The sequence below is a fragment of the Brienomyrus brachyistius genome, chromosome 25 (genome assembly GCF_023856365.1).
Source record: "Brienomyrus brachyistius isolate T26 chromosome 25, BBRACH_0.4, whole genome shotgun sequence".
Lineage (NCBI taxonomy): Eukaryota > Metazoa > Chordata > Actinopteri > Osteoglossiformes > Mormyridae > Brienomyrus > Brienomyrus brachyistius.
Window position 1 is genome coordinate 285,775 of NC_064557.1, and position 115,666 is coordinate 401,440.

At 43.7% G+C, this 115,666-nt stretch overlaps 4 protein-coding genes and 1 long non-coding RNA gene across 6 annotated transcripts; 3 read left to right on the top strand and 2 right to left on the bottom strand.

Annotated features, from left to right (window-relative positions):
- Positions 1-31,294: 31,294 nt before the first annotated feature.
- On the bottom strand, positions 31,295-42,006 carry tmem192 (transmembrane protein 192). 2 transcript variants are annotated; one of them, XM_048996450.1, is made up of 6 exons: positions 41,832-42,004; positions 40,952-41,104; positions 40,450-40,711; positions 39,288-39,422; positions 34,406-34,517; positions 31,295-32,494 (listed from the first exon to the last, which is right to left on the bottom strand). In XM_048996450.1, the coding sequence occupies exons 1-6, from the start codon at positions 41,871-41,873 to the stop codon at positions 32,371-32,373; spliced, it is 828 nt and encodes a 275-aa protein (XP_048852407.1). In that variant the 5' UTR covers positions 41,874-42,004; the 3' UTR covers positions 31,295-32,370. The 2 variants fall into 2 exon arrangements, with proteins under 2 accessions (XP_048852407.1, XP_048852408.1); XM_048996451.1 differs by lacking the exons at positions 31,295-32,494; positions 34,406-34,517 and adding an exon at positions 37,158-38,052 and having other exon boundaries at positions 41,832-42,006.
- Positions 42,007-42,726: 720 nt separating this feature from the next.
- Positions 42,727-60,445, top strand: klhl2 (kelch-like family member 2). Its single transcript, XM_048995615.1, has 15 exons — positions 42,727-43,192; positions 44,624-44,749; positions 45,287-45,393; positions 45,667-45,788; positions 49,384-49,546; positions 51,667-51,776; positions 52,684-52,800; positions 53,266-53,415; positions 53,955-54,072; positions 54,625-54,822; positions 56,443-56,544; positions 56,629-56,757; positions 57,160-57,300; positions 58,825-58,968; positions 59,338-60,445. Exons 1-15 carry the CDS (start codon positions 43,125-43,127, stop codon positions 59,364-59,366), a joined length of 1,824 nt encoding a protein of 607 aa, XP_048851572.1. The 5' UTR covers positions 42,727-43,124; the 3' UTR covers positions 59,367-60,445.
- A 227-nt stretch (positions 60,446-60,672) lies between these two features.
- Positions 60,673-65,371, top strand: msmo1 (methylsterol monooxygenase 1). Its single transcript, XM_048995617.1, has 6 exons — positions 60,673-60,883; positions 61,421-61,695; positions 62,213-62,361; positions 62,980-63,106; positions 63,883-64,037; positions 64,764-65,371. The coding sequence occupies exons 1-6, from the start codon at positions 60,688-60,690 to the stop codon at positions 64,951-64,953; spliced, it is 1,092 nt and encodes a 363-aa protein (XP_048851574.1). The 5' UTR covers positions 60,673-60,687; the 3' UTR covers positions 64,954-65,371.
- A 4,327-nt stretch (positions 65,372-69,698) lies between these two features.
- Positions 69,699-91,355, top strand: cpe (carboxypeptidase E). Its single transcript, XM_048995616.1, has 9 exons — positions 69,699-70,133; positions 83,511-83,707; positions 84,392-84,556; positions 85,298-85,415; positions 86,199-86,381; positions 86,975-87,114; positions 87,297-87,396; positions 88,126-88,244; positions 90,021-91,355. The coding sequence occupies exons 1-9, from the start codon at positions 69,866-69,868 to the stop codon at positions 90,117-90,119; spliced, it is 1,389 nt and encodes a 462-aa protein (XP_048851573.1). The 5' UTR covers positions 69,699-69,865; the 3' UTR covers positions 90,120-91,355.
- A 13,528-nt stretch (positions 91,356-104,883) lies between these two features.
- LOC125720398 (uncharacterized) lies at positions 104,884-106,115 on the bottom strand. Its single transcript, XR_007385438.1, has 3 exons — positions 106,074-106,115; positions 105,748-105,888; positions 104,884-105,152 (listed from the first exon to the last, which is right to left on the bottom strand). It is a non-coding gene; the product is annotated as an uncharacterized LOC125720398 (long non-coding RNA).
- Between the last annotated feature and the right edge of the window lie 9,551 nt (positions 106,116-115,666).

Below are 115,666 nucleotides of genomic sequence, written 5' to 3' on the forward strand. Positions count from 1 at the left end.
CCAAAAAAAAAGATAACGACAGGCCAGGCACATGGGGTCAGGGTATATTCATGTGGAAAACACACTTAAACTCTGCCACCGCTGCTCCCTCGGGAGGACGACTGGTTCCTCCGGCCTCTAATGACTGTCATGGCAACCGGACAAACCTCGGGGATTGGCAGGTCTTCGCTATTAGCCGCTATCGTTAGCGCTCCGACGGCTGAATTTCGAGTCCTGAAACGCCGGCGCTGCGAGTGAGCAGTAAGGTCTGAAGGATCAGGACCTATTTTAGACCCAAATCCCATCCTTCTCGGAGAAGACAGGCAGACCGCTGGGCTGCACAGGCCTCTAATCTGCTTAGATCAAAAGGATGTTCTCGCACTGCGGGCACCTCCAGGGCCACAGCCAACCAGCGCAGGGCATCCTTGACCAATGGACATCTCACGCTCATGAATATGCATACACACTCATGTATATTAAATACCACTGAGGGGACTGGGCTGGTGGACCTGTTGTTTATTAATGCTACAGATTTGACTATAAATTACACTGCGCCTACAAGGCATACCATGATTTAATAGAATGCAGCGTTTCCACAAGACCATACGTATGACAAGCATGCCAGAAATTCACTGTAATAGTCCATAGCCATAATTATTGCTAAAAAAAACAGACTGCAGTGCTTATAAATTAATCAATTGAAAAAAAAACATCTTGAAACAAAAGGAATTAGCCAGTCATTATTGGTTATATTGTTAAGCTGAAGTGGTTACCTAAGAGAGCCTTTTAATCATTTGTTAATCTGGCTGGATATTTTGGCAGGTAGCTGGAATCTTCTAGCAGTGTTTATGCAGGATCCTTCGGAGAGACCAGAAACATGTGACTAGGGAGGCAGAATTTCTAAACTGTCCGTGGTGTGTGTGTGTACCCCGAGATGGACTCACCTCCTCCAGAGCATCTCCCTTCCTTACGCCCTGCACTTCCCGAAAAAGACTTCAGGCTTACCACAACACCGTTACTGCACAAGTACGGATGTTGCATGCATGGATGGACGGAATTCTGCCTGGTGAATCTGGATACCTTCAGTGGAGAAGCATCAAGCTGCTGCACAGCAGTTTATCGACGACCTCTTGGGTCGGCACTTCAGCACCACAGAAACATGATGCATTGTCATATCCAGAGAAGATGTGCAAATGCACGACACCCACGAAGAGCTCATTTGCAACATCTATAACATCTGTGAATGACTGTCCACAGTCACTAAATTAGGGCGAGCAGATAAAATGTCCTCCCTGATATGCATTGAGCTAGGACAGGGTTTGTAAACTACTGTTTCCATTAAAGGGACCTGGATTCCACTTACGCACTGAATTCATGCCGCGTGCCGATTGGTCGGTCTCCTATAATCATGTGTGTGTTACTAATGTTAATGTGAAACAGCCGGATGAGTCTTTCAATCAAGGAAACAAACCAGTCAAAGGACAAGAAGAACTGAACTATTTATCCAAACACATGAGCCTTTCAGGTATAAAGTCGTTTGTAAAACCTGAAGCAGATCGAAAAGTGTCCTGCTTGGAATGGATGATCTGGCCGCCTTACACAAAACGTTTAAACTTTGAGGGTTTCTGTGAGCATCTGGACATGTTATGAGAAGACCCGGTGCGCTGAAGACCATAACAGCAGTAAAGGAGGAAGATGATGATTGGCAGGCGACAAGTTGGATGAACTCAATCATCGCAGCGACGAGCATGCCATTGAGAAACCTGGAGAGCCAGACAGAAGGAACATTCCAGAAGCGTGCTGTCTGTACGGATACTAGATGTGAAAGGCATGCAATATATTGTGTAGCATAATTCAGTTATAAAACTCTCCAATGAATGTACAGAACAAACAGCTTATTCAACAGCAGTCAAGGGAGGACACACTCTTTCACTATATTTCCAATGATATAAGACCTTGACGTGCGCATGTATACTGCTATCTTCAACCAACTGTCCTTTATGTTTTCTTGAGCTCAAATGGCTCTCTTCTTTTCCTTCCATCCCCCACTCGTCTCCACTTCCATCCTCAGATATAGTCTCCATTCCTTCTGACAGTTCCGTTTGTCATGTGATATTAATCTCCGTCCAACCAGATCCAGTCTTGCATTATTCCAGAGAGCATCGCTAAACCATGTCTTCTCTTCTACGTGTGATCATTCTTGACCGGATGTTATAGAGTTAAAAAAAAAAAACACTCTAAAATGCCATTTTAAATACATAGCAGGTAACATACTGGTTAGTAAAATGGACTCGAGGTTCTTGTAGGGGGTTCTTGAGCAATTTCTCTATGACTTAATCAAAAGACGTCACTTTACTTAAAAAGCTACTTGGAGTATAAGGATCGGGCGTGTCGCTATTTCCGTCTAGTTACACGGACAGGAAATTTTTAAAAAGCAATTTCCCAATGCAGAAAAGCTCTTCTGAAGAGACAGAGAATTTAAAAATGAGATCTGTACTGACATGCAAGGTTACCGCCAAAACTGGGAAAGACAGTAGAGCATTTATACTTTTGAAACTTCCATCAGTGCAAACAGGCAGCTGTCCACCATGGACGGAGACCAAATTTATGAAGTGCTGGACTGAGATGATTCCAGATCTGCAGTCTGGCCTAAAAAGACCATCTCTGTTTGCCTGCCCTCCCCCTTCCCCATCCCCACAACCCCCACAGGACTGGGTGAATAATCTTAAATAATCACAGACTGGTAAAATGCCTGTAGGAACCTATGAATTAACCAAGTCAACTTACGATTGCTTTCAAAGCATGGTACAACCGACCTCAGATTGTTTTTATTAATCCACACGCAGATTCATGCTTTCAAACCGACGTGCAGCCCTCTATCCGCAGCCTACAATTAACTACAAAGGTACAGGTTACATCAGTACTAATACACTCGTTAGCCGGAAATTATCGGAACGGTATTTAATTATGACCAACGCGATTAAACAGTACTTAAAAACACTGGTCTCTGTACATAATTCAGCCTCCTTATTTACGCAGTAACGGAATATATTACATATCGCCGGCGCCTCCTGCCGCTCACATTGTTTCCCGTTCAAACACATTGTTATAAAAAGACGTCGGTGTTTGTCTCCATTCATCAGGCAACGTGCTGCAATTATTTCCTCGCGGTTAAACACGTATAAAGACGCAGACACACGAACACATGCAAAAATGCAGTGTGTGTGTCTAGAGTCACCTGGCCATAGAGTATGATTCTGTAAGTGTGTGTAATACTCATGCATGCATATACATACATACATACATACATACATACATACAAATTATATATGTGTGTGTGTATGTATTATATAGCCGGCATAGTCTTTGTTATAAAAAAAACACGCTCTCAGACAACCCATTAAAGAAAAACCCTTCTTCACAAATCCATTTATCTCTCCATAAATGTTTTGAGGATCAGTGGTGCAGTTTTACAGGTGTGATTTATTATGACATCGCGGTTCAGTGTCTAAATACACCGGCGGCCGATTCCCCAAACGATCCTGCGGCTATTTATTTATTTTTTTAACCGCATGTATTTTTCATCACATTGCACATCGTGTCAGTCTTATAACGCATGTACAACAATGCAACAAGAGCAAACAAAATGAATACTCTTAAAAGCACGGGCGGGCTTCAGTCAGTGAAACTTTCACAGCGATAAGGATAATTAAGAATCTACAACGAGGAGGACAACACCGAAGGAACCCTTTGCAGTTAAATTAGGCACATTAATAAAACATAAGATTAAATTTATTTAGACTAATCCGTTGGCGCGGCAATTTGCTCTTTTAATATTTAAAGGTATACCATTCATACAAACATGATTTAAGGCTCTTACTGCAGCATTAAATCAGGAAAAACTAGATGCATACATGCACGTTACACACACCGCTATACGCAGGTACGTTATACTTATATTTACGATGCTAATACCAAATAAAGATTTCACTGAACAGCAGAAAAACAAATGGCCAGAAAAAGCAACATTTTCATGAAGAAGCAGCATTCTAGCGTTGTTGCTTCTTTTTAAATTATACTGTTGGTCCTATTTATTGACTTCCAGTTGGCTCAGGTAGTAAAAGCATTCATCTTGAGCAGGATCCTGTCACTAAGCCAATTCATCTGCTGGCTGAGACAGGAAACTCCTCAGCCAGGCAACATTCTTAGCATTGCTCCTTCTAGAGAAGGGAGCGTTTAAAAATCGGCCTGGGTTTTACAGCTGTGCCCTCTCCCCCCTCAGATTAGTGCCTGGAAGGGATGGAGCACATGTCCAGCTGTTGGCCTGTCTCTGGCTGTCTTTCCCGCACGGCATTATGGGACTTGTGGTTTAAAAACAGCACCAGTACTCGCTCCTTGATATGCTTATGGTCTCAGACGGTTGTGTGAAGACAGGAGATTAAACCCCCCTCCCAGCCCCCAAAAGCAACTGCTTCATCTTGCCACTAAACTTACAATGTATGCCATGATTTGCTAGGCTGTTAGCCGTTGAATAATCAGTATTGCAGCCGAAGATTATAAACCCAAACAAGCACTGCTGCCAGGCAACGGATCGTATTTACTCAACTACGCAAACTACTGCGGTTCGGGAAATGTTTACGGTCCAGCAATCTCCTCACTTTGATATTCAAAATATAAAATATGCACATTTACTGTGAAATTTATTCTAGGAACTAATATCATGTTGAGGGGTAGAAAAAAAAACGAAAGCTAAACTTTTCTGTGGTTATGTTTGCGGCAGTCATCTGATAGTACCGGTATAAATTTAGCGGCTTCCCAAATATTTACATTCAGCTTTATGAAACTAAAAGGTGGATGAAATGACAAAACATTGAGGATGCGCCATCTAATGTTACTAAAAGTTATACAGACTATTACATTTTATTCAAGGTATATTCTTCATCGATGCAGATCATTATTTTCGTATTCGTTTTCTCCTGCAGGCACTCTCATAAATACTCATTATCTCAGTAGAAAGGAATGCAAACAGAATTACTGAACCACATGACGAAATGCGTCCTGGTGCAAAATAATCTCATTTTCAGAAACTAAAGAACCCCAGTTTTTGTAGCTTGGTTAATTAAACACAAATTTGATCAACTATTTCCTGGGTGTATGTAAGGAGCAGACTTTAAATGCATACTAACCACTGACCACTACTGCTGGGGCAAATGTCTATTTTCTTATATCTAGCATTGAATTACCACAGGTCTGTTTTACAATTTGGTTTCCTTCGTAGCTATTTCTGTTGCCATGGACATAAATTTATAGTAAACGTCTGTTACTTGTCTGCACGGAGACAACACACAAACACACACACACCCTTTGACCCCATTTTATTCTGTGGCAGAAATTTCCCAAATTCTTTTTTACAGCTCAGCACCAGATTCAGAAACAGATTTATGTTTCAGATGGTAGTTTAATCTGATTTGTAGGAAAAACATCGAAACAAATCCCCTTGTTGAATGCTAAGGTGACGGATGCCAGGATTGAGCTTGAATGAAGCAGTCAGTTGGCCAGGTTTTCACATATTAACATGACTGAAACTGCTCACTTTAAACTCTAATCCACAAAAAAAAGGAAAAAGAAATGTAATACAAGTCAGCAGTATCCTTGGACACAGCAAGCAGCCGGGAATTCACTCATGGGATACGAAGAAAAGCAGCAGACATATGAAGATGACTGACAGACAGACAGACAGACAGATAGACGGATAGAGGGATGGATAGATGGATGAATAGATGGATGAATAGATGGATCCCATCTGCCTCCCCCACCCGCCGAACTCTGATCCCTGGACAATGCGTAAAGATGCGACTATTTCACTGGATAAACAGCACGTGCACCACCAAAACCCTGTTACCATGGGGAAATTATACCTGCTTTATGCATAAATCTGCAGTATTATCTCAGGGTTAACTGCATTAAAATGCTTATTTGCACTGTATAATAAAATGTATACAAACTGAGCTGCAATGCATAGCAACCTTTGCTTAGAATATATGAACAGTACTGAATGCATAATATATTGACTCTAATTACCATGATCTTGCTGAGGGATTTATAAAACAAGGGTCTTACAAACGCATACTCACACACAATATTATTGATAACACGTGTGCACACGGACGCATACTCACAAAAAATAATAATAAAAAAACTTGTGGTGAGAAAAACTGTTCTTTACAACCTAAACATGCAAAAGCTACGATGGCAGTCTGCTGTAACTGTACACGCGAAAAGCCACTGCACACAGATGGCAGATTATACGTCAGTCACCGATTAAACAGAATCGTATTCAGTCAGTCGCGATTCCCGCCAGTGTTAAACAGGCCTGTATGAAAATGTAATGCAGCCCCCATGGAAAAAATAACTGGGAGTCTAATGGGACCTCGTGAGAGAAATGAGAAACACCCGGCCCCGTTTCCGGAGCAACATTTATTTTTGAAAAATCTCAATTATTATTATAACACTTACAAACCGCGTTGCAACCCCCTCCCCACTCTGAACCAGAGCTGGAAGACCATCCAAGGATTAGCTGCATTTTGGGGACGGCGACATCTTACACTCCGTAAATCAGTTTTGGGGCTGAAATTTTTCAGCTACAGATAACGTGACGCAGACCGCAGGCGAGTCGCGCTCACCATTCCGCGCGAGGAATGCAATACAGTGTCCATTTAGAGGCTCGTACAGCCAAAACACTGTAACCTAGGAAATGCTGATATTTATCTACCCAAATACCCTGAATCGAGCGCAAGTCATTAAACACAGACACGCACGTTACCAGTGTTCTCCACGTTACTGAACATTAGGTCTAGAAATCAGCTACAGTTACTAGTTACTTCATTCAAAAATAATTCGCTTACTTTACCAATTAGGCCTACTGCATATAATAGGAATTAGCTACCAGGGAATTCTGCGATACTTCAGTTCTCTTATTAATGCATACATATACCAGACAGCTCACCGGGACACTGGATTAAGATCTAAATGTCATTAACTAATTGCATCCCATTTAGACCTATTAACGATACTTAAATTATTACATACGCTAATGTGTTTCGGTGAGGAAATTTTTCCCGATAATTTTGCTTTAATCGGTTGCTGTTTGGCCTCTTGTTACTGGTTCTGTCATGTTGTCAATATTTAAAATAATACACGTATAACTTTTAAGTTAAAATGTTTGATAGGCCAATATGGTTTTAAGCAGTAAGCCTACATGCGGGGTAAACTAAACAAATCCACCCAATAGTATATAAAAATATATAGTATAAACCTATTGTGGGTCATATAGTCTAGCCGGGAAAAATACCAGTAGGGTAAACTTTGCACAGCGATCCCATTAACGGTGTGTTGCTGAAATACATCATGCAGACATCGGGGGAATGTCGAATCAATATTCGGTAGCGATGCCTCTGCCAGGTTGTGCCAAGGAGCGAATGACCTCATAGATGCTTTGCCGAAGGATTTAAAGGCATCATGGAGACTTGTCAAATTCTATCTATCACAGGGCCTGCAACATCACCCATTTATTGCACCATCATAAGGTTGGAAGACATTAGATATTAAACAGGAAATTCGGGGAACAGGCAGCATTTGTCCATTCATATTTTAACGCAAGATAAAAGTAACAAGTAAGGAGCTCATTTAAATTCCAGTACTTTTTAATTATGTTATTTAATTCGAAATGGCAATTAGTTACATCACTCGTTACCGATGATAGTAACACATTACTCTAAAGCGTTACTAACAACACTGCACGTTACGAAACACTTTCATACTGCATGGGCAAATTAGAGACGACGATCAGCCCGATTGCATGTCCTTGGGCTGTGTGAAGAAAGCAAAGGACCCAGACGTTACTCACGCAACAAAAGGGGGAGCAGGCAAACCATACAGACAGTGGAGACGGAACTGGACCCCCTGGGGGTCCAGTTCTCCACTGGGAGGTGTGAGGCCACACTGCTACACCAGCTCTTACCTCCAAACACATAATCCTGTTTCAAGTTATTCCACAATAAGCTGAACTCCCTGACCAATCACAGCGCTCCGACCACAATAACATAAAATGTCAGAGAATTCAGATAATACCACGTATTAGAGGTTGTTTTCTTTTCAGTGCAGTGGACATCCAGCTTGTATTTACGTCAGTAAAACAGACCCGTGTCTGAGAAGGAAGGAGTAGGAGGTTTCAATCGTGCACGATCCACTAGTCGGTGACCCGTGTGCGTTTACGGGCCGTTACAAATGTGCCGACTGATTGCAGCGAGAACGCCCCCCCCCCCCCACCCCCCACCCACGGAATCATGGAAAAGCGACGATACTCCGGAAGGTAAGTGCAAACTGCAGGGGCTGCTACAGACATCAATGTGTCTTAGCAGGCAGGGGACAAGGAAATGCTGCTTTTAGGCACCGCGGTGCCCTGGCTATAAACCATCCCGCTGTTTTATTATTCGTTGCTTAAAATCTTCGGTAACACTCACTTTTCCTACCGACTTAATGTATCCATACATTTTCCATATCCACTTACCCAGCACTGGGGCACATTTGGCCTGCAGGTGATCCCAGGATGCACTGGGCTCAGGGCAGGGGGACACGCTGGATGTCAGGTCAGGCCATTGCGGGGGTAGCACACTTACACATTATTTATGACCTGTACACAACATGTCACCTACAAAGATCTTTTAAAGTACCTTGACTCAACCCAGGTCAATATGGGGACTAATTGCAATCTCCACATACTGGACCGGAGTTCTGATTTGAACGGGTAACAAGGCGTAATGCTGCAGTGCCCACTGAGCCACCAACTGTTAACTGCAAACCCACGTACGCCCCTCGAAAAAACTATTATACTGACATCATATTTATTTAGGAGACGCTTATATCCAAACCAACGTGCAGATGCTCCTCACTTAACGATGGTTCAACTTACGATATTTTGACTTTACAACGGTGCGATAGCGGCGCACATTCAGGGCTCAGAATTTTGATGTTCCTGGGCAAGCGATATGCTGCATGATACTATCTACAGATACTGGGTAATGGCTTTGTAATCTTTGTAGCGATCATAAAAGTAAACATTCCATACAGTGTTTAACAATGTATCGTACAGCGTTTTTGTTTTCTGTTTAACCATATAAACCTACTTGTCAATTACTGGCATTAAGTTAGCAACATTAGTTATTTATGTACTTATTCAATGACAACTGACACTTATTTACTTATATCATAATCATATTCACGATATTTTCCACTTAGAGTAGTTTCAACGGAATGTGACCCCATCATAATTCGCTTAGTACCTGTACAATTGAGACAGCAAGGTCAGCCAGTTCCTGGAAAAAAATGGGGTTAGGGGCCTCAAGGGCCCAAATGAAAACATTCAGCCAACCATGGGATTTGAACCAACAACCTTCTGATGAAACAGAGTCCTTACCCACAGAGCGACGCCCCTCCCATGTTACTAACATTTTAGGCTTCCCTCAGTGACAGGTTGGCTTCGTTTCAGACTTTACTAAAATTTACAGTCTTTTTCAGACCTGTCTTGCTTATCAAGGGACTCAAGCCCCCTGGTTCTGTCATATCTCCTCACCTGACACCTTCCACCTCTTGCTTACTGTGTTCAGGAAACCAAAGGATGAAGGCAGTTTGTTCATGACAACTGGCTGATGACCAGTCAAACCAACCAAGGAAAATTTTTAGTAGCTTTCAAAATACTTTGGACATATATAAACCTGTCAGCACACAAGGTATCTTTTATTCTGGTTTAGAAATACTATCCACAGTACTATACTAGGATCTCAGGAGTACTAGCAAGCAATGCAAACCAAAGTGTGTGCGCTTTGGTCCAAACAGTAATTTAACACAGTTAACCAGCAGGCAGGAGTGTACCCCCACCTCCCATATTTAATTTCGCTTCATTTAGGCTATCTCCCCTATAAATAGACCTTTGCCAATACATGATTTTGTCCCACCTCCAATATCAAACTGTCTACTACGTCATTGCCATCGGGTCTTATCAGCTGATTTAGGCTGGCGTAAACTCGACTGTATTACTTACAAAAATATTACCAGTAAATTTACCAGTACCGCACAGCTGCCATTTGCGACTTAAACCATTACATCAGACGACCACAGATATGCTGCTAAGCGCTAACGGCTGCATTCTGGGCGTGATGCTACTTAGTTTTAACACAGGTAATGTTTATTTTTTTAATTATTATTATTTTAATTATTGGCTGTTATTCCACTAGTTTGAAGATAGCATCTCATAAATGCTAAATAAAAAAAAACCCAGCAATGCGTTTCACGAGTAAAATTGAAAAATAAAACCGTGACATAGTTACTTAACGTATGATAAAATCTTTAACAGTGCAGCCGTTTCTGTAACAAAAGAACACGCCTTTAAAATATCTTCTAATAAAAGGCAACGTTTAACGTAACCGAGGTTAGCAGTATGGGGAAGACGATGTGAAACAATGCAAAACACGACATTCCGACATCAAAAAGCACAACAGAGTGATCTAATGAATTTAAGGTTAGAGGGGATGCAACCTAAACGATGCCTTGAAAACGAAAATCCATAAATAAATTGACTGCAACTGCAATGCATGCATTTCTGATTTTCGCAAGCAAAGGGAGCACAGAGCAACTTTGCGGGGCAGCGAGCTCGGATCAAGGCTGCCCGGCGAAACGCGTCCCTCCGGTCCGCCGAAACCGCGCTATTCCCGGCGCCCAGACGGGATTCTCCCAGTGCAGCACCAGTGGCAGAGAAGAAAAAAAACACAACAACTTGTTAAACTGGAAAATGGGCGATCGACTAAACTGAGCTTCGCCCGTACGCTATTACATATCAAGACAGCTAGTCATGATGTGATCCGATATAATAGACGCAGCTGGCACGAAATCGAAACTGAAAGTAGTTAAGCAGATACCTTGTTAACGTTCCCAGGTCACCGTCTGGTCTGGGGAGACTAGTTGTGGCCGGCCATGCCAATTTGAGTCAGTGTTCAACTGAATCAGACATTTCATTCAATGGTACGGGAGGGGGATTGCATAGCAACAGCAGAGCTTGTAATACATTGCGCAAGAAGACCTGAGTACTCACCATTATTCACATTAAAGCGTAGCAGAGGGGTGCATCAGATGGCCCCCGAACCCGAGCATGTCGACTTGTGTTTGATTGCCCGACCCGAAATAAATCAAGGCAGTAAAAAACACGCCTTTCTTCCAGCGCCGCTCCGAAAGGCGGCATCCTATCCTCCACCAGCAGCGCCAAACCACCGTTCAATCTGTTGTACTCAAATGATGTCATTCGGTATAGTTGTGTGTCGGGCTCTTAGACGGGAATAATCAATTGCAGAGGTCGTGATAAAACATTCATGTGCACAAAGATGATATAAATAATAGTGACAATGAATTCTGGCCGTCATTATAAATTTATTCCGGATGTATGTAAGGATTTGTTGTATTACTAAAAATCCATGCGCAATATGAAAGGAAGCATTTGCCCTATATTCAGATTTTACTGCACATTTGCGAAGGAATTTATCCAATATGCCACAGTACATTTAACAGGACCTCAAAGCTGAGCTCGCGCGGATGGACCTGCATCCACCCCAGTGGGACTTGTCGTTATCCTTGACAGAATCTTAGGACACGAATCAATATTCTGCCTACATACCCAAGACAGTGATAAAAAAATACTCGGTGCTTGAAACTTTCAGTTTCAAGATTATTAAAATGTACTCTGTGGTAGTGGAGGTGGAATTCATTAGCAGGGTGAAGTTCAGAAATTAACTGGAGAGTTTTACAGCGTTAGCATCCCGTGTGGATCTGATCCAGACAATTGCTCTTGTACCTGTGCCGGGATTCTACCAAGGTGCGCCCCGCGACAGTAATTTTAAAGAAAATTACCATGTGAAAGCCAAAATTAAAAGTCCTCTTAAGGACATATTCTTGCAGAATGAATGAGTTATTATACCCTCCGTCGTCTATTCACTTATAGGAATTATAGAAAACTGGGAACGTCAGAACATGTTAAGCTCCTTTACTGGATTTGAGCACAAAGGTGCATTTTTGGGCATTTTCTGTTCTCAGATTCAATTTATTTCGCTGTTACCAAATCAGAGCCAGCCGGTTTGCTGAATACCATTTTTTCTGACATAGTCTGTATATATCCAGAAGTTATGACCTATCGAAAGCTCCCTTGTCAAGAAGACTAAATCTTTTACCTGCTAATTCATAGATTAATCGTCCAAATGAAGGTTTATGGATGCATTTTTCAAAACAAGACTTTTTACATGTTATCCTTTTAAACATAACTCACACGTAGTGCACGGAATTATAAATAAATCGAAATTGATTTCTTTATAAATCAAGCCTGCAGTATAACGCTTTCTATTATGAAAGACGAACTCATTATGTATGAGCTGTTAAGCGAAAATGTTTTACGGAATGTAATACAAAGCACTAAAAGCTTAAACAATCGAGTGCTAATGTGTCTGCGGCTAATCTATGTGCTGATTTGTTTGAAAGGCTAATTATATAGACCGAAAAAGACACGCAGGTAAGTGGCAGACACTTAGGTCGACATTAAGTGGAATGCAAACAAATGTGCCAGGCCATTATGACTGAAACATGACACTATAAATAGCTTCCTAAATTTTTATTTGCCGATTCATTAGAGGGCAGATGGCAACACTGAAAAGCTATAGAAATGGAAATAATTCCATTTTAATTTGGTATTTGCACTGACACACAAAACGGGCTACAGCATACCGGACAGCGAATTTTTGACTGACGTGACAGGCAAATATTAAAACACGGATGTGTTTTGGCTTTGTCATGAGCAAACAGGCTAACGCATCGGACCCAAAATGACAGCTCAGGCAATATAATTACTTGGAGTCGTATCACAGCGGAAGCAAACCTTCGTCTTCCCTAGAATTCTTGCATTTTATCCAGCGCTAACATAATTTTGCACACAATTCCACTATAAAGTATATTCCACAAAACCCACGGATGTGAAACTTGAATGTTGTACGAGCGGTACTTCGCGTAAGTTGTGTACCTGTTTGACTTTGTGCTGGATCAAATATGACTAAGAATTTAGAACTACGGTATATTTTACTAAAGTAGAGGGAGGGGTTACAATATGTGCATACTCAATGGAACTAGAACCCACAACCTTTGTGTTGTCATGATCTTCCACCTCCTGTAGATGATTGTGTCTCCATTTACCGAGATGGAAGTCTTGACTATAATTTTCTCTCTTGCGGTGTTTGGTTTGGTCACAGCGAGTGAAGTATTCAAAGACAATTGCATGCATATCAGAGATAAGGATAATGGTATTTTTCCACACACATTTCTGTTTCAGAAATAAATTTGGATAGCAGTAGTCAATTCAGCGGTTCGGTGACTTTATAAGATTTGTCATTTCTGATTTCGCCTTATACTATGCATTAAAACTTTACAGTTCACGGTGTTTTTCTTCTGTGTTGTTGCACATGTAGTATAAAAGTCTATGATATTGAGAAGCAATACAAAAAATCCATCATAATGCTTAATGATGTTACGTGTTTTATTACCAGACAAAGAACACAGAAGCTGCGGCCTCAGTCAGGATCTGCGGCCGATTTGACGTGCTGAAGAAATCTAATCGAGACTATTTTATCTTTCCCGGTTTCTTCCATTTCATAAATCCCGCTGTATTCTCAGGGGAATTGACCTGTCTCAAATCAAACAGGAGCACTTACACAACTGAAGGACGAGCAGCTAAAACACACCTTTGTGCATATAGTGGTCTCCCTGGAGGAAATCCCGGTTAGATTATAAAAGGCTGCTTATTGCCTGATGTTATTGTAATTTTAAACTTTATTAACGTCTTTACCTGACCAGAATACGCGGTTGGAAGATGAATAGGCGGGTGAATTGATAGATGAACATCTTTATTTGGGAGTCATGTTTAAATCTCAATGCTTAAGATTCTGTCTGCCTGATCTTTAGCTGGCTGAACTTCGCTTGCTTCACTTTAAGTCACCATCTTAGCCAAACATCCGTAACAAGTTGCGCTCTTTCTAGTTATCACCGCTTAACACTCCCAACTGGCCGTTTAACAGCTGCTGAACTTTACACTTTGCGCTACGTGTCATGAAAAACCTCGACGTGGTTTATTTATCTACGTGTCTCCGTAATCAGGAATGTACTTTTCCTCCAAATCATTAAGTAGCCTACAGAGATGATCTTATGGGATAGCTTGCTCAGTGTCATATACATGCACAGCAAGTGAATGGATTGAATATTTTGTTTTCTTCTGGGTGAGTTTAAACAGTAAATATATATATATATATATATATTTTTAAACTAAACAATAAGCAATACATCTTTTTACAATGCTATTTTAGGCAAAATGGAATTATGAATTACCATAACAAACCTGACGTTTTCTGCATTGCGTTAATCCTCTTTGGAACTAATTTATCTGGGTATTCTCACAATATTGTATTTTTATTATTTACTCATTTTCTTTTTTTCTCTAATTTTACATGCTGTCTGTGAATATCAACCTGCCACATCGCTCTTGTTTTACTTCGGTTTACTGTAACTCTTCATATAGCATGCAGCGTTACTTTTTATGTTTAAAATGAGAATGTGACACCTGCACTTTGAAAGTTTCCACTATGATTTATTTACATGTACTTTGATCCCAATCTTGTTACGGAAACACGTAAGTAACGCTGAGTACCGTCAGCCACGAAGACAGCGATAGAAGTATCTCCTTGCACGTGAAGTTTACGAAATTGGCTCTAAACGTCTTCGGCCTAAAAGTAGCTTTGGGGCTACTATCATGGGAATGGTGATGTATAAAAATAAACTAAATATACTTGAATTGAAGCAGTACCGGTTGAAGCCCATCTGTTGGCCTAGGCACCAGATGGTGAAATTGGCTTGCTACGTCTGCACCCCCCCCCCAGAAGATGGCGCCCTAGGTGGCCGCCTATGCAGCCTAATGGTTTGACTGGCACTGAATTGAAGTTGATCTGCACAGTGTGTAGCACTATTGATTTCAGGGGCAGGTGCTCGACTTGGGGGGGTTCCTTCAGCAAATTTAGTGTGATCATCAGTGATCGAAAAGAGCCACTCAAAACCTCAAAAGGGGGCCACTCTCAATCATTTTGGCAAAAAGCCTAGGTGCTCAGCCCCCACCCCTTTTTTATCTCCAGTTTTTCCTGCAACCTGCAGCTATCGTGCTGGGTGGCAGTGAGTCGGAAGGTTGCTGGTTCAAATCCCGTTCCCTCCAGCATGATGTCACTATTGTGCCCTTGAGCAAGACCCTAATGGCCAAACTGGATGCTGGCTAACCCCAAAACTCACACCAGTATATGTGTCTACTAGCAAGTAAGATGGGATTTGTGAAATGATAAAGTATCACTACTCTATATGCAGTTGAAAGCTGGATAGATGAAGGATGAGATGAATGCAGTCTAAATATGGAGCGTGTCATGTACTTGTGGCTCTGTTGAGAATGAAAATGGCTGATTTGCAGTTACACAAACTTTGGTGCATGTAAACACCAGATACTCTTGGCCACCTCCAGAAAGCTGCCATTTTAAGGTTAAAGAGCAATGAATAATAATAAGCTCCAAGGAACAATTTAGCAATTCTCGTATTTAATTCACAAATGTTTCGCTGATGATAAGATCGAGGTCACCCTTTGTTGTACTTGATTTACACATCAAGGATGCGTGCCTTCTTGAAAAGATTACGGCGAGCACTTATGAAACTGGCGCCCCGCTGTCAGTAGAGGGCGCTATGTAGGGCGCATATGTTCAAAAATACGAGCATTGAGCCAATACCATAGAAATGCGTGTGGTCTTAGGATAACAAACAAAAGAAACCAGAAAAATGTCAGTAGGCATATTATCATAGCAAAAAAAAAGAAATAAAGAAATGCACACTTTATGGTCGTTTGGACTCTTTGCATATCCGGAATGAAAGAAAACCTTCTCTGTCATCACTTCTTATGCAGAGCACAGAATGACTCGGATAGATTCTCTTGGTAACAGCATTTAGGAGTCAGAACTTGAAAAAAATGTATTAAGATGAAACATTTTTGTCCAGGCAGACAGCAGAGAGAAAGACAGACAGACAGACAGACAGATAGATAGATAGATAGATAGATAGATAGATAGATAGATTTCCCACAAAGAGATTCGGAGGCCAGTGTGCCGCCATTGAGCACTGAGTGTCCGTCTCCCACATCCTGTGTGTCTGATAGGTGGTGGGGTAGGTAATCCCCCTTGAGGTAGTCACATGGCAGCAGTGGGGGCTGTAACAATGGGGAGTGACTTTCTGGGTCTGGATCCTCCCCTCTGTCCCGCAGGTAGTCGGAAAGGTAGGCAACGTAAAATTGCCCTCAAGAAGAAGACTGTTAATGATGAATTGTCTTATTTATGATCACGCCTACCAGAAAATAAACTGCCCAATATGAGCCAAATCCATCCATGTCTTGTGTGAGTCAGTGAAAATTTTACTGTAGACTTCAAACCATCTGACTGTATTTAATGGAAGGATTTTAACCCAAAATATCATGTGAACAACTTCTGAATTTCTTGTGTGTACTGGTTTTCATTAAGTGCAATTTAATATTAGATACTAACACAAAGAAAGCGATGTGACATTATGCACACCACACTCAGATTCTACACATTCTTCAGTTTGACTGCCGAGTAGTTTGTGTTTTCATTTATCTTGGATGTTCATTGTGGTGTTCAATCCGGTGTTTTGACCTGTAACATCGTTATTTTATCAGCCATAGATTATATGCTATGGAAACGGCGTAGTTTTAGGCTCTGTTGCCTTTTGTGTCCCATTGGCAGACTTTTCCGGGCAGGTGGGAAGGGCACCTCATTCCTCACAGAGACTGGGGCACATTTCTTAGCTTACTTCAATCGTAGCGTAACCTCTCAGGCGATTTGGCATAAAGGGAGCTCAGCCGAAGGAATTTTAGACAGATGAAAGCAAAGGACACGTTTGAGCGAGTGTGGGTCGCCCTTTGGGGGGAGAGAGAGAAAGGGAAAGGAGCTTATATATTTACGCATGACTTTGTTAGTCGCAAAACGTCTTACTCGTTGTCATTGTTTGCAGGGTGATGGAAAAATGCGCTGGCATGTACCTTCCCTTGTCTCACCCCCTCCAGCACACGCGCGTCGCTATTTAAAGTTTGTGCATGCGTGCTTCTGGCTGTCGCTCTAGAGCAATCGGGTACTTCCAAGATATCCCCAGTGTGCCCTAATTTTCATTCTTTTTAATAGAATTCATAAAATGCAATTGATTTAAAAGCGGAGGCAATGGGAGGGGGCAGTAGCTCTCTGAAGTCGGCGATAAATCCTCTCTCAGGGCGCCTCCCCCGCAATCGATATGCGTCCATGCCTGGCAGTGGGATGAACTGTCAGCTGTGGATTTGCTCGTCTTGCATGTGTTTTATTTATGTCGTCTGCCATTTTTTTTATTAACCTTACCTGTTGCTTTGGGCACCCCCGGAAGAGTCGGTGTGAGCTCCCTCATCTCATACGAGTAACACCGGGGGCAAATGCGACTATAGAGGTGGCATTGATCTGTTCAAGCTGGCGGATCGACTCGTACATTCAGCCAGGTTTAGACTCGGCTGTGGATCCAGAGCGGCAAAGCGGTTGTCATTCATAATAACACGTATATTTCTTTCATTTTTTTTCAAAAGGGCACGACATAATGTAACATAACCAAAAATAGGCCACAGAATAATAAAATATTGCTATATTACATGCATGCGGCGGGAATAACTGACTGGAATCCTAAAACGCAGATGCTATTTGGACCGCATGGAGGCGCTGTTCTCGAACCTGGAAATCGCGTTCATCTTGATCGCCTTCATAGTGTTTTCAATCTTCACCCTGGCCTCCGTCCTGAGCAACCGTCACAATGCGCCCGAAGGTAAACTTTTAACCTGCATATTTCTTTAAAACAGAGCCGCAAAGACACCTGATTTTGAACTTCAGATATCTTAAATATACAACTTTATTTTACGTGACCCCTTACTTTAAGTATTAGCTATAGAGCAAAGCAATAAATTTAGTCGGCGTACAGCAAATGTTAAAACACAAAAAAGACACCTGTGTCTTATTATAGACAATTGTACAGGGCCATACAGTCAGGTTTATGATGAATGTCGTATCTGCTCGGAATTAATGTGCGCTGCACCAGCTATGATGAAAGGACTGGCTCTCTGTCAAAATGAATATGTATTTTTCCTTTACAGACCGGAGTCCCTGGGAAGAATCAAAGAATGATAAAAATGCCGCGAAAAGGCATCGGGCAGCACACCACAAAACCGCTAATGTGAAAGAAGCTGTTTGACTTCATTATTAATTTTATAATTATTATTTCGGTTTGAGTGCTTAAAATTCTTCTTTCAGTTTGTCGAGCTGCTTTAAAGTGTGGCCGTTTATTTCCCAGTGACACCAGAAATTGCTAGCTGAATGGTTTACAGTCATCTTTTAACAGTGGGGAAGATAATTGCATTTAACTCTTGGTTAACATCTTGCATCACTGATATTAAAACGGTCTTACAGTGGGATATGCTGAGGCATTACTGCAATGTGTGTAGGACAGAAATCCAAACTACACATTTTGGAAGGAAAGATGTACTGCAAACTTCCTAGATAAGGTCATACGTGCTATTTTTCTGGTATATTAGCAAAGACACTCTGTTCATCCCTTGTAGGGAAATTCTCTTCTCACTACCCCACTGATCTTTCCATGGCACACAGACGAAAGTGAGCTTGTCAGTGAAGGGCAGCCGCCTGCAGCAGGACCCATGGAGCTGGGGGTTAAGGGCCTTGCTTATTCTGCCAAAGTGGGACTCAAACCAGCGACCTTCCGATCACAGGCGCAAAGGCTTTGCCCACTGAGCCACATGCTGCTTCCATGTGTTTAGACTGATGTCATAAGTTGCACAATAAAATTATCCATCCATCCATTTTCCAAACCACTTATCCTACTGGGTTGCAGGGGGTCCGGAGCCTATCCCGGAAGCAATGGGCACGAGGCAGGGAACAACCCAGGGTGGGGGGCCAGTCCATCGCAGGGCACACTCACACACCATTCACTCACACATACACACCTACGGGCAATTTAGCAACTCCAATTAGCCTCAGCATGTCTTTGGACTGTGGGGGGAAACCGGAGTACCCGGAGGAAACCCCACGACGACATGGGGAGAACATGCAAATTCCACACATATGTGACCCAGGCGGAGACTCAAACCCGGGTCCCAGCGGTGCGAGGCAACAGTGCACCACCATGACAATAATATTATTTAATATGAAACTTGGCTTCTGTTGGAAGGTTGCACCTCGCCTGTGTTTTGCAGATCGGAGGCTGGAATGACTTTGTGCAAATATTTCAAAGCAGCTTTTCCCACAGAGGACAGAGAAAGGCTCGCACAGAGATCTGATTTGACAAGACCAGAACCAGATGCACATTTATCAAACTCTTACGATATTGCTTCTAGGCGCAGATATGATTGTTTACCTTTTATATATATTTGTTAGGTTTACGTTTTTTAAATGGTTTACTGCCTAGCCTGGACAGAGCACTGTTCACGTCCGATATCGGGCAGCGCAGGACACATGGCTGGGGTCTCCAGAGATGGAACAATAAAAGGGAATTGAAGTTGAAAACTCTCCTCAGAATAATATTAAAGAATACTGGACACTATTATAGTATCAAGGATCAAATATTACTAATGGCGATTAAAATGCATGACGTGAGCTGGTATTAAGGATCAGTCATTTATAGTTTTATCAACTGTTATCAGTTGGAGTACCGCGAAATGCCAACCACTAGAGGGCAGCGTGTCCCACTCATCAATCTTTTCCTTTTCCCACGTAAAGCAAATTATTAAAAGAAGACATATTATCGTGTTTTTTGACGTTTCTTTTCTGTGGCATTTCTAGAATAAGAATAACAATAGATCTATAAAGAACGACTGCTTTTCTTTATTAATAAATCAAAAATTGTATATTCCATTTATCTAATTTACAACAGATATAACTTACTGTTCACATGTATTCCCCTGTAATAGACCTACAATGTTAAGCCTTATGGTATTTTCTAACTTGCTTCAACCTTATTATGTGTCTTTTCTAACCATCGATGTAGTGATATTCCTGATCAAAATGTGCATTATCACTCTCATTTGTTTGTGACGGAAACATTACGGCAATTTTTTCCCCCTGTACCTCAGTACACGCCAGTGGGGCGCCCAATGGTGTCAAGGGCCAGTACTTAAAAAAACGAAACTTCTCAATAAAAGATAACGATCTACCATCACCTCTGTCTTCTCCTGTCTGTTGCTGTTCTGGCTCCCAGGGGACAGCCTGTCTGCCCTCAGAAAGATTTCTTCTGCTTCAGTCTCCCGCAGTCACTCCTATTTACACAAATTAATGCCTCGCATGCACATTTTAATCACGTTCAACGAGTATTTTAATGATCGTTTAGTTAGACATTCGATTACTTGCACCGGTTTCTGGGTCGATTTAAAGTTTCGTGATTTGTATTCAAGTTTCACACTATTGTGTGATAGTCCGACAGCACAAATTAGCTGTGATGGGTGTGGCCGTGCGGACTGCTGTGTGCCTTCTTACAAAAAAAAAAAAAAAAGGATTTACCCAAATCCAAAAAGAAAAGGGAAAAAAACATCTCACGTGATTTGAATAAAACCTGGTGGAGCTACACCGCGCGCGCCAACGTGATGGAAACTCACCTCGATACCCTGAACAATCCTGATTGTATCTCAGGTTGGGATGCAGCTGAATACATCTAAATGAATAAATAATACACCCCCACTAGAAGCAATAACCATTGATATTATTATTATCATTATTATCATTATTACTTAATATCTTTTTTCCCCACATCTTTAACTATCAAGAACTGGGTTTCCAATGTTGGGAAATGATATCAATCACATGAAGCCAGTCTTCAGAATGTAGAGAAAGAATAATTTAAAACAGCAGTGTGAAAACAGGGATGTAAAACTGGGCATGCAAATGATCGCAGCCAAACCAAGCATGCTATTAAAAACAAGCGCATTTAGGAGTCAGCGTCAGATTAGGGATGTGCGAAGGCTATGGCATGAATGCGGCATATGGTGACGCAAATTGGCCTGCTGTACTGCGCCGCTTAAATCACGACAACAGTTGCACATATAACATCACTGTATAAGAATTAAATCACTGGGGACTTTTCTTCTCATGCAGTGCGATGATATGTATTCAAAGAAGGTTTGCGTACACTGTGGCATTCACCCAACATAGTTTAAGGGGAATAAATGAATTGGTGAAATAGTTGTGCATAAACTGGTACCTGTATGTCTATGCAATTCGACAATTGTCCCCTTTTCGCCTCACCACCCATAGGACCTTGTTGGCTAATGAGAGATTAAGGCTCGCATGGGACGGCTAATCAGAGGGAGAATGAGTGAGCTGAATTCCTCTCTCTGCTTTTGTTCCTCCTCGCATTGGGGCCATAGGGTTTCTGGAAGACCAACAATGGGTCTCCAATACGGAGCCTAAGCAAGGGCAGTGATACCAAGCACACGGTCGCTCGGGATCGCCGCAGGTCAAACAGGGCGGAAACAGGGGTATTTACACAGCAGAGGATGCTCGGGGTCCTACTTATTCCTCTGGCGCCCTTTCGAGGCACATTAAAGGTAAGGGGTCAGCCGATTTTAGTGCCTCACAAAACCTAACCTCTCCTTTGTTGTTGTTTTTCTTTTTCTCCCAGGCGTAATGGTACACGTGCTTTGCAGTAAAGGGGATGTGAGAAATGAGCCGACTCTGCACTACGTGAAATGATTTCCCATTACAACTTGGGAAGTGGCCTAGAACAGGCACCTGGTGAACCCCTAACCGCACGCTCCCGGGAGAGGAACTGAAAATACTTTATCTTTTTGGGGTATTTTTCTTGTCATTTGAAATTTTTTTATTTTTTTTTTTAAAGCCAAGAAGTACAGAGTTCGAAGGAGCCGCTGTTATCGGCGCAAAGTTAAACTGGGCAACAGCTGGGTCCTGGGTAGCTCACTGCGGCCTGGTGGGGTTCCAGCCGGCCTGCGTGCAGCTAGCCACGGGGGTATAAAGGAAGCCGGGGGGTGGGGGGGGGGGGGCTGCTCGTTCAGGGGAGGCACGGAGGTGGCTGCTGTGGACAGCGGGGGAAGTGCTTTTGGTCATGGATACTCATCCTTTGTGGTCTTCTCAGCATTCCAACAGGAAGCAAATACCAGCAGTTTGAAAGAGTTCCAAAAGTACCCTTAACAAAACTGTTACATTGAGGCATGAACTGAAATGTGCATAATCGACATTCTTCTACATCACACTCTTCTCTTGTAGATGAGAAAAAAATATATTGTTTTTTTTTTGTATCTGTATTCTTTTTGATTCCTGTAAGAAAACTGAATACTGCCCCTCACTAGTGATATTTTTTTTAGAATAAGGGTGTCAAGTCTTGGTTTCAAGCCTTGGTCATTGGAAAAGAAACCTGTTAAACCCTCATGAAATGACGTCAGACTGTGGGACACAGAGCCTGGCCCAGCTGTGAGAGATTAGGCTTGGCATTAGGAGACCGACTGGGGTCCACTGTCACACCTGTCACAGCTATCACACCCGGACCGTTAAGATGGTCAGTGGCGTGATGCCCGGCCTCTGTTGTCATTGCCAGGGCCGACGGACCGCATTCGTCTCTGAACCACGAAGTTCGACCGGAGGAAACAACTTCCGAAACCAAAAAGGGTGGGAAAACACGGGAGGTTTGCGCCTTCCCTAGTCGAGTGACCGAGATCCGATATACAAGTCATGTATCCATCCATCCATCCATTTTCCAAACCGCTTATCCTATTGGGTCGCAGGGGGGTCCCGGAACAAGTCATGTATGTCGACCAAAAAGAGGAAAGTCTTTTCTGAGTAGAGGCAAATCAAAGGCACTTCTCATACACCGAGTCTGGGTATCTGGATTTGGGGGGACACGAAACAGCCATTGTTATGAAGATAAGCGGAGTGCTCTTGTTTGCCCGCTGTTAGCATTCCAATTGGTTTATAGACGGAATGTTTGAGAAAGCCCCCCCTCCTTGTTTATATGTGCCAGGTGATAAAAGATCTGTGTCCTGACCCCCCCCCCCCCCCCCACCCACCCCGTCCCACATGACGAAGCTGGCTCTGTGTTGGTGACAAAGGCACCACAGATTAAAACCAAGGGTCACATGACTCTGCTGCCGCGTCGCACGTTAGCTACGCTGAGGATTAAACCCAATTAGGACCCAACTCATCCAACCACACCTAGTTACCACCCTTTAAAACCCACCGGCACACTTTTCACTATGCAATGTCAGAGCGGCCTTCAGAATGGTAGGTGAATGTCAACCATAATGGTGCAACGTGCTTAAGGACGGACTCTCTGATGCAGTAGAGAGCCGAGCCTCTTGGATGGGTTTAGTTAAGCTCTTCATATACTTGCGTAAAATGCTCCAAGGGCAGTGGAAAGATGTCCCGACCCTGGGCTTGGAGCCCGAGCTTCACTCTCACCTGTATATTTGTCGTTCGTCTTTGCATGTCTCAAAGGAGAGCATTATGGGATTTGTGAAAAGAAGCACCCCAATGTGCCTGTACTTGTGGAAGTGGTAAATAAAGAATAATAATTATTATTATTATTGTCATTATTATTGTTGCTGTTGCATGTCACTTAATAGTCACCTCATATAATGCCCTAATTCTGGAGGAGATTTGCCTATTTAAATACCGTTTCCCGTCATTTTCATTGTGCCTTCCACAAAGTTATCTGCCTGACCGTAAAATAATAAAGCTACTGGTTGTTTACATTTTCACTGACCCCACAATGCATCCCATCCTGGTAAACGCACTGGGGGTGAATACAGTGTGTCTGACTGGTGTAAAGAGCTGATCCGCCCCCGGGCTGTGAAAATAACCCCAGTATATAAATCTCGCACCCAAAAATTCCCAGGCCAGATGAATGTTATCATGGACATGGAAGATCACTCCCCCTTATCACCAAGTATAATTCCCAACACAAAAAAAGCAAGAAGCAAGATAAGTCTTTTCAGGCCAGAAAATAAATAGGTTTATTTGGTTGGCCGCACTTGACAATAACACAACTTGCTTTGAACTTTTCTGAAACGTGGTGCTGAATGACAACCGATGTTTGTGGTGTGAGGACGTTATTGATGTCGCTGTTGCAGCCTCGGCGGTCTGGGTGGATGGATCCCACTGCGGTCGGCCGACGCCACTGCGAGCAGGCAGGGCTGGTCAGGTGATGTCCAGCAGAAGTTTCCGATGCATGGCTAACTCGAGAGAAACATGTAGAAGCTCTGCAAGAGAAGTCCGAAAAAGCAGTGTGGTGTTTGGCTCTGTGGGTTACAACACAGTACTATTAATCGTAAGGTTGTTGTTTCAAGTCCCACTACTGTCAGAGTAATTCCCTTATACAAGGCCCTTAAAAATTCCCCTCCCCCAAAAATGAAACCCATTTGTCCCCCACCCTGGCAAACTTTAAAAAAAGTCACAAGCTTGAAAGCTGGTCTGAGATTTTCTCTTCTGCTACACTTTACATGAACTTTCTGCGTGTGATCATTCATCCATCCATCCATCCATCCATCTTCCGTATCGTTTATTCAGTGGGGGTTGCTGTGAGCCTGGGGCCTATCCCAGGAAGCAGAGAGCAGGGAGGGGGGGAGACACCCTAGATGGGATGATTTACTGAACGATGACAAATTAAAAGCTAATCCTTCCTTGGTCCTGCTTTTGTAATTTAGTGAGATTCTAACACCGACGCTGGTCTGTTTGAATCATGGCTTCACTAAATTTATCATTCTACACTCGCGGCACAATATGATAGGAAGAGAAAAGACATGATTGAATCCTGGCCGATACTTACTGCACTGCTAATTATTCAACTTAACCAATTTAATGTAATACTTTGTGAGGTTTGACAAATTCTTGTTCCACTGACAGTTCAATGCTAGATAATGGCAAATAAAAAGAAAAGCTAGTTAATATAATATGTAAAAGAGGTCACAATAATTGAATAATTCGTTATTGCCAATATTCATTATGTTTCAATGGCTCTACTTTCCCAGCGAGTACATGCATTTTCAAACAAACAAACTACACGAGGGCCCTAAATGATGTTCCAACAACCGAATGCACAGCATTTGCACCAAGAAGCCAGCGAATGCTGAAGCACTATTTATTTCGAGGCAAAATTAGCCTTATAGGGGCACCAGCTTTCTGCTGTGTTTGCTGGTTTAATTCTCACAGGCCACAGTGCAACCTGCATGCGGCGGTTTCCATGGAAACCAGGTGGTTCGGAATAAGGAAGAATTGATAACCATGTTGAATACGGGAAAAAAAAAAAAACTACATGCAATATGTATGCCTGTATCATAAGAAGGCCTGTGATCGTCCAGAGAGGGTCCTCATTTCAGACGCGCGCGGTGTGATAAACAGCCGGAAAGGGCTGAAATACATGTGGGAAATGCAGCCGGTGAGCACCTCGCATGTGTGGTCGCAGTCAGGGAGCGCAGCAGCTGCTGGCGACGCATGTGACACCGTCGGCGTCTAAGGAGCTCCGCGAGGAATGTGCAGCATTTTTGCAAACGTCATAAAGCAATAAATAACGTCTTCAAGGACGTTTGAAAACAGTAAAACAAAACAATAACAGCCTCATCTCTCCTGGGTCTGTTCGTTGGGGGTGGGGGTGTGTGTGTGTGTGTGTGTGGGGGGGGGGGGGTTAAAGATGCTGAGCGGTTTTTCTGCTCACTTTCTCAGCTGCTCCATTAGCATCATGCTGTGTTTTAATCCTAATTGACTTGTAAGAGCCCAGACATTTCATCTTAACGTGGTAATTCATTAGGTCCACCTTAAAACGACTCCAGTTCAGGGTTCAGAAGGCAGGTCTCCTCCGAAAGACGCAGCACGGGACTGGACCGTCGCCTTCCACTTAGGGCCACGGAAGACGTATATATGCGTATATAAGCGCACACAAAAACTTTACTTGTGAATATATTTATATTTGGAAAAATTGCGATGATATAACGCGGAATGAAGTTGGTTGTCTTTAGCATTCGGCGGGAAAAGCAGGATAAATTGAGGAAGGGCAGAATGTATCTGAATGGGGGGGGTCATAAAGTCATGCTCAATTACCTGTTTGGTTTTAAAAACTCAGACATAACCCTTTATTTTATAAGGATATAATTCAGGCCTGTAGTAAAGTTTTATCGGTTTGCATAGTCATTTTTGGGCAATTTTTTGTGATTGTTCACCACTGCATTCTTAATGATTACTCAGACCCCATACCCCCCCCCCCCCCCGCCCCCTCCATGTACGGAAGCAAAATCTGAAAACTGGGCGTTTTCCGATTCCATTTTCCATGTCATCACTACCTTCAGTGACAACTTTCAATTTTGCAAGCATCCCAGCCGCGTAAAAGATCCCTGCACTGCATTTTTCTTTTTTTTTGGGGGGGGGGGGGTTACGCAGACTCACACTAAGGGGATTTTCCGCTGCCTGTTAAGGTTAATGACCGAGAGGACAAATCTGGAACATCGGAGGCACTTTCCATATGAAATGAAGTTGCAACTAACAAACTGGGATTGAAACTAGGCATGGGAGAGTAAATGCACATTAATTCTATGCAGCTACTGAATATGACCATTACAGTGAACAATGGAGCTGCACAGCTAGGTGTCCTGGCGTTCGGGTTCCAGATGTGCTGGGGGGGGGGAAGCAGGACTCCACACACAGGAGGCTCCCAACACCCAGGGGCAGGGGGTGGGAGGCAACACACAAAGGCCTCTCATTAAGGCAAAGTGTTCACAGATTCAAGTCCCAATGGCTGCCACTTCGCAGCCTGTTTACGTCCCATTCAGAGGGACTGGGGGCCCACAGCGGTCTGTGGGGCAGTGGGGTTAGAGCTGTGTGTGTGCGTGTCTGTCGGAGGGGGAGGGGGCTTCCTGTCACTTGTATTACCTTATACATGTGGGGTCAATATGTGCAATGCAAGGTCTCACATTTGCAAATGGGGCTGGGATCCCCCCTCCCAGCCGGCCGATTTACATATTCCCCCCTCCCTCATGCTATAAAAAGAGGGGGAGGCCACTTCATTGTTCACAAGGGCTTCCTAGCTCATCTTCAGCTGGACAATTACCGTTGACATGGTAAAGAGCCAATAAGGTTATTCTTTCTCTGTCTGCAGGAGTAAGCGAGGGACACAGGGGGAGTTTTAGTCGTCCGCAGACTGAGGACGAGCGACGAGGGAAGGCACAGCGGTGGCTGAACCTGGCAGCCTCACCGAATGTGGTCATTATCCTAGCCAGACCGCGCTTCATACCTCGGCCAGGAAGCTTCTCTGCAGCCAGCCTCCTACCCGGATACCCCTGCAGACCACCGGCTGCTTCCGGCACCAAAATGAGGATACTGAACTTCTTCTACGTCCTTCTCCTCCTTGCGACCTTCTTCTTGTTAGTTAAGGGGCAGAGACCAGGTATGTGAGCCGGAGAACAACATCCGTGATTTGAAGTTCCTCATGTTTGCTGATAGTTTCTCAGTAATGATCTTCAGTGGTGAGTTAGAAGGTGCAAATATTTTCCCAGCAAAATTATTACATTCTTTGCGGGATTATCATTTACTGGGTTTGAATATGTTATAATTTAACTGTTTTTAATAATCCTTCTCCAGTGTAAAATGGCAAATTTTCATTAAATTAGGTACTAAATTACAACTATTACCTTTTAGATATTTTTCTTCAAAAAGATTGTCCAATGTTATGAAGTGATAAGCAATGAAAGCTTTAATTTTACTGCAGTTCATAACATCAAAGAAAATCCTAATTCAAAATCCAAGCCTAAAATGTATGTTTCTACAGACCATGCGTTTTTCCTCATAAATCAGAATTGCATTAATGTTGTGGAGTCAATTACTTTTGCTCCAGGCAAGCTTATAATTCATGCTTGCCAGGCAGTCTGAAATCTACCTGTCTATTTGCTTAGAAAATCGAGTTTGATGGTGGAACTGACTATCACAGTGAATTGATACTTTACGTCCTGGTCCTTAAATTTCAGGTTTTTTTAAAATCCACCATGCAGAATTTTATCTGCTTTCCATTATGCTCCATTTTCTTAGAAATAAGCCCTCGTCCCAAGTGAAATTGTCCAGGTATGAGGGGCACTGACCTCCAGCAGACCAGGCTGCTCCTCTTAACGGTGGAAACACTTGTCTTGTATGTTTTACTTGTTTCTGAGAAGAATGCCCCTGATATTCTTACATTTGGTGACTTTAAAGGACGTCTGCAGAAGTTTCTTAAGTTACCATGCCAGCATTCGAGTGAAATAACACAGGGAATCACCCTATGATGCAAATATGACTGCCAACGCGTGGTTTGTCCTTCCTCGACAGATTTCCTGAATCTGAAGCGGAAGTACCACCGGCATCACTGCCCACACAGAAGATGTATGCCTCTTCACTCAAGAGTACCGTTCCCCTGAAGCACCGAATGGTACGTTCCTGACTCCTTTCAGTGACATAAAAGTACATTTACCCTCCTTGGCAAAAGGGGCTTTGGAATCAGGGGGACGGGGGGGGTGGGAGCAATTAATAAACGATTCTGTCAGAACATTTTTACAGATGCACCTTTTCCCAAATATTTAAGGTTACTTGACATTGTTTTGCTATACTTTGGGAGGCACGCATGTCCACATGGACTCACCCTCGGATTTTACAGTCCAGCAGTAATAAAAAAGAAATACTGGAAGTATCCAGAAAAAAAAAATCATAGTATGAACAGCCCCTAAGCCCTCATAGCTGGGGTAACAGACAGGAGGGGCTTTAATCTGATTTGGGGTACATTCCTTTACACCAGCAATTGCATTGTAAAGAAGCTCTTTAAGCTCTTTATTGACGTCCAAACTGACTCAGGGAGAAGTGGTGAGGTTCATCGTTTTGATCACAGATCCAATCTGAAGTAGTCAGGCCGCGCCGATTGAGCCAACGGAAGCTAATGCATCAGGGTAGCATGTGACTGATAAGATAACAAGCCTCTGAGGTCTTGCTGAACCTTTAAAAACATTTACGATCCGGGCGCTAATTTCAATATGAAGCCAAGACTACAACAACAGGTCAAATTTTCCATTTCGCCACCCTCAGGGGGGGCGCCTGTAGCGGTGTTACTTGCGTTTTAAGTTCCCTTTGCGCTGGTGTCCTTAAAAAACTCAAAGACTGTCACCATTTCCAAGGGAACTCATGGAAAAATTCCACGAGGAGCTTAGTGTTGGATCCCAAAACTAATTAGCGGGAAGTCCCTTAGCACGGCGGCTTTCTTAGCATGCCAGGCCGAGCTCAACATCCCAACCTGTACGGCATTATTATCCCCCTACGTGGCTAAATAGAATTAATCAACTTGAGCTTCATCTACCCACCGCCTGCTACATTGGAACGTTCCCTACTTATGTACGCTTGGCTTAAACGCCCGTCAAATATTACAGTGTATAGTGGGCTGGATTATCGCAGGCTTCTAATGAACTTATCCGTAAGAAGGCTAGCAGCTTAGCGCTTACGAAGGATTGATAAAATTCAATATGAGTTCTCACCGAGAAGGTTTTATGGTTCTTTGGGTGTTTACTGCACGTGATTTGATGTGCATGAGCAGAGGAAGGAGTAATTGTGCTTTCTTACTTGATTGTATATTTAGGCTGATGAGAAAATGGATGGTGATTTCTTTAAGCCTCACATAGGCAAATAGAAGAAGTATATCCGCTACACTTATGTAGCGTGAGCTTTGGAGTAGCTAAGGTTTACATGCTATATTTGCCCACAATGTATCCATCGTAGTGTCTTACAAAGATGTCCTGTTGTGCCTATAAGAAAAGAGAGTAATTAGTCATTTAATGAGGCTGAAGATATTTTTCAGTTAGTCTTTAAGTAATGGTAAACATTGTGTTCAAGGACAAATGTAACCGAATGTAAACAAACTTCATTTTAAATCCCACTAACGATGTCCTGTTATTATATGCCGTCGGTTTTTTGAGGGAATGTTTTAAACACTTACTAGGTCTTTGTGATATATAAAGAAAGGGTCATCACCTTCACCACTGCCCAGGCTGACCCCCATTCAGCCCAAACCAGCTGCTAGCTGTTGCTCTAAATTCTGGAGACACGTGACCTCATAATCTCTCAAGCTGGTTGAGTGAATTCAACGTGGCAACAAAAAAGGAAATCCAGTGTGATTGACCAAGTCAAAAAGCGACAGAAAAAAACGCTCTACTGAACACTGAACTGCACCAGGGTCGTCCTTTTGCAGTCTGAGTTGGCAAAACACACTTTTACTGGGCACCCTGGTGGAGAACTTGTCTGCTGTCTAGTTTATGGAGTCTAACACCTTTCTTGGTTACATTTCAGATGCATGGTGATTGTGGAACATGCCATCCCGAAGCCGTGTGGCAGCAGTGACCTCTGGGAAAGCCGGCGGGGGGGGGGGGGGGGGGGGCTCACACAGACTCAGCAAAAACCAACAAGCCAGAGATTTCTCCTGAGAAGGCAACTGCTACCACACCAAAAAAACTAAACGGGTTTCCATTTGAAAAATTGTAAATAATGCAAAAACGTTTTTTTTTAGATGCCAGCTTTTGTGTATTTTGACTATTTAAACCGTGTTATACAAGTATTCAGTGTAAATACACGTGCAATGAATAGTGAGGTCTTACACTGCAGCACACTCACAAACGTGAAGGCCAACCAAAGATTTACGCTTTATATGATCAGTGCAGACACTACAGCACAACTGGTGTCACACTACATAGATCACGCTACATAAATACATGTAAAAAACCACACGTTAAATATTGCTGTTGAGTTTACTCTACTAAAATGTAGGTAACGGTTTTATTTATAAACCACCCACGTAAAGGATGGCAGAGAGGAGTTCAAAATTCAACGGTTGACAGAAAAACTGCACGCATTCTGGGAAAGCGTAGTTTACCATTTTATAACGTACTCAAATGTGTTTATATGCAAGTAACGCACTTGTTTAACTGATGTAATTTTAATAAATTGTGTATACTCTTCTCGACTGTTTTACTTCACACTGCTGAGAGTGGATACTCAAAATAAAAAAAAAATAAGAAAAATAAGGGAAACGACAAGGGTATTTGCAAATATATAGTTTCACACAAAAATAGAGAAATTACTTATTTATTAAGACATTACTGTACAAAGAGCTTATTTTAAGTGCATTACAAAATCAGCCCAATGGAACAAAAAAAAAATATTCAAAATCCACAGAGCCTGAGTTGCTTATAACTGCATAACTACAAATAACTGGCAAATTACACTGACTGAAGGTTAAATTGTCCCAAAATATTAACAGTGCAGTACGTTATGAGCCAACAGTGCAAAGTGACTCCAACTACCAAATAATAAAAAAAAGGCACAAAACAAACGTTTTTAGAATAGCGATAACGCTAAATTATGGGCAGCCTATGGCAACACACTGTCCCATCTCGAGAAATGCTACACGTTGCTCGTGAGACACACACACACTAAAAACGCTAAGTTAACCTCACTACCCGTCCTCCCTCAGATGCCACGGGGCTTGATTAAGCACCGCTTTATAAATCCTATATGCTGATACTTGAGTGTTACAAATTTAGCCCATGTCTTGCTCCAGCTTCTAAATCCTCCATTTTTGCGATGCAAAAAACAACAACTATTGTTTAAATCCCTGCTGTTCCGCTTCATTTTTGTGGGGTATGATATCCTCAAGTGAAATTGTCACTCGTTCACCAAAAAGCGATTCTCGTACGTCTGCATCCTGCCAAATCGCCTGCATTCCATTTCAAGTGAGTGTGCAGACGTTTGTCCTTTCAATTAAACAAACAAAAAAAAAAGTTTTTCTGCACATCATTAGCTAAAGGTTACACAGGGTCATCACACAAAAATAAAAAACACTACACTGTTCTCTGATCTTTGAACCATGGCTGGAAAGCACTTTAATTTTTTTCTGAAACACTTAAGAATAAAAGTTTTGCCTGTCTAAACTGTGAACTTCCAACAACAATAAATCCACATAAATATACACTTTATTAAGAAGTTTTCAAGCTTTAAAACATGTAGAATATGGAACACAAACATAATGTAGTAAAGCGTTATGTCTTTTATAAAACATCCAGTGACCATTCAAGTACAAAAGACTCCAGCATTTGGCCAAAAAAACAACAAAAGGTCCTTCTCCACATCGGATGCCCGATCCTCTTCAGTCTCTGATCTGTTGGGAAGTTAAAGACAAGATCCGTTTGCTGAGCAGGCTGTTGTGCTGCTTCAAGTACTCAATCAGGTCTGCTTGCTTTTCCACCACCTCATCCAAATTTGACCCCTCCCTGAAAAAAAAAAGTAAAAAAATAAAATAAAATAAAAATAATAAATCATCACAACTGACCATTTCTGGCATGTGTTACCCAGAGCACCAATACCCAAAGACATATGAATTATGAACATTATTAAAAACTGCTAAGCTGACAAGCCGGGGGGGGGGGGGGGGGGGGGGAATTATGTGCTGGAAGGAGGGGAGAAAAAAAAACTTCAAAAGTTAACATGCAACAGATGGCAATTTTTGACGTGAACTAAACGCGACATATCCGCGACTTTACCCGAAAAGTCAGATAGAATATCTGTACGATTTCGCCCTGGCACAGGAAAGGGGGCCCTTGGAGGAGTGTTTACTCTGGCAAATGAGCATCTGTGGGATGCCAGCGATGCGTTATCCCCCAGACTGACCCATCGTCTTTGGAGATGTTAATCATGCCGTAGCAGGTCACTGTGAAGTGGTACGGACCGCAGATTCTCTCTCGCCGGGCCGACACGTTAAAAGAAAACGCGAAGGAAATAAGAAAGAACTATGAGCCCAAACATGTTTGAGGAGGAGGATGGGGGGGGGGGGGGGGGGGGGGAGAGAGAGAGAAAAAAACAAACAAAAAGAAGTGCTGAAGTGCTGCACTCAGAACCCAGCAGATACATTTTCTGATGAGGATTTTAATACTATGGAAATGGTTCCTGGTCTCTGAAGTCATTTAAAATTCTTTTCACACATCTTGTGCAAAAGAGAGAAAAAAAAAATAGCCACCTAAAGACATTTTTGCGATAAATATTTAATTAGGAATTTTTTATTTTTGGAATCTGCAGGCAACGGCATAGAAGAGAGTTTGGTTTGGGGGGGGCAAACAATCATTTAAAGACAAATGTCTATTTACAGGGGGGGGATGAATGAAGCCAGATTAAATATGGGGGGATGGGGGCTCCTTTTCCCCCCAGCTACTATGCCCCTGCAGACAGCATAAAGACGGAAGAGCAACGTCTGGAAAAGACGTCCAGGTGAAGTACGGGCAGCAGCTGGCGGTGCACTTACAGCTCAGCAGAAATACGCCGCGACGACACAGCGGCCCCCAGGAATGCAGCGCAGGCTAATCCCGCCTTTTCACCAGCATCTCACGCTATTTATTTAGCCCACATTACCATCATCAATGAAAAGATAAAATGAGCGCCCTCTCCCCCCCCCACCCCAATCGGCAGCCACCCGGTAGGTGTGCCTGCCCAAGAGGAGCCCGAGGCTATTCCCGCTGCCCCCACCACTCTGGCCTCAGTGACGTTTGGCCCCAATGTCCCAGAGCTACATTTCATGGGCCAGGTTTCCCCTAAACGCCAAATCGGAGTGGGACTGCAACAGGGCCCCCGTTTACAATTACAGCTGATTTACTGAGCCGTGAAGCACCTACTGACATCATATGGTGCCTGCAAGCAGAGGCCTGGAATGATGTGTTCTGTAAGAAAGCGATGGTTTTTAAGTTTAACTTTTAAGTTAAAGTTAGGCTGGCTCAGGACCCATTTAAATTATGAAAAACACCTTCGTTTAAAACGGACCCCATAATTTCATAGTTATTTCTCAAACTAGCCTGTGAGATCGCAGCCTGGGTCCATCCATGAGATGTGATCTTGCCAGGCTTATTCATCTACTAAACTTCATGCTCATACCTTCATTTGCGCATCCTCAAAATTCCATGTATTCTACATCTGGTCGTCTCACCTTAATTTACATGCCTGCATGTTTGTTTATTAATAGCACAACTTCTCTCTCTCTCACTGTATTTTTATTCTAAGTATTTTGCGTATCCATTTATTTTTCGTCTCTGTGTTTGTGTGCATCAATGCAGATGAAAGGATTTTGATTCTTATCCTGATCCAGAAACTGCCCTAGATCCCGAGGTGACGGAGCGAACCCCAGCCGAAATGCGTACCGGAATCCAGTTTCTGAGCCGATGATGCTTCCTGGACCGGAGTAGGCGTGCATCCTCTCCTCCTGACTGACATCCGGACTCGGCTTCGCCTTGTTGAAGTTCACGACTTTCACTGGTGAGGACAGAAGTTTGACACGAAGAGTTAGCGTCGTGCCAACGCGCTCACCTCCGGTCGGCGGAACAGGCAAACACGCGTTCGCGCCAAAACGAGACAGCTAGCCGACCGGCACGCTCTGGCAGCGAACATCTACTTCAGAGACGCACCTACAGCGCATTCCCACAGCTCCATGGTTCATCGTGCAGCGGCGTGGAGAACAAGCAGTCCTCGTCGTTGAGGCACCCTGCTGTTGCAACGATCATTTACATCAACAGCTGATTAATTAGAGGTGCAGCACCAGGCTAAGGTTTCGTGACGGATGAGGGGGTGGTACTGTTGTCGCTGCGGGCTGGAGCGGCAGGGGTCACTTTCTCCAGGTGACCCAGGGTCCCGATCCCCCCTCCCCCCACCTTGGGACCACCTGCCCCCCCCTCCAGCCCCCAGTGTGGTGATTTCACGCTGCTGATTAAAGGGAAGCAATTAAGAGACATCAGATCCTGGATTGCTCCTATCAAACAGTGGGCTGTAAAATCATTAGAGGACCACCTCTGGATCAGCGCCTGGTGGCTGGCCCTGCCCCCTGCCCTCAGAACAGGGCCGGCGGGGGTCACAAGGTGGGGGCAGGGGTGAGAGGCCATTATTGCCCAGTGGGTCTTTGCCCTCTGAACTTCAGTGTTCAGAACTACCCAGCTCCCCGTGTGGAATTCCTGGATATGAATTTGCCTTCTCCTGATACGATCCCACATACGTCATAAAAGGTAAATGATATCAGCTTCATTAGACGATGGTGCGGGATTTAGCTCATTAATGCTGAAGGCCAAAGCGTACACACTGCTCGTCGTTCTTCCATACACAAAAGTAAAGATTTTTCCTTGCCATGCATAGAAATTGCATGAAATGGCACTGCGGTGCAGGGAGAGAGCGAGAAAATGGACTCCGCTGTACGAACCTTCGGTGCTTAAGAATTCATGAGTTTCACTGAGGTGCCGGGGGTGAGGATGGGAGTTGGAGTCCTGCGAAGTGAAAGGAAGGCATCCAAAGGCTGGGTCCGTAAGCTGTGCCGGACGGCAACATCCGGGAATCAATCACCAGATTCCCCCCCAGGGAATTATAAAGTCATTCTTACTCATAATTACTAATACATCTTTTAAAATGGGTAAAAAAAAAAAAAAAAAAAATCTTCTGGGGGGGGGGGGGGGGCGCGAGAGTGCACAGAATATGCCAAGTGTACAGAAATCACAGGAAATCGTCAAAGAAGCTATGAACTGGCAACCCTCACCCTCCAATAAGGCCATTTAAATCCCACCTTATGAAATTCTTTGATCTCGCACTTATAAGCGGGGCACTGCGGCGATGAGCAGTTTTTTACAATCCCACCCCCATGGGCTCGGGCCCAGTGGGCCGGCTCGATCGATAACGGCGGGGCTCACGAGGAAACCCAAGAGCTGCGATATCCTGCACTTACAGCCTCCGCCTTCAACACTTTTAATGTCTTCACACCGCGCCTCATTCACGTTTAGGCCCAAAGCTCCCCACCCCCCAGCAACCTGAGGGACAGTAACCCCCCAGGACAAAGGAAAACCCTCTGCTTTAGAAGGGAGGCACATATAATTACAAGCACAATGTGCATGCACGCATTAACAGACATACACACATATAGGTGTCTGCAGGTACACATCCCTGTACTGTATAAACAGCTGGAAGACAACTGGAAAAATGAAGAGAGAGACATATCTTTAAGTAGGTCTGTACAAACACACACAAATAACTGAGGTTTCACTTTAACGTGCCCTTGAGAACTAAACTAACTAAATAAATGGCCTAACCATCGCTTGAAAACAAGAGCAAGAACTGACAATGAGAAGCTAAAAACGGCTGCAGAGTAAACCGTGACTTCACAGTTATTCCCCATCTGTCCTCCTAATTCGGCTGCGACGTTTGGGCCGCATGAAGCACAAGGCCGCAGTAGGGTTACGCCAATGCAGCCATACGTGGTTAAAAAAAAAAAACAAAAGTCAACAAAAAATGAGAATGGGCAGGTTGTGCAGAGCGGAAGATGCACAATGCACTCGACTGCACCTATAAAACACTGCGCAAAATAGAGTTTCCGAAGAGTTGGGGCGTCCGAAAGGTCATAAACATGCGAAACACCGGAGGGACAAAGGCGGTTTGACAGAGATGTGACATTTCTCACTTGTTCGCCAAAATGGACGACCATTCCTTTGCTCGGTGAACGGTAGCGAGCGACACAGACATGAGCAGCCGCCAAGCGCAGCTGAAGCAAGTAACATTTCCGTTATCGTGACTAGCGGACATGTCGCCACGTATTTTTAGTACCTTAATTAAAAGGTTACTAGGAAGGCAAGAAGCGGAACAGAAATTGTGAACGGACGCGGTTTTTTTTTTTTTTTTTTGCCAGCACGATCTGCAAAAATTCACACATCTGCACAAACACCTTTATGAAACAAGCAAAAAGTTGCTTAAGCTTAATGCTACAGAACCGTTTTCATAATGAATGGGGCACGTCCAAGCACCGGCATACACCTTAGCCAAATAACTTTCCTGTGAGATTCGGATGACAAGGATGACCGTGTTTTCAGAGGAGGGGAGACGCCGAGCGGGAGGTGGGGGGGGGGCGCGACTGCCTCCGAATGTACTTCAATCAATCATTCAGCTAAGTGCAAATATCCTGCTTCAGGCCGTCCTGTTAACCGTGTGGAATTCCTGCAGCCGAAATGTTTGTGTTTGTGTATCCGTGTCATTTTGGTCACTTCGGGGGAGTCTCTGGACCCAAATAAACCTCAGGTCTCTGGGCCGGGCCGGGCTGGACTGTCCCCCTAGCACATTCATTTGTTTTCTTTTGGATGCCAACAAAAACAGCAGAGGTTGCTGTCAACCTAAACAGGATTCCCTTTACAGCTCTGAACTCCTGAGACGCTCCTTATGTCTGAAAGTGACCTTGTATAAAAAGTATGTTTTGGTTTTAAGCAGTTGATGCAGGGCAGGATGTTCAAAAACACTCATCTTCACAACTGAATTCCCGGCCTAAGAAACTCTTTAACCCTAACCTTCTTTCACAGATGGTTCTGTTCCAAATTGCTCGCACTTAGCACAAACAATACGTAAAAGGATTTCATTTTAATTTTAACCCTTTGAAGACCAAAAAAAAAGCAGCAGTAAACTACTTTGATGTGAGAAATCTAAATGTTGCCCAATACAATGGTGTGTATTCATGTTTAAATGAAGAGGGGGAAAAGCAGATAAATACAAGAGTCCCTCCATCTCTTAGCATTAAATGCACCTTCAAAAGAACTTCAAAGCGAGATACGTCTCTAGCCAAACGCAACCTTCCTTCTAGGAAAACTGAGAAGAAAATGGAGGCATTAGTAGCCAAAAGCTTTATACTTCACTCTTAAAATGTTTGCCAACAGAAACAAAAGAATTTAGAAGGCAACCGATACCTTACCGTAGACACGTCTCTACGGGGTCAGGCCTGGTGCGTTTAGCTGCGCCGGCCTGCCGGATTCTCTTATACAAATCAGAGGAATGTCTGAAATGGGATACAGGAGCAGCAGAAGCTGAAATCACGCTGGCGATATGCAACGTTTTTTTCCCCATGACAAGCTAGCATTTATGTTTTTTCCCCCTGCAGGCCATGAACCTGGGTTACTCTGCGTCAAGAAATGGTTTCCGCTATATACATCTACACGATGTCATCGCATCGTGACGTACAAGGCAGGCCGGTAATGAAACTAACGTTGGAACTATGCCAAAAAATGTGGGGGTGCGATGGGAGTCTGATAGATTTGTGCCTTCCAGCAAAGGTAAGAAATTTAACCCAAGACACAGTCCCGTAACCATGGCTGCATTTCAAATACGCGCACAAACGTTGAGTCACTGTATATTACCCAGAATCTACCACCTTCACACAGATATGAGGATGCTTCATGTGGGAAAACTTTAATGCTCACTGATAAGAGCCAAGCACTGAGGTGATGATTACAGTAAACATTAGGACAATATGGAGGTGTTTCTGGGTGGAGTGTATTCAGCGGTTTGCCTGTGGCAAGACTGGGAATTAATGCCATCTGATAAACCGGAGGCCCTACTGATCATGGCCGGCCCTCATTAAGCAACTCAAGAGAAGCCTGGAGAAATGCCTTCAGTAATGTGACCCCCTAACTCCTAACTAAGGTTGCAGAGGCATGGTAAATTTCCACAAACTTTCCACAAACTTTCCATTCCATGGGATGTTAAGACAGATAATTTTGGAAATATGCCAAGTTGGAAATTTTCCAGGCGAATTACTGTGCAGATATGGGAATTAATGGAAAATTCTCAGAATTCTGCAGCCCCTACTCCTAAACTATCATATTGCTTTAGCAAATAATAATTAAAAAAAAATTTATAAAAACTGGCTCATAATAACTAAACATCTGCGCTACACCAATGGAGGATCACTAATCATCCATTTAGGAAGGTAGTGTGGCATTTTAAAAACAATGATAATAATTGATCCTTCTTTCTAGACTAGCACTGCACCCAGCGTACCAGGCACCCCCCAGCTTTTCCCTGTGGAATTTTTTGGGTTCATTCCGTGATCTTAAGATTAAGGGATGCGGGAGAAACGCCCGTCGGCGCTGAGTCTGCCTGAAAGGCCGGCCCCGACTCCCAAGCCCCATTTGTTGTGCGCTGAATGGAAGCAGGCGGGCCGAGGCCATTGTGATGCGAGCAGGGTGGGGGGCGGGGGGACGATTTGTGAAGTCGCGGTGGAGCTGAGCTCACCTGTGTAGGCCAGCAGGCAGAGGACGGAGACGAGTAGCTCCAGGCCTAGGATCCCCAGCAGGAGGTACGTGTACGTGTGCCTGGCGCTGGGCAGCGATAGCTGGGTCGACAGCACCAGCATGACCGCGGCATTGCCTGCGAGGAAGCCGAAATTGAGCCCAGAACAGAGCAACATCTGGCTGATAAAAACCAGCCGATAACTTCTCCACCTTCTGCATGACAATCGAGGAGATGTGCAATCGCACCACAATTACCATTAAAGGCACCCCCCCAAAAAATGTGCATTGTCAATTAATTAGCAAGCAAATATAAATAAGTAAAAAGAGGCCACATTATTATTATTATTATTATATTATAATAAAGACCCATACTATCAGAGTTCCCTAAGGAACACCAATCTCTAATCTTTAATACAGATTAGGAACTGATCTGTAAAGATGCTGCCCTCATGTGGAAGCTTCTGGTATTTTTAAATTTGCATTCAAACATGCAGAAAGATTGTTACATACGTAAAATACATTTTAAACCACAGAATGGCTGATAGCAAAACTAAGATTTCAAAACAATTATTTAGTGAATCATCGTTTTTGCTGCAATTATTATTGTTAGAAATTTACATTTTACCTTTGACGATTTACGGTACCAGTCAAAAGTTAAGCAATTTATCACTCCTTAATCCACTGCAACATCTACCAAACTGCAAAAGACATGGTATTCTAAAAGAATTCTGGCTGACTGGACGGTCTCTTTTTTCCAACATGAATACAAGTCAAAGCAAAGCTCAAAACGGTGGAAGAATTCTACGTTGAAAAGGCTCATAAGCATCCCATATCTTAGGGAAGGACTGGGACTTAAAGGTGGAAAGTTCAAGTACAGAAAGTACAAATCCAGGCCAAGGTTTTGTTTCAACCAACCAGCTGAGTACAATGAGTCACAGTCACAGGTTACTCAACTGGTTGGTTGAAATAAAACCTTGGCCTGGATTTGTACTTTCTGAACCTGAAATTTCCCGCTCTGCTTAGAAGACAAGCTGTGTGATACACAGGAGGAGGCATCTGTACTTTAATGCAAAATGTGTATTTTTTTTTTATCCAGCATAACATGACCGATAGTGTTGCAGGAACACTTTCAAGCACCGAGTGTTATTCCGCGTCTGGCTCACCGGCTGAGTGGACGAGCAATGGCAGACGCTTCATGCTCCGAGTCGACCTGTAGAAGTGCAGGTACCCCCTGCCCCGCACGCACCTGTGCTGGTACTGCACAAAACGCTCAAAGGCCACAAACAAGAGCCAGAGCGAGACCTTGGCAAAAATGATCACGGTCTGGCTGTCGAAGTCCTGCAGGTACCTATGGCACTGGTGAATGACATCTCCCAGTATGGAACAGTATACAGCCAAGACAACTGAGAGACACACAAAAACAACCTGAAAAACACAAAAAAAGTGTAGAGAAAACTACAGTTAGTGCATTTATATCTAGGAATGAATGCAGTATCATTAATTTTTAATCATTCACTTTGTTATTCACATAGGTACAATTTAATAGCATAATTAATAAATTACACATCAGTGATGCACAGAGCCTCCCTCTAATAATAAAATCAACAAACAGCCTTCTCAAATTTCAAGACTCAAATGATGTATAAAAAAAGACAGTCTACATACATGAATGAATAAAAGTATAAGTGCCACCCAAGACGTGGGTAACTTGTGGAATTCGGATTTAATCTCAGCGTCGAGAGCATCCGGTGAGATAAGTGGTCCGTCAACCAGAGGGTCGTCTTCTATACTCTGAGTTATTTCTGCAGCTGAGTTATTCTGAGGAAAACACAGGGAACACGAGTCAGTCACAAGGAAAACTCCCGCAACATACCGAGAGATACATATGACAAAAAGTACCGATAAAAGTTATTTCTTTTTCTAATGTAGGTGCAAACTCAGAATTTGGAAAAACGGATGCACACATTTTAGAAGATCAAGACACGGTACGCTTTAATTTACTCATTCATTTAACCTGAAGTGGTAACCTGTAATTGTAAAACTAAAAACTTTAGTTTTTATTTTACAACGTTTTCATTTGTTAAGGAAAACGGGAAGTTCTCTTTGCAACAACGAGAAGGGTTACTCATAAACCACCATAACCTATTAATAAAAAAGCGTGCAATACGACAAGAAAGTAGATAGTTTGTCCCAAAACATTACGCAATCAGAAACCAGAGTTTTAACAAATTCACATTTCCCTCCCGAACAGTCAGAATTCACAAAGGGGAAACATTAACCATAATTATATATGGTAAGCAAGTGTAGCGCAATTTTGGTTAACTAGTTTAACTAACGCATAATATATAACATACAATGTTACATAACCAGACAACTATTTGATTTTTATAACTAAACTCCTTTGTGAGGAACTATTTGGTAATATGCAAACAACTATCCCGCTATCATCACGTGCGCATCACCTGACAAGTGACATCCAGCACACTGATAACACTGAAACAAACAGCCCCTCTTCCTCTAAAAACAAATATATCCAGCCACGTACGATAACTGGCCGTCGTCCTGCAGAATCCATTCTACAGACCATACGCGTACATGTGTGTGTATTTATGGAAATATTAATAACAATAAATAAATGCTAGGGTGACGAAGAGGAATCCATGCTCCGTACTAGCGAACGCCGCTCCTCCGCCAAGCACCGAAGCAAAAAGCGAAACGCTTCCGGGCTGCGCTCTTATTGGTCAGAACGCCTGCTTCGCGGCGCGAAGTTTCCGACGTAGGAAGCCGAGAACCCGCAGACCACGTGATCGCCGCCGCAGACCTCGAGCTTCACGTGTCCCAAGTTGTAGTGCGTCCGCAGGAAAACACTGTCGTCTTGGGCACCTGCGCGTTTACTCTGACGCGCGTGTTTGCGAATGGGTATCTCTGTTAGAAATAAAATCATGACACTCTGTTGTCCTCGTGTCCAGTAAATATTACTTTTGCATTCTTTCTTGAACTATACTGATGCAAGGTCTAGACTGAATCTAAACTTCAGTCCACTGCATAAAGACTACTTCAATAAGCTATAGCAAAATGAATGTAGTTATACCTCTGTAGTGATGATGATGGTGGTGATTCTGATTATTATGATGAATACGGTTTCTTGAGGAAAAAAAAGAACATTGACGTTTATTTCTGCTGGTCAGTGATGTATGTGAAACCAAGTACATCCATCTGAGCAATACGACTGGTTGTACAGTATTGTTCCACTTCTTTGCGACATGTTTTGAAAAGACGCATACAATAATTTCCGGGTTTGTGACGTTACACAAACACGTGCTCTCCTGTGTTATTGTCCCGTTTAGCGTTCCCAGTGGAGTGCGAAGTGTCAGTCTCCCGCCAGCAGAGGGCGCCACAGTTTTCTACCGGCGTGTCCGCACTGCTGACGAGCGTCTTTGCGGTTATATCCTTGTTTATGTGCTTCAATCACTGAAGGATAAATAACAGGTAGCTAGTTCAGTGCTCCATCTCTCGTCGGGACCAGAAAATATGGTTTAGTGTATTCCCGAGCACGCTGTGATTAATTTTTTTCTATTGCTTTATTTTGTCGTAGATGCCCAGATGTTATAGTCACTGCAGTGTTCTCGGGAGCGAAATAAAAAGGAAAAAACGCCCCTTTTTAGAAGTACATATAGAATTAAGAGACTGGTGAGCACGTTTCTCATCGCCGTCCTCGATAGAATGACAGACTGCTAAGGGGCTGCCGCCGAGATGGACCGGAGCCCTTTTCATCGACACAAAAACCGGGGCGCACATGTAAACGCTTAAAAAAGAGAGAAGACACTTCTGAGATGGAATGGTGCAAGCAGCTGCTGTCGGTTTCGACGTACTGAAAACAGACAGCACAATGGAGATACATCCAATGTAAGCGGAGGGTGTGATGGTGGAGGTTTCGGTCCGGTCCGGTCCGGGTGTGACGGCGTTATAAGGCAGGGTGTCCTTATTCTTGCAGCTAAAGGATAAACCCCTGAGCCCGAAAACCGAAATGGGGCACGAGGCATGAGACACTATTCCTCGCGACGAGAGCAAATTGTCGCGACATGTCGCGATCTGCATACAAATGCGCTAACAGGTCACTGCGATATTTGTAAAAATAAAAAAATTGTTGCATGGAAAGTGGTGACAGTGGCGAGCGGTTGCAGGAGTTGCATTGAAGTTGCAATGTGTCGCAGATCGGGACGGGATCGGGCTGTCGGAGCTAATATACAACTGTCGCGATATGGACAAATCGGGATATGATGTATGTCTGCGTACCCGACCCAAACGGGCGCTCTGTAGTATGGCCTGTGTGTGACATCTGTGAGACCCACAAGGGAGATTTTAGAAAAATGTCCTTATGGCCAACTAATGTAAGTTCATGAATAAATTGGAGTACCGCAGGGTTTCACTTAAACCGGCAAATCGCACATCTGAGTTTTAAAATCCATTGGAATCGTGACTTGTAGATGAGGTCCTACATGCATTATGTTGCCAGCTGGCCAGTAAACTGCTACAGCTGTATACTGAGAAGAGATCACTCATGAAAGCATTATTCCTGTGACACTGAATCATGGCAAGACCAACCTTGCAGAAATACGACAGTGTGTAAAGGGATGTAGTGTGCATTTATCGTGATAGGGCTTAAAGCTGTTTTAGCACAGTGTGTTTAGGAGATTCACTGAGGGTTATTGCGTATAGTTAGTTTGAAGCCTGTTGTTATTCCTCTTAAGAGAAGGCAGTATTGATTAACTGTCAGCTATACTGGTATTTATTTAATGAAAAAACAGTAGTTGAATTTATTGGATTTTTGCTTTCGTGGTTATTGCCTTTCTTGAGGATGTCTTCCTTGTACCCAAGCCTTATGCTTTTCTTAAACTAGTTAATACAGTAGGATAATCCTTTGGTTTTCCATGCATAACAGATTTTTTCTTAGCTTAGGCCTTCTGCTGTTTTTCCTCTGCAGTTTATTCATGCATTTCTTGTAGGATTGGCAGATTAATTTTAACCTAATTTAGCATCTGCAGAATGGCACCAAAACTTCCCTTGTTTTCGCTTTCGGTGACTCTTATTAAATATAAAAATCTCTTATTAAATTTGCAGAGCTGCGTTTTCATCTTTGTGAAGAGAATTGATTTTAAAATGGATCCCTGAAATGTTAATTGCTTTAATTTGGCATCTGTGTTCTGAGCAATCAGATAAATGAAAGACGTAAAGACGTCCGGTCATCGGACGTCGATAAAGATAGTTTGCCTGTGATTACTGGCGAGCCTTTTTTTGTTGATCATCCTGTGTTCTGATATGCCTGCGTAATGACAGATGCACCAAGCTCTGCCAGCACAAACCTCACGACTTGAAAGACGACGTGTCAGAGAAGCAGTGTCCCGTCACCGTCAATCCACGTCACATGAAGAAAGCCTTCAAAGTAATGAATGAATTGCGCAGGTGAGGCCTCGTCCGGCAGCAGTTGGTCTCAGTCTCCGAAGGTGGACAGACTGATGCACAAGCAGATCGATGTATCGAGTTTGTTCATCCCAGAGGGACAACTAACATGCAAACAGTGGCATTAGTTTTCCAGTGATATTTTTCCAAGCAGGGTAGTGGAGTTATGTAACCCAATAGAAGCAGACAGTTACAGGGCGGAAAGTAAATTTAATATTGATGGTACGTTGCTGAAGCATGGTAAAAGGTACCAAAGGGACTTGCAAGCACTGCCTGTACCAGCACAGGTGTTAATTTCCTCTAGCAGAAAGGTTATTAAACATATATTGTTTCATATATGATTGGCCAGCTAGTATGACATGAACGAGCGATGGTTTTATCCTAAGAGTGCATTGAAATTTCATGGGAGGTGTTCTGCATGAAAGATGATAGTCATTCATTTAGTATGTCATGTGACTCTTCCCATCGGAGTCATTTTGAAATTCCGGCGATCGTTCATTGAATTTCTCCTCCTATGGTCTTGCCTTTCTCTCTTTTCAGCCAGAACCTGTTGTGCGATGTAACGATAGTCGCTGAGGACGTGGAGTTTGCTGCTCACAGGGTGGTGCTGGCCGCTGGAAGCCCGTATTTCCATGCTATGTTCACAGGTGTGCGCTTCACAGTGGTCACATGACCAGTACAAAATGGCTGTCTCAGTCATGAGCAAAACATGGTTGTCCTCATTCGGATGACTTTCCATGTTTCTGCTGCAATATTTTGTGCTTGTAGCTTTTATTTCTGCTAGTTGTAAAGTTTAAGGGAAGAACGTGGGAGAGCTGTGCATTTATCTGGGGGGGGTTGATCTGCATAGATGGGCCGTTTGGCAGTAAAGGGCAATGTTGAGTGACTAGTCATCGGCCACGTGTTGGTCTTCTGCGCAGGTGAGATGAGCGAGAGCCGGGCGAAGCGTGTCAGGATAAAGGAGATGGACGGCTGGACCCTGGGGACCCTCATCGACTACGTGTACACAGCCGAGATACAGGTCACTGAGGAGAATGTGCAGGTAGGCGGCCGCACCTGAGGCAGGCCGTGTGCAGTTCTCCATTCACACCAGCAGCCAGTCATTTTTATCGTTACAGGGTAGTCCTTAGTGTTGTGGAATAACATTGGCACTCATTGGTTGGCATCTTATTGGTGCAAACATCATCTTGCTAATTTGTGATGTGTGGTATAACTTGATTATCTAAAGGTATCCAGTTATAATGATGTTTTTGTTCTTGAGTTTGAGGCGATTATTTTTTTCGTTACTGGAAATGCTCTTAATTTATCTTGTTCTTTGCTGGTTTTTACTTAATTAGATTCAAGTTTCTGTTTTGAATATCGAGATCTCCAATTTAAAATAAACAAATGTATAATTAAAGTCCCATATTAAAAATGTTGCGTGTTCATCAGCTTGACAAACCACATATTAGGATAGCGACTACGCTAAATTGTTAGCCTCAATGAATTTAGAGTGAATTTTCCCCTTTTGAGGAAAGTGATTTAAGTCTGCAGAGAAGCTGGAGGTGTCATTTATCATAGCGGTGTGGCTTTTGCGTGTGTTTTCTCTAAGTAAGTGTCACGGGTGGGGCTAATGTGGACTAGCTGGTTGGATATCTCCCCCCCCCCCCCCCCCCCCCCCCCCATGAGGATGCATCACTCCCATGGGGGCCGTTCTGTGTCTGCTTCTGCTGACAAGAAGTGAGATCCCAGCTTGTACAAAGGTCTCAGAGCAGTAGAGGCTGTTTAAAGGGCGGTTTACACTGGATTTGCCCTGTTGTCATTTTAAACGTTATATGATGTTTGAATAAATATAATACCGTCTTGTCGTATCTATAGTGAATTCGCTAATAAAGCCGTATTGTTTTACAATGTATAACAGCAATAAAGTAGACGGGGAAAATGAAGAACCTGTTTACGTATGTGCTCTGTAGGGCAGAGTGACGGTAGCTTGCGCACCTCAATTTGTAAGCTGTAAATAAAATTAACGTTTAACGGCCTGCTTCTCTAAACGGTGAAACGTGCGCTTGTGATTTCACTCACGGCGTATGCCAACGGGACTGTGCGTTTCGCTAACTATCCGGCAAAGCTGTAGAATGGGCAATTTGCGTGACGTGCGATCGTTTGCGCCAGACGGTACTGCTTCCGGCATTTCAGAAACGGACACTACTGCGTTTTACAGAGGACGGTCTAAGAAGATTCAGTACATGCTGGTTCTGAGGGCAAAACCCTTTTTAATGAGAGGGGTCAGTGAGGTTTGTGCCCTCGTTTTTTTTTTTCTCATGAATTGAGATGTCGAGGTACTGGCTGCCACCCCTTTCCGTCACACTGGCTGCAGCCCGGGAGACGTCACGCGTGTGGGGGACAGATGGAAGAGATTTGGACGCCTTGCAGTAGGCGACACCGAAAGGCTAAACGCCTGAGCTGTGTCCCGGCGCGTCTACAGCTGAGGCAGTGCAGACAAACCATGTCGCCGCATGCAGTTTGATACTGTGATTGATGTCGCTCCATGTTTTCCAGCCTCTTCCCCCCCCCCGCCAAAATGTTCTTGTTTTGTGCTGCGCTTAATTGCAGTGGTATTTTCAGATGTTGGAAAAACAATCTCCTTTTGTCTGGCCACTAAAGTTAGACCTTTGCCTGCTCTGTCTTCCTTGCTTCCATACATTTCTTGGTTGTGTTATTTCAATGACTTTTTCCAATGGAAATTTACCTGGATGCGGTACATGGAGACACTGACAAAGTGTTTTGAGTCGTGGTGGTCTGTGAAGTCCAAAAAGGAACAGAAATTCTACAGTATTACAGCGATGGAGAGAAGCGTCCAGCCCGTGCCCCTTACGAAGCCAGAGAATCTGCTTTCTAGGTGGATCTCTAGAGAGTCGCCTCCGAGGATGATTAAAGAGGGCTGAGAACAATGGTAACGTGATCCCGAATTTATGCAAACAGAACTGGTTTGACTAAACGTACGGCATCTCCTTTTGTGTAGTGCGATTAAGTTGCGCCTCGCGTGATTAGCATGATGCTCTGCCGCCCGTAGAATGGAAACTGGGGCCGCATCAGGTACGGATGTCAAGGTGACACAAGCATGTGATTGAGAGCGGTTCATGGCACAATTAGGACACTGCCTGCGATTTGGAAGGTTGCCATTTCGAATCCCAGGGTCAGCAGATTGATGTCACCGTTGTGGTCTTCAGCATGGCCCTTAATCCCCAGTTGCTCCTGGCAGCAGTTGGCCCCATCTTCTCAAAAGTGTATGTTGCTTTGGGTAAAAGTGTCTACAGAATAAATCCTTAAAGCGTCAGACGTGCTTAGAAGCATCGCTCAGGCTCCCACTTAAATGAACCGCGTCGGCCGTCTGCGTTGAGGTGGCTTCTGGTGCCGTCAGCTCTTCCTTGACCAGAAACTTTGGACTGGGAAGCCACTCTCTAGTGCCCCCCCGGTGGCCCTGTGCAGCACATCCGTGTCTGTGGGCGGCGAGATCGGTCATGTGGCGCAACGTGAGCGGGAATATATTAAACCCGTTTCAGTTGATGTGTCGCGATTGGCGCATCTGTCTGTTCATCCATCTCTCGGCCCGTCAGTCCCTCCCTTTGCCGGTCCGTCTGCCCATGCATCTGTCCGACCAGGTTCTCCCCCGTTACGTTAAGTGGCGTCTGGTCTCCCGCCAGCTGTGTTCAGGTTGCTTTATCTTTTTTTTTTCTTGCATTTTTTTGCTAATTGAGGCGTTAATGACATTAAGGTTGTCGGCATCCCGGCGTGAACTGGAGTCCAGTGAAGCCCAGTTTCTATAAAAAGCTGGGGACACATTTATGTGTTATGTAACTATACCTCTTTAAAAGTGTACGTAGCTGCAACGCACCGGCCTGCAGGCTGGTTAGCGGTTAACACCGCGGCTTTGAACCTCCATTTATTGCCACTTCCTCCAGGTTCCTTCCTCACCCCAAGGATGTGCGATTGTGCGAGTGAACGTGAGGGTAGACGGATGGCTGTGCGGTTCCTTTCTGCGAAGGTTTCAGGTTCTGGACTGTTGTGGTGCTTTAACAGAGTAGGTAGGATTTGGACTAGAGTTAAGGATACTGATGCTTCAGTGGGTGGATATTGAAGCTGAGTGCACTGGTTAGGGTGCCCGCTAGCTATGGTTAGATAACCGTTGTTCGTGATGGGTAAATTTGGTTTCCCCAAAATGCATGCGGCATGCAATGAAAGAGTGAGAATGTATGAATGAATGCATAGGGCATTGAATGAATGAATGAGTGAATGGGGGAATAGATAAATGAATGAATGGGCTGATTGGATGGATGGATGGATGGATGAATAGATCAGTGAATAAATGAATGATGGATGGATGAATCAATTAATGAATGGAACATAAATAAATAAATGTGGCATGAAATGCTTTGTTTACAGTTTTATTGTCTTGTCACATGTTCCAGGAGTACAATGAAAGTTCTGTGCCATGCTTGGGGGTGGGGGCAGGACACTGAAATATAGGAAATGTCAGGTGTGACTCTGTCTGGGATGTGGGGGCGCGAGGTGTGACACTGTCTGGGCTGTGCAGATGGACAGTCACAGGGTGTATGAACTGCAGGCGTGCTCCTCCTCGCCTGTCTCTGCTGAGCCAGGTGCTGCTGCCGGCTGCCGGGCTGCTCCAGCTGCAGGACGTCAAGAAGGCCTGCTGCGAGTTCCTCGGCTCCCAGCTGCACCCCACCAACTGCCTGGGCATCAGGGCCTTCGCCGACCTGCACGCCTGCACCGAGCTGCTCAACCAGGCCAACACGTTCGCAGGCAGGTCACGGGGCACCCCCGTGCCGTCCGGGGGGCCTGTCGGGGGGCAACATCATAATTACTCAGTATTAGCCCTTACACCCTTACCTGTTCTACTCTGCAGAGGTAAGACTGTAAGGGCAAAAGCTGGGCAATTCTGAAATTTCCCAGAATGCTAGTGGAAGCGTTTCCAGGGCTGCTGTTTCATAATAGAGCTCAGATGAGGGTGGAAATACGTTTCTAGTTCTTGTTTATTATGATTGTCATGAATGCATTTTGAAAAATGTATCTCTGCTGCACTTGGGATGCACGCTCCGAAGTGCTTTCACATTCCGCATCCTGGATTTCTTTACTGATTTCCGATTCTTTGCGGCTGCCGGTTGGAACCTACTGAAAGAACAGTAGATATTTCGGAATGCCATTCCTGCTGTCATCTTCCTGCCTGAATTCGTCGATCCACTTCCGGCGGCCATTTGCCACAGAGTTACGGTGATGAGTTTTGTATAAATCGGCACGATTTATAACTTAATGTGTTAGGGGCAGCTGGTGAAATTGCTGCCTTGCTGGAGGATGAGACATTTTCAATAGAACTGTTCCAAAAAAGGTCATGGTTTCTCCTTAGATAAATGTATGAGGCATGTTTGCTTTTCTTGGTAGTACTCTCTGGCGGACATGAATATTCATAGGGGGGCGTGGTTAGAGTCCTCAGGGTGTCCGTGATTGGTTCAGCACACACAGAGGGGAAGGAAAATAACTGGCAGCAGAGTCCAGAACTTGTCTCACATTGAAAGTGTTACATTGCCCGAGTAGCCTGCGGGGCTATTCTGCCAACGTCAATTTGCAGGTTTCATGAAGGCGGATCCCAGGTACAGTTCAGTGACAAACTAGCGGAGGGTCCGCAAGCACATCTGTGTTTAGTGCTTTTTAGTGCTTTTAATTAGGTTTAATATGTGCCATGTGAGGGTGCAGTAAGGGCACGGCCAAACGTCAGACACTCACGCACTGCCTGAGGCACCGGCTGTTGTACCCTTTGGAGCTGAAATCATCTGTTACCGTAAAATGCATATGGCAGAGATGTGTATCAAATTGATTTTGAATTTTTATTGTCACGAAAAGTCACGATATAAATAAGCAGCCTAATTCACTTACCGTTTTAACTACTGATCACAAATGCTAAGCTTCTGATGAAAATGTAGCAACTTTTTAAAAAATTTCTCTTTTGCCATAATCGTTTTCTATTTTTATAGATTTCATTTTTCTGGAGTTTCTCCTGTTTTTGCTTTGAAATATTCCTTTTAATCACGGCGCACGTTTACCAAGCACTCTTCCTCCTAAGGTTACCCTGGTAACGCTTAACCATGCAGACAGTGTCTTTCGAAAACTGATGTCTCTCTCGTCTCTGCCGTGCTGCTTGATGACTGTCAGTTTCTCTGTTCCCGTGAAATTTTCCCCGAAAAACTGCTGATCATCTTACTGGACGACGTTTCCCTTCTCCTTTTGAAGTTACACATTCATACTTTTTTCTTCAGATTTTTATTTTTTTGTTTATTGGGTTTGAAAATGTAATGGACCTATTTAAACTTTGTGTACATCTGGATGGATGATTATCATTTTATTCATATTTTAGATGAAATATTACCTTAGAGTTTGCATTAGTTTAATTTTTTTCTTTTTTTAAGGCAGATCTTCAGCTACCCAAGACACCGTGTAACTCAGCTGGTTAGAGATCTGTGCCCGTATCTGGAAGGTCATGTGTTTGAATCTCACGGCTACAATTGGGCCCTTGAGCAACCCCAATTGACCCCAGTTGCTCCAGGAACTTACTGATCTTGCTCTTTGAGCCTTACATTCATGTCAGTTTGGACAAAATCGACAGCTAAATAAATGCAAATGTGAATTTACTGTACAATTCAATATTTCAAACCAAAGTATTGTATAATTAACATGGTGTAACTTCCATCTGCCAACAGTGTCTGTTTTGATGCACCTGCAGTGTCTTACTGTATTATGTTTGGGTTTTACCCCTAATGACCAGTCAGATCAGGCAGATCAGTCTCCTTTCTAAGCTCCATGTCCAGCGTTAATTATTAAAAGGGCTGCATTACCCATCCGGCCTAACGGGGGCGCTCTCTCCCCTACAGAGCAGCACTTCTCGGAGGTGGTGCAGAGCGAGGAGTTCCTGAACTTGGGCATAGAGCAGGTGTGCAGCCTCATCGCCAGTGACAAGCTCACCATCCCGTCAGAGGAGAAGGTAACGTGCGCTGTCAGACTTCACCCCCCCCACGGTCTAGCAGTCAGAGACTTCACCTTTCCTAAATGATCTGGACCTTCTACCAGCTTCTTCCCTCAGGCTGTCAGAAGCACCCCCCCCCCCCCCCTTGGTGACGTTAATTTACATATTAATCGTTAGTTTTTCGCTATATCTATTCCACCCTGTTATACTGCTAGCATATTATTAACATACAGACTGCACTATGTAAAGTACTGTGTAAAAGTCTTTAGGCAGTCAAGGAAGATGTTTTCATGATCTTCACGTTGGTGTAAAACTATATCTGTCAAAGTGTGTCAGCTTAGCCATTTCAGGCGCTTGCTTAAGTCACTCAGCAACCATCCAATGCATCAGTGCATCTTTTTAACTCGACTGCTAGCATGCTGCGTTCAGCTAATCAACGCCTCATTGGCCTTTTAACTAATTAAATTGAGTAATTGAGTGAGCTGGTGGTGAAAGTAATTGAATCCATGGAATGGCTGAGGCGCCCCCTGAGGTCTGGGAAGCGCAGCGCTGTTCATCTAGCCGTCCCCCAAGAAAAAAAAACTAACTTTTTTTTCTTTTTGGACAACCGAAGAAATTCTTGTTCGTTTTTATTGTGTTGCTCTTAGATATGGTCTAATGTGAAACAGCGTTTTTGTACTGAGCACACTTGTTACCCAGATAAATAGCTGACTGCCTAGCACTTGCACAGTACTGTATTTACACTCTTTTGTGTTTCACTCTGTCCTGTGTTTCTACTGTCGGTCCTGTGGAAACCTGCCACCAGTGTCATCCCATTATTGGGTTCCACTGTATACTTGTATATGGTTCGTTAGACAGTGAGACTTGGCTTGACTTCCCTCGACTGGGATTTGAAGCGACTCTCCGTCTGTCTGCTCGTGTGCAGGTGTTCGAGGCCGTGATAGCCTGGGTCACGCATGACAAAGACGTGCGTCAGGAGCACATGGCCCACCTCATGGAGCATGTGCGTCTGCCCTTGCTGTCCAGGGAGTACCTGGTCCAGGTCTGTAGGCCCTCTTTACCCTCACATCTGGGAGCTGCATGTCCTACTAACGGAGCTACTTATAGTCTTCGGTATTCTCTAGCCTCACTAGGTGAGCTGACTTACCGTCCAAATAAATATTCAGTGAAGAAATTTGGAGATGTCCTACAGTGGGCTGGCGGCCGGTCTGGGGCGATCCTCTGGGCCTGAGCACGGTTAGGCGTAAAGCAGGAGTCTCGCCAACAGAGGGCGCATATTTCCAACCATGGTGCTTCCAAACCCGGAATGCGGAATGGGGTTGGTTAATTTCCAAGAATAGACTATATATTTTGATTAACTCTCTCTAGTGGTTTTGAGGAACATCATTAAACCTAAGGGTCAATGATTAATGTAGATCAATCATTATGTAGCTGGCAAGTGATGCAGAGATGTGCAGACCAGTGCATGCCACTGTTGCGACAAACCCCGTTCCCTGCTCTGCTTCAGAGGGTGGAAGAGGAGACCTTGGTGAAGAACAGCAGCGCATGTAAAGACTACCTGATAGAGGCCATGAAGTACCACCTTCTCCCGGCGGACCAGCGCTCGATGATGAAGACCATCAGGACCAGGATGAGGACGCCCATCACCCTTCCTAAGGTGCTGATGGTCGGCACCTGTCGTTTCCTGTAATAAAAATAGTACTTAACTTCCCCATGAGGGATTAGTATTCTTCTCGCCTACCCCATCTTGCTCTCCGTGACACACAGACTCATACGTATGTGTGATGAGCTTGGCAGCGAAGGGCAGCCACCCGTAGTGGCACCCACAGAGCTGGGGGTTACGGACCTCGCTCAAGTGCCCACTGACATGTGACTATATGCTTGGGTTGGGCCTTAATCACAGGTACAGAGACAGTCACACGCTGCCCCTACATATCTAGTGACATATTCAGGCTTCTACATTTGTTTAATTAGATGCCATGCATCTTGAGAAACATGTTAAAATCTATTGTAAAACAATGAAAGCTACTTCTCTGGATAGGAAATGTAACTCAGAAAAGCACAGTAGTCGCTAAATGCTCGCGTCAGATGATGTATTCCGTTGGGGAGTATTACCTGTGAGCAGTGGTCCCCGTTTCGCCGTGGAAACGCCCATGTTGCCAAGGCCGGCTGTCCCTGACAACGCTTCTCCCCCAGGTCATGGTGGTGGTGGGAGGGCAGGCCCCCAAGGCCATCCGCAGCGTGGAGTGCTATGACTTCGAGGAGGAGCGTTGGTACCAAGTGGCGGAGCTGCCGTCCAGGAGGTGCAGAGCAGGTATGCCGCCGGGCCTCTCCCTCCCTGCCGTGGTATCCGTGACAACGGGCTCAATTCCACCTTGATCCTGCCCTGGCTGATTGTCAGCAAGCCATGTGCAGGCAGGGCCTGTGGTTGCGGTCTGTTATCGTACCTTAAATAAACTGCTTGCGGCCCTGAGTAACCAATCATAATTGAGGGGGGAGGAGAGTTCAGGTTCAGAAAGTAAAAATCCAGACCACGATTTTGTGTCAACCAGCCAGTTGAGTGCTCTGTGAAGGGGCCTTCTTATACTTAACTGGTTGGGTGAAACAAAGTGAGGTGAGTTTGGTGAGTGAGTGAGGGAGGTTTCCTGGTTTTGGCCTGTAAGGTACATCAACATGAAATTCGGGGATCATAAATTGTTCTGGCTGCTACGCTTGGCACCTGACTGCCATGAGTTTGGGTGTCCAGCTCGGTGTATTCAGCTGTGATTTCCACAGCTTATTTCCATTTACCGGCGATACTTACTGTATAGCAGTGGCTTTTAGTCACAATCTGATTGCCCTCCTCTGAACCTGTGCCGCTCCCCAGGTGTCGTCTACATGGGTGGCATCGTGTACGCGGTGGGTGGCTTCAACGGTTCCCTGAGGGTGCGCACAGTGGACTCGTACGACCCGGCCAAGGACCAGTGGACATGCGTGGCCAGCATGCAGGACCGACGCAGCACGTTGGGCTCAGCGGTGCTTAGCGGGCTCCTCTACGCCGTCGGTGGCTTCGACGGAAGCACAGGTTCGGCACACCGGCCTGCGATCATCCCCGTCCGCTCATTAGGGGCGGGTGAAGTGAGGCTTTGACGATGATGATTGGTGGGATTGGCAAGTAGAGGCAGCTGCTGCCTTATGTTGGCCAATGGGAGTAAAGGATGGGTGATAATTGAGAACAGAAATTCTGCCTTCTGTAGGTTTTACAGCCTGATTTCCCTATTATCCCTCCTCATTGTATATAATTAGAAAAAAAAATTCATGAATAAAGAAGTCAATGACAGGATCCTGTCACTAATATGTTTATAGTATTTAAAATTGTGTTGTCATAGTTAACTAAGATTTAAAATAATGTATTTTAACATGTTATTTTGCTTAATTTGTATACCTCAAAGGCAGAATAGTTTGAGCAAAGATTTTTGGTAGAGTTTAATTTCTGTACTGAATATTTAGGCTGTAAATTCTTGTTTTGGATGGTATTACAACACGCTTGTATATACGATTAATCATACGATCGATTGTGTGATTTTAATCGTGATTTAACCCACTGGGGTCTAGGGGTAGGGAACACACTTTCACTGACTGGGGCATGGTCACACATTTCATTCAATATCATCATTTACTTGCCATGAATTAAGTTTATTTCTTATATATTTGCTTTGGAATTATATTCATCTTTATCTTAATGTACTTTGTACATATGTCAGATTTATGTCAAGGTTGTAATTTCACATCAAACGATAGATGTTGCAAAATGCAGTTTGGAACACTTACAGAAACATTAAAAAAGTACATAGTAAGCAATGGTGGCAGTTTGTTTTGATCCCAGATATTTGATCAGTCTTGGCTACATGAAGATGACTAAATGGTGTAGTTGCAACATTCAGTTGGATAAATAAATAAGAAAAACCGAACTCGTGTCACTATTTATAGCTCCTTTCATTGGATATGTAGCAACTTTTATGTGTATGCATAACCCATAAGACACCTGGTCACATCCCTCCCTCCCTTTTATGGCACTGATGGGGAGGTATCTGGATCGCATTTCTCCGTTGCCTTGTTCATCAAATTACCATGCGAATGCGATTTGAATACGCAGAAATACGCCTATTTATAATGCGATTAGCGATCTTCAGGTGAGGGCGGTACTACACACCCCTGATGCAGTTAAAACAAAGTAAGGTGACATGGTTTATTTTTTTTTAGCCGATTTAACCTAATTTTAAAAACTTTAATACTTCCGACAATGGACGTTTTGAAAGGAAGACGGATTACGGATTTAGTCAGCGTTTTTTTTTTTTTTTTCATGCTTGTATAATAAGATTTCAGCGAGTCATGAACTGAAATACATGGAAAAAGATACGCGGCATCGCCAACGATGCTGTCATTTCCAGAGGGTTAGAAGAATTTGTTTGGCAGCAATCGGTCTCTGTGCCTATTGTGCTCCGATTGGGCTCTGACAATTTACGCAATTAAAAGTTAACGCAGTCAAAGAAAAAATGTGTTATAACTTAGCTCTGATTCAAAGGCAAAATAAGTTTAGAGCATTGCTTTGTGAAACTTGCACTGCAGTATTCTGATGAATTTTTGCAGTTCTGAGGAGGCTGGAGAGTAACCCCCTGCCCTCCCCCCACATCATTCACGGCAGGTCTGTCCAGCGTGGAGGCCTACAACGCAAAGACCAACGAATGGTTTCACATCGTGCCCATGAACACCAGACGCAGCAGCGTGGGCGTCGGCGTGGTGGGTGGTGAGTGACGTGCAGAGAGGGTGGAGCTGAGATGGGTGGGGGTTCGGCCTCTCGGGGACCTCTGACATGCCTGTGTGTTTTCAGGAATGTTGTATGCAGTCGGCGGGTATGACGGGGCCACCAGACAGTGCCTCAGCACCGTAGAGGCGTACAACCCCAAGACCAACGAGTGGACCTACATTTCGGAGATGAGCACACGGCGCAGTGGGGCGGGTCAGTGTGCGTTTTGTTACCATTAATCCCTGCTGGGCGTGATCTGCAGGCCAGATTTACCCCCCTTTGGCCAAAATCATGCTCCCTCAGCACTACAATGTCATATACAAACAGCACTGACAGAGAGAGTTTCACAGAAGGACAGGCAGGCTGGACTCAAGGGTTTGTATATATGGTGCATTGTATTTATACGTGGATAAGAAGCAAGATAGCAGCAGCTTAACAGGAATAGAATAAATACAGGTGAAGGAAAATAAATGTGCCAGCCAGCTCTAAGAGCGTCTCTCCACCACAGAACTCGCATTGTAGTTACGGTGAATGATCATCTGTGACGGAGGTGAGGCTGCCCTGTAGGTCACACTGAAAACCGTCTACTTCCCCTCCTGTTGAACCGCGAGGCAGGCGTTGGCGTGCTGAAGGGCTTGCTCTACGCCGTCGGAGGACACGACGGGCCGCTGGTGAGGAAAAGCTGCGAGGTGTATGACCCCGCCACCAACGCCTGGAAGCAGGTGGCTGACATGAACATGTGTCGCCGGAACGCTGGTGAGGAACGTGCAGTCCCGTGACTCCCCTTTCGATATCATAGTGCATATGCATAAATACCCACACAGAAATGTACACAAAATATAATGGGTACATATACAGCCGTGAAAGAATTTTACGTATCTTCTCACAAGTTAAGTGTCAATGGTTGATCCCATGGAAAATTTTGCACAGGTGCTCGCAATTTGTCTGCCAGTCCCGCAAACCAATTAAATTACACGGCAGAAATGTGTTTCAATTCTGTAATCAATTTTAGGGCTTGTTCACTTCACTGCTCTCAGGAAAGAATGGTTCTTTACGCTCCCATGAATGAACAATTACTTATGAATTATAGAATTCTGTATAATTAATTTTTTTTAAATTAGATTTAGGGTTTCCCTGTGCGCCAATACCGGATAGGTGGTTGTAAGATGAATGGGTGGATTGTTAGGTTTTTTTTTTTTAAAGCAGTAGCTTTGATACTTAGTCTTCCCTCTCCCTAGAATGTATTGAGCAGTGACTCTGATAATATATTTTGGAGGTTTCATTGGGAGACTCTGCAGACTCTCCTCATTCAATAGGACACCTTAGCCTTGACATTAACCCCTGTGATTCTTACATCTGTCGCCACCTAGTGGCTGACTTTTTCTTTTTTTTCTTTTTTTTTTTTACTCTCTACCTCAGTGCTTATGGCCTGGGAATTCTCGGCTTTTGATTCTCAGCAGATGTAGTTTCCCTTTATTACTCGCAACAGATCCATCGGCAGGCAACTTTTTTTTCTTATTGTTTTGTTAAGTCCGTTAACCAGAGGACAATGTTTCTTGTGTTCTCTGTTAACGATGATCTTCTTGGGTTCCTGTTTAGCCCAAAGCCTAAGGCACAGTGGTGTAAGGTTATTCACTGATACTGGCCTGCTGGATTTCTAATAGTGACAGACAGTTTTACATTAGGTGTTGTGATATTTGCTGGTTTTAATATTGATAAATAAGAGCAACACAGTCACTTCTCTGATGGATCTGTGGTCTTACAAATAACTCCTCACATGTTCACCTCATGCGGTAGAGCAGTGGTCTGTTTTAGGGATCCCTCCCCATTTATATTTCCATATTTACAGACACTTTTATCTAAAGTGACATACAAGCGAGGCAGATGGCACACTACAGACATGTGGTTCAGCCATCAGCCAGGCATAAGTGCAGCTAGACTGAGCTTCCAGTGAAGGCTCAGGTACAGGTGTGACCAGTATTGGAGCAGGAACTACAGAATAACTACTAACAAAGTAAGAACCTAATAAGACTATTCAAGTGTAGCACAAGAACATTCAGGGAACATAAAAAGGCATCGGGGCTAGTAGAGGAGGATTTTTAGAAGTCTTTTTGCGCTTTCCTGTTGTAGGATATACAGGTCGACTGTTGATTTGTCCGCTGTGTTGGGTTAGCTTCCCATTTGGGTAGACCCCCCACACCACCACACTCCAGAAAATGCCTTTGATCAATGTGGCACTTGCAGTGCGATGGCTATTTTGAGCTTCAGCTTGTTTTTCAGGTGTCTGTGCAGTCGGCAACCTACTGTACGTGATCGGGGGAGACGACGGGTCCTGTAACCTGGCGTCCGTGGAGTATTACAACCCAGGCACGGACAAATGGACCCTTTTATCCTCCTGCATGAGTACTGGCAGGAGTTACGCAGGTAATGCATGGAACAACTGTATAATGTTGTTGAGTAATTTTTTTTTTTTTTTTTAATTTTTCTTAGTGTTCATGGGTTTTATTGGTACCGGACTCCACTACATTAGCCTGTGCTTCTGTTGTGAATAAGTATTCTGTTGCAGTACCATTGCAGATGTTTGGTTCGGTTATTTTCTATGGTTTTTCAACAGTGCCATCTAGTGGGCAACATCATTTTCACAAAATTGATGAGATGGATATGAAATTACGTTCTCTGGGATTTGAACAAAAATGTTGTCTTTAGGTGAACTGTGATGAGCATTGTGCAAGGAAAAGGGCCCGTGAATAAAGAACTCTTCTCTTTTTTTTTTTTTTCCTCCCTTCCTGTCAGGTGTCACAGTGATCGACAAGCCTTTATGATGAGGCGCGGATTTGCTGCTGTTTTGAAGCTGAAAGCTGATGCTTTGACGCAGTTTGAGAGGCTGAGGCTTCTTGGGGCTGCTACATCCTGAGACGGTGTGAAGCAGGCTCCTCTCTAAAGAAGCGGACGGCCACGCAGATGCTGCACTTAACGGGAGCACTACATGGGATCAACCATTAACACTTAACTTGTGAGAAGATACTTAGCATAAACACGTTTTAAACACAAGTGAAATGTAACTGGTGCAACGCTAAGTTTCCCGTGGGACCAGGCGGCGGATCTCAAGGTGGTCAGTTTGAGTTTGAAGCAAAATATGGGTTAATTATCCATGAAAAGATATTTTGTTGAATTCTAAGATGAAAACTGTCAGTGAATATTTGCTGTTGTGAGGGATGATTTAATCTGATTTAATGAAGAACAGCTTACAACTGAGTGGTTGATTTTGATTTAGTTTTTTTTTTTTTTTTAGCCTTGATACACTGAAGTCCAAGGACAATTTACAACTAAGGCACTGCGCTACATTGGCATGGTACAAGGAACAATAAAGATGGCACGTTTAACGTATTAGACATGAACTTGAATATGCCTAATTAATACCGTTCTCGAAGGAATTCCGAATAAACGATCGCGAGACTTCAGATGCCATAATCGTGCGCTAGAAAAGTCGACAACATAACTTTTAATTTTTATTGCGTCTTTATTTCGAAGTATTGGCCACGGTTGGTGCATTTCATTATGTTATCTCATTGGAATGCTTCGGCATGCATGTAACTGCAGATTTCCGTCGGTTGCCTGAATTTGAAATCAGATCTGCATGGTCATAATCGGCTCATTAATCGTAGCTGCTGTTTTTACTACTGCTGTATGTGAGTGAACAATGAATGTGACGTGCTATTTTGAACCTTATTGAGATTACCAGTCGTTTATTGCTTTCTCTTTCCTTCCGATTTTGTTTCCGTCCTTGACCAGTTAATTAATGTCTAATGTCAGTGTAAAGAGGAATGTTGTGCAATGATATTTGATCTAATGTTTCATAACATGTTTTTTATTATTAATAAATATGCTTCTTGTATTTGGATTCGAAGTTTCCTGGTTTTGCTTTATATTATAGATTTAATAAGCCTGGTGCTATTTGCCCAAAGCCTTGACGTAGCAGAATTGATGTATTTCTGCAGTGTTTCGGGAACGTTGTCTGCATATATGGGACGATAACATAAAGAGGTGTGGATCATACACCTTCGACCGCCAATAGTAGGCTTGCGGTCATACGCTACCTTCTGCCATTGCATCAAGTTTTGTTAGTTATGCAAATAATCGCTAATGACGCCGCGCGACCATTGGTCGGTGACGCGGAAACCCACCGTCTCACTATTATCACTCCATGCTCCGTGCCAATCATGGTGCTCGTTGTACGCGCTGACGTCAGTCTCCTCTTCCCTCAGCCAATGGGCGTTCGCGGCTCTCCTGTACATTAAATACATTGACGTTCCCTCGCTCAGGTGGACGACGCTGAAAGGTAAGCGGGGACCTGATCGCTGTCATGTTTTAATAATAATTATTATTTAAGAGCTATACACCTAACTTTACCGGCATATTTCACTTCATACCATTAAAATGTATTTCCTGCTGATTTGAATTGGAGCAAGTTGGCCAGCTGCGCAGTGTTAGACACTGTATCAGATTGAGGTCTTCTTTTTAATATGGTTTATTATGTACTTGCATTTGCTTGGTTACTTTCCCATGCCTTGTATATGCTGAGATGCAATAAAAATCATGTTCCCTTTCTAAGCATTTAACGTTGGCCTGCATCGCAAGTTCTTTAATGTGTCTATTTAGGTGTCTAACAAGAAGAACATTGACAGCGATGCTTTTATCGACAAAATTGAAGTCGTGATAGTATTTTAAACTGACTGTTTTTGCCACGTGTTTTGCTCAGTATTCAGTTACTCAGCTGCACATATGAGGTATAACATCAGACAGGAACCATGACAGAATAAAGTTAGAGCGGGACTCCTTCACTCCTTGCTGATCATGGTAACCATTATGCCTGCAGGAACAGAGGGGATTGACACGATGGAAATAAATAATACGGCCCACATCCTGGGTCCGGCTTACTTGGCGGTGGAGTATGTGGACTCCATGCTTCCTAGGAATCCCTTTCAGGAGCCCCTGAGAGGTGCCTGGGACTACATGCTGAACAACTACACCAAGTTTCAGATTGCAACGTGGGGCTCCCTCTTGGTCCATGAAGTCATCTACTTCCTTTTCTGTCTGCCTGGGTTCATCTTCCAGTTCATCCCGTTCATGCAGAAGTACAAAATTCAGCAGGCATGTCTGTGTAGTTACGACGTGGTTCATTTTTTCCTATCCTTGATGGTTAAATTTAAAGTTGAATTTTGTTAGTATTATAATACTTACTTGTGGACTTGTGGATTTTTAAAAATTAGTGTCTTATCATTAATTTGAAAATGTAAAGTGTGTAGTTTGTAGTTAGTATTTAAATATAATATTTAACTAAATGGTAATTTTAGAGCATTTACCTTATTGATCTACACCTTGCCTAAAACCACTCAATTTTCCAGTTTCCTCCTACTGTCCAGAAACATGTTAAAGTGAATTGGAGTTGCTAAATTGTCTGTGTGTGTGTGTGTGTGTGTGTGTGTGTGCTCTGTGATGGGTTGGTGACCCATCCTGGGTTATTCACAGCCTTGCGCCCATAGCGTCTGTGATAGGCTCTGGACCCCTGCAACCTTGCATAAGACACATAGGTGTAAAAAATGGATGGATGGATTTCCTAAAACCTTTACCCGATCTGTGTCCATTAATATTAGTCATTATTTTTTAGGATAAACCTGAGACGTGGGAAAGACAGTGGAAATGTTTCAAGATGCTCATGTTCAGCCACTTCTGTATTCAGCTGCCTATGATATGTGGGACCTACTACTTCACAGAGTTCTTCAGTATCCCCTATGACTGGGACTCGATGCCCAGATGGTAACCGTTCATTTCTGTTCTCTGACTTCCTCTGATCAGGGTCAGCTGCATCACACAATGCAGGTGCCCTGTCTTTGCTAGTGTTGGCCAAATGAAGCGTCATGAATTATTTGCTGTAAAGTATGCATCAAAGCAAACCAAGACCCATCAGACAATGTTCAGACATGGCTTTCAAGTCTCTTCTCAAAACCCATATCTTCAAGTCTGCTTATCACCTCTAACCACTGCTCTCTGACCCACATGCATGTGTTCATCTGGCTCATTCATTTGTTCTTATTTGTGCTGCCTTCCTACGAAAGCTTTCTATATGTTTTGTTTAAAACTTTTTGATTTTATGTAAGTTTTTCTAATGCATATTTTAACTTTATTGTAAGTTATTCACTGAGTTATCTATGGAAAGCGTATTTGAGTACCTTGAAAAGCGCTCTATAAATAAAATGCATTAATATTAAGAGCGCCATCTAGTGGGGTCAAAAAATACAGCAAATGGTTCATGAAACGTCATATAGTCATCATTGGTCTTTGCCTTGTTTTGATATTTTATCAGTACTGGAGGCTATGGCAGGGGGCGCTGTACCTTTCCCAAGTGTTGCTGAGGGTATTTGTCTTTATTCTTAGGCCCTACCTGCTGGGACAGTGCTTCGGCTGTGCTGTCATAGAAGATACCTGGCATTATTTTCTCCACAGGATCTTCCATCACAAAAGGCTCTACAAGTATATACACAAAGTTCACCATGAGTTCACAGTGAGTGATGAATGGTCCTCTTCACTCTCCTTCACTAGAGTCATGCATTAACTTTCACATTGAGACACACATCAGATTTAATATTTTTGTCTTAATTTTCTTTCGCCCCTTACACGTATCGCTCGACACCTTGTCGAAAATGCGCCGATTCACCACCACTAATTATAATCATCTTGTTATTACTGACAACCTGCTTGAGTATCAGGTGGTTGATCTAGGGATGTTGTATTGATACCTATGGTGGGTGGAACTACCAAGAGCTGTCAGTCACTGCCTAGTTTAATCCAGTAGGAAACAGTGTGGCAGTAACCAGTGGAAACAGGATCAGATCGTTTCATGATAGACGGCAGGCTCACCACACAGTGGCTAAGAAGCTGAAGGGGCTGGAGAGAATCCACCAGTTAGATATTGGGGTTTATTAGGAGGCCAGATTTGATATGGCCATAGTGGGCAATTTTAGCCGGGACATCTGGGTACCATCCCTACTCTTTCAATAGATGCTCAGGGATCGTTTATGGACCTCAGTTTCATGTCCCATCCTAAGGACGCCACCATTTTTACAGCACGGTGTCCCCATCACTGCACTGGGGCATTGGGATCCACATAGACCATAAGTTGGGCTGATCTGTTGGCCGCCCCAACACCTCCTCCAGCAGCAGTCTAGCTTTCCTAGCTGGGATACTGTTTCTTCATTTGGTAGGATGTTTTTGAAGCTATTTCCAGAATACTTGTAACGGATGCATTTGCTGGCCTCCTGTTGTGTTCTTCCGGCATAGTCTCCGTTTGGAATGCAGGCGGAATACGCTCATCCCCTGGAGACCGTCATCCTGGGAACCGGCTTCTTCATCGGCATCATGATCTTCTGCAACCACGTGATGCTTCTCTGGGCCTGGGTCGCATTCCGGCTGCTCGAGACCATCGACGTCCACAGGTACTGTCAGGGTACGCACAGAGAATGAGCTTGATTTAGGGATTTTCGAAGAGTGGTGTGTGTATGTGTCCATGGGTTTTGCAGTCAGAGGTATGAGGAAATATGGAGCACATGTACTCATTTATGCTAATTAGATACTGTGTATGATGCGACGTTTCTTGGCTATAGAATAAGTGTCAAATTGCAACAGGGCAGTGAAGAGGTTGTGCTCTAGCTGTATTTAACTAGGTTATTATGGGTTTGGAGATTGTTCTGCATCCACCTATTTTATCATTATTTTAACAGTGCAGTCATTGATAGATTTTAAATTAAACTAATTCAAATGCCCAAAGGTGCAGTCCCACCAGTTTAGCCATACAATTTCAAATTATGTATTTAATTCAGGGTCTGCGTGACCCCGGAGTTTATTCCAGGTGGCTAAGGAAGGGAGACAGTCCATTGCAAGAGTCTCTCCCTCACTATAGTTAATTTAGAGATGCTGAACTGCATGTCATTGGACTGCGGGACACAAGGAGAACATGCAAACTCTCACACACATAAAGAAGGTCTAAGGCTAATCACTAAGCCTCTGCCAGTTTTACCTGTCCTGCAGTAAATTTATAAATATGAATGTGTTATTTACGTAGTACACCACCAGGTGGCGCCGTGTAGCAGGTGGATGCTGAGGTCGACTGCATTCAGAATGCATGTGAAACGGCTGAAACGCGCCCCTCTTTTGCCTTGCAGCGGGTATGACATCCCCTTGAACCCCCTGCACCTCATCCCGTTCTACGCGGGGACCCGGTTCCACGACTTCCATCATATGAACTTCGTGGGGAACTACGCGTCCACCTTCACGTGGTGGGACAAGCTGTTCGGCACGGATTGGCAGTACAACAGATACCAGAGCAAACAGGAGGAGAAGAAAACCCAGTGAAGAGTCACATGGGGAGGGGGCGGGACTTATTCTGGCCCCTCCCTCTCGTCGTTGCTCAGTTGACTTTACACCAACAGACATGGCTCTGCATGCTCACGGCAGGTTTAATTATGGTGAGGTTCCCATTTGAGGTTTCCAGACCCCTGTGTTGCCACACTGAGATTTTAAACTCAATTAGCATTTTTGCTAATCTAATTAAAATAGTTTTGGTTATTTTCTAATTGCTATAAAAAGCAATTTTTTATGACGTGCAAAATTAGCACTTTGCATTGCCTCAATTAATACAGGGATATTTATTAGGACCGTACATGTCATGTAATCATTATGGTACAAATTTCCACAGCTGGTGGGCTAATCTTTTTTGAAGAGAATCTCTTTAACATTAAAATCACAGGGCTTGGTTTCTGTGCATGGATCCATCGCCGTATTTTTGGTTGTCATAACCCTCAGAAATTATATTTAAACAAGGTGCCTTTAGTACTGGGAATGTATGAGATGGCTGAAGGTCAGGAGTGTCATGTTGTTATCGTAGTGGGGATCGTGGCAATGAGCCAGACGGGAGCTGTGTGACAGTAAGTGCACGAAATTTGGAGGCTTTGCTCGATTGTATGTATGTATGGGAGAATGTAAAAGGTATGTTAGCATTTCACAGAGCACTTTATCCATCGTCTTTTTGTACTATGCAGTCTGTTTCGCGTTTTTTTGTGCTGGCAAGTTGGCGGATTGACCGCAAGGGAAGCCGCTGGGTTTTTTTTAAATTTCTAATCCGTTAAGGTAACGATAACCCTAAAAGTATTTTACACTGATGCAAAAACACCGATCTGCTGTAACATGATTCTTGTGTGTATTTTTGGTCTGTTTATGAATAAGATTCTGCAGGGCTGCTGACAAATGCCGGTGGAAAAATGATCATTTTCATATTCAGAGACCATGGCGTGAGAAGATTTTTTTTTTTGTTTTTGACTGAACTGCTGCGCAGAATCATGGTCAAATGAAGCCGCAACTTAATTTTAGGATGTAATTAGTCACAGCTCTGTATATTTAAGTTTTTAGGGAAATAGTAACAGTGTGGTCAGGTGGGTGTATGTCAGCGTAACAGTGTGGAAAACTGTATAAGTGATGGTTTATAATTTAGTGGTTATTTTTAAGTAACCCTGTTGCTTGCGGTCGTCTTCTCCTCCAGCCTAAAGTAGTTTAAAACCATGCAAATTAAAACGCTGGAACATTTGAAACTTTTACGGGGCTGTGTTTGCCGACTGTTTTTCAGCCATTCCAGCTATGCGTGTTATCTGCCTTCTGCCTGACTGGAAAGCACTTTAATACGGGAAATGATCTTTTAACGCAGTCTTGATGTCGTTCGGATGTAATACACATGCTGAATCTGAAAATGAGCGCCAGCGGTAAGACATGCACGTGAGCCAATTATTGCTTTACTTTGTCTCGAGATGAGGAGGTCACTTCAGGTGACTGTAAAGATGCGAGACTGGCACATTAAGAAACCACGCCCATTGTTTGGCTCGTCGTCCTCCTGTAAGATATACTGAACATTTATCAGAAATGGGTGTCTTTGCACTTCTGTTGTTTTCCCAAGACAATACGTGTCTTTAGGGAAAAAAAAAAACTCCTACGTTTAGCAATAAAAAAAACCCAGCAGCCCCATCTTTGCTGGCATGAAACGGTGAATAAATAAAGAATCTGCAGATTTATTTGGATGCTAAACCTGATTTCTGTGCGTTTGTCACACCCACTAAAACGAAACGTAATGCTCCGAAGAGCTAGGCCGTAAATAGGATGCGGAATGCGGCTGGCTTTTTCCCAAAATGGCCGTTGTCGCCTTTTCACAAATATCCCACAATCTCTCCATATCATTTGTGTAAGCGGAAAAAGCAGTTCATGTACAATAGAGTATGCTAAATTATTTTTTGGGCGGGGGGGGGGGGGGGGGGGTGCTGGGTGCTCAGCAGGTTAGGAGGCAGCGTGTGCCTGTGATCGTACTTGTGAGTTCTACTTAGACAAAAATGTTCTGTGGGCAGACCAAAAAATTATTGGTTCAGAGAGAAAACGAATCAGATTGCAGAGGAAGTGAGTCCAAGCTAGCAAACTAGAGGAGGCGGGACTACGATATCTGATTGGTTGGGCCCGCCTTCCCTACAGTCTGATTGCTTTTCTTGCTGAACCAATCATTTTTCATTCTGCCCTTAGAACATTTTTGTGTAAAACTCCCATGAATTTTTTGGGAGGGGGGCGTGTGCCTGTGATCAGAATGTGACTGGGTTAAATCCCGTGGTCACAACAGAGTGATGTCACCACTGGTCCCTTAGCCCTTAATCATTATTGCTCCAGTGACTGGCTCACCCTGCTCTCTTAATTGTACGTCACTTTGGATAAAGGCGTCTACTAAAAAATTAGATGCAATTTAAATAACAGTATCGATCCAGCAAGGTCTTGTTCTTGGATATTGGGAAGAAGTTCTGCTTTTCAAGCCTTAGATGTCAAGAGGACTTTGCATAAAAGCTTTCCATCCCAGTGACATTTTGTGAACTTCTGAATCACAGAAGCAAACTGGCGTGCCTGAATGTTAGGCATAAGCAGGGTCATGTTATGGAATCCTGAAGGGATTATTGAAATGGTTTCTTCCCCCTCACTGGCAGGGATCGGAGAAGCATTATCTAGGCCTTGGAGCTGGTTGGATGGATAGCACTTTGCAGCAGGGATTAGGTCATCGGTCATTAGAACATCAATCAGAAATGATGCTGAAGATGTATGGACACCGTGGGGCCAAACCTGAATTACGCGTGCGTTTGCTCATTTAAGATATAAATTATATCATTATAAAATGTTAAATATGATTTAAAAAATCTCTTATTAACCTGATGTCTAATAGCTTTTAAGGCTCATCATTTACAAAGTGTAAAACATCACTTCCTAAAATCCTTTTATTTTATTCCTTTACGAATTAAAATACCCGAGGTCTGTAATTCCGCAAGAAAATGGAGGAAGGAGTTTCCAGTTGTTCATTCTCTACCTGATTCTCATCTTATGACTCACATAGTGTCAGCTGTTAGATAACTGATTCTTTTCTATAAGAATACATGCAGATGCATATGTGAGCATTATGGGTGTGAGTCTGTGTATAATATACTGTTGTTTGTAAACTGCAGCCTGGATCTTCCCTGCTTCTCATTAATGAAGGGCTTCTTCCTTGCTTTGTGGATCTTCAGTCCTGCTTCTATGAGCCTGATACACATCTGCATGCGTCTGCCAACGGTGTTTGCATATAGCGATAAAAGCAAAGGCAGAGATACTTACATATCCTGTATCAGGCACATACACTCTCAGAAAAAAAAAAAAAATGTGTACTTTTGCTTGTCAGTGGATTTGTACCATCAAAGGTCTGCCGATTGTACCCTTAGCTGTGGGTAATTGTACCTTTAAAGGTGCAGAAATGGACTCTGAGGAACATTTTGTTTGACTCTGAGGGCACATTAATGTTGCTTGTACCTTGCGGGGTCCATTTATGTACCTAAAAATGTACAGAATTGTAAGGTACAAACTGGTACCCATCTATTCTCATCCTGTACATTTTTGTCCTGGCTAATCGTGTAGATTTGGGTATGAACCTCTCTCTACCAATGTGTAAGCTTTTTTTTTGGGGGGGGGGGGGGGGGGTTCAGCCTTATTTTGTCCACACCAATGTTGAATCCAAACCTACACTCTTGCTGACGGCCTCCTCAGGTTTGCGTCGGTGTCAGGGAAAGATTTCCATGTGTCCTTCCTGGTGGAATTTGGTTATGAAGCCTGCAGTGTGTCTAAATACGTATATATCTGTGCGAACATTGCGCTTGAATACTTTATGCCCTACACGTCCCAGATCACAGTGATCCTGACCGGGAAAGACGTTATTTAAATCGAATGGTTGAATACGTTATTTTATTTATAAGGACAAAGGGCCAGTGCAGTTGATTTGTTAAGTGCTTTGGCAGCAGAATCCCGCTGTCGACAGCTACCCCAGATAAATGGGAGCGTTGGGATGTGATTCGGTTCAAATAAAAGATCGTTACTAATAGAATATTTTTGTCACATGAAGGTGGTGCTTTAAAAATACGAAAGATGGTAAGAAACCAGATGCAAGGCTCAGAGATCCAAATTACAGAATGAAAATGAGAATGTTGACAGCGTACTGGTTAATTTAAATCACTGATAATTGCTTATATTTCAACCCGGCAGTAATTAAAAACGTGAAAAACTTACTAGGGCAGCTATTGGGCTAAGGTAGCCTATCTCAGACAGACGTCATCCGTAGAAATCAATATAATCACAAACCCAGCGGAACTGTTATACCACGACAAAAACAATAACGTTACAAAAATAATATATTAATTCGGTCACTGATTATATCAGATTTTTTTCTTACCGAAAACATCAAAACACATGCAAAATATAAACGTAATGGTCAAAGGGTATATTTTAAATGGTCAGGTATATAAATGAGGTCAGGTATTATATATATATTATACATATATTATACATACAAAAGGTATACATTTAAATAGTAATTTCGCCTAATCTATAATGTATTTTCAGTGTAGCCTATATGTATATGTAATATAGCCTGAGGATGGTTGATATTCTTTATGCAATAATAGTCGTATTCCACTAGATGCATTACAAAGCACTTTCCAGCGGATCATTTTTAGAGGCTATTTTTGAACCATTTACATTAGACGCCGCCCCCGAAGCCGCGCCCCTCCCGTTTCTAGCGCCCGGGCACCTCAGCGCTCCGTGCATCCAATGCGCAATGTTGCCCTAGTTGTGTGCAGACAGGTAGTAACGCGCATCCTTAAGCGGGCAAAGGACAGAGGAGACCGGGGAGTCATCCGTCACACTAGGCAGGGAGATCGGCATCGCAGACATGAAGCGGCTCTTTTTAATGGCTTTGTGCGGGACTCTGGCGCTGTTGTCATGCGGAGAGGAGAAGCGTGCGAGTGAGGATGAGAGGTTCGCCGAAGATGGGGGCATTTCGTTCGAGTACCACCGCTACGAGGAGCTGAGGAAGTCCCTAGTGTCGGTATGGCTGCAGTGTCCCACCATCAGCCGGATCTACACCATCGGCGAGAGCTTCGAAGGGAGGGAGCTCCTGGTGCTGGAGATGTCCGACAACCCGGGGGTGCACGAACCTGGTTCGTAGGAAACGAGCGACCCTTTAAGACCCATAACGCTTAGAACTATTCCTATCTCTTCCCCATCAAAAATGTCATTTAAAATACCTTTATTCATAAAGATGTTGACGCATAGGTTCGTTTTTCTATAGCGATGCATTCTGTGCAGGAATTAAGTCGCAATGTGTGTTTTGAAACGAAACAACAAACGCGTTAATATTCAGTTACTTCCAGACCACTACTGGCAACTATGGAATAATTCTCCTGTTCCGTAAAAAAAGATGTTTTTATGTGTACATAAAGAGCTAGATTTTACGAATTTAAGTCGACCTGAAATGTCTAAATCAGTAGTTTTTGGGTAAAAAGATGATTAACATATTCAGGAATAAAACGTATTGTATTAGGAAAATAATTAATCGCGAATAATACATTGTAGGCATCATTATTTATTAGATCTGTGGGTTATTAATAATATGATATGAATACGAACAGATTGGATGACTAATCATGTCACCCAGTCGTGTTTTTTTCCCAGTAGGTTTTTGTCACACATCACGAAGGGACCTCTAAATCAAACAGCGGAAATGCGATTATTGCGGCGCTCTAGCCTTTATTAGACGCCAACGTGTCGGCGTTAACGCGGTTCTCCGTTGCTCACATTAAGTACGGTGCCGTCGTCAGTTACAGTGTTTCCACACCAGTGCTGCAGCAGCGATTGGACCAATCGTGACTTATCTGAATCCCCCCCGGGAAGCTTGGCATGGCGCTGAATTCCCCCCGGCCCCCCGTGCCTTCTCAGAATACACCCGTCTTTGCAGTGCATCAATGATTCATGCGTATAATCTGGATATGCTACATCTAAATTCTCATCTTTCATGTGACCGGAATAGGCTTTGCTTCTGTTCCGAATATTTCGACAGTAAGCTAGAGAAGCAGCTAGTTTCTACTAATACGTAATTGCATGTGTAATTACTCTCCATATACACAAGTGCTCCTCTACTTTCACGTCTGTTCAGCGACGGTAAACTTTAAAGGGGAACATGTTAACATCATGGTATGATATGACAGTTTTGGTCATGCTATTGTATTCTCAGTTGCATTTCTTATATAATATGCCACTGTGAGACACTGCATTTCACTGCTAACCAAGCTTTCCTCATTGCTGTGTCCATCAGAACTCAGGCCCGGGTCTCCTTGGGAACAGACATGGCTGCCGTCGGTTGTATGTGTGGGTGTGAGATAGTCACGTAGTGCTGTTCCAGATATATAAAAATAATATACTGTATGGTACAGTGGGAAGCGTATCCTTGCAGGCATGCAGATACATAGATGGTCAAGTTCTGTTCCCACTGGAGCTTTGTTTATGCATAAAATTAAAGAAGGATGTACAGCAATTATACATCCATCCATCCCATGCATTCATCAATGATCTGTTCATCCATTTTTCAAACTCACTTATCTGGTGCAGGGTCACCAAGTTTTGCACCTCCCCAGGAGACACGGGGCACGAGGCGGGGGTGGGGTGGGTGACCTTGTGTTTATTTTCGGTTTCATGAATCAGCTTGATCCATAGCTGAAGAATCCCACCTGCATCTTTCTTTATCGCAGAGAACCAGTGAACGCCAAAAAATGCAGACTGGAACATTCATTATTCATCGCGAGCCGTTTATTGTGGTATCGCCCCATTTTGCCATTATCACAGAGCACTAATGCTAGCTTGGAAATCAGTGGTATATTTTCACAGTACAATGTATTTATTGTTATGAATGCAACATAAGTTCCACAGAGACAGAACTGGCGCGTTGCATAGCAAACACACATTTTAGCATAACTTAACACAACATACCACATATGTGGTTCTCCTAAAATGCTCCGTATGGCTGAACAGGTCTACTTGTGCTACGTTCCTCAGAATCAGCAATTACAAATCAGCAGTTACTATAGTAAAAGTGTGTGTGTGTGTGTGGGGGGGGGGGGGTCATATCTTTTTTTGCAGCTGCCCTCACGATATAGCAAAGGGAGCAAAAATGTGCACTGTCTGGCAGGGAACTGCGAGGGAGCAAAAACATGAACTGTTTGGAGGTTCCTGAGGACCGGGTTAGGAAGCGCTGCGATATAGGAAGGTGCTGGGTAAACAGGAAGTTACTGCTGGCCCTAGTATTGTTCTGTTCCAGATACTTAATCAACAAAACGTGCATTGCTATCTGAATGGAAAATAGGATAAATAATATGCTTAAACAGCTGAAGAGAAAAATCTAACAATTATTTCTGAATTATAATGGTGATCTTTATTTCAGTTATATGTAATATTTAATCAAACACTGCATATGTATTTGATTAGTACTAGTTGAAATGTTTGGCGATTTCAGTTCTAAATAAAGAGGACACGAAGAGTGTTGGAAAACAATTTTTTTTTCTTGAATACATGAATACATTCTGAGCAATCTAGCACATGCACTCATATCTGAGTGCTTTATGGGTTAGGAAATTGATTTCCATATTTTTTATATGTAGTCTGGTTCCTTGGCAACTACTATCTCTGGCTTCTGCCGGCGGATGTACGGAAAGTGACTGGGAAATTTGTTTGCTGTTTAGCTTCATTGCAATTTAAGATTAATCAAAAATAGCTGTTGCCATGGTGACAGATAGGATTATTCCCTTGAGCTGCTTTCGTTTGCGGCCCTGTCAAGCTCTGTTGTCAGACCGACGTTAAAGTATTACCATCAGAGTGTTATTTACTCAGGCTGCAGTCCAAGTGCGGATTCTGTGTTCGTTGATTTTTTTTTTCTTTCGCTAAAATTTTTGAGAATATCTTTGCGATAGAGTGGTGTGTTGGTGCAGTGGTTAACATTGTTGCCCCACATCTTGGGAACTAGAGTCTCTGCTCGGGTTCTATGCATGTGGAGTCTGCATCTTCTCCCTGTGTTATTGTGTGAGTGTGCCCTGCAATGGGCTGGTGCCTCAATTGTTCCCTGCCTTGTGCCTTTAGGCTCTCGACCTCCCATGACCCTGAATAGGACAGGTGGGTATTCAAAAAGTATGGATCTTTCTGTGTACATTTGCCCAAGTACGTCAGTCAGCTAACAAGATTAGCATAACGCAGATTATGGGTAGGAATTAACCACAATGATGCATTTTGTATTGCAAGTGTGATATTTAATTGGTTGTGTATCTTTATTGAGATTTATTGATATTAAATTCTATCAAATTAAATCAAATTATATGTGAGAACTGGTGTCAGTGTCTCTACTTTATTTTTATTTGGAGTTCAGTAAACTTTTTTATATTTATGTATTGAATATATAGCTTGACCTAGGTAATGTGTAATACAATTTTTAGCTATCAGTAAAAAAGACACAGGTTGTATATAAAGTATTATAAACAGTTGAAGGTCTTGTATTTAATAGTCAAATATATCAAAAAGGAAAAAGGAGAAAACATTATCTTTTTGAAAATATACTAATTGAGAGCACACCAGTGACGCACATTATTGCTTAAAATAAAAATACAGGAGGCCAGGCTAGGTTAGAAATAGTCCACAATAGCTTGTAAATTAAACCCTTAAAATGTATGCAGAGTGTCTCAGAAACAATATTATTTACAACAAATACAGTCCATTGTCATCTTTAAATAGCAACCAGCAAATAACAGACTGCCTGCGAATATTATTTTATGTAACTGTAAATACATGGTTTCATAATTTAATCCGTGCATATTCATGATTCCGCATCATTGGCCGAAAGACAGCACATGACAAAGTCGTGCATTTTTATTGGAGGATCGGACCCTTTGGGGGAGAGGGATGGTGACTCACATATGGAGCACCTGGTTTCTCTGATTCCCTGGCTTCTCCTGAAGATCCCCTGCTGGCCTTACGTGCATTACGTGTAACGTGTTATTCACACGCGTGTGAGTACGCGTCGTCAGAGCAGGGCAGAGAAGGGAGTGTGACCAGGTCTCTATTATACTGGCATTATTAAAACGAAAGAATTTGTAGACAGTACCCTGTAGAAACATAGCTAGTTGCGCAGATCTATTTTTTTTGTTACAGATCACTAAGGATTATTTATCAGCACGACTGCTGAATGTCTGTTCAAACTTTCTTTGAAAAATCTTCCTGTTATTTAAATTCTGAAAAAGGAATCCTAACCAATAATTAATAGGCTTCAAGCTGAATCGGCCAGATGGGATATTCTTAAGGTCACAACAGTATTCCAATTAAAATTGTGCATTCTGTCAATTCATTGCCACCTAGAGTCTGTAAAATTTGCCACGTTCATGAAAGACATTCATATTCTGTCCTTACTGATGTTGACCTAGAAGACAGCGAACTAATGTGACCCTGTGTGCGTGGATGGGAGATTATCCGTGTAGCGATGACTGTCTTTAAAAGTAGCTTTTTTTCGACGTAATAGTTTATCCTGGCGCATGCTTCCTGGTGATTTTCCGCTTGTGTATCGGGAAGGGAGAATTTCGTCTGCAAAATGCAGAATACAGACGGGAGATGTTTGAACTGTATTGACGGACATGCCAGGCGATATGCATAGTATACAGATATGCAGTTAAGTAGTAGATGCTTCAAATATTTTCACATATAATAGCTGACAGATATGTAAAATATAATACTATACTTGGTTTGTACAGCACAGACCTCTTGGCGTTGTTGCTTTTCGCAATAGTGATTTCCTAGATGCTGTACAGTCACATCTTAGTGAGTATTGTACTCGGACCATCTAGCGGTGCCCACATTCCACTCCGTCTCCATGCTGTCGTTGCCTCAAAATCCTCCCTTTGCCAAAAAATACAGACGGACACCCACCTCTCTGTTCCGAAAAAGCTGTACAGCGTTTGACACAAAAACTTCATCCATCAAACAACGATTCCATAAACAAACATATTAGGTGTAAATACTTATCACGTTAGGGAATTCTTGAAACTTGTTTTGGTTTGTTAATGAAAGGCAAAAAAGACAGTTTATGTAAATACACTGTACTGAATGTGTGTATGAGAGATTGCGAGAGATCGCTCTTCGTACTGCAAGCGTATTAACATTTTATATAGAAAATGATTATAATCTGGTGTGCATCCATCCATCCATCTTCCAACTGCTTCTCCTAGTCAGGGCCATCTTATCTGTATTACCGATGTAAGACAAACTATGACTACTGCCTCACCACAATGAGATATTTCAGTTATATTCCCTATATGACAATCTTCGCTTTGGATTCTCATTGTTTCCTGGGCACAGGTAAAAGTCAGACTGTAAAGGAGACAAAACAGCCATCGGCTCTCGCTTTTACATGGCAGTCTCCACAACTGCTCGGATGTGTTAGTCAGCACCTGAGTGGGCCGAGTGGAAAAACACCTAGCAAAGTGAATAGCGTCCATATTTGGTGTGCGTCTCGGCAAAGGGCACCAGCCTTGCGGTTTATGTACCCAAGGCAGGAGGTGCTGAGGTATATGAGCACAGGAGGGGTCGGCGGTGACCGTCTCTGTTGCCAAGAGAACAGCCGGCAGGTACTGACAAGTTTTGCTGTCCTAGTTGACAAGCTGAACTTAAATGCGCTGGGGAGCACCTGCACTGAACTTCAAAAACTCGTGAATTATTAACAGCAAATTTTGGTTTTCACTGTAAACGCAGTCGAGCTGCATCCTTCCAAGGACTCTGGCTTGTGGGTGTATATCACGTTATCCAGTTGTTCCACTTATAGATTTACGCAGCAATTCGTCATGTGATCTGGGATGCCTTTAGCTGGATCCCAACGGAGGCTAGATTGTGCCATGATCAGTGAATCCATACAGCTCTCACACTGACCACCAGAGCTCAAGGATCTAGAATCAATTGAAATGATATACTTCTCAGTCTGATAGTCAGGTGGAGATGTTTTGGGTAATATCGACATTCTGTCATATCTTAGCATTTTGAGGGGTGCGCTACAGGGTTGTTAAACCGTACAATATAAAGTACTACGCATAAATTGTTCTGTGATATATTATGGTATAAGTCTCACTGAATTGTACATGTATGTTACTGTGGACCTCATGTCATTTTTAGCAACTAAAACACATCAAACTATGGACCGTGAGGGACAGCTTCATCCGTTATATAAGCTAAGCTGGATCAGACTTGAAGTGATGATTATTGTAAGAGTTGCTTGTCAGGATTTGCTGATAGGGGAGTGATTGAAATGTATCAATGTATCACAATAGACCAAAAAGCTATTCACTTTTAATTTTATAATGCAAGTGCCGAACGATGTGGTACTTTCAGAATGGTTTTGGAATCATACTGATTGGTAGATGACTTCATCGATTTGGAGTTTTGGCAGTCGTCCGATTCAGGCACCATACTTTGTTGAGTCTGATTTGTGAAACATCCCCACAATTCATAATGCTGAAACGTTTGGTAACACTTGAGCAGAGGTGGAAAGATCAGGTTCAGAAAGTACCCAACTGGTTGGTCGAAACAAAAATTTGGTCTGGATTTGTACTTTCTGGACCTGAACTTTCCACCTCTGCACTTAAGGAGGCATAAGTAACCTAGTAACTTAGTTATTACTCAAGTACAAATCATGAACAAATATAGTAACTGCATGAAACATGAACCATTATAATTTTTTTATCTCTCTAAATGGCAGTGTAGTGTCTCCTGTGCTTTAGCCACATTCCTGGTTTGTATTGTTCCATTATTGTTGCATACTGGCTAATTCTTTCTGGATGGTACTGTTCTTTGTAAAGTCAAATAACATAATAAGTTTGAGAAACAAAAGACAGGAATCGTTCGCACATAATGTTCCCAGAGCACAAAATGGCTTCTATTTTTTCCCCTCAAGACAGTATATCAGAGCTCTTGCATTTACTGGCATGCAGTTTTGTGGCCCCCTTTAATGTATTTTTATAAGTGAAAAAGGCCAGATTACTTTCATTAGCTGCTAGTGTAAAACAACATATGCAGGACAACACATAAGTTGAAAAGGCCTCATTTAAGTATAGAGAACTCATCATTAAGGTCCTTCGCATGTTACACTGGAAAGCAGAAAATACCTCTGAGCTGTTATTATGTAGGGTTACCCCTTGGCAGCGCCCCTGAGTAGAGTGCGTGCGTGTGAGGGGCAGATGGAGTGGGAAGGGGGCTCCCTGCTGCAGTTGGGGGAGGGGGCATGACTGAGATTCATCACGCAGGAACACGCATGCTTAAAAAGGGCCAGCTTCTGTCGGCTGGTCATGTCTCCCCCTGGGTGCCCCCCTTCCACGGGCCGCTAATGCAATAAGCCAGCTGGGATTGCTGGCTTTATGACTCAGACCTCAGCTCACCACTCGACATTTTCATGGTCTGGCTGCAGCCCCTTCCTCAGTACTGATGCGGATCTCTCCGGAATACTCTCCGAAACGCGAATCTTATTTGCTTCTCCGTTCGACTGTCATAGAATAACGCGTGGCAAGGATGAATTTCTTCCTGAAAATAAAAGCAAGTGAAACCAAAACAAAGTTGAAAGAAATATTAGCATTGTGGAAACAGCTCATTTACGACTGTATATATGAACCTTATTTTATAGTCACTGAAATTGGCCAGTGTTTCAGAAATAGCTTTCATTTGTTTCATTTCATCGTTTTAAAGCCTTTTTCCACTCCTAATTAAAATACCTCATTAAAAAAAAGTAAAATCGCATATAATAATATTATATACATATAATATACATATAATAGTTATCCATGTTGTGCGTTGAATGCGAATACAACAAACCCAAAAGCTAATTCAAAAGAAATGGTTTAAATGTTCAACAATACAATAATTATAATACAGAAGTAATGTATTGGGTTGTACCGTATATCGTTATTGCTAAAATCTGGGACATAAGGGAAAGGCAGTGGGATTTTTCAGATCTTACTCCTCTTTCATATTTCATGGGAATGTTTAATTCTAGTACTGGTATAACGAGTCATATTTGCTCACTTCGAGAGCTGCGCGGGTGATTTTGACCAGACATGAACGTACATTTTCAGCAACGTTACTCAAACCTGGCTGCAGTATGATGTCGTTTGATCAGAGCTGTAATGACGTTAGTACTGTCCTACAGCCATATTCTGATTTTTTAATTAAGTCGGTCCTTCAGTTAGACTGACCTCCTGAACACTGCCCTTAGTTAATGAGTATCTCTTCCGGCCAGAGTTTGATTAGCGTCGAGGAGGCAATGTGTTTTTTGGTCTTTATATAATGAAATCTCATTCGAAATATGTGTATATGTGTATTTATAAAAACATGTTCGTGATGCTGTTCTCGATAAAGTCAATTCACAGTATCTTTATTGTCATCTTTAGCCATATGATACATGGGTCATACGCTGAGATGAAATTTCGATCTTGTTGATCGTACTGGAAGATACAGTAATAAATACGGAACATAAATATGTAAGACGTTTAAAGATAAGATTGAGACGAGGACAAAAAAAAACAGAGAAGTACAGCTAAAAGCTAAGTAAAAAAAAGTGATTGTAAGATGGGTGAGTAGGATTTCTTATATGTTACTTGTCATTGGTGGGTTGGCAGGACCATGTTACTAGGTTGGTGGGGACTATTAGGGATTTTAAGAGGGTGAGGTTTTAAATTTAGCATAAACAGTGGGTGAGACCGAAGATAAGCCATATCTGCTTTCGTGTGAACATGGGGAAACGGCAGAGAAAACAGAGCTGATGCTGGTTTGTGGAAAGCGTCACAGTCTTGGTCATGATTGGTAATAAGTGACCGGTGAAGCGAATGGCCACGCCCTTCTCTAACCTAGCCCCGCCCCAGGATTAACCCCACCCACTTAAGGTATTTAACAATGCTCTTTCAGGTGGGATCAGTTCAGTCCTGACCACTTATTCAAAGCTCATAACTGAAAATTCACAAGTCTAAAGTCTAATAAGCCAGTGCGATATCTATAGCTTGTCAAACAGTCCTTCTCAATATCAAAGGCCGCAGGATCTGGCTCATTATCCCCTGGGTTGGCTTCAGGCGTTCATTACAGATGATTAATCAGTTTGATTCAATCTCTATTGCTACGTTCCAGTCTAGGGCACCCTCCCATCGATAATTATGAGTCATTATATATGCTGCATGACCATGATGGTGCTCCTGAACTTGCAGATCAGTGAATCTGATGGAATATCAGACCCACTGTACTTATAATTTCACTATCTTAATGTACATTTATGGGCCTGTCTTATAACGAGCGGCCATCTTTCAGTGCTCGTCGCCGTCTCCCTGTCTAACGGCGTCGCAGAGCTGGTGATTTCAGGCGAGTCCTTCCATGGCGTGTCCATTAAAACCAAGTGGACGTGCTGAGGTTAGCTTGTAACACGTCTTCATATCTCTGGCCAGGATCATTCTTACTTGCATTTTGTGGTGTAAACTCACCATCCCTGGGGACTGTCACTTGTCCTCCTTCTTCTTAGGGCACCATTAAATACGCAGTCGGGTTGTTTCGACATGAGGCTGGATGTTTTTCTGACGTTCCTTTGATGTCAGAAGCCTCTATAAAACCTCACCATCCTCATGCAACATTAATGCGACCACCCCCCACTCCCCCGCCCTGGTTCTGCACAGCACGGGCAGCACGTCCCCCGCCCCCGCAGCTCCGCCGAGGTGCGTCACGCCTATAATGCAAGTGCCGAACGATGCCCCTGTCAGAACGGGCGGTTCGCTGGCCGTAACTGACGGAAACACGGCCCATTAAGAAGAATCCGCATGACTGCTTTGCTCTGTTCGTTCCCCTCCGAAGCAGCGGCTTCGCTTCCTGGCCTAAAACCTCCAGAAATGACCGTTTTAGCCGTCGCGTCTTACAGCATCAACTAGAAATACTTTGTGGGCTCAATGGCTGCAACCAATGAAAATCAATTCTTATTCTTCATGTCGTCATGTTATATTTGCATCGGTAGCTGAAAGCAGTACGTTCTTATCCATCTTTTGAGTCCATCTTCTTTATTCATGCTTGTTCAAACTGAACATATGTGTTAACACGATTGCATGCTGTTCGATGGCCTACAGCTAGGAATTTCCATTCTCCTAGATAACGGCGGTGAATTGTAAGCTACAACAGTATCACATGCAGCTAATGACATACTGAGGCAGTGCCCCCCCCCCCTCGGCGTAACCATCCTTTATCTGATAAACAGGTGAGTCATCATGTAATAAAGCCTAAAGCCCAATCTGCATTGATCCCGGGTGGTGGGTCCCTGGCACATCAGTGATGCTGTGTCTCGTTTGATAGCTCAGACGGAAACATGGATGCTTCATGCCTCCTGGATTATGGGTTTTAGAATCTCATATCCGCCCGGAGTGTAGAGTATGCATTTTCTCCCCGCGTCTCGTGGGATTTCAAAGGCTAATCGATGCCTCTAAATCGGCTGTAGCGTTCGACGGTAGTCGGCCGGCGACAGCTTGGTATCCCATCTGGGTCGTGCCCCTGCTTTGTCTCCTGTACCTCCTGGGATGGACTTCAGGTCACCCTGACTAAGATAAGTGGTTGGAAGATGGATGGAGGGATGGGGTAATGCCAGCCGGGTTGCGATAGGGTGCCTTCTGCTCTGCCTGCTACCTCACACACACCCAAAGGCACTGCAGTAAATAATTAAAAGGCTTTTCCTTTTTTTGTGTTTAGGCCCGGCAGTGGGATTTTTGGCATTGTTTACCTCCGCTCCCCCACGAGCTGGGGCGGGGGACTGTGTACTGAGTCCGTCCTGGAGACCTTGAAGCCACCATCACCTGTCTAAGGAAGTTGCATTCAGGCAGCACGACGGGCAGCCTCAGAGGACCCGGTGGTGTCTCTGGCTGCGACATAAGCATCCGTTCAAAGTCGTTCGACGGCGTATGGATTTTCCTGACGCAACCTGGTTTTAAGATCTCTGGCTTCTCTCTGCTCCTTGACCCTGCTCTGGATTAGTGTGGCTTATGGGGCTCTTATGGAAATGGGATGGATGGAATATCTGGGAGGGGTGGGGGGGCAAAAGAGCTTTTATCGGTGGTTGAGTTTACTTTATTAGATTGTTTGATGGGTTTTTATGGGGCAGGTGTGCTGCTCTGCGTAAGCGTGAGTTACCTGCCTCACATTACAGAACTCTGTAGGCTCCGGCCTTTACAGTCCGTTCTCAGATCGACATCTTTCCTATCAACGGGGCCAAGAACGCTTTTCTTCTCATTTTACTGCTTCACATCTGTGGAAAGAGAACACCGCTGCCAAAATCACGCTGCGGTGAAATTACGGCCCAGGCTCGTGAAATGCGCGGCCCCATGCAAAACGGCGAGGCGTTTTAATGCGCGGTTCGGATAATCGAGGCCCCAGAGTTATATTGTAACCAGAAAGGAAATGAAAGGGAATTTAAGGGAAAATGAGTCCGCTTGTAATGAGAAACATGAACCTCGGATAGTCGCGGTATTTTTGTCTAGAGGGTTTTTATTTCGTGAATGTAAATAATAGTGATTGAAGCATTTAATATCTGACACACAAACGATAAATCTTCTACATGATGCCGACACTTAAAATAAACAGACGCTGCCATCGGCTGGAGCAGTTTTGTCCTTAATGTGCATGAAACATCTTTGAGGAATATCTCTGAGCTTCCACCTTAGAGCTGACTGTGAGAAACGGAGGTCTGCCCAAGCCAGCCGCGTTGGCCAAACGCTAACATTTTTTCCAAGGACCCCTCCCCATCCGTGGGCGAATTCGGCAAAGGGATACGATTCTCAGGAAGATGAATTACGTGGCTGGCTAGTCTTTTCTTCCCTTCCTGAGAGTCAGTAAACATTCCCCTGAAATACTTAATTTTTTTTTGGATGCGGACACAGAGGATGCAGACTGATTTAGCAGTTGGTATTTCTCGCAGACGCAGCGATTCGCTTTAAAAAAAAAGGGGGGGGGGTGCATCGTCCTCAGTTTTATAATTTTTAAGGATGCCAGCCTGGCTGGAGCCCAGAAATCATCAGAAGTAGAGCTATAGGAACTAGCATCAAAACATCTCAGATGGTTAGATCACGTTTTCGATATTGAGGTTACTGCCGTGTTGGGGGTGGGGGTGGGGGGGGGGGTGGGTTGGTGGACACAGCAGCCATTCCCCCCACCATCTGTTGTGGATCTTTTTAAATCAAAGCTGGCCAGGTCAGCCCCGCCGAGGCCATGGAGGCTGCCTTTCTGCCTGTTTTCTTTTCATTTTAGCTCGCAGCTGCTAATGTGGCCAAAGAAAGACCGGGGTGGTTCTTTTAGGTACATATTTATGGGGATGTGTGGCTCAGTAGGTTAGAACAGCATGGCTGTAACTGGAAGGTCGTTGGTTCAAATCGGCTGGCCGGTAGGGAGCGGGTTTACAATTGGCCCCCAGCGTACGGCCCTAAATCGCTCCTGTTTTCTCAGTATATAGCCACTGCTTTGGATAGAGGAGTCTTCTAAATGAATAAAATGTAGCAGGTGTCTAAACACCTTGAAGAAAGGGTCACTGCACATGAAGTCGAGCGCGATCGCCGACCGAATCGCGATGGAGCCGCACATCTGAGCTACCGAGGAAATCGAAGGAGCGGCGAATTGTGCTTTGTTATAAAAACACACGCTGTCAGGTAATTGGCAAGTCAGCTGCTTTTATGTTACTGTTCCTGAACCGTGTGCTTGATGAGCACCACTGAGTTCCGTAGCGGTGGCCAAAAGACGGTACTACAACGTAAAATACCATGCTCATTGCACCAGGTGTAGTCATCCAGCTCTGCCTGGTGGGAGGGGGTGTCCGTGACTACTGCCTGACTCGAAAAATCACTCCGTGACAAAGTTTCGTGTCTTAACAGTGAGGTGAAGATGCAGCTGTGGACACAGGGGAGATGTTTCTTCACCGGTAATTAGGTTTCAGCTGAGAAGTATGTAAAAGGAGTTAATTATAGTAACGTACGGGAGTGTTAAGCCATCAAAGGAATTTAAAGCTATTTATCTGGGTAGTAAGTGTATATTTGCTCAGAAAGCACAGCTTAACAGTAGAGTATATGCAAATGAACCATGACGCAATAAAAAAAATTAAAGAATTTCTGCTGTTCTCCGGACAGTTACTGGCATAGATGGCTGGATGAACACCGCCTCAGTTCCCAGACCTCTCATCAGGGGCACCTCAGCCTTTTCGAGTTTTTGTTAAACTTCATCACCAGTTATTAACGTAATTGGCTAAATAATTTGATGAGATATTGATTAGACACCGATTAAGTCAAATACTGGGGTGACTTTTTCTCGTCCCGCTCTCGGTGTCATCTTTACTGCAAAGCAAAATATGCCACCCCCCCCCCCCCCCCCCCCCAAGGGGGATTGTGGATTAACCTAGCCTGACTGCTGTCCCGTGGACGGCTTGGCAACTGGTTGTCGTGGTAACACCAATCACCCTCTGTCGCCAGGCGAGCCGGAGTTCAAGTACATCGGCAACATGCACGGCAACGAGGCGGTGGGCCGCGAGCTGCTCATCTACCTGGCGCAAAACCTCTGCAACGAGTACCAGCGGGGCAACGACACCATCATCGAACTGATCCACAGCACGCGGATCCACATCATGCCCTCCATGAATCCCGATGGCTTTGAGAAGGCCGCCTCCCAGGTATTGCTGGCACAGGGCTGCATGGATGTGGGGAGTCGTCAAAGAAGATCCCTCAGTACTTTAGTAGTGGTATTTTTAATCATCCAGGCAAGATCCCCTTATCTGTACATGTTAGCATGTAGCTAGTTAGCACATAGCTTGTTAGCATGTAGCTCGTTGGCACGTAGCTACTTAGCCGATACTGAACTGTAAGGATCTATCCCAGTAAACATGGCCGCCAGGAACATGGGGCAGAGGCCTCGGCGAGCCCAGGTTTTCTCCAGGTATCACACAGAGTTGTCTCTCAGCCGACCAATCAGATTCCCCCTCCATCACACATCACCAGGCCTCTCGTTCACCTCAAAAATATTTACCTCAAAAATGTTTATGCTCCTCCACCCCGCTAGCAACAAAAATAAAGGTTATGTCAAAAACAAGCTTGGTACATTTTAGTTGTTTGTTTTGAATGCTGACCTGTGATACTTTCAAACTGATGAATAACTGACCTTTGCCTTTTCCTTAATAGCTATACGGAATATTATCCACGTGTCTGAAGGGCACAAACGGCGATGATGTCATTATTTGTCAGATGCATTTTGACCTCCAGGAGATCCTCAGCTTCCCCGTGTACCAGCGTGTCCCGGACCCGTCCGAGACCTGACCTTGAAGGTCGTCTTGTCTTTCTCGCCCATTCTCATCCCGCAGCCTGGGGACCTGAAGGACTGGTTTGTGGGCCGCAGCAATGCACAGGGTATCGACCTGAACAGGAACTTCCCCGACCTGGATCGTATCGTCTATGTCAATGAGAAGGAGGGAGGAGCCAACAACCACCTTCTGAAGGACAAGAAGGCCGTGGAGGAGAACACCAAGGTATAGACCGAGAATGAGAAGCCAATACTGTTAGAATGAGGGATTAAAGCATCAGCTTCAAGAAACATCTCAAGACACATTTGTTCCAGGAGCACCTCCACTAGTTTGGCCTCATAAGCCACACTAATCCAGAGCAGAGTCACGGAGCGAGAGAAGCCAGAGATCTTAAAACCAAGCTCAGTCTAGCTACACTTGAGCCTAGTTGATTCTTTGGCAGCTTAAAATGATATACTTGTTTTTATATAAAAAATAAAAATGATGTAACAGTCCTGTCACTGAGACTGAAGGGAATCCGAAAGTGGATGTATGGATGACTTTGTAGAAGCAAACATCACCTAATTACTGGCTTGATTAGTCTAGCCTGTCTGATCCTTGTTCGGATTCGATTACTCCTGTCTGCTGGGATTTCATTTTAAACACCAGCAGACAGCACCTTCATAATGGACAGCGTAATAATGTTTAAAGGGGTTATTAGTTGTAGCTGTTATTATAAGTCTGTTAATGGTTCATTACTTACAAAGTTATTTCAAATGTGAACTTTTCCAGTGACAGGTATAGTTCGAAGAAGTATTTTATCATCTGTTTTTCAAATAATGTGAACATGACGCATTTTTCTTTTATAATTTGGTTTTGACACCTTATTGACTATAAAACTTTCATCCCTTCATTAAATATTTTAGTAAACATTAAGTACAGTCTGACTTTTATTTACACTTCCTGTAATTTCGATGTCTTCTGCAGCTAGCCCCTGAAACCAAGGCCGTCATCCATTGGGTCATGGACATCCCTTTCGTCCTCTCGGCCAATCTGCACGGCGGAGATGTTGTGGCGAATTACCCCTATGACGAAACCCGTAGTGGTGGGTCTGACTTCCCATTTCGCTTCTTTGCCTCTGAGGCCACAATGGGAAGCTCCTGTTTAGAGGCTTTTTGGACACCGTAAACAATCACCTTGCCGAATATTGCCTTACTCCCTCTCTGCGTAATGCTTCGATCGAAGTGTTTGCCTCCTTCATTGCCCGGTACACTGGAAGCGGCGTCTGACTGCCAAGCTAGCGTTGCGCAAACAATTTTATATAACGTTCATCTCCAGCCGTGTAAACATGTAGCATTAGCACAAGATTTTTTTCTTAAGCTCATGCCGATAAGTTCGTAACTGTTGGGAGTGCAAAGGTGTCCCTCGTGTTTTAGTGAGACCCTCGCGCTCTTCACTTCATGTTTGTTTGGCAGGTTAGCGGAAAACAAAGCAACGGTTAGAGGAGAATGAGGCAGGTGCTCGCAGAGAGCAAATGACGCGAGGTTAGCTACACAAAAGGTTATTCACTGTGCTACAGGGGGCTTTCGACAACAGCCCCGTCGCGGTTGCCATGGACACGAAAATGATCTACCGCCAACGAGTAATGACTCGCAATGTTTGGACAGTGTGGCTTCGTTTATTGGCAGTCTGAGTTGCCGTGCACCAAACGTGCGTCGTTATGGCCCCTTTAAAGAACGCCAGGCTAATAGGCAGTGCTAAGCAAACCTGTGATTTATTTTCTTGTCACTCTTGAGAAAAAAAACAAGTGACTATTAAGACCGACATGGGCACCTCAGTGGATTAATATGACCCCAACATGGGGTTTGGCCATCTGTTCCTGAAATAGGCTCCACCCATGAGTACAGTGCCAGCCCCGATGATGTCATCTTCAAGAGCCTCGCCCGTGCCTATTCCAGTTTCAACCCCATAATGTCTGACTCCAACCGGCCCCCGTGCCGCAAGAATGATGACGACAGCAGTTTTGTGGATGGAATCACCAATGGGGGGGCCTGGTACAGTGTCCCTGGAGGTATGTGTCAGAAAGGGGTTCAGTGCCCTTGTCAGCTTAGCAAGCTTGTGCGTCACTTCTCTTCTGTGCTGAGACTGACTGCAAGGGATGTGTCCGAATGTTAGTGTTTTTCTCAAGACATTCAGTGCAACCTGTACAAAAGTTTCAGGCGGTCAAAGAAAATGTCCCAATGATCTTCATGTTGGTGTAAAACCGTGAAATTACGTCTGTGAAAGTGTGTTAGTTTAGTCATTAGTCCACCCAGGGTTTGCAGCGGCCATCCAATAAAGCCAAGAATTTGCTCACTTGACCACCACCCCATCTCGTATGGCTACTCAATACCTCATTGACTTTTTAAGAAGAATTAAATTAATTAATTTAAATGCCTAAGACTTTGTACTGTATTCAGAAGGAGAGCTTTTGAGAGATTTTTTTTGTAAAAGCAACCTCCAGATGTTTCACCCAGTTGTGTATTTTAGTGGAGTAATGCTAGTTAATTTTATGCTGGTTATGATTTCCCCAAAATCCCAATTTGCACTACAAAGACAATAGATAAATAATAAAATGCTGCATGTTTCGGCCATTAAATCAAACCCTTTCTGTGTGTCTCTCAGGGATGCAGGATTTCAACTATCTGAGTACCAACTGCTTTGAGATCACATTAGAGTTAAGCTGCGACAAATTCCCACCGGAAGACACCCTGAAGACGTACTGGGACCAGAACAAAAACTCTCTAGTCAATTACATTGAACAGGTATGGGGAGCCGTGCAGATATAGTGCTGGGAGAGTGGAACATCAACTGGGTTTTCCGGGTTTGTTACCTAATCGATGCCATGCATTGATAATCTCTTGACGTCATTAAAGATGTTTTGAGCTGTGTACCATGCTATGTTGCTTCAGTGCTGGAGATTTCACCCGACGGCTCTCGTCTACAGATTCATCGTGGGGCGAAAGGCTTTGTGCGGGACCTGCAGGGGAACCCTATCTCTAACGCCACCATATCTGTGGAGGGCATCGACCATGACATAACTTCTGGTTGGTGTTTTATTTATTTATTTATTTATTTTTATTTTGTATGTGCTGAATGCATTGCTGACATCTAGTGGATGAAATAAGAAATGCACATAATGTTTTCTATTTCTGTATTTAGACTTAAGGCGAGATGTTGATTTTAAAACAATCACGCAGGATTGCGATTTCCGTCTTTTTATAACCGTAGGCCTGACTGCACCCCTGCTAACGATACGCATTTGTATGATGGACAGATGGATACTGCGTTTTAATATATCCATCAATCTTCCTTAAGTAGAGGTGGAAATTTCAAGCCCAGTAAATATCCAGCACAAGATTTTGTCTCAGACAACCAGCTGAGTTCTCTGTGACTGTGACTCTTTATACTCAAGTGGTTGGTTGAAACAAAGTCTTGGTTTGGATTTGTACTTTCTGGTCCTGAAATTTCCACCTCTGTCCTTAACTGCGTAAGAAGCAGGGTTGTGTGGAGACTGTTTGAGGGGCAGGTGACCAAAGATCAACAATGGGGGGGCGCATTTAAATAGCTCAAGCAAAACGGGCAGGTGCTCAGCCCTCCCCAGGCCCCCCGGCCCCCAACGCCCTCTGCACGTGCCTGGTACAAAGTTCAGGGCGACAGAGAACCTGGGGTCTGTCCCAGGAAGCACAGGCCACAGTCATTCCTGCTGAACCACTGTAAAACCACGGTTCAATATGAGGTAAAATTCAGTCCCTTTATCTGCAATTCTGTTCCAGCCAAAGATGGGGACTATTGGCGTCTTTTGGCCCCTGGGAACTACAAAGTGACAGCGTCAGCTCCGGGGTACCTGGCTGTGATGAAGAAGGTGGCTGTTCCTCACAGCCCAGCTGTAAGGGTAGGTCAGGCCGCTGGAGCATGGACATCCAGTACTGTGCCAAGCACACACACACACACACACACACACAGACACAGACACACACAGACACACACAGACACACACACAGACACACACACAGAGACAGACACACACACACAGACACACAGACACACACACACAGACACATACAGGTTTGTAATTATATCTTTGCGGGGACTCTCCATCCACTTCTATAGGGAAAACTCTAATCCCAACACGATGACCCTAACCCCAACCCAGCTGTAACCTTATTCAAAAATAACTAAAGAAATACTTTTGGCATTTTCAGTTTTTTGACATGCATTCAAAGGTTTTTATAAAATTGAGTTTACTATCGTGGCAACTGAAAAAAATGGTCTCACAGCATCAAAATAGCAGGTTTTTATCACACGGTGGGGACGTTTGGCCCCCACAATACAATATATACATAACATCATACATAATATGACGTCTTAGGCAGCAAAGAAAAAAAAGAAAAAAAAATTTTGAAAGCTATTTATCTGGGTAGTATGTGTATATTTGCTCAGAAAACGCAATTTAACATTGGAATATATGCAAACGAACAGTAACACAACAAAAACTTCAAAAAGTTACTAATATCTTGCTGGACGGCTAGATGAACGCAGCTTCAGTTCCTAAACATCCTCAGGGCACCTCAGCCACTTGGTGTATTTGCTAAACACCAGCTCTCTTAGTTCATTTATTCTGAATAATTCGATGAAGTATTGATTAGCCAAACAAGATATGCTAGAAGTCGAGCCAACAAATACAGGGGTATGTCCAAGGACACAGGAGATAGTTTGATATTGAGGGAACTCAGCTTGCTATTTTAACTGCTAATGTCTATTTTTTGGGGGGAATGAATGAAGCTGGGCGGCATGGTGGTGCAGTGGTTAGCACTGTAAGGGGTGGCATGGTGGTGCAGTGGTTAGCACTGTAAGGGGTGGCATGGTGGTGCAGTGGTCAGCGCTGTTGCCTCACACCTCTGGGACCCGGGTTCAAGTCTTGAGTTTCACTTGTGCGGAGTTTGGATGTTCTCCCCATGTCGTCGTGGGGTTTCCTCCGGGTACTCCGGTTTCCCCCCACAGTCCAAAGACATGCTGAGGCTAATTGGAGTTGCTAAATTGCCTGTAGGTGTGCATGCGTGAGTGAATGGTGTGTGAGTGTGCCCTGTGATGGGCTGGCCCCCCATCCTGCATTGTTCCCTGCCTCGTGCCCATAGCTTCTGGGATAGGCTCCGGACCCCCTACAACCCAGAAGGATAAGTGGTTTGGAAAATGGATGGATGAATAAATGAAGCCAAATAGTGGGGGGTATATGTCCCCCTCTGCTGGTATATTGGATGGTTACTATAAATACTGGGGTGTTTTAGGATTGGCTAAGCAGGCACATGTTCAGTAACATCATGTCACAGAGTTACACCAACATGGAGATCATTTAAACATAAACTTCTTTGGCAGATTAAGATTAAGATTCTTTGCACAGTGCACTAGTTGAAAATGATGGAGATCTGGAGGGTCTAGGACCCCTAATAATTCATAAAGGGGTCCCCCCCATTAAAACAAAAATTATGGTTTTTAGGGCCCGAAGAGTCATCGGTGATTTGGAACACTAGCCCCCGGTGGCCCTGTGACTTTTAGTGGCGGGTTTTTTATCACTGGGGTGGAGCTTGCATCACAGGGGCGGGGCTTATATCACGGGGCGGGGCTTTATCACAGGAGCCGTTCTTATTGCTTTTTGACCCTGTGTCCACAGGTGGACTTCGACCTGGAGTCATTGGTGGAGAGGAAGGAGGAGGAGAAGGAGGAGCTACTGGATTGGTGGAAGATGATGTCAGAAACCCTGAATTTCTGAACAGCCATCCCACCCTCGCAAGCGTCGGTGTGACATCGGGAAAAAAAATTCTATTGTTTAGCATTCGTGTGTTGGTCACCTAATGTGTTATCTTTTAATTTTCTTTCAATTGTACTATCGTGGCGGGAGATCCCGTTGAACTGCTCGTTCATTTTTTTTTCCAGCAGCACCAATTTTCCAGTTTTCTAATTTGCCGTTCCACAAAACTGACAAACATGGGGGAAAAAAATGGCACAAGCAGTTCGCAGTATCGGCAAGGGAACGGCTCCTCTTTTTACTTCCTGTGAATTTGTGTTCATTATGGTACATGTTGAAAAATTCCAGTAACCATGGATCAGCACCGAACTCTGTAACCAAACGTAGGACACTGTGTTGTGCGGAGTGTAACGAGAACGACATAAACATTTTTAAGGCAGTCCCACATTTACACTTATACACTTCTAGTCATTAATGTATTTTATGTCGGAAATTGTTTATTATTACTCATGTATTTCAGTGACAAAAAAGCTGTATGAAATTTTGATATTACAAGACCATAGGATTAATTGTAAATTATGAAGATATACATAGAGAATCTAAGAGAAATATAACTTCTATTGTAAAATATACAGAAAGGATACAATTACTGGGGGTCCCTTGAAATAGTAGATCTTTTCTTGGCTTACTGAAGGGTGTTTCCTAGTATTCGATACTCAGTACTCGATACTCAGTACTCGATACTCAGTACTCGATACTCAGTACCCGTGGCTCGATACTCTTGCGATCCTAAAACAATCTCAAGGGGAAAAGACGGTTCAAGGATGCCAGGCTGTTCTCACAGATGGATAGCGTATTAAAATATGACAACTGAAAAAGGTGAGGCATGGACCCTCAGAGATTTAGCATAGCCATGGACAGACGCGCTTTGGGCGTGCAGTCGATGTAAAAATCGTCCAGGGATGGCGGGCAGACGTCCTGATTCAGGTCACGTCGGTCGTACGTCGAGCCAAGACCATCCGTTCATTGTAGACAGTTTCAATTGCTCTAAAGATGCTTGATTAGTTGTGAGCAAACTTACATTGTAATAAAATGGCATTGGCCTTGTTTTACTGAGCTGTTAGCAAGTTGATGTCGACTCTTTTTTTTTCTCCATTTCCCTGGACTGCAAACCGAAATGTAATAATGAATGTAATAATAAATCTGTGTAAGAAGCGTAGTTTGATTCATAAGGAGAAATAAAGGTTGTTTATGTTGTCATTCTGTGTGTGGCTGTATTTTAATTTGTCACCTCATAAATAGCTAGAATTAATATACGAGCCATTATTTAATGGGTTTTGTCATACTTATGTAATTCTGCAATGTCAAGACAGATGGGAATCTGCAGGATCCAAACATGCATCACCGGATTATAGTTATTGTAACTTTAAATGCCGGTAATGCATTTTAGATTCTGTCTTAGTGCTGAGTTAACACACTAACTCTGTAATAGTCTGACAGAGTTCTGCGCCCACAATTTGGTTTCCATGCAAATCACAGGATAGAACAGGATCTCAAAATCTGCACAAAGCAATTTTGCCTAAGAGTTGTTGGGGAAATCAGATGAACTCTCACTTTAATAACAGCAGCCGGTAGGTAACCTGAAGTTGCACTGTACTTTGGTCTCTCATCAATATGTATGTACTAGTGTTGTCCTGAAAGGCCACAAAGATAAATGGAATGCAACTGTAATGAATTAGGTGCCTTGTTTGGAGAGTGCAGATCGATAGAGAAGCTGACTGTTAGTTATTAACCCCGTATTAGAATGCATGGATCAATAATATCGAACTGATTTAAGCATAGAAACCGTATAGATAATAAGCAGAGAACAGCCATTCTCCGGTACACTGACTCTATAATGAAGTGAGAGCATTTTTTGTTTTAGCTATTTAAGCAATTTAATTTTTAGATGAGAGTTTTTTTTTTTTTAATCATGTGTTACTAGATTGGTCAACTGCAGAAATGGAGAATATAAACGCCCTGTTTTCACAAGTAAAGCTCCGGGTATTAAGCTTAATATTTCCAATTCATAGTTAAACCACAATGAAATTTATGGATATTAGAAAGATTTAATCTCAGCCCGTTTAGTCTAGAGCAGGGATGTCAAACTGCAGTCCTTGGGGGGGGGGGGGGGGGGTGACCCAAAAACTGTGCGGGGCTCCGGCCCCCCGGGACACTCCTGGTCTAGAGTATACTGGTCTCGTAGACCATTTGCATGAACACTAGCATTAGCTTTGTGCTAATTCTTCAAGAAAGGCTGTACTCAGCCAGAAATCCCAGCTTCTCGGATTAATTTTTTTTCTGGTAGTGTAGTAGTTAGTGTAGCAGCCAAAGGGTATCAGGTCCAAATTAACTGCCAAGAGTAGTATATGCAAGTTACGTAAAAACACTGAGCAAATTAATTCCTCAAGTGCACAATCCTCAGAGATATTTCTTTGCAATGCCAAAAAATTTTAAAGAGACATTTTGCTTCTCAGCGTGTTGGTACTGCCGGAGATGTCCACCGATGGCCCCCTCTGGAAGTTGCTAAGCAACACGCCACTCGATTATGAAACAACAGTGACCAGTAGAGGGCGCCTTGGGTAAACACTGAGGTATCCCTAGCGTGATAAGTTATGGCGGGAAATGGTTACTCTAAACCACAGTGTGAAATTTAAGACTGAGGCATGCACAACACTAGAAATCTGTTAAATGTTCTTCCAAATCGATGGCCATGCACATTTATGTAAATGTTTATCGTAACGGGACAGCCCTGAAGGAAAACCTTGGAGAGATTCCAAAACATCACAGTGCACAGGGGAGCACAAGTTTACAAAGAACATCCTGCAATTTCCATTGTGCCAATTTCTACACTTAGTGGATACATTAGGGAATGCTCTAGGAAGGCATTCATCTTACAACACAATGGATTCAAGTATTCTCATGAATGGGTCACAGCAGTTCAAGTTAAACAACTTTCTGGTCTTCGGTCTGTCCCTAAAACCATAACAACAGACTCTCAGATCCGGTAAGTAAGCAAGCAGGCTTGAGTCTGTTGGAACATCGCATTGTTTTATAGTCAGAAAGTCTCTTATCGTTTCAGATTTCAGCTTTTGCGGTTTAAATAATTAATTTGAAAATACTTCACTGGTGTATTATTCTATTCGTTTGGAGTTCCTCTTTGCTAGTGAAGTGAATGAGAGGAAGAAAGAAGATTGCATCAAATGCAGGATGAGGATAGTGTGAAGTGATACTATGTCTGACCAGTTAAAGCTGTCACACATTTTTGGGTTTGCACATAGCTTGATGAACTGTAAACCCTCAGCACCTGTTACCGCCCAATATATGTTATAGCCATTCACACGTCATCCTACCATAAGACACAAGCCAGAGATTGTCCAGTGTTACAATGTTACCCAAAAAAAGCGTCATTCATTACGGTCATGTGATTACTGACACTGCTCAGATCACATCTGTTACTGCTTGTAAACATGGATGGAAGGTTACCTCCAGTCACGACCACAGAAAGGCAATCCAGATGTGGCGTTCGGGGGGGGGGGGGGGGGGGCGTTCCAACAGGAATTAAAATACCATGAGGGGTCAAAACAGAAGGCAGGTAGCGAGAACAAGAGCTGGCTACAGATAGTGAACAGTGGAACACACTCGATCACCACTATTGGTGAACAGAAAATGACCCGGCAGAGGGGTTAATCACAAGTGACAGGTGTGTATCATGACAATTAACTAATTACGAGCGACAGAGAGCAGCTAGGGCAGGGGTGTCAAACACCAGTCCTGGGGGGGCCGTATCCCTGTTCCCACCACAAATGATTCGACTCAAGAGCAGTGTAATAATTAGCACAAGGAGTTGAATCAGGTGTGTTAAATGAGGGGAAACCCCAAAATAAGGAGGGCTCTGGCCCCCCAGGACTGGACAGGGTGGACAGAGGCAGGTCATGACATCTCCCTGGAGTTGAAACACCATGCCTCTGCTGTTCTGGGTCATTTACGATATCGACACATGGCCCAATAGGCAAACTGCTTATTAAAAAGTCATACTAATCATACAAGGAATAGTTCTATGCTGTTCAGATGTTAACTGGTCATTGTTTATGGGGAGTGTGGATTCCATGTTAACAATAAAGTCCCCAGAAGGCATTAAGTCGTGATTTTCTCCACACACCGCAAACTATTCTTTGACAAGATCCAAATGTATAAGATCCCTGTACAGTCATGCCAAGCTCTGTCTCCCCAGCCAAACGTGCAGATGTCAGAGGTCCGTGAGACCTCAGCTCTCCTGATTGTCTTCTAACAGAAAACACAGTCTCTTCCACCTCGTTTGAAAGAGCTTTGAGGACCACCAACAGAACCGCTTCCGTAGAAACAAGAGGGGTTGTTATGGAGCCAGCTATTCCATGATTTCATACTGAAACAATAGAGATGGATGACTGTTATTCTGGTCATTTCTTGCACATGAATGAGGCTGGATGCACGGCCCGCTGGTCTTCATTTGGTGTGAAAAATGCTAACACCAATATTTTTGCCAGATGGCTCGCTAAAGGGGAAAAAGGATGCGAACGTATAATCAAAAATGCGCTATTGGTTATTCATACCTAACTAAAATGAGAAACTTCCAAGTATTACACCGGGAATTTGTTAATATGCAACATGCAGAAGGTTTAGTGATGTAAACTCCCTTAGGGAGAGGAGCTTGTCCGTAACATTTGGCACCCTGTGGTAATACTTTGGGTTACGGAGTACGTTGAAGTTCTATCTCATGACGTCCCCTCTGGTCCAGGTTTATGTGATCACCCGGTTGGAACGTCTGCCCAAAACCACAGTTTTTTGACAGCTTTGTACTCCTGGGTGGCCTGATTCGCTCCACTTTCATCAGGCTTCCTGTCTAAGCTTTGGGAGCCTCCAGTAAGCACCCCCTCATCACGCCATCATGCAATAGGCAGCGTCTGGTTAGCTCTGTGTTATGCCGCCATGGAGGCTAACACGCCCTCGACGTTGTTGTCGTCGAGATCTCTCTGAGTCATTCTGGTCTCTGCTGTGGGAACATTCCTAATCCCTTCCTTCTGTCTCTAAACTGATCCTGAAGTAGTTACAAGAAACCAGTTCTGCCTTCCGGGTCAGTCCTTTCATTCCAGTAACCATTTCCCTAATTGTAGGTCCCGACAGGGTGCATGCGGATCTTGAGAAGTCCTTGTTTAAGCGACTGAACTCCAGCTCGCATTTTTTACCTCACTTTCCATCTGAGGTCTTCGGGCAGCTGTACTCACATCACTTTCCTGGATCAGAGCGTGGAAAAGCTCAGCGCTCCATCACATCACAGGCATCACTTGTCTCCTGATATGTGATAGGGTGCCGCAGCGAGCCTGCAAGGTTCACCAGGATCACATATGGTCTGCATGCTTAGCACACGTTCCCCCGGGAATTAACGTTTTAGGCGGTTCTCGATCCAAGTGATCATTCATCTATAGCCATCAAAGACTTAAAATGGTATCGCAGGCAAAAAAAAAAAGTGTTTCAACAGCATTTTAACCTTAATTCCGGTTCATTAATTGTTTATAATCCTGAATATGTACTACAGGTAAACTACAAATGATCTTGTGTGTCTATATTTATTCTGCTAGCCGATTATCAGAGAGGCTGGAGGAGGCAGAGCTGGGAATAGACAGGTAGAACCACAAAACTCTCCACATGGTGGCATTATCACACTTGGGAGCGATTTTTACCCAGGAAAGCGAAGCTTCCGGCTAAGATTAGCAGCGTACAACCATCTGCTTTTCCTATGTCGCCATGTTAGCGCTCAGTTGTGATCCACGCGACGTAATTCACGCTCATCTTCTACGTTACTTTTCATTTCTTTAACGTGTAAAAAAGACCTACATTTTGTACATTGTGTTGTTTTATGCCTGCAGTCACACTGACCTGGATATACAGATCTGCACATGTGCATTACGAAGTTCATGCAGCTCAAAGGCGCTGCTCATAGTTAATGCCGACAATATGTGTTCCACAATACTAAACGCATCTTATTCACAAGAAACAATAGTAACATATTTTGAGTCAGAGTTTCACACGACAGGCAACACTCTTTCTTCCCCATCTCAGATTTTTCTTAAAAAAAACTGAAGTACGTTTCGTTTTTCAGGCAGATGTCTCATTATGAATTTATAATTAACAAACGTGCATCTTTCCAAAGTTATGGAGCAAGCAGTTTTGGCCATAAGTCTTTGTGCAGTGACATGAATACTTGAAGAGAGCAGGGATTAAGATCACAATAAGCTGTTACTGTGTGCAGATGAGGAGCTACATAGTTGCAGCTGTTTCTATGGATCAGATTTATGATTTTATGTCTTTGGCCAACGCAGTATTAGCATGTTATTTTTCATTCGAGTATATATATATATATATATATATATATATATATATATATATATATATATATCCATCCATCCACCCATTTTCCAAACCGCTTATCCTACTAGGTCACGGGGGGTCCGGAGCCTATCCTGGAAGCAATGGGCACAAGGCAGGGAACAACCCAGGATGGGGGGCCAGCCCATCACAGGGCACACTCACACACCATTCACTCACACATGCACTCCTATGGGCAATTCAGCAACTTCAGTTAGCCTCAGCATGTTTTTGGACTGCGGGGGGAAACCAGAGTACCCGGAGGAAACCCCACGACGACATGGGGGAGAACTCCACACACATGTAACCCAGGCGGAGACTTGAACCCGGGTCCCAGAGGTGTGAGGCAACAGTGCTAACCACTGCACCACCATATATATATATATATATGGTGGTGCAGTGGTTAGCACTGTTGCCTCACACCTCTGGGACCCGGGTTCAAGTCTCCGCCTGGGTTACATGTGTGTGGAGTTCTCCCCCATGTCGTCGTGGGGTTTCCTCCGGGTACTCCGGTTTCCCCCCACAGTCCAAAAACATGCTGAGGCTAATTGGAGTTGCTGAATTGCCCGTAGGTGTGCATGTGTGAGTGAATGGTGTGTGAGTGTGCCCTGCGATGGGCTGGACCCCCATCCTGGGTTGTTCCCTGCCTCGTGCCCATTGATTCCGGGATAGGCTCCGGACCCCCTGCGACCCAATAGGATAAGCGGTTTGGAAAATGGATGGATATATGAATGAAAAATGAAACAGATCATATATGCATATATGTATGTGTATGTGTGTGTGTGTGTGTGCATGTTCAGTTCCCAGTCCTGCGACATGCACTTAAATTAACTGTAGTCCTTCCCCAGACAAACCAAACATATTGGGTCTAGCAAAGCAGTAACTGTACTTCAGATTGAACCTTCTATTTAAGACAGGAAGTGAAACACATTCAAGGTTCTCCAGAGGACAAGAGTGGCCAGGTTCAGAACAGAAATCCGGCTTCTTATTGCTGTGTTCTTACTTATCCTTGGTGGTGCCACGTTGCTGTAGAGACAGCTTGTATATCCCGGTGTAAACAGAGTGAACAAACATCTAGGGGCAATGTGATATCAAACCATGTGGGCCTGGAGGAAAGCAGCCAGGAAAATGATAAGCAAGACAATAACGAACGGGCAAGATGTTCTGTCTGCCAGCTGCTGCTGTACGTCTGCATTTAATATTTCGTGAGGAAATGAAAGCTACACGAAGAATCATTCGTTATATTAACTGTCCCTTTTTAGCGAGAGAAATCAGCATCGCTGCGACAGTTTCACCTGTAGACAGAAATGTGAAACGAGGTTTGGTGGCTGCTAGACGGTAGACTTCCAGGGGAAACCGAAAAGACTGCAAAGGGCTAAAAATAGCGACCCCCCCAGAGCAGTGAAGGTGATCTTCTACTGCATGGTCCATTGTATGAGACTGTTATTAAAAGACCCCTGAGATTCAAAGTGTCTCGGTTACCAATCTATCAGGAAAACAAAGACCATATTGTAACCCACTTTTATATTTCAATATCTACATTCATTTTATTTTATTAAAAGGAAAATCGTACAGTTACTCATTAATCAAACCCTTGAGTACCACACCAGAATATCCATAATTTAAAGGTTGCATATTCGTGTTCAGGCTCATCGAATCGCATGTCAAGCCATGTAACTTTTATCTTCATTAAACAACACGTGACCCCCCCCCCCCCCATTTATGCAAACGATCAGGCTTTTCCTCTGAGTAAATGTGCAAACAATTCGAGATAAGGCCCCCCGAACACATACGCCCCCCCCCTCGGGGCAATTACTGACTCACACTCTGTGTTTACTTTGAGTGCCTGCTGAAGCAATTATCAAGAATGGCTCGAGGTTTGTCACACTGTACATCTACTCGGGGGGTGGGGGGGTCAGGTGACTGTTAGTCTGGACCCCATTGGCTAATCCAGCCTTGAACCATCAGAAGACAAAGCTGGTGAGGATGAGATCTTGGATGCACTGAAGAACAGTACCTTAAACTTCTTAAACAGAGTAAGGAAACACAGGTTATAGAATCAAGGTTTTTTTGTACAGGATCGACTTGTTTTTGCATTTGGTTTCATTTTGTGTTTTGCTGGGAATGAGGTTCGTGCAAGCTGCTAAAAACGCTGCCCCCCACCCCTCCCCCAGAGACGAAAACCCCAAGCTGACGACCATTAGAACCCCTCACCCCCTTAGCTCACAGTCAGGCCGCCGTGGTCGTCCAACATCAAAAGCAGAACAAAGATTGACGCAGAGGTAACGACCCCCAAGCCCCACAGCATACGCCGGTTAGGAAAGTCGCCCATAAACGCTGCCAGCCATCTCGTAACCGTGGAACATGTCATAAAAACCGCTACAGTAGGAATCCCTCGTGAAAAGTGCCTTAGTGCAATCGTATGAGAAAGTAGAATGAGATAAACAGAAAGCTAAAAGGTATAGTCTTTCTTATTTTCCGTCAGGAGAGTGGGGAGAGCAACTGTGTGAACGTGTCCGCGGAAAGCTGTGCGTCTTTTTTGCTTTAAGTAATCGTGGGTCAGACAGTGGCGTGATCGGGAGCTCAGGTGCATGGGGGCGCCTCAGTAGGTGGTGACATGCATTAAAATGCTCTCTATTATCCATCCATCTTCCCGACAACATATTCAACGCAAGAGGATCATGGGAGGCCCTGGAGCATAACCGTGGATGGGTTTATTATTATTATACAATGCATTAAGACAGTACAAAGTCTGTCACAAGATTTAGGGGTAACCACTGATTTGACGTCACCGCCTGTCTGTTGCTCTGTCTGTCCGCTTGTCCGCCTGCCTGGCTGTTCCGCTCTGCTGTCCTGAATGACACAGATCTAAACTGATAGAAGCCAAGCCAAACAATGGAGGGTGATGACTAAGTGGCTCATGCTGACAGAGAGGCCAGGGGTGGAAACTGCAAGGGCAAGTAAGGTGGAGGGCTGCAGCTCCAGAGTGGGCATCAGAAATAGGTGGGTGGTTCACCAGAGGGTGGAGATGAAAAAAAGCTGGTGGAGAAGGGGTCTGATAGCCAATCCCATCCCAGACTGTAGAAAAGTTCTGATAGCCAATCCCATCCCGGACTGTAGAAAAGTTCTGATAGCCAATCCCATCCCGGACTGTAGAAAAGTTCTGATAGCCAATCCCATCCCGGACTGTAGAAAAGTTCTGATAGCCAATCCCATCCCGGACTGTAGAAAAGTTCTGATAGCCAATCCCATCCCGGACTGGAGAAGGGGCCTGATAGCCAATCCCATCCCGGACTGTAGAAAAGTTCTGATAGCCAATCCCATCCCGGACTGTAGAAGGGGTCTGATAGCCAATCCCACCTCAGACTGTAGAAAAGTTCTGATAGCCAATCCTGTCTCAGACTGGAAAAAGGGTCTGATAGCCAATCCCATCTAAGACTGGGAAAGGGGTCTGATAGCCAATCCTGTCTCAGACTGTTGAAGGGGTCTGATAGCCAATCACATCTAAGACTGGGAAAGGGGTCTGATAGCCAATCCTGTCTCAGACTGTTGAAGGGGTCTGATAGCCAATCCCATCCCAGACTGTTGAAGGGGTCTGATAGCCAAACCTATCCCAGACTGTTGAAGGGGTCTGATAGCCAAACCTATCCCAGACTGTTGAAGGGGTCTGATAGCCAATCCCATCCCAGACTGTTGAAGGGGTCTGATAGCCAAACCTATCCCAGACTGTTGAAGGGGTCTGATAGCCAAACCTATCCCAGACTGTTGAAGGGGTCTGATAGCCAATCCTATCTCAGACTGGAGAAGGGGTCTGATAGGCAAACCTATCCCAGACTGTTGAAGGGGTCTGATAGCCAATCCTATCTCAGACTGGAGAAGGGGTCTGATAGCCAATCCCATCCCGCACTGTAGAAGGGGTCTGATAGCCAATCCCATCCCAGACTGTTGAAGGGGTCTGATAGCCAAACCTATCCCAGACTGGAAAAGGGGTCAGACAGCCAATCCCATCCCAGACTGGAGAAGGGGTCTGATAGCCAATCCCATCCCAGACTGTTGAAGGGGCCTGATAGCCAAACCTATCCCAGACTGCCTGAAGATGTCTTGAAACATTAGCAGCAAGCAAAGCCAGTTAACGTTCCACAGCTGCAAGTTTTCCTCAAAAGCCCTTGTCGGTCGCGGGGCTGAGCGGCGGCTGCACCAGATTGATGTCGCACCCCTTGGAAAACGTGTAACGTTTCTGTGACCGGCGGCGTGCTCCTGGTTAAAGCAGGAATCACAGTTTAATCAGGAACACTGCTTCACAGCGTTTTATATGCCGCTGACTGAAAATTCCTCCAGGGATTCCTCTCCCGCGTATGCTGGACCACACGCTGAACAAATGAACAGCAGGTGGCAGCACTGGCTGCATCAGATTTGTTTTTTTCTTTAAGGAAGGATGTAACTCAAAGGAAAAACAAAAAGAATCTTGGTTCTGCCAGTGTGCTCATATACCATTTCAGCCCCTTGATGGTCGCAGTCAATTACTGCAGTGGAGCCACCCAAAAAACATGAGGAAACCACAACAGACTACAGCAGGCGGTCTGCTCATGAGAAACAGTTGAGTTATTTCAAAAGTGCAGAATCAGTGCATTCATATATGATGAACGCCAATGTCACTCAGAACGACTTCTTTGCATGCAAAAGTAACAACTTATGGCTTTACAAACAGCTGCTTCTTGTACTATTACCTCACTCGGACTGTTTTAGTTTGAAATTACAGCTGCAAACTCTACATACATTGCAAAAACAAACATTCTAGATGGTACATCCTAGCAAAAGAAAGCCCTTTTCAACAACAGGGAGACTTCCACATAGAGTGTAGCTGCTACTATGAAGTATAGCACTGTGTCCTCAGGAGAAGTGAAGGATGGACTGCAAAATGACCTCCAGACCATTAGGGGGCACTGTACTTTAAGCTGAGGGGGGTAGGTCAGATGACTCACAGGACACCCGTCTGGAGGGCAGACCCTGGCAGTGCCCCATGTGGCGTCAGCAGGAGCTACCGCCTGCTCCCTGGGCAGACAGTGCATGGGCAGCAACGATGAATCACTTTGTCACCGGTTGGAGGGGGGGGGACACCAGCTGTGATGTCTCCCAGGGATCCCCATCCTCTCCTGGCTTCCCCAGCAAATCACCCTTACCTTACCCTTCAAGTTGCTAGGCAACATGCACACAATTGTATTATTACAGATAAGGGCATTTGCTAATGCTTTATATTAACTGCACCTTCACAATGAATTCATTATGCATTCACAGAACATTCAGGGCACCTTCATAATGCAATCATAGAACATTCATAAACAGCATGTAAATATATCATAATATGTCTTAAAGCACTGCATTCATAACACTTTCAATAATCAAGATAAAAAGATTGATAGCAAATCTTATGATGTTTGTTATTAATGAATATTAAAACTGTCACGTCTTGTATTAAAGTATAATTAATGCAATGCTTTAAAGCATGTTCAGGTATACTTACATGCAGCTTGTGAATGTTCTACAAATGCGTAATGCATGCATTATGAAGCTGCAAGTAGATATAAAGCTTATTTATATATTCAGTGATGATATTTTATTTTATATCATATAGATTTATAAGCGTGGACCAAATATATAAAACTATTAAACATGCATTTTAATATTCTTTGGGTTTACAGCTTACATGATTAACAAATATATACTCATTGTGCTGATATCTCCTGGGTACAGAACGGCTGTAACTCTCAACGCCGTCGTCAGGCCCTTGCTGCGCTCGACGCATCCTACCCCGCACCTTCCGTTCAAAAACACGACCTTCCCGCTTCCTGTCCCAGCGATGCCGTTGGAAGGAGTGCTTCCTCTCTGGCTTCCGTGAGCGCTGGCCTCGTAAAACGGCTGCCCTGAGCCGTGCCTGTATACGACCTGCGTCATCCGGACCCCGGCGGCGGCCGGCGGAGCTTGGCGCAAACACGGCAGAGGAGAAAAGGACGTGGCGGGAGAGCACCCATGATGAGAGCGAGGGGCGTGTCGGTGGTCTTATCGTCAGCTAGGGGCTTGCTCATCAGCTTCCTGAAATCCGGGAGCTTATCTGATGTCTCCTATCTATCCAGGAAGCTCCTGTCATCGAAACTACTCTCGCTGCAGTGCAAGTTCACGGCAGGCACTGATTACGAAGTCACACTTTCCCGCGGCCGACCCGCTATTTGCTCAGGGATGGGGCCTTTTTTTCGGTAGCTGGTGGGAAACAAAGAGAGATATTTCCCTCCTGGTTTTCCCACCCACTTCTGAACACCCATATGACTTCTATCACCTTTGGAGGAATCCTGGAGAAAGTTAATAACGAACACGAAAAATGGTCTCTAGCTATTAGTTGTTGTTGTTGTTTTGTTTTTTTTTGAGTAGCTAATTAAAATTTGTGTGGAGCTGATAGGAATCCGACCGGAGGCATCAAGTGATCTGCGCTATTTAAACAGGAAACTTGACATTGGCAAAGGCATTGTTTTGTATTTTCAGCTTTTCATGCCCAGACCAAAGAAAGTGCTGAGCATTGCTTAAGTACTTCGTTTAATGTTTCACCGTCAGCTGTTAAGTCTGTCACCTCCAGAGGGAAGGGGACCTTTTCAGGCCGAACGGCATGAATGTTAGTCACCAAAGACCCTCGCGCTTCCAGAACCTATTAAAGGGGTTTCATTGTTTGTGCAACTGTTCCAACAACGTAAATTTGCTTGCAAGGCTTCTGTGGAAAAAAAAACAGAACCCGAATAGGCAGAGCAGAACTTTTGTGAGACAAACACAACCAGGACTCAGGAAAAAAAATGCAGCATAAGGAATTTTCAGCATGGGAGCAACGTGCCAGTTTTCTCAGGACTTTCCAACAATGGACCAGACTTCTCAAAGAAGGCGACTTCACCGACTTAGTGCCATCTCTTAATTACACGTTTCTGAGCGCGGATCCAGAACAATGTGTTTGTCATGACTGGCTGCATTTGTTTCAGGTTGTAGCGTGATGCTACGCAAACTGACAGAGAGCAAAAAGATAAAGGATACTAGATGCATGGCCTAACGGTTTAGGGGTGTGTGCTCACACCCAGGTGATCATGTGTTCAGATCCCGTGTATGGCAGAGAAATCATATGATAGGGGCTACAGTCCCTGTTGAGGTAGGGGCTAGAGACCCCAATGAAGTAAGAGCAAGAAGCCCGCCCCTGTGAGGTAGGGGCTACAGCCCCTGTGAGGTAGGGGCTAGAGTCTGGCATTTTTGGTGGTATTTTTTATTATTCTTATTTTAAAAGTTAATTCTATTTTTTTTTCTGTACTTGTTATTTCAGGTATGCTTATTTTAATCACTTTCGTTTTCTCTAAAATATCTGCAATATACTTTGTAAACGCTGTGGTTCAAAACAGTGCTACATAAATAAAGACGGATTGATTGCTAGATTGATGAGTGTAAGGCTGCTGAGCAGAGACCTTCACTCTTAATTACTCCTGGGTTGCTAGCTAACCCAGCTCTTTGTGCTCAGTTAAATAGTAACATGACATATCCTCATCCTATATTCACTACAAATGTCCATCTCCATCCACACAGCATGCAGACAGGGTCAAGAGGTTCACCATTACTTGAATAAGTATTAGAATGACTAAAAAGCAATTTTAAACGTGGCGTGATTGTTGGTGCCAGAAACAGCTGCCTTCCTGGGATTTTCACGCACTGCGTGTCTAGAGTTTACAGAGAACGGTGTGATGAACAAGCAAAAAAAATAAAAAATAAAAAAACATCCAGTTTCTGTGGGCAAAAACACCCCATTAATGAGAGAGTTCAGAGGAGAATGTCCAGACTGGTTTAAGCTAACAGGAAGGTCGGGGAGGGCTGGAATAACAGCTCAGTACAACAGTGGTGAACAGAAAGTCTTCCATGAACACACAACTTCTCAACCCTTGAAGTGGTTCTGGAGGTAAAAGCAGGTTTTACTCAATACTAGATTCAACATTTAAGATTCAATTCCCTACTGTCATTGTACATTGGTAGTACAACGAGACTGGGATAGCAGCTCCCTGAGCAGTACAAAGCATCTTAAGTCTGGTAGCGTGGGCTTTGACCGCTCTATGCCTTCGACTGGACAGCAACGTTTCAAGCAAATGGTCTCCAGGTTGAGCCGCGTCACCGAGGACATTTCTGGCTCTACAAAACTCGCAAAAGTCTTGCAGTAAAGGTAACAGAGGGCCAGCAGTCTTCTCTACATTCCTGATGATTCGCTGCACAGCGGTTTGCAAACCAGGGACGGATGAATGCTCTCGGAAGAACAGCAGTATAGAGCTAGAAAGGTGTACCTAATAAAGTGGTCACTGAGTGCATATTTTGGTACCATATACCAAGTTATCCAGTCGAAAAATAGCACAATAACATCACATTACCATTAAGATATTTAAATACAGTTCTAGGCACCACTGCTTAATAACTGGGATCTTCCACCTCTTCGATTTATCTTGACAGAGCGGAGTCTTGCTCAGCCACCGGAACACACTGCGTTTATCTCGTCTCGTCCTCCCACAGGTCCAGTCCTTGTCCCCCCACCTCCTCCGGCACTCCCCTGCCCTGAATCAGATAATTATCGGGGTTTATTTCGGAGCTCGTCACTGTCTCACAGTGTTCTTGGGTTGCACCGGCACTCCGGGAAGAACCCGAACATTTTCAACAGACCTTTCATTCAGGTTCTGGAACCATCCGCTGAAATATCTGCCTTAATTTTCCTTATTGACCCTATGGCCTAAAATATGTGACACATATTTAAAGTAAATAATGACCAGTACTTATCTTAAGAACCATACCTGCATTGTGAATTTCCCAAATAACTAAACTATTACAAAAGTACATCTATCCTGGTAAATAACACATAACATTTAACCTTACAATTAAGGTTATTCACTATGCTATTTTCCTGAAATCCATCCAATCAGCTACAACAATTCATTAACAGGTACAGCACATCTAATTGACATTCTATCCTATTCTCCCATTCCACCTTCCCTGCAGGCATATATATTTTAAAGTAAATATTATATTACCTAATTATATTCACATAAATATTACATATATTCATTTCAACTGGACTACCAGGGCCAACACAAGGAAACAGCTGCTTTTCTGAGTCTTCATCCAAGGCCATGAATGAGAATAATAATTTCCATACCGCAATGGTTTGGTTGGTGTTCAGCTGATTTTGTGGCTTTGGGTTTGCAAAGAACGGCTGACCGGAAGATGAATGGTGTGCAGTGTTACAGTGGGGCCGCATCTTCGCATCTGCACCCAGGGGACTTGTACTGGAGGAGCTCTGGAAGGTGATGAAGCACAACTCAGCGTCACCACCTCCAGGAAGGGAGGGCAACGGACAGGCAGAGCGGTCAAAGGTTTTTATCGCGCCACGGTGGCTATTGCGCAAATAAACACCGGTCTCCCTGAAAGTGGGAGTCGGGGGGTTGCCTGGCGCTTTAAAACAACGGATATCCTGTGCAGCACCTCTCCACACAAACCCCGAGGCAGGTCTTGGCTGCTGCTCACTCCACTTTCGATTCTCCGGTGCAGGAAAACATTTAATTTTATTCAAGGCGCAGTCACGGCCGGCTTATTCCCGCCGAGATACGGCGTTTTATCGCCAAAACGCAGGTCCTGTTATTATAAGTAGGAAGCTGCCCCTTTTAATTTATATGCAGCCAGGTAATTTATTTGCATTTATACCTCGGAGAAGTTATACTAGCATATAAATAAAGGTTTCCTCTTGTCTTTATATGATTGGGCGACTGGGTCGCAGACGTGGCCGCACAGATAAGATGTTCCTGACGACTTCCTTCCCTCGTTTCCAGTCAAAATAACAGGTTACGCTCCGCAATTACAAAGGGAAGGTTTACTTAAAAAAACACTCCCAGGGTCTATTCTTCCGACCACAAAGGGCTACCTCTGCTGCATGTTTTTTTTTATGGGTTTTCCCCTGTTTAATACAGTTGACATTGTATCACTATTCCACTGCATGGATCTGGCTTCAACCAGCGCTATAATAACACTCGTTAACATTCGGTAAGGTGAGCGGGACCCGCCCAACCTGCGCCCCCTAGCGCTCGAATGCCAACAAGAAAACAGAACGACAAAGTGCGTCTGGATTAAGAAGGTGCTCCTTTAAAATCAAACCAAATGTAATCAGTTCAAAAAGAGGAGAATAATATTTCATAAAAATAATCTATGCAAAATTAATTAGACTAGCCTTACATACAGTGCTGTGCAGAGGTCTTAGGCATCAAAGAACATGATATTTAAATGACCTTATTGATGGTGTAAAACTATGACATTATGTCAATGTGTCATTTTAACCCTTTCAACACGTCTCATAACCATAATCCAATAAACCGATGCATTCTCGGACTCCACCGCTGCCCAACCTGGTGTGGCTAATCAATACCCCATTGACTTTTTTAACCAATTAAATTAATGTGAGCTGGTGGTGAGATGTAAAAAACACATGGAACGGCTGCGGTGCCCCTGGGGAGAGGTTTGGGAACTGAAGCGGTGTTCATCCAGCCGTCCAGTAAGGCACCAGTAACTCTGGAGAATAGATGACATTTTAATGTTTTTATTATTCTTTAGTTAAATGTTATAATTTTTAACTGTATTTCTTATTCTGAGCAAATATACACTGACTACCCAGCTAAATAGCTTTAAACATTTCCTTTGGCTGCCTAAGACTTTTCCACAGCACTGTACTCATACACAGGTGTGTAAATGATGAAGAGCAGTAAAAGAATAGACTCTTTTGAAATACACTACAAGTGAAAAGTACTTGCAGACCACAGGTTTTTGGTACTTATTTCATAAAGTGCACATTTTTAAAATCTCGTTAAGCACTGGAAAGCTGAGTGAACAACTACACATGAAGACATGCAAAGGTTGTCCTTTAAATCTAAATGCAAGTTAACAGTTTTTGTCCCATGAAAGAGCAGCATTTAATGTCCCTTGTAGTTAGGATCCCTTGAATTTTCCCTGCTGTTATAACTGCTAGAGGTGCTTACTTTGATGAATCAAAGATATGACATTTTCTTCCTAATAAAGGTACTCAGATGGTGAACATACTGTAAATTTATTTGTTAGCAAAGAATATTAAGTGTATTTTTAGTAATTGTTAAGTAGCACGCGAATGCAGAAAATCTCATTGTTTGCAGAAACCTCTGTTTCATTGTGTATATAAAAACACAGAAATTACAGGCACAACAACAACAAAGCATAAAAGTGCATTCAAAGCAAAAGAGCTGCATGTTGATTATTATATTTAGTTTGTAGCTGCATAACTGAGGCCTCACAATAAATGGACACTGGCTTCCCCTCTAGGATGCACCTGAACCATATACTGAAATGGGGACCTAGAAACCTAGACTGAGTCTCAGGCCACTGCGTTTAAAGGCCGATTAAACAACAGGAGACCAGTGCATTTCCGAACACTGGGGGAGGGGCCGGACTAAACAGGGAGACCATTATCACTGGCTGGGAATAAATGGCAAAGCTCAAGAAGTACACAGTCTGACAGAACTTAAATATTCTTGCAATTATGCAGTCAAAAGAAGGAGAGCAGATGTCACAGCGTGCTAAAGGAAGAGGTTGGGGGGAAGGCAAAGCTTTAATATTTATATAGACCACAGAAAAGAGTAAATGACTTGTGGTAGTGCAAATATAAAGGGCGGATTTTATGCTTGCCTTTTAACTTTGTTACGATGTTTGTACAGAGTGTTTACGCGAGGCACTGGGGGGGGGAAGCAACTGCATGTTCTGAGGTTTGAACTGGTTTGCAGTGGAAGTGCCATGACAAGTTTTTTTTTTTTTTTTTTTTTTACCATTCACTGGTTTTTAACTGCCATCCCTAGCTGGACTGGAACCATGACCAGTGCCTTGCATGATTCTGTGGGACTAGATGTTGTGTTTTTGAACTTTCCCAAAGGGCCAGCCCCCTTGCTTATTGGGCATCTATCCAAGCTAAGATATGCCTGAAAGACTTTGGGTATTTGAAGATCTAGAGTTCCAAGCAAAGATCGAATTCTGCACCACACTTCCGGCGAGCTATTGCTTTAGCCAGTCACGTAGGCTGTCGGACCCCCCCATTTCTCAGTCATCTCCCAGGCATTCTTGCTGCAGCCCATGTCACATGACCAGTTTTGGAGAAAACAATGATCCACACTGGCTATGAACTTGCAGAGCCCCCGTGGGACCACAAGGTGTGCGGCAGGGACACTGTTCAGCCAGGTGAGATCCCAAGAAGCCAACTGGCCAGATATCAAGCAGGATCCACATTTAGGCAAAGTCTCTGCAAGATAAATGACTACATCGCGACTCCAAGTTGTCCCATTGGGTTACCCGAAACAAAACCAAAGTGTTTACGTTAAACATAACGAACTTGCAGTAACCACCATGTCCAACTTCACATCCAGTTTAAGCGCTCCTCTCTTCCTACGACCACAGGAGAAAAATGATAATTATCTGTAGTCGACAGTATGAATAAGCTAAACAGCTACTTTTCTTGGCAGCCAAATTACCGGCTGGAGAAACAAAGAGCATTGGAATACATAAATAACCTCGCTCAGCTCTCGCTCAAAAAATGAACCGCAGCGAGGAGATTCCAGCTTACGGAGAAGCTGCGCTTTTGGCGAACCCCAGAAATTCATCACCCGCACACATTTAAAGGGATTACAGCAGTGATTTGCTGGCATGGAATTTTGGCGGTTCAGAGATTTAGTTGTATAAAAGGGTGTGAGAAGAGTGGCAAAATCGAATAACAATTGTCACGAATCTGCGTATGTTAAGTTTGTGTTTTTTTTCGGTACATGGGGGTGGAGGGGGGTACTGCAGTTAATGCAGTTGGATTTATCAAGGAGTCAGAATACTAATGACGCTCCTTTTAGTCAATGGCAGATTCGGTCAAAGGGGCGGCACCCATCTCCAAACCTTGTCAGATGTCATCATCTTTTCACGGATAACACCCAACCCTGCACTGTGGGTTTACTGTATCCCTGCACAAATTGGATCTCCGTAACCTAAAGGCTCAACAATTAATTACGATCCTGACTCGTATTTCCGGAAATAAATGAGAAAGGTCACAGACACGCAGGTACAGCGTTGTGGACAATATCACGCTACAGGATGATTAAAAAAAAAACATAAAGACGTCGGTCTGGCTACATCACCGTCATGAGTTACATTTTGGCGAGTCTCTTTCCAGGCCAACTTTTACAAAGCAGCCAGCTGAAGGTATTAGCGACAACCGGCTGTGGATGTGCAGTTCTCACATTTTCTAGGGAGAACATGAAGTGCATTCTGCCATCCCCCAGTGGGATACAACCTTGGAAACAAGGCTGTGCCACTTCTCCCCTGGAGTGAATTCTTATTAAAAGTAATCATTTTTTGCTGATAAAAATACACATTCCAGCCTCCGGCCTATCATAGTCCTTGAAAGCATGAACTGTCATTCAATGCTTCAAGACAGGTAATACCACATTATTTTCTTATCATCAACCGTCTTCTCCTTAACGATGAATGGCATCTCCTGTCAATGACAACACAACTTAATGTGAAAATCATATTTCGTATTTATTTTTAAAAAATTATAATAAAAAATAGTAAATACATTATTCAAATCTGACCCTGTAACCTGTCAAAAATGCTTGGAGAGATTGTCACTCGAGGCATGTGGTCATAAGGCACGACTAAACACTTTCACACTAAGAAATAACTGCTGTTAATGGATAAGCTTAGGAATGGTAGACCTGCCCAAATGTAAATGGGCACTTATTGCCTGAATTTGAGTGTGAGGTCAATCACTCTATGCTTTAAGACGATTTATGCCTGTATTTTATTGCAGTATTTCATTACAGCATTTCATATCTTTCAAGTGTGATATGCAAAGAAATTACTGTTTTTATACAAAAGTCAAAAAAGTAATTTCATTGATAAAACCTGGTTGATTTAATTAAATCCATTGACTATGGAACAGAACAACAACAAATGACTAATTTTTAGTAGCCTTGCAGCCATTATAACCTATTTGCTTCTCAGATGGTGTATGCCAGTGTAACTGGGTATATTAAAATTGAATATATACCACATTTAAAATGTGGGGTATATTCCAAAGCACTTTGAAGTATATGCATAGCATTGAGTTGTTGCTGTTAATGTGCTGTTAATTAACTATGGCAATCAATCCAACTAAAGGCTATATTGCTAATTTGCTCTCTTGTTATACAATTAGGTTAATGTTCTGTTCATAATCAATATACAGAGACTTTCATCTGTATGGTTTTGTGATTGGGGCGGCATGGTGGTGCAGTGGTTAGCACTGCAAGGGGCGGCATGGTGGTGCAGTGGTTAGCACTGTAAGGGGCAGCATGGTGGTGCAGTGGTTAGCACTGTAAGGGGCGGCATGGTAGTGCAGTGGTTAGCACTGTTGCCTCACACCTCTGGGACCCGGATTCGAGTCTCCACCTGGGTTACATGTGTGTGGAGTTTGCATGTTTTCCCCATGTCGTCGTGGGGTTTCCTCCGGGTACTCTGGTTTCCCCCTACAGTCCAAAGACATGCTGAGGCTAATTGGAGTTACTAAATTGCCCATAGGTGTGCATGTGTGAGTGAATGGTGTGTGAGTGTGCCCTGTGATGGGCTGGCCCCCCATCCTGGGTTGTTTCCTGCCTCGTGCCAATTGCTTCCGGGATAGGCTCCGGACCCTCTGCGACCCAGTAGGATAAGCGGTTTGGAGAATCCTGGATGGGATGCCAGTCTGATGCAGCTAAGGTTACCACCAAATCCATGTCAGATTGGACACTTTGAGCTACTTCAGGTTTTACAAACTGCAAGACTCCTGTGTTCGGCTATATAGTTCAGTTTTTCTTGTGCCTTGACTGGTTTGTTTCCTTGACTGAAAGACTCATCCAGCCATTTCACATTAACATTAGTGACACATGCATGATTATAGGAGACTGACCAATCAGCATGCAGCGAGAACTTAGTGCTAAACTGGTGCTTTTAATTGAAATGGTAGGTTACAAATCCTGTCCAAGTTCAAAATGTCCTTTTTGATATGGGTAGGTGGTCATCCTCCTTGCAGGACACACACCCACGATCATCAATCTTCTATAACGACTTATCCTATTCAGGGTCATGGGGGGTCCGGAGCCTATCCTGGAATTTATGGATGTGAGGCAGGGAACAACCCAGGATGGGGTGCCAACCCATTGCAGGACACACTCACACATGCACACCTATGGGCAATTTGGTGTGCATGTTTTGGGACTGTGGGGGGAAACTGGAGTACCTGGAGGAAACCCCACAAAGATATGGTGAGAACATAAAAATCCCAATAAGGTAAAAAAAAGAACGGGTATTCATCACATTGTGGGGGCATTCGGTCCCCACAAGGTAAGGTATAATTGCCATGGCAGAGACTCAAGCCCTGCTTCCAGAGCTGTGAGGCAACAATGCTAACCACTGCCCATCCAAATCTCTTTTAGTGCTCCACTCAATTGCCTTAGCCAATCACGGAGGCTTTTCGAAAGACACGCCCATCCCCCAGACATCCCTGCTGCAGCACAAAACCATAACAGTTGTTGTTTTCATAACATAAAATATAACATAAAAATGTTTCATAACATTTTCAGTTTTTGAGAAAACAATGATCCACACTGCGGGACCACAGGATGTGCGGTAGGGACACTGTTCAGGTGAGGTCCCAAGAACCCAAACGGTCAGATATCGAGCAGGATCTACATTTAACTAAAGTAATCGGGTAAGTCCAATCAATTGCAGGAAGTTTTTGGGCTGTCGGGCAACAACGGTACCTTGAGGAACCTCCACCGTGACACAGGGAGAACATGCAAACTGCACATGCATGGAGCCACAGTAAAGACCGTGAAGAACGGAGATTCCAGGGGTATAAGGCAACAGTGCAAAGCTCTGCAGCACCACATACGCAATAATATAACATGCTATTTACTGCATGCCTTTGGACTGTGGTAGAAACTTATACGGCATGGGGAGATCATGAAAACCCCACACATAAAGAGCACAGGTGGGATTCAAACCCACAACCCTGACGGTGCCAAGCAACAAACAACAATCTCACCGTACTTGCCCCTTAAAGGCTGCAACGTTTGTCTTGAATTCTATACTTCTTGAAAGCCATTTTTTTTTAAATCTGCCATTATGAAGCATGTCATGTTCAGTTAAACTACGAGTATTAAATGAGATAAAATATAGGAAAACGGTACTTCAGGATAAAATTCTGTACTGTCAGGCTGTCAATCTTCCATACATGGTTATCCAGCATAGGTTTGTGGTACAATGGATCCTCCCACCATAAATGTTATTATAGAAAATTCCGGAAGACACGTAATGAAATAAACTGATGGATGTTGAAGATGTCGCTTCAGCTAAAGTTAAAAAACTCGCGATGGGCAACATAAAGTCGGAACACAGCGGAGGTGGAATTACCAAGTACAATCCATCACTGCCTGATATGACCCAGCAAAAACCAATAACACAACCAGATTTGGTGACCAGTAACAGGGTTTGTCAGATCAGTGCCCACTGACTGACTTACACACTGGTCTGGCTTCCTTTATTGTATCACACCTACAGACCTCTGGGATGTAAACACAGCAAAACACCAGAGCTGACAAATGCTTCACCTCTCAGTCACACCTCTTCTTTTGTAGATTAGTAACTTATGTGAAGCTAAAACGTCTGCGATGTAAAAAGCATTGCTCATATAATCATCAAAGGAGGTAATATATTATTTAGCATGTATCTGCATGCACTTTTGATGAATAAAGAATCCTTTGTTTTTTTGTGAACAACTTTTGCCAGTAAGTTTTATCGTCCATGAAAAACCCAGAGCAGAGTGGTACACAAGAGCCCGACCGATAATAAATCGCATTACCACTGCATTCTAATTGTTTAGCGTAATCTCATATCTACCTCGGCATCCTCCCCCGTTTTCCCCATTTCCCTCCAAAATCCCCGGCAGATGTGGATGCATCATTGGGACCCAGTTCCCAGCTCCCTCCGCCACATCTGCGCGTTGGCCTGCTCCCTCGGCATCGTCCCTTACTGGGTTCGTCAGCGCCTCCTCCGGGGCCGTTCCGCTTGGCCGAAATTCTTCGCCGTCGCACTCCGCCTGCGTCCCTCCCGATTTCCATAAATCATGCGCTGGTGTACGGCGCTGAACTGCGCATGCTGGGATCAAACACAGGGGGCGCCGTGGCCAGGGACCTGTACGTACATGTGGGGGTGGGGGTCAGCTGGAGAAGGGAGGGGGCAACATTAGATACAGATCGAAAGCCTTGTAGGCCGCAACCACACTTATCAAATATGATCAAGGATTTGTTTCTAGAACAGGGAGGGCATCGAAAAGGTGAATTAAACGCAATATATTTTAATCATTTTTTAAATGCTGTGTCGAATATATGTTAACATCATTATGTCAATGTGGTGGGAAAATTATTCTACTGCGAGATAAACAAGAATGCAGTCTGTATTGGGAGTGGGGTAAATATGCTTGCTGTGTACTTCCAAAAGTTCTCGAAACGCTCGATTCGCCCGTTCCTTTTAATAGCAGAGCAATTAAAAGAGAACAGACATTAATCTCAATAAACACTTGGACCACACAGCGGCGTGGTAATTTGCTGGCCAATAATCCCATTTAAAGTTCGCTGTTTGTTGAAAAGTACGACCGTTGTTTAGGCTAAGATGCAGGTCTTTTAAACTGTTGTCCATTAAGGTAAGTACAGGTCAGATCCTGGGAGCGTGTGAGCCACGCAATGTTCGGGTAATATCCATCGGATGGTAATTCAAACCATCCTAATCCTGGGATTTTCCCTTCTGGGTCAGACATGAGAGAGTCATCGCTGTATCTCCGTGCCAGATGTGGAATCACATGGGCTGAGGCTCAGCGTCTGAGCTCCTAGCTCTCACACTGCTTGGATTCTATTGCTTATGTTAGGGACCATCTGCAAACTACCACAATAAAAACATGTCTGCAGGTTCCGTGGCAATAGCTTACCCCTCTGAATCACACATGCTGTGAGGGGATTGCATGCGGACTTGCGTTCATCTTGTCTTTATAATGATATAAGAGCGGGTGGTTCCACACAGGAAAATACGTAATAAAGTTAATCTGAATTTTATTGTCGTAACAAAATAATCCTATTAAGTTAATACAAAGGAAAAAAATAACTGTTTTCGATGTTTCCAGTTCAGCTGGGGCGACAGGTTTAAGAAAATGTCTTTCTGAACGATTTTGACGTGAGGAAAGAACAACATTTGAAAGACTGTATAAGCCTAAATAGCACAATTAAAATAGTTATTGTGATTGGCCAAACAAATGCAAATTAGCCTGACCAGTCACTCAAAACAAAGTGCTACTATTTAGTGTAGTCATTTCTCAGCTATTCATTGCACCTTTTGTTCACCTTTTTTAATCGCTTGTACAGTACAGAGTCGTAGTGAGCCTAAAGCCTATCCCAGAATGCACTTGGCACCCAGTACTTTCAGTCTCAGCCTCGCATTACCAGAGATGCTGACAGAGATTGTTGCTCAGAATATATATAACATGTATCCAAAAGATAAACACATTCTTGAGGAAAAATAGCAAATAAACAGTCATACTAAGAAATTATACGGCAAAAAAGTCACGCTGCCTTAATATTAAAGTGATAGCAAGTTTCAACCGGCTCACTGATAGGAGCTGAGGAATTTCAAGCATTTCAGGGTAATTGTATTAGTTCATGAAGAGATCAAGAGAGAGCGTGTTAATTAAGCTAAACCAATCAACTAGCGAGTTTAATTTGCTGAGAGGTGGCAAATATGGCACTTTCATATCTATTAGGCCCGGGGGCTGATAGTGAAAAAAGGGACAGAAAACTAATTACGTATGGCAATTTATATTCTAAACAGATATACATTTTCAGGCATGTTTTCATAATTAGTGCTAACCCTAATTCATTCACGTATTTGTACCATTTCTGTTAATTTAAACAACTCGGTATTTTACAGGAATAATTCAGGTTAAGGGCATTTTCTTTTACAGC

Excerpts from the sequence above, each read along its gene's own strand:
- tmem192 (XM_048996450.1), bottom strand. The coding sequence starts at position 41,873 with ATGGTCTGTAGAATGGATTCTGCAGGACGACGGCCAGTTATC. Across the intron at positions 39,423-40,449 it reads ATTGCTCGTCCACTCAGCCG|GCAATGCCGCGGTCATGCTG; the intron begins GTGAGCCAGACG and ends GCTTCCTCGCAG. Across the intron at positions 34,518-39,287 it reads CTGCCTGCTGGCCTACACAG|TGAAAGTCGTGAACTTCAAC; the intron begins GTGAGCTCAGCT and ends TGTCCTCACCAG.
- klhl2 (XM_048995615.1), top strand. The coding sequence starts at position 43,125 with ATGGTGCAAGCAGCTGCTGTCGGTTTCGACGTACTGAAAACAGACAGC. Across the intron at positions 45,394-45,666 it reads TTTCCATGCTATGTTCACAG|GTGAGATGAGCGAGAGCCGG; the intron begins GTGTGCGCTTCA and ends TCTTCTGCGCAG. Across the intron at positions 53,416-53,954 it reads CGCCCATCACCCTTCCTAAG|GTCATGGTGGTGGTGGGAGG; the intron begins GTGCTGATGGTC and ends CTTCTCCCCCAG.
- msmo1 (XM_048995617.1), top strand. The coding sequence starts at position 60,688 with ATGACGCCGCGCGACCATTGGTCGGTGACGCGGAAACCCACCGTCTCA. Across the intron at positions 61,696-62,212 it reads AGAAGTACAAAATTCAGCAG|GATAAACCTGAGACGTGGGA; the intron begins GCATGTCTGTGT and ends ATTATTTTTTAG. Across the intron at positions 64,038-64,763 it reads GAGACCATCGACGTCCACAG|CGGGTATGACATCCCCTTGA; the intron begins GTACTGTCAGGG and ends TTTGCCTTGCAG.
- cpe (XM_048995616.1), top strand. The coding sequence starts at position 69,866 with ATGAAGCGGCTCTTTTTAATGGCTTTGTGCGGGACTCTGGCGCTGTTG. Across the intron at positions 83,708-84,391 it reads TTGAGAAGGCCGCCTCCCAG|CCTGGGGACCTGAAGGACTG; the intron begins GTATTGCTGGCA and ends CTCATCCCGCAG. Across the intron at positions 88,245-90,020 it reads CTCACAGCCCAGCTGTAAGG|GTGGACTTCGACCTGGAGTC; the intron begins GTAGGTCAGGCC and ends CTGTGTCCACAG.